The sequence below is a fragment of the Accipiter gentilis genome, chromosome 15 (genome assembly GCF_929443795.1).
Source record: "Accipiter gentilis chromosome 15, bAccGen1.1, whole genome shotgun sequence".
NCBI classification, from domain to species: Eukaryota; Metazoa; Chordata; class Aves; order Accipitriformes; family Accipitridae; genus Astur; species Astur gentilis.
Genome location: NC_064894.1, coordinates 28,594,128 through 28,725,553, shown reverse-complemented (window position 1 = coordinate 28,725,553; position 131,426 = coordinate 28,594,128). Strand labels below are relative to the sequence as shown.

At 41.0% G+C, this 131,426-nt stretch overlaps 1 protein-coding gene across 1 annotated transcript; it reads right to left on the bottom strand.

Moving 5' to 3' along the window:
- Window positions 1–54,661: 54,661 nt before the first annotated feature.
- On the bottom strand, window positions 54,662–114,597 carry CLVS2 (clavesin 2). The gene is made up of 5 exons (XM_049818169.1): window positions 114,201–114,597; window positions 103,905–104,079; window positions 70,322–70,432; window positions 67,523–67,743; window positions 54,662–62,863 (listed from the first exon to the last, which is right to left on the bottom strand). Exons 1-5 carry the CDS (start codon window positions 114,587–114,589, stop codon window positions 62,776–62,778), a joined length of 984 nt encoding a protein of 327 aa, XP_049674126.1. The 5' UTR covers window positions 114,590–114,597; the 3' UTR covers window positions 54,662–62,775.
- Between the last annotated feature and the right edge of the window lie 16,829 nt (window positions 114,598–131,426).

The following is a 131,426-nucleotide window of genomic DNA, read 5'->3' as shown; positions in this document are numbered from 1 at the left end:
ATGTCACAAAAATGAAACATCTGGGTGCTTCAGCTTCCAGGAAATAAAACAAACAGCATGCCTCTAATTTGCCTGAAACTTAATGATTTAAGGCAAAAATAGCCTAGCATTTTCAGTTTATAGCAGTGCTGTTGATATTCTATTGTTTCAGTGTGTTACAACTAGTGAGAATGATAAGTCCATGTAACCAAAGGCAGAAATATTGTAAAATTAATCCAGGTATGGGAGACCAATTCAGATTTTTCATAGGGATATTTTACAGGTTCATCTGTTTGTGAGCAGCTCTCTCATGGACAGTAATGATTGGCATACTGCAACAGAAAGGATTTCCACAATTTGTTTGGCATCATAAATTCTCTGAAAAAAAATTGCGCCAATAGAGCAGTTAACAAGGTTTGAGTATGATCCCATTTGACAGCTTTCACCCTTCATGTTGAGACCCCTACTACAAAGGGCTTCTATCACATGCAACCTTTGTCAGTCTTTTGCTTCCAAAAATGTACCGTTCTCTGCTTTTGTTTAGATATATGTGTATTTTTAGTGTTAAAATAATTCTCTAACATTTGTTCTCTAATATTAATATGCTGTAAAAATAAAATCATTGGCTAAGATGCAAAGCCTTAGTTTTAGTATGGAGCTGAGTATTTTAGGCTTGTCATGGAACTATTGGTATAAGCAAGTTTTGTTACTTCATTTTTAAATCAGCCACATCTGTTCTCTTATTTTGTCCTAACCAAAACATTCAAGTGAAAGAAAGTTATTTAAATTAATTTGGGAGCCTGTTTGATACATTTTACTAAGATCACTGATGAATAGTATGGAAGACCTTTTCCAGTATTTTCATACACTTTAAAGGCTGTTTTTAAAAAACAGCAATTGATAATTAAATCCAGAATCACTTGACATAGATGCTGTTTTCAGAAATATCAGCAATGAATGTTTTTCACACAGTGGCTGACTTCTTACCTGTTGATGGCTCAGATACCAATCACTTGAAAAGTACATTTAGTGGAGCTACACCATATCAGCAACCTGAGGACATAGCTTTCACAGCCATTGCAAAAATAACATGCAAAGACTGATGAGTAAAAATGTCTCTGTGTGCGTGTATGCAGCAAGGCACCTGTACTCCCATGGACATGAGCATGCAGAGAGCAAAGCACTCTCCTTCAGCACCCATTTGTAAATTCATGGGGTTTAAAGATGAAATAGGCCTTTATATTTCATCCTGTGGCCTTTTATATAAAGTCCAATAATTCAAGCTAGAAGAAAGCACAACTGTTTAAAGTCCATTTTGGTCAAATTGACAAAAGGTTTGTAGATTAAGCACTTTCTTTTTTCCATGCTGTCTGTATTTATAAGAGGTCTCAGTCTCCAGTGCTACCCTGTCTCATCTTTTCACAGACAGTTACCACCATTTTAGTAACAGTTTACATTAGTGTTCTCCCATTGGCACTGATGAAGCTATGTCAATTTATTGTTATATGTGACTCTCAGAATTGGATTTTGCCTACTGTGAAGACCTACAGGAGGCAGAGACCTGAACAAATCACTTCACTGTGGTTCATTGATGAAGCTATGCTAATTATTGTTGTATTTGACCCTGAAAATCAGATTTTTCCTACCATGAAGACCTGCAGGAGGCACAGATTCGAACAAAGCCCATCACTGGTATTCTCCAGGAGAGGAAAAAGTGGAAAAGCTGTAAAGCTTTTAATTTTTGAGCACTGGGGTGTTTATTTAGGACAACAGCTTAGATCATATTAAATGTGCACATTTGTACATTAAAATTTAATGTTTGTACATTAACATTAACTGACAAATAATTTTTAAAAACAGACTTTCTTTTAATGGAAAGCCTTCCAAAGTATCCAAACTAGTGGCTGCTTTATGAAGCCAATTTTAGACTTGTGAGAAAGAGATCTGGGGGCAAACTATTGCGTGGAAAATCACACAGGTGAGAGCGAGAGATCGAGGGCACAAACGCGAGTGCAACTGAGCTACTGGGGTCTTTCCTTACTGAGGAAGACCTTCTTCCATTCCTTCCTTCTCCAGCTGAGAGAAGACACCAGACCTGCAAGGAGTTGGCCACCCCAGGAAGAAATGAGAAGCAGGAGGACAGTGAAAGCAGATGAGAGCAAAGTCAAGGTTTGAGGGATATGAGGCCCTGGGCTATTTGGAGGTTATGGAACTCAAAAAAAAGTAAGCTCACTGCTACAAAGTTAAATTGTAGCACTCTTGAGCATTTTCTATTCTTCCCTGGGACAGTAGCATTCAATTTTGCAAGTATTTCTGAGGACCTGTCTTTGGATATACAATGCTCATGTTCAGTTTTGTGAACAGGGAATTCAATCCATTTCCCTTGCAAACCACAAGTGGGCTGTGTCTGCTTTTGTTCAATTATTTTTTTATAATAGCTCTGATGGATATCAGTCCCTGATCAAATCAATTGGCTTAGCCAGCATAAATCTGCAGCTATCCAGCTGAAGCTGCTGACCCTCTAAAAAATTAGCATTCTCTCTTTTTTCCTTCTCTGTGGCCGGCAAGCACCCAAACGCACTGACCTGTCTTTACGATCCTCTGCTGATGGACAAACATCACCCCAAACCACTTTGTTAGTTCCTTGGGGGAAATAAAAATTCCCTCTCTACAGTGTGATCCCAGTGCTCTTTGGAAAACTGATGATCATGTGCTGGATAATTACTAGACAGCAAAGGCTTGCTTCTGTGATGTGTTGGAAACTTTGACTTTTCCTGGGGACAAAACTGCTGTTACCTCACAGGCAAGTAATTACCTCACCCACCAGATATAGTCTCAAAAGTATTTATGGAGATGGGGCTCATCGTGTGTGTGAAGACTGAGACATTTGCTTCATGAATTTATCAGAGCCAGGGTAGTTACCCTAGCTCGTGCCAAACAAGGTACCCAGGCAGAGTGCTCCCAAACTCTAGGCTGGGTGCTCTGTTAATTGTCATCATTAGTAACTGTCCATCATTTGCACGGGGCTTGGCACACATCTTAACGTGAACATTAACATCATAATAATATACATTAATAATTATATACTATGATAATGACAATTCAGCTAAAAAGTCATCTGGTCTTTAACTATCATGAGTCCAATGTATGTTACTGTGTTAATACTTGTCTTAACCTGAAAATTGACAAAAGCAAAACAGTCACTGCTAAGCTCATCTAATGTAAAAACTTAAAAATATGTGGGATTACACAAAAAGCGTAATGAGTTCTATCCTCTTGTTCAATTTCAATGGGCAATGATTTCCATTATACCCTCACAGGTACAAGAAAGGAAAACAGAAGGTCCCAGATCTCATCACTGTGCCTGACAGAAAACCAACTGCTCATACCAAAGTTAATTAATTTTGCTCTTTTCTCCTCCTTTAACATCTCCAAAGGCATCTTCAGATGTTTAATTTTTTTTTTTTCCCATTGGAACAAATATTAGATAATGCTTCTGTTCTTTGTTAAAGAAAGAAAAATAATCACTAATATCCCATGAGACAATGAAATAGCTTCTATCTAAGATGTAGGAAGAGATGTGCAGAGACTGATATCACACCAGTAAAATTTTTTCCCTTTCCACAGCTCCTGCCTCAGCCTTCCACGAAGGCTTGCTCATCCACGAAGGATTCTATGAAACTACACTGGTTCCATTGCCTGCTTCTGCCAATCACTCATGACAGAATAGAAAACAGCTCAGTCTTTTTAACCATTATATTTTCTTGCAAACCACAGCCCTGGGCTTAATACTTCTGCCTTTGTGCTGTACAAAAGTATAACCTCATATAACAATACTAAGAATTCTCTATGTGAAACAAATATTCATATATAATAAATCTTTTTCCCTGCAGAGTAGGTACTATCTCTTCTGCTCTATATGGTGTAGTACTTCAATAAATGTGATTGCGGTTGCTGAATAAAATTCCAATGTGCATGGATAAAAAAAAAGAAAATGTTCACTCTCACTGCAGAAATAAAGATGGGATTAGATTCTCTGCCTACACTCCGACTATCAGAAAAAAATAGAAATACTTAAGGGTTTGGGTTAAACATCAAAACCACTTTCTGATTGTAAAGATAATCGGTGGAAAAACGGTAGACTCCAGAATTTTCAAAACTTTTAAAAGAAAGGTTAGATAAACTTGTGTCAGGTGTGACACCATTGTACCTGATCCTGCTTGGGGCAAGGATGATCACCTCGCAATGTCCATTCTAGCCCTACGTGCTATGGTTGAGTTAGTGTATATCCTTAACATTTTTCTTTGTGTAGCAATAAATTCTGAAATGCCAAGAAAGTGTATGCTCCTCCAAAGTTAACCAGCTTCCAAAAAAGCATTTGAGGTACTTTCATTGAAACGGTTGCATTCTGACATTCAATACTCTGGCATATTTTCAAGTATCTTTGAAAACAGTGGGCTACATTAAACTTATTTCTGGTAATTCAGACCTCACTTCAGAAGTAAAACCTTTGTGAATCCCAGTGACACAACTTGTCTTCCAGGAACATTGAGTAGCACCAACATCTAGAAATGAAATCCTGTTATTTAAAATTCCTGCAGCTGGACTAACTTCTGCATCTGCAGCTGTCCTAATTTGTAGTGCCATAGAGGAATGAGAAAAAAAAATCCAGCTGTATTATATATTTGTATTACTTTAGACTCTATGAGAATAAATCTACAAAACAAACTGTGACAAGCTCTGAGGCTATATTTCTGTTTTCCCAATAGGTCACAGTGAAGATGAGCTGCTATACAAAAGGAGAACAGCTAAAGCTCAGAGTGAATACAGAACTGTATCACTCAAAGGACACTTTGAATGTGATTTGTCTCAACTTCATCACTGGTTTGCCAGATGTCCAGTCTAAGGTAGTTGCTCAGTCAGTGTTAAGTCTGTAGTCTTTGAAGAGAGACTGGTAACTTCTTATGACAGTTCACCTATTCTGCAATAAATATCTGAGAAGTGGGATGAATCACCCCTGAGAGGAACACATCTTTCTTCATTTGCTGTATTCTCAACTAGCTAAGAGCAGATCTCTCTGCCTTTCCTACAGCTAAAGCTTATGAGATTCATGTATGATGCTATGATGCTATGTGCCTAGTACTAAGGTTAGAAATGTACATACTTTCAGTATATGACCATAACCCTGATGTATGGAAAAAGTGCAGTGCAGCATTTTCCGTATTTATGTCAGGTTTTAGTTGCCAAAAGTAAAAGTATTCATATTGGTGTCATTTCTCTCTTCTCACTCCCACTCCTCTTTTAAGTCCGTGTCACCTACATGTCACAGGAGTATGTTTCCATTAGACTTTCTAATTGGATTTTTTTTCTCACCAAGTGAAGAGGTGACATTTCACAGAGACCACCACTATTTACATACCTGCATCTAGTGAATGAAAATGGAACAAGCATAGCTTGGATTTGTAGACTTTCTCTTCTTGAAGTAAATGGGGTGGAGGAGTTCCAATACAAGGGCTTACTGATGTTGAAAATATGTACTTTCGTGATAGAGTTACTGGAGACCCAAACAAGGAAAACCCATCCCTAAGTACCAATGCTGGCTGCTAAAACTCCCTGATCCTATAAACAGTAGCCTGCTTTCCATTTGCCTCCTGTTTTCTCTTCAGGAATGAAAGGAAGTAACATGGGAAACAGTCTAAAAGAAAAAAAAAATAGCCAGCAGCCACATGGGATTCAAACAACATGAGCATAAATCAGCTCAAACTCTGAACAATATTTTTAAAGTATCCCTTGACTGCTCCCATCCCCATGAAATCATGTAGAACATAAGGGTTGTTTGAATTTTTCAGAACATTATAAAAACTTTGCAAAATTCCTCTTTTTTACTGATACTGCTTGTGCAGGGTGGTTTTTTCTTCCTTTGATTTATTACAATTGCTTCAAATTTACAGAAGTGTAAACCACTCATTTCCTAATTAGTGATCCACTCCTCTGCAGAGACACTGATGAAACCATGGCAGCCAATAATATTCCCGTTCAAGAATAAAACTTTGGCAAAGGCTTTCCTCAGCCTCAGAGCCTGACTTTGCACCGCTAAGGTCAGCTGGAACCTGTCCACTTTTCAAACGACTGGAAGGTCAGGTCCCTAAAGTACAGCTGCCAGTCAGGTGCAATACAAAAAGCAATGTGCCTCCCACCATGTGGATACAGAATATTTGTCCCTGAAACTCTTCTCCCTCAGTGGTAAGCTCCTCAACGACAGCGCTGGAGAGAGCAAGCCTGTGCTGGGCTATACTTACTCATCAGTTGTCCAGAGTGCAAGATATTTCTGCTGTGTCAGCTATGTACCAGTCATGATAAATTTAGAGCTCTGAGTGCATGGTTCTGTCATGCTTCTTACATCTTTAATGAAAGTGAACATCTTTTACTCCTAACTTAGCATATCATAACATCTAGAGTGATTTAAAAGTATCAGCCCCTCTGGTCTTTATCACTGTTAGTGCCCACACTGTATTTTTAATTTTTTTTTTTTTGCCTAATTCCATTTTTCACCTGCACCATGCTTACTGGAGAAAAGATCCCCAATTCTTCTCTTGAACTTCAAAAAAATATACACCTGCTTTCATAGATACGGCAGTCTGAGGTAGGCAGAGAGGGATCAAGAGCATGGACAAGCTGTAGGAGGAAAGGAAGACTGGAGTATGGACCCTGGTATCCTCATATCGTTTTTTGTTATCGACAACTGTTTGACTGTCCTTCGATACCCTGATGAAACTAAAGTATTTCAGTTGATACTGAATGCGTACAGAAGAGAGAAATAATATATTTCTCTATACAACATGCTGTGACGATAATTATTCTGGTTGTTGAACCAGAAAGAAGGACATAGATACATGAAAAAGGGTTTAAGAAAAATTTAGGTCCATAAATTAAATACTCATTAGATACCTTCTTTGTGATCTTATATCTTCACATACCTACAAGTCCATTTCTGATAAAGCATAGAACTGTCAAAACCTACGTGAGGTAGCTCATGTTCACCACGGCCAAATCTAACTCCAGGAGACAGAGTAGCACTGATGGTCCTTGCAGGACCCAACCCAGCATACGTACTGAGAACATGCTTAACGTATAATAAATCACACACACACAAAAAAAATATTTTTATATTATTAAACTGAATAAGCTATTATACCTCTCAATTGTCCATGTTTTTTAAGCATGTTTGAAGGAAGTCTGAAGGAATCGGCTTCCTCAAAGAAACTGATTTAGATGCAAGGTCATGTAATATGTGTATGTGTACTCTAAATGGGTCTCTGGAATTGAATAACCATCCCACCCCAAAATATTGCACCATGCCAGTATAAATTCATGGAGACCGTATCTGTATAGTTTTGCCTGTGGAATACTAAACATGTTACTGATACTGAATATGTTACTGAATTCTTTATTTACAAGTTATTGAAATATGTTATTTTATCAGATTAAATGACCTTTCCATTCTACAAGATTTTGATATCAGGAATATTATTTTTGGTATGAATTACAGCCCTTTAAACACTGCAGAAGAAAAAGCTGCAAAGAAAAGCCTGAAACTCCATTGATAAACAGAAAATAGGAAAATAAAATTGAAAAGTTTTATCTTTCTCTTCATTTGCAGTTTATTCCTCTTTTCAATAGTTTTTTCCTTCACGCTTTGTAGATAAACTTGGGTTTGTCCTAAGATCCCATGTGTTGGCAATTTTTGTCATAGAAAAAAAGTCACAATGAAAATACAGAGTAAAAACAATGTAATTCCAGTTATTCATGATAAATGCATTTGTGGTTTTAATGTTTCCCTTGCAGGTACGTTTTCCAAGTGATTAAGGTATAATAAAGATATAGTGTAATACTGTTAAAGGATTTCTATTACTAATTATTTTTAGTGCTTGAACTTGTTGAAAAAATTAATGAAATGTTCACTTAAATGAGAAATTGTAACTGAAATCAAGTTAATACGATTTCTTTAATAAATCAAAAGACATTTTTTGGCATTTTTTGTGCTGTAGACAAGGAACTGTTCCAACGAAACACCAATTGATTAATAAAAGGCAGGCAAGTGACATATAATTTCTGAATGCTCTGTGTACTTCTTTTAGCATATGATAAATGAAAGATTTTATCGTGTAAAATTTTAATGTGTAGACATTAATATGCTTATTCATTTTTGTGATAACATATTGTCGTGCTATGGCTCTCCATATGTACTTTACCTATGGTGTGTATTCAGAGGAGCATGTATGTGAAAGGTTGATGGTGAACTGTGTTGCAGTTCACTCAGTTATAGCACCACTGAAAGGTCTGACATCACACACAAGTTTTTCTATCATTAGGTGAAGTTCGGGGCTTAAATTTCTCATCATTCTGTCTCTAAAATTTGGCTTTGCCTTGTTTCTTCTCCTTTTGTGTGCTTTAATAAAGAGCTAGTCAGTGAGTCAAAGAACATGTCCAAATATATAATTGCTCTAAGGGCAACAGAAGAAGAGGCAATTTAAAGAATTAAATTGAAAGTCATTTTTTCCTTTTTCTGTGATGGAGGAAAAAAAGCCTATCTAGCCAACAGTATCATTCCAACCACCACAAATTCTCCTTCCAATACGGCATCTATGATGTAATGTGTCTTTATTTCCATATTATTAAAATTTATGGGTTCTTCTCCATTCCACAACAAAAGAAACGAGGCATTTTCTGACCATTCTAGACTTTGACTAGTGCATTTTCTCCCATTCTAACTTCCTACATTCTCACTTCTTCAGTTTCTTAGCTATTCAACATATTGAGGCAAGCTTTATCCACTTTGTCTGCCACTATGATCGCACTGAATTCCTCTTCAGATCTCTCCAGTAAACTCTCTGCACCAAATATATCATATTTTAGTGCCATCTCTTTTTTCATACTCTGAATAATTTATTTCCCACACACAAACCTGTTATGTCTTTTCTGTATTAATATGTGAATAAGGAGTATTATTTTACAAAAGTTCTTCTCAGGAGTTAGTTAACATCTATTGTGTAATTCCAGTTCAGCTTTGTGATAGTACTGAAAGCCACATACATGCAAACAGTATAAACACTGAATTACTTCCGAATTAGGGCACTTTTCACTCTACAATTATGAATATTTGCATATGATTAGAATCAAGCGTTGTAATGCTGTAAGAGTGGCCTGGTCAGTCAAGAGAGAGAAGAAGTAAAACCTGTTTCCCTGGCTATCGCAAGTGTTCTCCAGATATGAAGCTAGGGCCAACCTACAGACAACATGAAAAAGGGGGAAGAATAATCACCTAATGTTATAAAACTACAGAAAGCAAAGGAGGTATTTGGCAGAGTTCATTTTGCATGCTTGTTAAGTTATAACCGTATTGAAGTCTATGACACAGCTAGGTAACTAAGTTAATTACCATCCTGGAAGCATATTTAGAAATAGGTTGGGTAAGACTGCAGTGCACTGCATTGCATTAGTTACACCAGCAGGGTCCTGCTCACTGTGCACTTTCTCTAAAACAGCTAGACTGGGAGATATAATCTTGAGTAGGAATTCAGAAGGATTTAAATTTTTCTGCCTCACACCATCCCCACTTAACTACATAAATGAAGTCAGTCACTCGGGACACACCAAAGATAGGGCAAAGAAAGCACAGTCTCTTCAAGGGCAATAAAACAGCACACCACTTAAGCAGACTAGACAACTTTTCCACTGGAACAGAAAAATGGTCATATTTTTGCTCTGATTAGACCAATGTCTGTTGCTGGCAGAAGATGTCTAGGAAATAGTACCAGAATAGTACAGATGTATAATATTTCCTTTGGAAATTCAACAACATGCAGAAATAAGTTTCCCAAACTGGGGTCGTCTTTCTAATGAGTAACTTAAAGAAATTCTTCTTTCCTGCATTTAATCAGTTTTTAAACTCTGTAAAATATTAGCATCCAGAATATTTTGGAGCGAATGGGCTCCATTGTTTAATAGCATGCTGTGTGAAGAATCATAACCTTTAGTTTGCTTTCACCTGCCTCTTCCTAGTCTCATTTGATTGACCTCCATCTGTGTACTAGAAGGGAGTGGACAGTAGTTTCCTATTTCTGTCCTTTATAATACTCCTGATTTCATGGTCTTCTTTTATATCACCAGTCATACTGTTTTTTAACCTGTAGAGCTCAAGTCTAGGTTGTAATTCATCAGTGAGATAATGTTGAAAAGAGGACGTGTTTATTTGCGCTGTTTTATTAAGGTAAGAATTAAAGAAAAGGTGCTGCTAAACGTGCACATTTTTTGCTGATATAATTTCCTTTATTTACAAAAATTTCCCAAGAAATCCATGTGTTACTTGCCAGTAATACCTATATTAAGGATCCAAAACACAGATTTCCTGTGAGGGTGCTCTTGTTCAGGTGTTTGCTTGAGAACTAGTGTCTGAGTTCTGAAGATGTGCGCTTCTGAAGAAAAAGAGGATCACTTTGGCAGCAGCTTTCCAATAAACCTCTGGGGCACTCTACATTAGTGTTTTAGCATGGATCGTTATCGTACTGAGGACTGTGTAAATTCCAGTATAGTGAGCAATGCTGGAGGTGTAATGCTGCTTGACCCTTCATTAAAAAGCACCTACTTTGTTACCGTTGCTTATCAATAAACCCTAAGAATAGGCTGTGTGTTGGAATAATTCAGAGTGAAACACCTGGTTTTCTTATAGATGTTCTTGCCATAGAGACAGCATCTACTTGGCAAAAATTTGGCTGTGTCCGAGAGGCTTCATTTTAACAAGACCATTAAGCTGGAATACAGCAGCCTTGTTGCATATGTCAGGCCTGGAAATGTCAGGGAGGGTGTGGATATTGCCAACACACAGCTAGATTACAGTGGAGAGGCACAACATTTTACCAAAATGGAGGACCCCCGGAGCTTTTGTATCTAGCTAGCAGATTAGGTAAAATCAGTCACAAAAAGTATTCATGCATAAAATGATGGACTACAGTTGACACCTGTATTTCAACTTACCAAATTTATGTCTGTGAAAATAAAAGGTATAGGTCAGAGTGATGAGATATGAGGCCTAAGAGCACAGCAGAACAGAGCCACCTAATAAAACAATTCATCTCCTGCGAAAAATAACCTGTCATCCGACAACTGTTGAAAACTTAACTTTTCATTTTCCACACCATGGTGCTCCTCTGAGCATGTTGTTGGTAGTTGACTAAATGTTATAGTCAAACAGTTGTAGAGGTCAGAGGAATAGCAAGGGGATACCAAGACTCAGTACTGAAAGCTGGTTTCAAGCCAGACTTGGCTGCTACTGCCTGAGCATTATTTCCACATGACAGTGCAGCCAGCTCCCCTTCCTCAGGAGAGGAAGCATTTCTTTTTCAAAGGGGGGGATAAAATGGATCACATTCTTGTCTTCCCCTGCACCCAAACCAAGGGAAAAAGTGATAAACTTCTGTTGAAATATTCCAAGGAAAACCAAATTTATGTAAAAGTTATACTCATGAAGTACAATTTATTTCTGATAACCTCTACTAAGCACGTATATATTTGAGTTTTTTTCCTTTGTTTCCTACAGTAACTACCCCTTCACCATGAGCTTAAGCATCCTTTTTTGCACAGGAGACTTATCTCAGAGTAAGTCAAAATACAAGTTAAACAAGTACACTGAATGATTATTCATGGAATGGTTAAGGCTAGAAGGGACCTCTGGAGCTCATCTGGTCCAACACCCCTGCTCAGTCAGGGCCACCTACAGACAGTTCCCCAGGACCATGTCCCATTTTTCCCCTCACTTTTCCCGTCTTCCCTATCCTTTTCTTAGTGTAGTCTTTCTTATCTGGTAAAAACTCATGTTTCTCAAAAAGAGATGAAGTCTAAAGCAAAACCAACCAGTTACAGTGCAAGAACAAAGTCCTCATGGCATATAACTATGCTATAACTGTGCTGATTATCACTAGTAAGACTTTCACATGTACTCATATCATTAACAAATCTTTTATGCATAGCCAAATTCCTAGCATCTAGCAGAAGGCCTACAAGTGATTAAACCTGCTCCACTGTTAAACACATTGGTTTTAGAGTTCAGTACCTACCATGGGTTATGGGGCAGGCACTATGTTAGACCACCCTGTTTGGCACTGGAAAGCATACTGCCACATTAGAGGTTGATTTCAATCAAAAGATACATATCTGGATTGGCATTGATCTGTTAATATTGGGTGATGATTAATTTATACTACTAAGAGAGGGTATGCTATTAAGATAAGGTTCTTCTGTTCATGCTGGCTCTGCATACAGGTTCACCTTTCCCTAATGTTTAAAGTCAACTGCATCTTAGATCTTGGCCAAGGCGATTTCTGAGTCATCAGCATATATCCTCATTTCTCCTGGGTTATTTACCAGCAAAATATTTCCAGCTAGAGGGGACATTTGGACAATTATAGGTGTATTTGCCATTGCCCATTCTGTGTGCTGACCCTTGCTGAGGTTTTGTTGTATATCCTCCATTATATCACAAGCAATCATGAAATAGAGCAAACGTGGACATCTTTGGCACTATTTGTTTGTCTTCATTAGGTACTTGCAACAAAAGTGACACATCCAGTAACTAGACAAATACCAAAGCAATGCTACCAATAATATTTTTTCTTCCTGATAATAAAACATGTCAGAAAGAAACTAAAACCAAAATCCAGCACCCTTTGTAAGACAGATAACATTGCCATGCTACCAGGAAAAGGGTGTTCATTTGTATGAGGCAAGCACCTCTTAGTAGACTCCAAGGTGAAATGATTTTGGCTTTTGGTACATCTTGATGTTCTCCGATAGAGTGAAGTGTCTTCAGATTTAGCCCCCTGGAGCAATGCTAAGCCTGTCTGCATTTGACCCTTCTGTTGGGAAATCCTCATTCAAAACTCCCAAATGTTTAACAGCCTGTCAGCGCTCACCTGTGCTTATTCATATCAAGTGCTTTTGTTGACTCTCCCTTAGAATCTGGTACAAACTTAATGTTAGTCTCAGGGAAAGCTGCCTAATGGTAAATGTATCCTAGAACAACAGAGTCACATGAAGCAGAAAAAGACTGATTATGTGAATATATAAATGTGTAGGTAATGTTCCTGTACTGAGTCTTGCATAGGGGAAGAGATAAACTAATAACTCTCAACAAGATCTATATATTTCAACAAGCTTTATTCATGAGATCCTAGCAGAGAAGCCCTGACAGAATCTGAAGAAGAAATGAGATCATGAGTGATCATTTCTTTTCATACGGCTCTGGCACAGGAACACTTTTGTTCTTTTTTAAGAGGAATACAACAGGCTCCCCTTCTCTCTCTCCATGAGGAATCAGATATATTAAGAAGTGGTGTGACACCTGTACCACTTTTTCCCTTGATATCTTCTAGTGCACCAGCAAGAAAGTGACAACACTACAGTGACTGCCTCCCACCAGCTATATCCGAACTGGGGTGTATCTAGTCCATTCATGTATAAACATTTAATGTAGCCAGTTAAGATAGAAGCTGATTCTGATTGCTCTGTATCACCTTCTGAAAGTGTTCATCACTCTCCATGGACTAGAGGGGTAGCCTAGGCTGACTACTTAGCTAACTTAGCTACCTACATTAGGTTCCTCTCTTGCCCCCAAAGAATAATCAAGACAAGCTCTGGAGATAAGTGGCTGAAACACACGATTCCTTTTTTAGACTGTATAACCTATGTTTCAATTTACAAGACAGAAGTAGATAAATGAAGGATCACAATCAAAAAGTGCTAGGCAAACCTAAGCCAGTCCTTTCAAAAGGTAATACTAATGATTCATCAGTGTGATTATTTGCATGCTTTTTGGAACTTTCTAAGTTTCACATCAATATTTGATGTCTGATATACCCCGCACAATTTATTCACTCATTCCAGTACTGGTAGTACTCTTCTGCATTCTTGAGACTATCAGACTGCACATTATTTCTTCCAGGCATGAAAAGTTTACCGTTGTCCACCATTGCCAAGATTCTTTCCAGAACACTTTTGTCATCAGACTTTCTTTTTTACTAGTCCAACAACACATTAACTGAATTAGTTCCCTCCATATAAAATTTCCATGACACATCCTTGCCAAAATCGACCTTGCACACTGTCCTCTTATTTTAATTAGACTTACTTGGACTGACATTTCCCAGAAAATTAATAACAAAATCACTTTTTTAAAAATGGTCTGTGCATTTCCAAGATATGGAAAGAAAGTTAGTATCAATGCATGTATGAGAAACTAAGGAAGATGAAGTTGAAGATATTTGTTTGAGATCATAAAGGAGAGCAGCCTTATTAATGTCATAATCAACAAATAAAGACACAAAAACGAGCGTTGCTCTGCAGCAGTTGAGTTAATGAATCCCCCATGTCCCTCCATGATAGTAGTTCCCTTCCCCACTTTTGTACCATTCCCTATCTCAAGATGTCCTGCCAAACCCTTATGGTCTACTCCCACAATGTCATGAGCTCTCTCCTTGTCACTTAGCCCCATGGAAGACTCTTCATTTTTTCAGCAAAGAGGCAGGTCAAGACACTGCCTGTTGAAGATGTACTGATGTGCACCACCACTTGAATGGCTTACTGCTCTTCCCATTTCCACAGGCTTTTCCACCAAGAGAAGCACCAACACGGGCACCTCTCCTCTACCTAGGCACCACTTCATGTTACAATTGCTGGAAGAAAGTCAATTTAAGAACTAACTCCTCTGCCAAACTTGCTTGAAATTTGCCTAACAGTTCACAGCCGCATAAAGAAAACAGACATAAAGACTGATCAGCTGATTTCCTTAAGAAAATGGTCTCAAAAAAGTGCTCACACAACTCTCTTTCATGGAAGGCTTTCTAGTAGCTAAGCTCTATCTATCAAAATTGCAGACCTGTGGTTCAGTGATGATTCTGCACCAAACTGGAAAGTTTTGCTGCCATAATATGTTACTGTTACCTCATTGCTTTCACATTGCCTGTCTTCTGTGTATGGCTCTCTTTGGATTAGAATATTTTGTCAAAAACTGTAATGTAATACTGGGTAAAGTTCAGCTATCACTTGGCTTGAGCTATGATGTGGCATATGTTTCCCATCAGAATGGTTTAAATGTTTAATTCTTTAAGGAGGGTGACCTCTACTTTCCTGTACATTATTGAAGTGGAAATGCCTTATTCTTTGACATGCTGTCATTTATTTTGGGCATTTGGTAAGGTTCCAATTTCCAATTGCATTAATTCACATCACCTTTACATACTCTTGCTTTAGTCAATTAATGACAAATAAATTACAACCCTCCTCTAATTTAGGACAACGAAGACAACTCTGTTATTTGTCAAAGGAGTCTTTCACCTTGGAAATTTTCTTGAGCTGATTCCTGTTGATGGGTGCTTTTTAACAATATCTCATTTTCCTTCTTTCCTCCCAAAATTCTCCTGCACCTGATTTGGCAGAGAGTGGCAAACTGTCAGTTTGTAGAGACGCGCAGCCATTAGCTATATTGCTATGGCTGTTGATCTGATGTGAAAAAGGAGACCGAGACAATCCTTAATTGAGACCACCTTCATTTTCAGAAGCTTCATGAATCACGCTGAAATAACTGAATAACAAGCTCTTATCCTGTTTGACATGAGACAGCCTTTATGTCCCATATAGTATGTCTTCTCAAACAGTACACGGAGCCTAGCAGGGATTTTTCTTTAATGAACTACTAGATTTTGAAAAGTCTGCCAGTCTAAGACTAGAACAGACAAAGTCAGTGATGGAGAAAGACATAATGCGTCTATAGAGACGCTGATGATCCAAAATTTGTTATGTGTGCTTCCCTAATAAACACAGCAAGTTCCTTCTTGGTTGTAATACTAATGGCAGACAAGTCCCAGACTTACTAACAACTGTGATGGTCTTTCCTAATTTACCTTAATGTTCTGAGTGCTGGCAAGAACTGCTTCTGTCAAGAAGGCTCTTTATTTTACTTTTTCTTCAATAAACTTTGATTTTGAAAATACTACAAGGTCAAATTTAAATCCAGTTTAAAAAAAAATGTTTATGGAGTCTGTCAACAAAATAAAAAAGTTAAACTGAAAACATAGGAGGAGCTTTTAAGTTATTTAAGAAAATTATTCTGAAATAACAAAACTTCACATTACAGCACAGGAAGCTCTGGACCCAGAGAAATATGTAAAATTATCGTTCTGAGATCAGATATCATATTAAAGATCAGTGAACAGACAGTACATAAAAGTATTACTATTTAATTGTTAACAAAATAGATAAGTCTGCCTTTGTATAAGAACACATGAATACTAGATTCAAAAGTCTGTACCAAAATCATCTCTTATTCTAATACAGAAAAATTTTAGATATGACTCCTGCAGGCTAGCTCAACGGAGTTTTACTAGCACAGAAGTGGCATAACCCCAGTGGAGAAACAAAGTTTCTATGCATCATAATTCAAGGACTGATGATTGCAAACTAAAACCACTTTTAGTCATCTTAGAAAAACTCCACTGACTTTAGTCAAGTTACTAATTACTTTACCCACCCCATATAAAGGTGAAATCAGATCCAGCATGTACGAATGTTGAAATGGTTTGGCACTGTGTAATCAGCATCAGAGGCATGGTATTTGCCTGAACAAGCAATTCTTTTCTATCTACAGAATGTCGGAGTAACAATGCCAACAGAAGTGGTATTATTTGCAAGGTACAATTTTATATCACTAGAATAGAAGCTTGTTCTCTTCTTAAGAATGAAGAAATTTATATCAAAAGAAGCATTTTGATGTTATGCTTTGTGGTTGGTGATTGGTGAAAATCAGCAAAGCTGGCTGATCAGCCATCATCTGATGTTTAAAAGACTATTTTTATTCCATTTGGAATAAAAGCATTTGAACGTGTTCATCAAACAGATTTATCCCACAATGATTTTTCTCAGATTGAAAATGTTAGCATTTGGAAGGGTAATAGTTCTCTTTTGATTCCTTTTCTTTCTAGCTTTTCTTCTCCCTCTTTCAGCCTTCCCTTTTTCTACAGCCTCTGGAAATAACAAGATAGCCTCCTTTGGATTAAAAAAAAAAATAACCTTTCTCATCAAGAGCTTTGTCACATTCAATAACTCTTATGAAATATAGGGAAAAAAAATAATTCATTTAAAGGACAAACATTGTAAATAATGTTAAATAATAAAGAATTTCTCTAGATAGATTCTTTTAACATATTAGAAGAGTATGATTCTCCTTTTCTGTATCTTGGTTAGTTTGGTCTTACCAGTCAAATTCAGGTAAATTTTCACAATTTCTTCTCTAATTATTTTTCCAGCTATTTCATTTGGAATGGAAGTAAGTCCCCACTATCTATAATTCCTGGAACCAAACAAAATTTTTTGCAATCCAAAAGGGATCCAATAGCATTGTATAACTGTCCCCAGGATAAATCTCAAAAAGCAGGGCTAAAGCACAAGGTCTGTGCACTCATAAGGCTACATTTCTTAAATTTTTATGTAGTGAAATTACTCCCAGCTGTAACATATCATTGCTACTTTTTAGAAGGGTCCTGTATAGTATATAATATATCATATATAATAGAGCAATGTTTATGCAGCTTGCTGCCTTCTAAGATCTCTCAAATATTGTGCTGCCTGTAACTGTACCAGATTAGTTTCTTAACTGATATCTCTGCTTATGAAACGTTAGAATAAATCACACTGTGACTTTCAATTTCAAGTTCTAGATATGAATGAGTGAATGCTAACTCTTTTCCTAGGATGATGCAATTGTTTCAACATGTGGTATATTTAAACCAATAGTCAGATTAGCCAAACAGAAAAGAGACTTGATTTTATGTCTGGTCTCTTCAGTGTTAAGGACACTTGAATTTTTTTCTTACAAATTTCCCTCCACTAGTAGAAAGGACTTTGACAGAACCTAAAAAGAAACTATAATTGCCTTTCATGTGGGAAAAAGATCTCTTTTGTAACCCATCAGAAACCAGTGTGCCAGGCTGGGGAGTACATTTAGAGAAATGATGGTTCAGGAGAAAGTTCTTCAGCAAAATTAATTTAATTGCCAAAGAATATCATCAAGGACAAAATAACTAGGACTGCAATAATGAAACTTTCATAAGACCTAATAAAGAATAACATTATCAATTCAGGGAGGATAGGAAAGGACTAGATGATCTTCGAGACTGGAATAACAGGGAGGGATGAAACTGAGGACTACAGAGTAGAAGGTTGTTCTCAGAAGGACTACAACCTGATAGTTAATCATTCGGAAATGAAAAAACATGTGAATGAGGATTAATGTTTGAGGGACTGATGATCCGTATGATGCAGCTATGAGAACATACACAAAAAAATGTATCAAGGCAGCTCCCTGTAGATGAAAGAGCAAGTTATAAAGCAAATATTAGGTGCCTTTTTTTTTTTTTGGTAACATTCTACTCCTTATAGGAAAGAAAAGCATTCAGCTTCTGGATTCGTATTTTGACACCTAACATCAGCATCTGCTGTTTATCTGAAATATTAAGTGACATAACTGGAATACATCTCTGTTTCAGATTTAAAATTATGACAGTACATAACACTTGTCCCAGAATACATCACCTACTCTGTTAAAACCTATCTATTGTTTGCTTGAAAGTCACCCAAATTTTTTCATGTGATTAAGATTTCAGCTCCTGGGGGCAGGGCAATTTGATCATTGAAATAAATCACTAGAAAAGCATTTCTTTCACCCTGGTCACATCTTTCAAGCCAATTTCCCCTCAGTGGATTTTCCAAACCTTTCCTAACTTGTATTGTTTGGTTATTAGCTATAATGAAATCCAAATCCAATCTGAGTTCTCTAAGATATATACCTGTCCTTTTCCACTTCCTGAAAATAGAGAGAATATTTTCAAAATCAGGGGAAACAGCACCTTATACAGAGCAAAAAGAGACACTTTGTTTGTCATAGTCTTCCTTAAATGCACCCATTACAGTTGTTAAGCCCTCTGAGAAAAGAGGATGAAAGTTAACTTAAATAATTAAACATACCTAGGGCATCTCACCTATGTGCTGCACTGGCTTTCAAAGTAGTTGTTTGTGAAGAGCCTTTCTAAGTGAAAACTGGGGTCACTATGTCTTCATGTCCTCTATTGAAAAATAAATAATTCAACAAGTAATGTCCTGGGTACATTGTAAAAAACATCCATTCAAACAGTGGAGAAATAGGGAGACATCAGCTATGAACTGAATTTTTTTCTTTTCTGACAACAGGAGGAAAAAACCAAGCAAATTTAATCCAGTGAGACCCTCTGAGGATTTCAGCAGGGATCTTCCTCTGGTTTATTCTCTCCCAAAATGTGTTACACATACAACATTCCCTGAAAAAAACCTCTTTCTGCTTGCCTCATGAAAACTCATAAATTCTCTATAAATCATTCAACATTCAAACAACACAGTGCTGCTTCCTGGCATCAAACTATCAACTCTTAACCTCCAGCTCCTTAGCTTCTCCTGGAGTCTTTTTTTGCAACCTTATTCACAGCAATAGCAAAAGCAGGTGAAATGACCCATTTCCTCTAGTGTCAAGGCTCAGGATAGCAGATTATTCTGTACCTTCTAGGTACTCAGTATTTAAGTGGGGAATGAAGTATCTTTAGCTTGAGAGAAGCATAGGTGTATGGCAGTAGCAGTATTCTGGAAGAAAAATGAAGGCACGAGGTAGGCAAGAGTGCAAAAGAGAATGATATTTGGTTCCTGCTAAGTGACCAGTTCACTCTCTTCATGCATCAGTGATTCCTTTTCCAGCCCAAAACATGAAAGTGGATGGAGAGGGAGATGTTAGCATTGGCATCTGGGCTATATGTGACGCACAAGGCTCTAAACAAGAACCTCCAGTTCTTGGTTCTGCTGGGTGAAAATTGTATGAAGAGCATATTACTAAGGTCCTTTTGGGCAAAGGGTCTCGTAAAATCCCCAAACTAGAGCAAATGCTGCTTGCTCACATTTATCTAAAACTCCACATTTCCACTCCCTGATGCATCAGGCCCAGGGCAAGAAACAGAGAGACAGAGATCTCTATTGTTATCCCTACATCAAAGCATTTCCATGCAGAGCATAAGGACAGTAGAGGAAAGGTTTAGTGTATGTCTTTGTATACATTGGTCATTACATCTGATTTTGTTTCATAACTAATCACAGGGATAAAGAACTATTGTTTACAATTTAAGCTCAGACCTTGCTCCAGTTCTAACAAAAGGAAGAGATCACACAAGTCCATACAATTTCCTTCAGGCTTATCAGAGGTATGGTAATAGGAAACTGAATTGTCTGAAACTGTGCTATTTGTAATGTTTCTGACATTTCAATTACGTTGTTACTCTCTTGTTTCTTCTGAGCTGAAATTCTACACAAATTTGAGGGAAAGGAGTTGTAAATCTTAAACTTGGCTTCTAATAGTGGTTTTTCTCTAGGAGCTGTCTACATTCTATGTTCTTTGAAGACTCTGAAGTTAGTCCAGTAATGGGTCTTTAGTACAAAACTAGAGAGTGTGACATTTTCTGGTGATATAGTGTCATCAGAAAAGCTGCAGAGTGGAAAAATATGAGCAGATTTCATTAACTTTGCTCACTGTTATACCTAAATCTGTGAGGTCACAAAGGAAGCATGAACCTCTAGATATTTCATAAGCTTTCAGATCCAAGATTATAACTTCTCATGGAAATCCCATCCCAGGCAACTCAAGCAGGAATCTTGTAGATAAGCAAAATGCACCAGTTTGATTCAAATCATTTTATGTGGTGAAATGAGCATTTTCTCAATTAAGAGGATGGGACTGTAAAAGAAATAAAGCAGCAGCCATGTACAAATTTCTTTCAGTGTTAAACACTCAGACTTTTGAAGACACTGAAATCTTGAGATCAGCTGCTTAGCAACTGTCCATAGGTAACTGAATTTGAAAGAAGGCACTGTCAGTAACCTTAAACACCATTAGATAAGGATCTGAAACAGCCCTTCCTGAGGTCATTTTGTGAGAGGGGGAAAAAATCCTAGCTAGTTTTAAGATGGAGTTTGAGATCTTTGTGAAAAGGATTTTATGCTGTAGTTATTCTCATGAGATTGGGACAGTAATCACAATGACACTTTCTGTCCCAGTTTTGTACAAAATCTGACACTCTCAATGCTTGGACAAGGTATTTGGGCAAACTCTTTGTCCTGACGCTATTTCAAAGCCTCTGAGACTGTAACTATCCTCCAAGAGTTTGGAGAGACGTGTGAAAGTGCACCAGGTAGTGATTCAGCATAGAAGAGATGTTGTGCCTCATTTAACCTGTCCATCACCCCACTCACCTCTGGAAGGCAGGACCCTGCCAGGCAGGCTGCTGCCCACCGCCGTGTCCTCTGTGGGCAACTGGGCTCTTCAAGGGGTGGAATGTGTCTCCTTCCGACCACAGCAATAACAGATTGGCCTGAGGAGAGAGGAGATGCTTTAGCAAAGTTGGTCTAAGGCCAACAAATTAAACAAAATCCTACTTAGTTCCTAGTGCATAGATGGTACAAATACAGAGGCATTAGTGTGTGCACTCCAGAAAGATATGCTCTTAATGAGCAGAGACTCGAATTCTGTTACATTTTCAATCTCCAGATGGTTGTAAAGTATAGCCCTTGGTAAAATTCATTGCAAAGTCTGAGCTGAACGTAATAGCTACTAAATGCATGAATTACTTAAAGAAATGAGCCCAACTACCTAACTAAATGAGAGTGAAGGACGAGGTGGGAAACTAGATCCCTTCCTCTGTAGTAGCTCTCTGATTTTTTAATATCAGCAGTGAACTAACTTCATTCCTACTTGCCTCTTCTGAGTCAAAAGTAGCAATATTATCTTTGCCATCTGTTCCTGCTGTTTCCCATAGCCAGCACGTTGGTCCCTTTCAAAACAAACATCAGCCAGCCAGCCTTTGGTCCCAAACGCATCCTTGACCTAATAATAGATGCAGTTGCTATGCCTGGGTGCGGTGTTTTGGATGGATACAGCTGAAGGTCACGGTGGACCACTCTCACACCAGACCCATGCTCAGGGCAGTCAAAGGAAACCCTGACACACCTCGTCCACAGAAATGGGAAATGCACTGTGTCCTTGCTGAAGTTCTGATTAAGCAAAATATGCAGAGACTAGATAAATTAAGATGGAGGATCTGAGAAAAACAAACACTTCCTACAGCTGCTACAAAATGTGTATGTTTGTTAGAGATTTTTTCAATTACGTATCTGTTCGACAGGCTAAGACAACGGAAGAAAATATCTGGGGTTTTAACATTTTTTTAAGAACTAAACATTTTGATATTTTCTAACAAAAACCTTAAATTTTTCTGCTTTGAAATGACTTTGGTTTTCAGTTAGGGTAAATATAGTCAATTTAAGCACAATCAACTTTTTTGCATCTCAGTGAAAATTTAAAAAAAAAAAATTAATGGAAAATTTATCTCATTTTAATCAAAGACATTTTAGAGTTCCATTTTGCAAAGCCTTAGATTTTGATGCTTCATTCAAACTTAAAATAGATATTTTTTCTTCAGTCAATCCATTTTGAAGTAAAATGAGAGAAGCTTTCTTCCTCTTTCCCTCCCCAGATTGTCCTTGCAGCTGCAATTCAGAAAGAAGTTGTGTATAAGACAATATCTCCATTTGTGTATTATTCAGGTTATGGCTACTGGGACAACCTTGTTCCAGATTCCAAGTTACTGAAAGATGTCTTATTTTATTACCCAGTCAGGGACTTTTACAGAGATGCGTGCTTCAATTTCTTTTTCGGTCTTTGAGAAAGGCTTCTACATTGTGTGCAAACCTGGAACAAACAGCATGTTATCAAAATAAATCTCTCTCAGCTGAAAAAGTCTGAATAGAGGTTAATGCAATTACTTCATGGTTGTCTCCTTTGGCCTCTTCCTTCAGGCAGCTGTGTTTTTACATGTTTTGCTTCCCTCTTCTAACATGATTCTTTAGAGTTCTTTCCTTCACAAATGAAAAAATACTTCATTGTGCTCTCTGAACAAAATCTTTCTCCATTATGGAGGAATAGAAATATGCGCAAGAAAAATTGTACATGTAGTGTTGAAATTACTCATTTACAGCAAATATTTAATTTTCGTTTAGAGTGAACAGGCCATTGCTCTTAAATTTGTTTGACTTATTCTTGAGGTCAGAACTTTTACTGAATTAAATAGATAGTAGGAATAGCAGTGAAAATTTAATCGATAACATTAATTGATTTGATCGATAACATTAATGCTTGACTCCAGTAAATGCACGACTCCAGAGAAAACAGGATAAATAGCAGTAGGAGTCAAATAAATATCCTTAATAGAACTCTAATGAGAACAAAATTTAATGAACTGCATGTATATGTTTTCAACATTCCTGCTTCAGGGAAATTGAACGTGCTAACTCCTGCTAGCATCATCCCTCTGGGAGTTTAATGCACAACCAGTAAGCTGCAGAAAATGATAACTGACCTACAGGAAGGGCAGCAAATGAACAGTGAATGAGATGGCTGGGACAATTTATCTTTGGCATCCACTTCTAACTTGTGGAATAATTATTCTGCTGCACTTAGGACATGCCAAAATGTTCATACCTAGAGTCCCCAGAACTAGACCTTCTGCGCAGATGCTCAGCACTCCTGTCATCCTCTCAGCCAGACCCACCATAGACCATCCTTGCTAGCGCCTCCTGGTACTAACTGAGGTGGATACTATTTATTCCCCAGTCAACCTGACCCAGTATTCCTCTCTCCCTGCAATAAAATTGCAGTATTTGTGCTATAGACATTGTCCAGAACAGCTTCTGCTTGATAGCATATTCGAACACTAAAATCAATCCTCCTTATTGCTAAATGAAAAGGGGAAACTTGTTTCCCTGTGTGTTTTTACTGTCGTTCACTCAGTGAACAAAATTTTAAGTTATAACAATGGGACTAGGAGTACAGAAAACTAATTTAAAAAAAATCTCTGTAACATTTGGGGAGATGGACTGGATGACTAAACTACAAGGTGGGTGAACTACTTGCTGGACCAAAAAGTAGCTTAAAGTTGTGATCAATGATTCAAACTTCAACAAGGATAAATTTTAGTGCCTCAGAGCAGAAAAAACCCATGCAACAGTACAGGCTAGTGACTGGCCGTCTGGGTAATGCTTCTGCAGAAAAACCATGGGCGTCATGGTAGGAAACAAGTTAAACAAGAGTCAGCAGTGCAGCCTTGCAGCGATGAAGGCTAACAGTACGCTGTGCTGCATTAACAGAAGTACAGTAAGGGGGTTAGGGTAAATTATTATTCCACTCTGCTTGGTACTTGTGAGGAGGTACGTGGTGCCCTTTCTCCAGTTTTGCCATCCCAGTACAAGAGACATGACCCGCAGACAGGCCAGAGGAGGGCCAGTCGCACGGTTAGGGGCTTGTAGTCCATGGGGAAAGGCTGAGGGAACAGGGGGTTTCAGCCTGGAGAAGACAAGGCTAAGAGTGAAGGCTAACTGCAATCTTCCACAACCTAAAGAGTGGTTACAGAAAAGGCAAAACCAGGTTCTGCTCAGAGATGCAATGGTCACAAGCCCCAGCAAGAGAAAAAAATTTCACCATCAGAGTGGTAAGCATCAGGACAGATGCCCAGAGAGGCTGTGGAAGTTCCATCCTCAGAGATTTTCAAAATATCATTAGCCCAGTCAGTCCTTGAGCAAAATGATACAACTTTGACAACAGTTCAGCTCTGTGCAGGAGGCAGGACCAGCTCACCCGCAGAGCTTCCCTCCAACCAGAACTGCTCTGGGATTCCCCCAGCCTAAATTCCAGCTCTGGTCCTGCTCTGTGTAGCAATAAGTAATGCAGGGTCAGTTCCCACCATAGTAAATCAGCAAGAAGGTCATACAAAGCTGGGCTGTATGGCTTCCTTCTCATTGAACAGGGGTTCTGAAATGCAGAAAATGACAGATGTTCCTTCAAGGATTTAGCAAGGGCGATCTGCCAAGGTCGTGCAAGTCTATGGCAGATCTGGAAACTGAACTAAACACAGATTTCCAGCCAGCTCACTGATTAATCAGCTATCCATTTGCAGTACGGTAGCTGCAGCTTCTACAGGCAGAGGCCTGTTGAAGTAATGCCTTCCATCCGCACACTGAATTTTTCTACATGGACCAATAGTAATTGAAAATATAAATCTTCAGTAACCTGAAAACTTTACAAAAGAAACCCTGATGTTATGCCCAATTCTTCTCTGTCTTTGAGTATGTATTTATGTTCTTGACAAAAGGTGAGCAGCATAACAATAATGCATTCATATCCCCTTCAGCAGATACCTGTTATTTTGATTCAACAAACCACTATGATCTTAGCTGTAGACAAAAGACCCTGACCAAGAAACAAAGAACCAGAGATAAAAATGCTGGGCTGCTTTTGAAAGAAAGGAGCAATATAATAATAATTAAAGTATTTTCTATTTCTGTCTTTCTCTGTATGTAAAAGCATCATGATTTCTGATCTGCCCCATTAGTGCTTAATTAAAACTCTTGCAGATTCACATTGATTTGTAGATTATTTTTTTTAAGCCCCTTACATTGCATCAAATATTATGAATTTATTTTAATAAAAGGGTGAATTGTATTACTATAACAATGATGCATCTGAAGTAACAGATAATAAAATCTTAGCTATAGAAACATATCTTGTAAAAGAGGTCAGACAGAAATATTGTCTATACTGAACTCGGATCCAGAGTGCTGCCCAATACTCCAAGCACGTTACAGGATTTTTTCCCTGTTTTTTAAACCCTCAGATATTAGCTAGGGAAAGAGGCAGACTATAAGATATGATGAGCCAGTGATTTGATCTGATATAGCAATCCTATGCTACCGTGATGAAAAAAATAAGCAAAACATACAAGGATCTTCTTCTGTAATGAACCATGTTCCTCAAAACATTCACACACTCGTACAGTTCCCGTATGATACGTTGATGTGGTGAAGAAAAATCAGAAGGGTCATGTCAAAAATTATTAAGAAGTGCTCATCATTTTATAGCTGCAGAGGGAAATAAGATAGAAGAAGAGAGCAGCCTTGCCATTAACAATTCCTCATGGAGACCAGGTTAGTCATTCCTGTCATTTCACTTCTCCCTATGTCAGTTCGAATGTGAAGTACCAAACACGCAAAGAGCAGTATGGGCAAGCTGTCCCTAAAAACCTGACTCTCTTTCAAATATATGAGTTTTATTTGACCCATTTCCTTACAAAAAGGCATGAATAAAATGCCAGAAATTTTCCTGCAAGCTCTTTGTGAGAGAAAATTCCGTAATCGGCCCAGACTTTTCTGCAGTGGAGAAAATCATTGCTGGCAGGGCATGCTAATGTATTCAGAGAACACCTCCATGACCTGCAGTAACAGTTAGGGTCTGTGCAGGTGAATTTGAGTTTGCAGAGCCACCCACAAACCTCCTAGAGTAGGAGGCTGGAAGTCACAAGATCCCTTTCTCATCAACGGAGAGCTTCTCTACATTGTCAAAGAGAACAGGTGTAATTTATAAAACAAGCATCTGAAAAAGAATAGATGAATAGTATTTTTCTCCATTGTCTGCTGAGCAAGTCTGCAGTGACTACCCCAGGCACACCCCTTACTTCTGCCTCTGTCCATAACACCACATCCACTACTGACAGCACCGGTACAATAGTGATTCTGGTAAATACTGTAATAGAAGTTTTTCTGTGTGAATGGATTTTTTCTAAGTATCATATATCCTTACACTGCAGTTCAATGGGTGAAGAAACCAATGCTAGTGGTATATTCCCTGTAGCTCACATATAGTTGCTCAAATCTAGATGAGGTAAAGTTAAGCAATCACTAGCTATCTAATGCCCTTTTTTTGCTGATATTGCCACTATTGCTATCAGTGGTGCAGCTGAACTTTCCTCTCTTCTTTTTTTTTCCATAGGAGAAGGGCCAACTTTCTTGAAACGTAAAGCAAAGGTATTGCTGCGCAAGACTTATCTGGTGGTTGCCTGAGTAGTAGCCCACAGTGAAAAGAAGTCATAGAAAAGCCTAACGAAATTTAGAGTAAAGAAGGCATCCAAACACACAACATAAAGACCTCCATGACATTTTCAGAATCAATTTCTTTACAGTCCACCAAAAATGTCTATGTGCTGCCGTCTACACAGACATCCTCATAAAGGTGTGTCTACCTGAGTGAAATACTCAATGGTCATTTTATTACCAGATAAATACTTGGAGTTTCTTAATTTCTCAGATCTCAAATTAAAAACCCTGGGTGAAGTTTTCGTCATATCAGTGACTATCTCTTTTGATGCAGAGATCCCATCTGTCCTTTGATAACAAAACCTTCATTTGACCATTCCAGACAGGACATACACTGTTCACATGGAGAGGACCATAAAAGAAGTTTCAATCACAGAACTATTAGTTTTGTGGGCTCTACATGTTTCAGACTGATTTTTCCTTCCTAATGTAGACAATTCTGGCAGCACCAAATGTGGTCTTGTCCCTAAATGCATCTTTACCCAGTGGGGTGTGGTTAGAAATCAGTAAGAATGTGGAAGTACGACAGTAGGGGAAGGTGAAGAGCACTAACATACCCTAGGGTCGCAGACAGCTCAGGCTGGACAGGAGCTCAGGGGGTCTCTGGTCCGGCCCTGCCACAGCAGGCTCAGCACCGAGGTCGGTCAGACAGGGCTGCTCAGGGCTGTGACCCCTCGGGGCTGGAAACCCCCCGGACGGACGGAGCCAGCACAGCCTCCCTGGGCAGCCTGCATCTCTGCTCCCCTGGTCCCAGGGGAGAAATATGTTTTCAGCTGCTGTAGAACTGAAAGGAGGCGATGCAAAGAAACAGCTGACCTTGTCTTTCCACATCACCAAACTTCCTAGATGATCTGCTGAGGTACCTGTACAATGGAATTATTCCACCACAGTTTGTGACTGTGGTGGGAATAACTAAATGCAAAGAAAAGATAAAAGAAGAATGCTTGTTTGATTAAGCAGGTTATACAATATATATCCACACGCTTCTGTAGAAGAGGATTTTTAGTCTAAATGCAATGTCCAAATATAAAAAATAAGGACAATAGGTAGTCATCACTTTCAGGGGAAAGGGACATTTCTTTCTCACCACTGGTTTTGAGACACATGAAGCAATGTCATATCACACTTCAACTGACTTTCCATACAATATTCTATGAAATCCAAAACTTCAGTATCACATACTCCATGTCAGGACTCACTCCATTTCTCCAGTCTAAAAGAAGATGACAGAGAATGTGATGACAGTAAGTCCCAACTTCACTGTGAATCAGAATGTAAGCTTCTTTCTGGCCTGAGGACAACTAAATCCTACTGAGAATGTAAAGTCAACATAAGATTAAGGATAAGTGTAGAGAAGTCAAAGCCACTATCATTTACTGCTGGTTTAACTATAGAAAAATCATAGCATTGAAGAAACGTTATTTTCAGTACCCTCAGTCTTCAAATGCGATTTGCAGGCTAGCCTTTAATGATAGGTCTGTTTCATGCCCATTTCCTACTTCATACCTGCAACCAGAAAAGAACAATACATCACCAGCAGATGTATAAAAATCCTCCCATTTTAAGTCTTAGAACTATGATTTCCAAACCTGGCCTTCTAACTGGATTAAGTTAGATGAACACAGCAAAGTCATGAGCTGCTGCTGCTGCTGTAGAGTCTTTGGGTTTCTTTCCCGTCATATCAAATCATGGCAGGGAAATTTAAAAGATATTTGAATGAGTGTCCTTCAGCAATATTACCTTTCAGTAATTTTCTGAGTATTATTTCTGAGTCTTTAAAGTTATCATTTCATAATATATATTTAGTTCATGATGGAAAGGAATACTTCATGTACTTCAGGTTAATACAGCAGCCTGTCTGTTTAGTTATCAAAACCAAAATTCTACAAAGTATTTTAAAAGTTACTATACTTAATAAACTACAGTCAGGTTATTAGATTCCAAAGATGATCTTTGGTTTTATAAACACTATGTCCAATGGAAAAACAATCTAAACGTATTTTTTAAGAAAATCCACATCTGCTGACAAAACAAAGGAGTTCTAACAAGAACCGGTATCAGTTTGTTTTGTCCTTTCCTGAAAGTGGGTGATGTAAACACATACAAGCATATTTCCAAAACGTCTCCTGATATCAGAACATGCAGCTCTCCAGTGATTAAATTCTTAATCAGACCTGCAGGACATCTCTTATCAGCTCTGAAAGAATTTATTTTATGTGACTTGGTACCAGTTGCAGTCTTCTCAATTACAGAGAAAGATATATGAGTTTACCAGAACAATTCCACATTGTGGAGGTTAAAATTAAAGAGTGGAGTTACATTCCTGGCAGATGGATGCTTATTTAAAGCAACCAGTGACAGTGTTTGCAAGATAGTAGGCTGTAGAGTTATTTATTATAAAGGACATTTTGTTCAGACCTGACAACTCCAGAAGTTCAAAAACCATAAGCCAAGTTTCCAAAAGCTTCATTATCTTCAAAATTTTAAGATTTATTTTATCTAATTTAATTGAGACTTCAGCAGTCATCCTATCTGTCGACCAGCATCCAAGAGTCACTTTTGGGCACTAACAAATATGGGAGGTATCATGGTAGGGGGCATAGAGTAGCTGCAGAGAGTTGGGATTATGATGGTGGAGAGGCAAGAAATGCTGTGCAAGAAAACACAGGAAACTAGTCTTCCTCAGTTCTGCTGTTCACAGAATGATTTGTTTTAAAAATGTGGATTTATTGTTAAATCCTTCTTGTGTTGTGTCCTTAGGCTACCTTAGAGTCAATTATTTCAGCTTTTCTCTGCAGTTAGGAGCTTACTTTAATTTTTTTCATTAACAGCTTATGTTCTCACAGTAGTGGGAATGGAGCTTAAAAAAAAAAAAAAAAAGCCCCCTAAAATCAAAAGAAACAATCAAACAAAACAGAACACAAAAAACCAACACAGTTTGAGATATGTGATAAAAATAATAAACAATAGAAAACAGAACTGGGAGGGATCTTGAGAAGGCAAGATAAACTGTGCCTAAACTACTGCCAACAGATTTTTACCTGCCTTTTTATTTTTAAATCCTCCAATAATGGAGGTGCAAAAACTTTCCCGGGTGCCCTGTTCCAGTGCTTCACTATCTTTACATCAACCCTACCAACACTTCCTGCACCAGTAGCTGGCACTGTTGTTGCTAACGCACTACTTGAGAATAGCAGAAAATCTCTTACCAACAAGGACTAAATGATCATTGTAGGTCCTTTCCAACTGAAATATTCTAACAATTTAGAGAAAGACAGGGCCTATGTTCCTTAGCCATAATATGAAGGACAACGGTCTTTTTTCCATTTACCCTACCTTTTCATTACACTGAGAGGAAAGGACCTCACAAAGCCACCCTATCAATGAAACATTTTTACAGAAACATGAGTCCGGCAAAATTAATGTAGAAGAGAAACAGCCTTGTTTCAAGTTCTTACCATCACATCTCCAGGTACACACGTATGTGACGTGCAAAAATTCTTATCAGCTACTATTAAGTAAAATACTTCCTTAAGGGGGGGATCTGCTTTGCTTCACTTTAATCTTGGACGAATCCTCATTGAAAAAGCTTTAAAATTTAAGTCCATCTTATTATTTTCTATGTATTCTGGAGAGATGCTAGCTAACACCCTTCTGTAGAAAACAGAGTAAAAGCTCATTCAGAGACACCTTCAAAATGTCACCTACCTACAGCTACCCAGCCTACTTCTTTTCACTGCCTACCATTAAGAAATTTTGGGGGTCTCATGCTATGCCATTTCTTCTCTGACTGACAAGAAATACACCCCAGGATTTGGCCATGGGCATAAACATGCATATGAGAGGCTGAGACACAAGAGCAAAAATTTAATTCATAGCAATAACATCTGAAAAAAATACCTTGTTAAAATATTAGAAGGAAAGCAGCATCTGCATGTGTTTTCATAAGACATAGAACAATTTTGTTCTGTAGCTCTTCCTTAAACAATCACGATCGCTGCAAGTGGAACTGAAATGCATCTACTATGACACCATTTCACTGTGAATGCTCCGAGATCTGAATATTTGTCCTTCTGCAGCACTCTGAAAGCAAAACTGTCATTTAAATGTAATTACTTTAGCCCAGGGAAGATATGCACTCATAAGAAAAAATCCTGGTAGCTGTAAATGGGTCTTACGGCAGCATTCAGCAAATAAAATGATGTCTCTCATAGCAGTTATGGAACTGGGTTTTCAGCATCTGTATGCTTTGTTCTGTATTTTGAAGACAGCGCTTGTGTGAACGTGTGCCTGATTATTTAATAGTGCAGCGATCCTTAGAGATTCAAAAAGCAGCTAGGACAACATGGCTGTGACTTTGAGTCTGAATTTGCAAAGCTCAGTCATCTTTTCTATGATCAATATAAATGGCAAATGTGTTTGTCCTCCCTTCCCCTCTCCTAAAGGAAGCCGTAGCCCCCACTGAGCTTTCGGGATGGGAACCTGCCTCGTGCTGGGTTTTGCCCCTGGGAGACCAGGACCCTCACTAACGCCTGCTCCATCTAACCACCAACGGCCTTCGGTGCGGCAAACCTTGGCACAGCACCGCTAGTTTTCACTGACTCGCGTCCATCCCAAAGGTTGCCCCTCACCGCGCGTTTCACGCGGCACGGTGGTCGGCGGGCTGGAGCTCAGCTGAAATCCCAAGCTGACAAGGTATCTACTGTTGCCTGACTCCTGCTTTATCCCTCCTGGAGAAACCTCCCGCTGCAGACGCAGAGGCTGAGGCTGAGATAACCTTCCTCGTCACTCCCTGCCATGTCTGGCAGCCCCCCGAGCGAGCGCGTCCCCGGGAGGTGAAGGCCTCCCTCCGAGCTGCCAGCACACCATGGCCCCTGCTCCCTGACGGCCTCCCTCCCCTCCGTTTGCTGCTTTCACTCAGATTCACTTCGCTCCCCGGTACCGCACGGGCTTTGCTGCAAGACAAAGCAGAGGTGTATTTATCAGAGTTAAAGCTAATCAATTCAGAATTAGAATCATAGATTTGTTTAGGTTGGAAAAGAGCTTTAAGATCATCAAGTCCGACCATCAACCCAACACCACCATGCGCACTAAACCGTGTCCTGAAATACCATAATCCTGAAATTATACCTACAGGACTGCAAACACAGGTGATATAAATTGTTATTCCTAAGGGTAAGAAGTTTCCTGACTTTTCCTGGGTGTTTCACACGAGGCCCTTGTAGCATATGCTGACCCAAGAAGCTGATATTCCTTTTTCACGGAACAGTGATGTAGTCAAGTAAACCCACCATGTTGTGGAGGATTTCTCTCTTTTCTCCAGATACACCAAACCCAGCTTCTAGCTCCAATTCATAGAATCATAGAATAGAATCATAGAATCATTTAGGTTGGAAAACACCTTCAAGATCATTGAGTCCAACCGTCATCCATGCCCACTAAACCATGTTCTGGAGTACCCCATCTATTCGCTTTTTGAACACCTCCAGGGATGGTGACTCAACCACCTCCCTGAACAGCCTATTCCAATGTCTGACAACCTTCCCAGTATAGAAATTTTTCCTAATATCCAACCTAAACCTCCCCTGCTGCAACTTGAGGCCATTTCCTCTCGTCCTTTCTCCAGCCACCTGACAGAAGAGACCAGCACCCACCTCACCACAACCCTCCTCTCAGGTAGTCGTAGAGAGCGATCAGGTCTCCCCTCAGCTTCCTTCTCTCCAGACTAAACAGCCCCAGCTCCCTCAGCCGCTCCTCATCAGACTTGTGCTCCAGGCCCCTCACCAGCTTCATTGCCCTTCTCCGGACACGCTCCAGCACCTCCATGTCTTCCCTGCAGTGAGAGCCCCAAAACTGAACACAGGACTCGAGGTGCGGCCTCACCAGTGCCCAGTACAGGGGAACAACCACCTCCCTGCTCTTGCCGGCCACACCATTTCTGATGCAGGCCAGGATGCTGTTGGCCTTCTTGGCCACCTGGGCACACTGCTGGCTCGTATTCAGCTGGGTCATGCCAGCAGCTCACATTTTGAACTACTATCATGGTTTAGATTTTCCCCACTGTGCCATCCCCTCCACACGAGCCAGGCGCAGACACAGCCCAGATCCAAGCGGTGCGGCAGCAGAGCCACCTAGCCCAGCCACTTCTGGTGTGGGAAAGGTGGGAAAAGGCTGAGGAAGGTGGGCTTCCCCCTCATTCCCACTGTAAAGTTATGCTAGCTAGTGTGTATTGTGAGGTGTTTTCAGGTCTATAAAATTTGACCATGAATCTTCCTTATTGTCTTTATTAAATCTTCATTAAATAATCAAAATTATTAAAAATAATGAAACCAAGTCATATTCATTAAAAATACGTCATATCTATTTTATCAAAACTTTGGCTTTGGGTGTTCTTCCAGCTTTTTCTTTGAGACTGCATGTGGCTTTTATGGATACAAACTTCAGGAGAGATGGAAGACTCTGCCTGTGTTCCCTCCCCAGTACCTGTTTCCAGCTTTCAGGTCTCTGGATCAAAGAGGCAAAAGGAGCTCCCCTCAGAAGTGCAGCATACGAGTCTGGGGTTTTTTTACCATTTCCACAGTTACCTCTCAGAAATACTCAGATCACGAAGTCAGGATAAGAAATGATGAAAAACAGACTGAAAGTCAGAGTCGTTTTGTTCTTGAGAGACCTCGCGAATTATCCAAGCCTGACAGCCCTGACTGCTTGGATTAGCCAACTTTCAGAGGAATAAAGCCTCCATGATTTCTTCTCTCTTGGACACTGAAATTACCTCCAGCCTCTCTTCAGGGTCCCTCCAAAGGGACAAGCACATTAAGCCCCTAAGCCACTGTTTTTCTGGAAACAGCCACTAAATAAAGAGGCCAGAGGAAGAACAGGAACTATGGGTAGCTGTGAAACTGTATAGTACTGGGTTATTAAAATTTTTCAATTCTGGTTTTGTAAAAGCCTAAGAAATTACTAAAAATACATAATTTTAAATACAACCATAAAATAACAGAATTATGTAAAGAACAGTTGGGAATATCAGTTAGCCTAACTCTGGCAGGATCAATTATCCCTGTGTCATTCATGATAGACATATGGCTAAACTGTTTTTTAATATCTCCAGCAATTAAGATTTTACAACCTCTGCAGACGTCTGCTCATACAGCGCAAAGCTGTATTTTTGACTAGCACTGTCACTTTCCCTTACAAGTAGGAAGTGTTTCCTAATATTTAACTTGATCTTTTCTTGCTGAAAACAAAGCCCGTTACTCTTTCTTTATCTACCAAAGACATAGAAAATAGTTCATCCTCTCATTCTTTGTAGCAGACTTCTGTACACCTCAAGTCCGTTACCTTGTCGCAATCATTTCCTATTCTGTGTTTTACCCAGGTCCAGTTTTTTCAATATTTCCCCAAAGGTCATCTTTTCTAGAGATTGTCCTGGACTCTCTCGGGTTGCTTTCACATCTTTCTCAAAGTGTAGTGACCACAGAAATCCAGGTCTGAGAGGAATAGAAATCCTGTGGGCTGCATTTCTGATTATAGATCCCAGACATGATGTTCACAGCTGTACTAGAGCTCAAAGATCTGGTATTTAATCCTGTTTCTGTTTTGCCAGTTATTCCTATCTGTGTTGCCATAAAGCTTCACCTTGGTTTTTCAGACCAAATTGTCGAGATCTGTCAGCCTACCTGCAGTCTTTCTGCCCTAATCTCTTTAACTATTAACCAGAGACTTTTGGCACACACTTTACGCTTTCAACCACCAAGCAAGTGTGTTATCTTGCATATACAAGGTAATATTTTTTCCCTTCACTCTTGTTTGTCCTTCTTGAGCACACTATACTGATCTAGGTTCATCTTCTAGTCATATGAGTTATCCCATCTCTGTTATGCCAGTTACTTCACAATAGCGATGAGATTAAGTTTCTTGCGTTAAAATATAGATGCCTATATAGTATCTATGGTCTATAGTATAGAAATCTTTGATGGACTAACCAGCTATTCCCATTTTTATTCCTTCTAAAAAAAAATCTTAGTGACTTAGTGGCTACTAAGAACAATCTTTTTCTATCTAGATCCTTGTTGCTTACATTTATCTAGGATCTTGGCACCTATCACTGCTGATCCGGTCTGGTATCCCTCCTTCCTAGGTCAGCAAGAGAACATTTTAGGGTAGTCTAGGTTAGCAAGATATTTCCCCCTTTTTTTTTTTGAGGTGAACTGTGTTTTGGCAGTGGATCATTGAACTTCATTTTGTGTTGAAAGGACCAAAGCTTATGCTCTTGATGAACCTTAAGGTAGTAAAAATTTGAGTTTCAGTTGCAAAAAAAAGTAATTACACATGCAAAAATGTCAATTACTTATGGAAATTATAGGTTACATGACTACCTGTTCATTTGCATGCACAATTACCCAAACTGAATAAGAAACCACGACAAATTTAATGTGCCAATTGGGTGTGCAATCAGGCATTCAACTAACTCACACCTAATTGGGCACACCTCATTTTGAAAATTATTTTCCTAGTTTTCTGCTTACCTTTAACATTTTGGGTGAAGGCTCTATAATAATTCTTTCATAGATATAAAATTAAACAAAGGGAAATCATATTTGTCCACAAAGAACATACACAGCAGCACTGCCTATAAAGTTTTTTTTTCTTTTTTCCCTCCAGTTCAGCCTTGTCTGAATACTATACCAAGTCCCAGCAGGCCACAACGTTGGTGTTGTCATTAATCAGTTTACAGACTCCATTCCACAGCAATCTATTAAACTTTTGAGAAGAACTCGACACCAATAGCACCAACATGCAGAGTTTATGACTGACTTTTCTTTCAGTCCTGGGACTCATAGATAGTATTATATACACATAGTGCTTGTGCAGCATGAAGTTGTTTTTAACTAGGATGGCATTTAATTCACTGAGGACCAGATTTTCGGTGACAGGCAAACACAGATGTTTGTGGATGCCCGATTTATGTGTATAAATGTCAGCTGGGTAATCACAAATTAGGTTATCTGCACACATACGTATTTATATTCTGAGTGGCTGTGGACATAGCAAACGACTGGTGTAAGTACACAGATCCACTTCTAAGTCAGAGATGGGCTAATACTGGGGGTGCAGTACTAGCTCCCACATTCAGGTTAGTCACAGCTAAACTGAAGAAGATCTCATGATAAAGCATGAAAAGATTTCAGGAGAAATTCAAGTCAATAAATGCAAAATAAATCCCATGAAGAGAAGTAATTGTAATTCTGTATGTACAGCAGCTGGCTTTCAATAAGATTTTATGACTAAGAAATGAGACTTTGGAGATACTGCCAACAATTCTTTGAAAATGTTAGCCCTGTACTCAACAGCAATCACAAAAAAAATTAGAATATGGGGAACTACTAGGAAAGGGAAAGGGAAGAAAACTGTATAAGGTCACCAAATAAAACCCTTGTGCATTTATGTCTCAAATGCTGTGTGCAAGTCTGGCCACCACATATCAGAAATCATACAGCGGATATCAGAAACTGGTAAAGTAGAATGAGAAGATGCACTGAGAAATGTGACAAGGATTATAGAGGATTATCAGAAGTATGTGATGGCCTCTGAGGACAAATTACAAAGAGTAGAACCCTTCTTAAAATTTAGAAAGCCATAATCAGCATTTATAAAACTATTTTTTAAATTAAAAAAAAACAAACAACTTGTCATGGAAAACATAAATAGGGAACAATGATATATTATTTTTCATAATATATAACATAAGGGACATATGATGAAATTTAGGCAGCAGGTTTAACACAAACAAAAGGAAGCAGTTTTATGCGATACAGCATTAAACTGTGGAATCTTTTGCCACAAGATGATTCAGATAGCACAAATATGAACAGGTCCAGAGATTTTTTTTAATAAATCATGGAAGATCCACTAAGGTATTCTAAAAGAAGATGTTGGAGATGAGACGAGACTCTGCTTCAGTAAACTCCTAATCCAGAGTGCCCGAAGGGCAAACAGTGCATCAGGAGAGGCGGCACTCTGCCCTTCCCGTTTCCTGTACTCTGCCTAATTATGAAATGGTGTTCACTGTCAGAAAGAGACACTAGTCTAGGTGGACCTTTGCCCTTACCGCATCTGGCTGTATTTATATTTATATTACAGCTCTTGATCCTTTCCTTGGGAACTTCTACCTAGTTGTTTTTTTCCTGTCTTGTGTGCTGCTCTTATTTTCATGAGTCTTCATTCTCATTCTTATTGAACTGCAACCTAGTTTTTTCAGACCATTTCTCCAAGATCATTATATTTAAATCCATTTTCTCCCATCTTCTCTAGTAACAATGATTACCTGAAGGAATGGTTGATGACAATAACTCTAAATCTTTCAACACCTGCACAGTTAAATTACCCTAAAGCTCATAAAACTGACTGATGCCATATACAAGGGAATTATGGTATTTTAAAATTGTGATATAGATGTCTGGATAGATCTGGAAAGACAGAATAGTATGGTTCCCAGAAGTCTACATGATTTTCCTTGCATGCTGTTACTTTGTGTAATATCACTATTAGTATGGAACATCCTAAGAGTTGTTTCTGACCTATTAATATTTATGAGACTGGTGCAGCTACTGTTCTCAGTTTGTAGGCACCTGTTGAAGTAAGACAAATTAAAAAAGGAAAAAAAAATGTTTAATATGGTATTAGTTTGAATGATCTCATATTGCACTTTCAAGGTAGAGTTTCCTTCTATTACCAAATGCTAATACTTAAAGCCGCAAAAAGCATTGATGTACCAAAAGCCTAGTCTTCAGCTGAAGACCCCAGAGTTTATTATCTTCACTCCTGGCAGTAAGCCTGGGAAGGGAAAGGGCTGCTAACAAGTGCAATATAATGTTGCTTCCTCTGAAGAGGAAAAGTATGTTGACTCTAGCAGAGTGCCATGCTGAAATGGCAGCGTGATCAGCGGAGACCGATGTTTCCCAGGCTTAGACTGAGGCAGAACACATGAGTATTGGTAGGCAACGGTCTGTGCAGATATCCTCCCAGGTACCTAAAAATGGGTTGCACAAAGGCCGAGTTGGGAGATACCTAAACTAATCATTCAGAAGCAGAGGTGGAAGGAAGAAGAGGAGGGAAAATTTGGACACTTTATCCTGTGTTGCACCTCTTTCCAGTAGGAAAGTTAATTGTCTTCTTCTGAAGCTCCCATCTTTCTTTCAGAAGATAAGGAAGAGCCAGTGCTTTTTTAAAAAGTACATCTGGAGCAGAGGACTTGCGCTGCCGCCCAAGCTCCCCCACGCCTTTTGTCCAAGAGCACAGCGTACTAAGACCTCTCTCACAACCTGTGAAAAACAATTTGAGTAGTAAGGTATTCAGGGAGGAAACTGCCAGCAAGAGGAGGTATCTTCATGCCCTTCCACTGAAGATGCTACACCTGATACTACTTCAGTTTTCATGAACTTACCTGAAAGTAGGCTGCACCTGGGTTACAGTTCAGGCTCCCAGTTCTAAATTCCCTCAGTGAAATTAGCCCTAAAGAAATATTTAAGTACTTTTCCCCTTTAAAAGGTGTTTTGACTCCAATTCTGTAACTTAGCCCCAAGATGACTGTATCTATGGTTTTCTTTGATGAGATTTCTAACTTGTTTGACAAAAGTAATTGGTAACTTTTGCCTTTTAAAAGGTGTTTGATTTAGTACCACATGTGAGTCTTATTATAAAATTAGTCTCTCATAAACCAATAGAGAACACATTAACTGGATTAAGAACTCACTAATTGGCAGATGCCCAAATGCAGCTGTCAACCTAGAGTCATACTGAAGTGAGGAATATTCTAACAGGATGACCCCCTTGCAGGGTTTAATTCAATAATGCTTTATAAATGCTCTCAAATAATACACAATATCATTGCTGGTAAAATCTGCGGATGACACGTAGATTGCCAGAATAGTGGATAATAACAATGAAGATATCCAACTTGTCCGCTTGGGCCAACTCAAACAAATGATCTTTTTGAACAGCAAGTATCTCTAGATCAAAGCATCTGGACCATGCCTGTGAAACTAAACACTGCCTGTGGTACGGGGACTCAGCGAGAACCACACAGGATAAGCAACTGAGCATGAGCTTCCAGAGTGATGATGAGGTGAAAGGGGGCTAACGAAATCACTGTAAGTATGTAAATAGTGGAGCAGAGGTTGGGGACGAGCGTGTACTTCTGTATGTGACACTGGTGAGGCCAAACACTAGTGGAGAAATTTCCAAGAATTCTCACAATCTTCACACGCAAGCAGCAACGTTGCTCGCTCCCTGTTGCTCGTCACATCCTATTCTGCCTTTGTGTAACATCCACTGGACAAAGCACACGAGTGGTTTCAGGAGCAGGAGAGTGCCGTAACCACTGGGCAGCACAGCGTTACCGCGCTTGCAGCCCCTTTGCCTCTGCCCCTGCTGCTTCGTGTTTGGTATCGGTGCTGCTCACTGCCCCACGCCCAGGTCAGAGCAGCAGCGAGCGTCCCCCTTGACTCACACCCCATAATCCACATTTCCCCACAGCCTGATCTAGCGTACGAAACAGAAATGGGAAACGTGTATCCCCTCAGGTCAAACCTCAGTCTCCTCGTTGTTAGGAGCATTTGTTGCAAATACCCTTTTACACATGGAGTAGGCAGGGAAACTAGTTGTGGGTTTAAGGGCTAAAGCCTTCTTGGTTTTTTGAAAGAAATGGTGCAGCTCATTCCCGTCAGCAGACAGGCTGTGGGCCCTGAGTAGGTGGAGTGAAAAACATGATTTAATAGCCCTCCCTAGGGGATGTGCTCAGTCTCTTAACCCTTTCACAGCTGTGCAGTGAAGCCAAAAAAATACTGCATTCATGCTGATAACATGACAACTGGAAAAGCGTTCTTTATTCTAATCAAAATACATGCAAGCATTTACCTCACCAGCAGGGCCTGATGTATAGCTGCATATTTCTGAACTTTTGGACAGACACTGAAAAAATGTGTATTTAACTGATTTATAAGATAAATCTTTTCAAACACACCACATTATTGACATTCTTAAAAGAAATATTTATGTTTACATAGTAAAACAGTAAGGTAAAAGTTGATTATAAATCTTCAGATAAGCTTTCCAACAATGAGAAAGTTAGACCCAAAAGGCTTCTCTTTGCTTACTACAAACAAGACAAATGACACATTACAGTTTTATGCTATAAAGAGTTCCCCTTCCTAAACATGTTATTTTCCTCAGATTACATAACTGAAACATACATAAACTATTATTGTTGATTAAGAATATAACAAGTTATTAAATATACATCTACTGTTTAATGTCCTTGGAGTCACAGCACTGTTGAAGATTAACCTTCCAAGCTTCTTAGAAAACACAGAAATGCCTACTAAGGGTTTTGATTTTAAAACTTCCCAATTAACTAGTTTAGACTGCTCAGAGTAACATTTCAGACTCATGCATAAATACATCACAAGATAAATTAATCTTGTTACTCTACTAACAGGAACTCTTTCTCCCACTAAATTAAATATATACTTATGCCCGAGGTCCAAATACTGTTTTGAAAATTTTTAGGTACTCGCCCAAAAGTATATCTGCTTTCTGCTTGCATATATAGTGTTTAAAAGAGTCTTAGTAAATATCTTCATAAATACTAAAATATCAAATTTTGAGAAATACAATAACGTGGTCAGTACTAATATCCTCCCTTCTATGTCTGGATCTGATGGGAAGGTTACTTCAGGTCATCCCCATATCGGAAAAAAAATCTGACTCCTGACCGGCCCGTGTGTGAGAACAGGCAGACACGTACCTTTGCGCTAAGCACAAACAACTCCTCTTCTCCTAAAGCAGGCAGGAGAAGAGAAGGACCTTCCCCACCCAGCTGGAAGAGGGCCCTGCCTTCACATCCAAGGAGAAAGAGAGAGAGGAGTGCATGCAGGTTATGATCAGAGTAAAAACTAAAGTTATGTCAGGACATAAAATGTCTATTGTTCTTTAAAACAAACATTTTGAGTTGTCCTCTATGGCCTCCCAGTTCTTCAGGGAGTTCCATGCCATCCAAGCTGGACACTCAAGCTATAGCCTGCCCTTCTCCAGAATCCTTTTTGGAGAGACAATACAAGAGGCCATGGGCTGAAGAGAATTACTTTAATGTCATGGGGGACGGGGAACATAATGCAGATCCTCTCAAAGGAGGGTCTGAAGCTGCAGTCTGAAGCCACAAAATCATCTGATGCTGCGCTGTTATTATAAATTCTTCCTCCCTTATATTCATAGTTGCATTTTTATTTATTAATAATGTGCTCAGTCGTCTAGCATGAAACCATGCTAGCTCCTAAACATACCACGTGTGTTCCCTGTAATCCCAGAGTAAAACTATGATTAATATACAATGTCTTTATGCAAGAATTTAAACACAGTAGGAGTACAGCTAATTAATGTTTTTTAGAGATGTCAGCCGTCCTAAATCATTGGTAAATACAAGTCCAGGAGATCAGACTGCTGCAAAAGCTATCAGTGAGGTGCAATAGATTGCTATGATTAACAGTTTCTAATGGCTTCCCATGGAAGGAATGATTCATTTCCAATAAAAAAAGCCTTGGATTCACAATAGGGAAGCTACCACCTGCTTCTGTTTAAGAAAAAGGCCTGAAATTTATAAACTAGTTTGTGTACAGCATTTTCTTTTCCTGCTGTTAATTTTTTAAATTATCTTTTAACCACTACTGACAGCATTTATTTTTTGTTCATTAGTCTTAGGTGGCCCAGCCACAGAATTCTCATAAAAAAACCAAGAAAATATTGTTCAAACCTGTATAGTAATCATTGTTACCATCCGCCCCTCCAAGGAAATGTGACAGGAGATAATGGTATGACAAGTACTCAGAAGTATAGACAATTGCATGGCTGGAGCCAGAAGAAAGTAGTATACCACAGCAATGTACAGGAAGGTAAGAACTATCTATCTGATGTGTTACAAGCTCAGGTAGTTCACAAAAAGGCACAGTGGAGGGTTTTTTAAATTGCTAAGAGGAGCAAGCTGCCATTCTGAAATAAACTCAGACCTCAGAAAGTCCTGATTCTTAATGAAATAGATACTGTCTGGCCACACTTGGTTTTCAGGCTCCCAAATCTTCTGATGCTACACTCAGTCATGCTGAAAAATAGCCAAATTCAGGCATATCAGCAATACACAGGCTTTGGTTCTGCATATGCAGCCTGTCCCTGGCAAAGGGTGGGTGTGTGCTTACAGATGTGTTAAATGAGAGCAGCTTCCAGCTTTAGATAACGTAAAGCTCCACCTCACACACCAAGATAAGTATCCTAATACTTTAAATGCTTTGCTGTCAACTCTTCTCTCACTTCTCTTTTGCCTCCTTTAAAGCCTGCATGTACAAGGATAGCTGTCCTTTTAAATTACAGAACAAATGAGGACCAAAATAATTTGCAACTGACCAACGCAAGCAGCAAAAAATAATCCTTCCTGTGCAGGCTGGTGGGCCAAGAATCAGAGCTGCGTCTCTATTCCCTGTCCACACGTGAGTCAGTGTTCAGCCAGTGTTCAAACTCACGAAGTCATTGCTCAGAGCAGAGGTCTAGGTTACTGATATCACCCAACAAATCACAGTAACCGCAATACCAAGTGTGTAAGCACTGCTCATTCTGAAGATTTCCTGCACTTTATGAAAAATGAAGAGTATTCCGAATTTAAACATGTGGTAAATTCTAAGTGCACCACCTAAAACAGGTTTGGATCTCTGGGTTGTGATAGCCCCTTAGCAAAAGGAACAGGGAGATCTTAGAGTAAAGTCTCCAGGGGGAAGGCTTTGAGCCTCCATTGCTATTTGAATAGAGGCTGGGATTTTCAAGGAAGGGATTTAGTTGACCGCAGAAGAATTGTTCTCCAGATTTATAGGCAACGAGTCCTTCGATCCAGCACAGGACCCTATGAATTTTGGATTTTTTTATTTTTAAGGGAAGAAGAAAAACTTCAAACTGCGGTATGCACCCATCCCAAAAGCTAGTTTAATATCGGTGTGCGCTGAACGTGAGAAGAGGCTGTCATGGTTCAACCCCAGGAGGCAGCTCAGCCCCACGCAGCCGCTCGCTCACTCCCCCCTGGTGGGGTGGGGGAGAGAATCAGAAGGTGAAAGTGAGAAAACTCATGGGTTGAGATAAAGACAGTTTAACAGGTAAAGCAAAAGCCACACACAAGCAAAGGAAGGAATTCATTCCCCACTTCCCATGGGCAGGCAGGTGTTCGGCCATCTCCAGGACAGCAGGGCTCCAGCAAGTGTAACCATTACTTGGGAAGACAAACGCCATCATTCCCAATGTCCTCCCCCTTCCTTCTTCTTCCCCCAGCTCTATATTACGGAGCGTGACGTCCCATGGTCTGGGATGTCCCTTGGGTCAGTCGGGGTCAGCTGTCCCAGCTGTGTCCCCTCCAACCCCTTGTGCCCCCCCAGCCTGCTCGCTGGTGGGGTGGGGTGAGGAGCAGAACAGCCCTTGGCTCTGGGTAAGCCCTGCTCAGCAGGGACGAAAACATCCCTGGGTTATCAACACTGTTCAGCACAAATCCAAAACACAGCCCCACACCAGCTACTGTGAAGAAAATTAACTCTACCTCATCCAAAACCAGCACAGAGGCACTTTTTGTTAAAATCCACTATAGTGTCTTTTATTGAGCCATCACTACACAGATCAGTTTTTCTGGAAGCCTGAGCTTACTTTCCTCACACTTCTGAGGACTCGAATATTCACCGTAATAAAGATCAACTTGGAAAGGCTTTATGCGATAACACAGTACATTCCTTTTGCCTTGCCTCTGGAAAGAGTAGCCTGAGCACATTTCAGTACTTACAGCGTGAGTGAACACGTTTTCTGGGAAGGAGAGGGCAGATGTGTTGCAGTCGTGCTTCTTTGAAGATGAAGGCCCTGATTAAATATATTTCATCAAGTATGCATTTTGCTTTGGAAACCTACCTTTTCATTACAAATAAAAGGTGTCAAAGGGCTTCTGCCTGCTGTTTCATAATTTGTAAAGGAAACATTCTCTTCTGCTCTGTACTGCCTCTGTGCAGCGCATATGCTGTTTCAGGCTCCCACTATGCCCCCCTTGCCCGTCATACCAACAGTTTCTCCTAGCTGATTTCTGCTTTAGAATGTGATGAATAGTGCCTTAGAAGTGACTCTTCCTCTTATTGACTAGGGTGTATAGAACTAGGTCACATGTAGCTGGAGTTTGGTCAAATGAATCCCACCCATTTTGCTTCAAAGGATAATCATCACCTGTTTTCGTTGTACGTTCTCCTTCGCCTAAGTACCTGGTAGCTGTACCTTTGCATCAAAAGATCACACCATGACAGCAAGCAGTTCCCTTCAGATTAACAATGCAAAACAGAACCTCTGGAGCACAGATTATGTGAAGAACCCTGTCTCAGGGTAGATGGAGTATCTTCAAAGCACCGTGGTACATTTAATATGGCTGGAGAAGGAGTGGTGATCAATGTAAATGTCATCATGAAGAACCAATGACCTATTATAGATGAAGAGGAAGCGAAAAGAATGATTTTCAGCTCGGAAAAAGTTATATAGATAGTTGAAGGTATAGGTATAATTGTAAGTATAGATGCAGATAGACTTCGGGAAGCTGTTCTTCATGGGTGATAAGAAAAACATTCAGGTAACAAACAAGCTTCCATATGGCAGAAGGCCAGATGATTTTATCTTGAAAACAGAAACAATACTGAAAATGATATATGTTATATACCTGGATACAATTCTATTGTGAATGAACTCAGCCACAGGAGCTATACAGTCCAGTTCCTCTGAACCTAAGTAATAGCTGCCCACCATTGCTAGCATTGCCCTTCAGGTGCACTGCTATGTGTACATCTCCTGTCTGACACATTCTTAGGCAGCATCATTTCCATAACGCAGCTTTTAAGAGCCAGGAGTGATTTTAATGCTTTTTTCTCAGTCTTAGCCCTTTGAATTGTAGAACTGTGATTTTGGAGGAACTACATGACAATAAAGCAATTAATGTATTTTTTCTAGTCATATTTATCTTCTGCAGACATGTTACACTCAAGGAGAAAATAAAGGATCTTTCTGGATAACAAAGCCTGTCTTTAACACCTCTGTGGCCCACAATCTGGTTAAAGTCTGTATGCCAGAAAGCGTTTCCAGCTGGCTTGCCCTTGCATTATTGTTTTAGAAAATACACTAATCTCTTTTTGAAAAAAACAAAAAAACCCAAAAAAAACCCAACCCATATTTCCTCCATTTTTATGCAAAGTACTCCACGAGGGAGGAAGCAGAACCAGGATACAGGTCTCTACTTGCTTCCCTTCCTTACCAATTGTTCCTCACATTATCTTCAATGGGGACACCAGTCAAGGGCAATGGGCCAGCTAACAGAAATCTCCCAATTTCAAAAACAGTTTTTCTAGTTAGACTGTCACCTAATTCCAGACATAGTGGGATTCACATATCCAAATTTTGACAACTGCAGTGTAGGTGTCTACATAGGAGTTAGTCACTTGGCTCCCTTTACAGAGAGTGATACGCTCCATAGCACACAACTCATCTCCTAGGGGAGATGACCCTAACCATGAATTTTTTTTCTCCACTGATCAGAGCAGGGATCCAGGTGATTACCTCACACATAGATCTCTAAAGTTTGGTGAGATGAATTCCCCACGCCTGTCTTAAATGATAGCAAGCCCCTACAGCATGACAGCCGTTGAAGATTCACAAAAGAAGACAGCTCTTATAACAAGCAAATCTCAAATCCATCGCAGTGTTGGACACTATAAAAAATCTGTAGCATGAGAGCTATTTTTAGTGAAAGTAGGAGAAGCCATACTGGGCAAGACGAAAGGTCCGCTGGTCCTGTTTCTGATGCTGGGCAGCAGTTGGTGCCCGGGATGGCTATGAGAATGCTGCAAGCAGGAATTGATGCTCCCCTAGTCAACTGTCAGGATACTTGGAGCCCTGTGACTCAAGATCTCCCCGAGCCAGCGGCCATATTTTTTTTGTGTGTTTAATGACCCTAGAAAAATAATTTTTATGAATATGTGTGGTGGGCTGACCCTGGCTGGACGCCAGGTGCCCACCAAAGCCGTTCTGTCACTCCCCCTCCTCAGCTGGATAGGGGAGAGAAAATATAACAAAGGTCTCAGGGGTCGAGATAAGGACAGGAGAGATCATTCACTAATTACCGTCACAGGCAAAACAAAGTCAGCTTGGGGAAAATTAGCTCACTAAATTACAAATCAACCGGAGTAATGTAATGAGAAATAAAACCAAACCCCAGAACACCTTCCCTCCACCCCTCCCGTCTTCCCGGGCACAACTTCACTCCCGGTTTCTCTACCAACCACCACCAGCAGCACAGGGGGACAGGGAATGGGGTTTATGGTCAACTCATCACAAGTTATTTTCTGCCGCTTCATCCTCCTCAGGGGGAGGACTCATCACACTCTTCCCCTGGTCCAGCGTGGGGTCCCTCCCATGGCAGACAGTCCTCCATGAACTTCTCCAACGTGGGTCCTTCTCACAGGCTACAGTCCTTCACAAACTGCTCCAGCGTGGGTCCCTTCTCCAGGCTGCAGCCCTTCAGGCTCAGCCTGCTCCAGCGCGGGTCCCCTGCGGGGTCACAAGTCCTGCCAGAAAACCTGCTCCAGCGTGGGCTCCTCTCTCCACAGATCCGCAGGTCCTGCCAGGAGCCTGCTCCAGCACGGGCTTCCCACGGGGTCACAGCCTCCTGTGGGCATCCCCCTGCTCCGGCGTGGGGTCCTCCCTGGGCTGCAGGTGGAGATCTGCTCCCCCGTGGAGCTCCCTGGGCTGCAGGGGGACAGCCTGCCTCACCAGGGTCTTCATCACCACGGGCTGCAGGGGAATCTCTGCTCCGGTGCCTGGAGCATCTCCTCCCCTCCTTCTGCACTGACCTGGGGGTCTGCGGCGTTGGTTCTCTCACATGTTCTCACTCCTCTCTCCAGCTGCTGTTTTTTGTCTGTCCCAACTTTTTTTTCCCTTGTCAAAAATGTTCTCCCAGAGGCACTACTACTACTACTGCTGGGTTGGCCTTGGCCAGCGGTGGGTCCGTCTTAGAGCCGGCTGGTATGGGCTCTCTCGAACACAGGGGAAACTTCCAGCAGCTTCTTACAGAAGCCACCCCTGTCTGCTACCAAAACCTTGCCACACAAACCCAATACAATATGGTTTTGGAAGTCATATATACTTTCAGCGGTGCCCTGTGGCAATGATGTAAAAAGATTTTAGTTAGAGGTTGCATGAAGACCCACCTTCTCTTATGCATCCTGAATGTGCAGTCTGATCATTTTGCGTGGTGACTCTGCTCTTGTAAGAAGAAAAAGAAGGCTATTCAGTTTCTCCAAGCCACTGAGTTTGTAGACTTTCATCATGCCCCAAACCCCACTGGCTATTTTCTGGGCTGAACTGTCCTAGCACATTTACTCTCCATGTGCAGATACTGTTACATCATCTTTGTTACCACTCTCTATTATTGTTTAGTTTTATTATATCCTTTCTGTGCAAGCTAGCTCAGAACTCTACTTTCTAGATTGACTGCTGATTGCAGTCAACAACACTGCAAAGGGCATACAATCTTTTTTTATAAATAACACAATAAGGTGGTGTTTTCTCTGCTAAAGTAAATTGATTTTCAATTGATAGCTGATCAGAAAGGAAAGGGAACCCTTACACGCTGGAATAACGCTTTGAGCACAGCAATATTTATCCTAATGCTTTAGTTACTTGCCATCACTGTCAGGTCTGGATCTTTGCTTTTTCTTCTCTCTTACCCACTCCCTCCCTCTCTGGTGTGGTTATTTTTGCTTCCTTGATATACATGAGTTGCTTGTCTACCATGGTATCAAGAAATGAGTTTGTTTTCACATGTGGTTAATACATTAGAAAGTGCTTCTGACATAGTATGTCTGATAGTTGTAGGATTTTGAAAGGAAAGATGCAACGACACCAACTTGTTTGTTTAAAATACGCCTTAGAAGATCTCTTTGGTGTCCTCAGGTGAGAGTGGATGAGGCAGAAACTTTGGGATAGATGAGCAGGAAAGAAAAAAAAAAGAATAAAACTCTGAATGGATGAATATGCTTCTGAAGGGCTGGAGGCATATACTAATCAAATCATGGCCTTTCTGAAAGTCACCTACAGCAAACTAGAGAGAGAAGCTGATCCAAACAAAAAATTAAAAAAGGAAATTTTGTTCCTCAGAACAATTTATGGATTGCGAAAGTATATTTGTCTCAAATTATAATGAAGTGTAAAAATCCTGTAAGTTTTAACAAAATAAAATATCCAAATTGGAGCAGACATATTTTTTTGTCATTCTTTTAACCAAAACATCATCAAAGGAGAAAATGTGTCAAAATAAATGTATTTAAACTGTTTTAAAAATTTACTTTGAAAATGTAGATGAAATTGAAATGTTTCACAGTTTCAACTTTGCTATATCCAAAATCTTCAGCAGGAAAGAGCTTCCTGGACAAATTCTGACCAGTCTCATGCAGGAGAATAGGGAAATTTGCTTCATGATGGAAAAAATTCGAAGACTTGAAACAGTCCCCTCCCACTCTACCTGCCTTACCACGCAGATGCAGGCGGTTTCTGATGCTCTCTGATGCTGGGCTACAGTAAGGAATCCAAACAGGGTGACATTAATCATCTGTGCTCTGGAATTATGGACCTCACTAGCTGTGGATGTCATGGAGGTAATAAAGCTGAGGGATGAGTTGCTTAAATTTATAGAGCAGGTGCAAGCATTAACTAAACTTTTCAGAAGACTAGTCTTACATTTTAAGATGGGAGTTAATGATCTGGTTATTTTTCTACTTCAGTAAATCAGCAAGTAAGTGACTTATAGTGTCCTCTTATTCTCTTTTATCTTATTTGAGTGAATCAGTGAAAGGAACCGATACGTATTTGCTGTCTATGACTTTTTTTGACAGAAGTCAAGCAACAGAGAAGCTTCAATCTAAGAGTTTCTGTTCCATGAGAAATTCTGGTAGTTTGGCATTTGAGTTTATTCTGACACAGAACCAAACATGACCTGAGAACAAAGCATGACCTGAGACTTCCTTCAAAAAAAAGTAATGTTAATAATTCAGACTCGTAATATCACATTAACACTAATAATCAGAATAGTGGTTTTGATTTAAAAAAAAAAAAAAAGAAATTACTTTAACAATTTAAGTTATATGTTATAAAGTGTCATAAAATCAATTTTAAAATCAAAGCCATTTTGAGAGGAAAATCAAAGACAAGTCATTTTAATCAAAATGCCCTTGCAAATAAAGACTGCAAATTAGAACATTAAAATCAACACCAGTAATGCTACAAACCTCTGGTAGTTTTCCTCACAAAATAGCAAGTCCCTTTGGGAAAGTCTTCCAGCTCAGAAAAGCTGACAATTTTATTCCCCGCCTTCCCGAAATTAGGTCTCTGATGGCACCAATACTTTTCTCCCTAGGGTGCAGTAGTTTTGTTCAGTGAGGCTATGTGACAAAAATCCCACAGAAGCTAAAACCCATTTATAAAGAAGAGGTTTGTGTATTTCAAGTCCAAACCAAGGAGTTGTGCCATATCTGGCCTCTATGGCCCCTCATTATTTAGTGACTCCAGCCCATAACACAAACTCACTCCTGCAGTCTGAAGCCCACAAATGTCACTGCAAACGAGCAGCGGTGAAAGGCAGCAGGCAGGCACCTCTTCATTATGTGGCACCCAACAAATACGCAACTTGCCCTGACAGGCATTTGTAATAGATAAATTCTTATCTGAGCTTAAAAAAATAGATAAATAAAAACCAGAACAAAACAAAACAGCAGTCACCTTATTAGTGCATATTTTTTCTGCACAAGGAAAAATAATGAGAAGGGAAAATTAATTATTTCCAGGGGAAAATACTCAAGCTAAACCATGCTATTTGCATTTTATTGTGTCTGCAGAGGTGTAAATTGCTGTCATCTTGGGCTTTATATTGCATTGATAAGGTGCTTCTACGAAAGGGAAACTAGGCAGAAAATTGGCATCATTATGCATTTCTGAGATGCTTATATTTAATCATTACAAACAGCAGATCTTTGAATAATAAACTGGGGGGGATTAAACAGTCAAAAATAAATGTCTGCAGCTTCAGGGTTATGAAAAAATCATTTGATGAATTACTGTGAAATGGAAAAAAGGACTTATCTCCCCACGTTCCCAAGAAAACCCCTAATACAAAAAGCACCTCAGCATCAATAAAATTAGAAGACAGGGAACTGGCTATAAGCGCAGACTAAAGAAATTCTTATATAGCAGATCCATCTGCTTCCTCTCGTAATGCAGGGACATTAGCAGAGAAATTTAAAAGCAATGAGCTTTAGAGAACGCAAAGAAGCAAAGTAGCAATGGTAGTAGGTCACATTCCCATTTTCCCTGAAAGCTTCCATAAGATCCTCTACAAAAACAACAAGTGGCAGAGGACGTTACTCACAGGAATTATGACTTGAGGTCAATCTCAGTTAATGCCTGAATTTTAATTAATCCACACTGTACTGCAGTAGCCTCTGCATTTTACTAAAGCCTGATAACGAGGCAGTTTTCTCATAGTAAGAAATTAACAGTAGGCTAATTCCACTTTCCATAGCATGGTCTCTTATGAAGTCAGCTGATTTACATGTATTACTAGCAGACATATTCATTTTCCCCTTTCCTTAATTCTGGAGCTTGAAGGCCATCAAACCCTAAAGTGACTGCAAACCATATGTCTTGAAGAGACTATGGACCTGACAGGTATGTTTGCAAGGGTTTTTCCAAACACTCTCTTCAGTGCTGCAACTTTATTCCATGATCGAGCTTAGTCTGTAATTTTTTTCAAACTATACTATATGTCAAATGGTTTTGATGACACTATAATAATGTCAGAAGCTATTACGGTTTAGCAAGCTTGTACAAGGGTGCATCTCCTTGGTGGACTGCATGGGCTGAGATCCATGGCTACAGTTTGTTTAAAAAAGAAAAGAAAGTCATATGTATGAGGAATTAAGTCAAGAAAGATCAGTACAAGCTGTGGTATGCCAGTTCCGTGTTTCTTTTCTGGGTGGTTTTGGGATATTTTTTTTGTTTCTGCAAACAAGATGCTTTATATGTCCCTGAGGTCATTGCTGTATGAGCATTAAAAGGATCTAATAATAATAATGTAAAGGCTTAATTGCAAAAAATATTTCCAGTTGATAGTATGATGCACAGTTGTACCCCACACTTTATTCTGAGCTCTTTAAGATTTCAGGGTATTTTCTTGGGTTTTGGTAGCTTGATCTGAACTGTAAAAGTTTATACACAATAAAAAAGGAGAAAGAATTGTAAAACTTTTGAATATGTTGTCATTCTCTACCATTGTGTTCATTTAGAAATTAATTAAAAGCTTCATATTTTATATTCAAAAGTTATAAATAGTCAGTTTATACATCAAAGTAAAAGAAAAATTGGGGGGGGGGGTTCTCATTAAGATCAGCATTTCTACAGCTGCTTCATCGAGGTTAGTCTTTATGCAGTGATTCTAGGAACTGGATACAGTAAGATCAGTCTCTCACTTTGTTGCTTCATGAGGAAGAAATTACATGACTGTTAAAAAAAGTATTTCTTTCCAGAGACTGAAATGAAAAATATTGCTATCAAATAATACGATTAACTGTTTCCTCTAGCATTACCACTGCTGGAAATAAAATTTAAACAATGATATTTCATTAACATTTTTTCATTAATAATTTTTTTTTCTGTAAATTTCAGGAGAGGCAAGGTGTTAATTTTTTCACAAAAGACAAAAGTTAAAAAGTTGTAGCTCTGAATAGAAGAGAATGATAATGTAAAAAAAAAAAAAAAAATTACCTTCATTTTGACCGGTGTGACATATTTTTGCTACATACACACTTTCTCAGCTGCTAATCTCCGGAGTTTTCAACAGTTAAATTGATGGATGAAGGGAAAAAAGATTGCTTGACAGCCTGGTAATCTATCCAGAGGGGAAGGGACACTGTCAGTCAGGGTTCAGGTACTGGAAGGGCTTTTGACCAGCCAACCGTCTGCACGTGTCTAGAAGGCCAAGTGCTGTTTTTCCCCACTACTCAGTTCATGGGAATGAAACCAACGAGACAAAATACTTGATTTTCTACTGTCATAGAGAACTGTCAGCTTTGTGAACACTTACAATGTCCACATTATGCTCAACAGACACAGAGTTGTGTGAACACCACCAGTACTATCGAAATTAATAGCACCGCTCCCAATTTCACTATCCACTCCTGTATTCTACACCATTACAGTGCTATTTTAGGCTGCGTCAAACCTGTGCTAGCATGGTAGGTAATTAAGTCCCCAGACAAGTCTTTGTCAAGACACTCTCCTTTTGGCTGGAAGTCACGTATGACCTCCTGCCTGTACAGAAACGTCGGTGCCACCAAGACCTGGCTCTGCTCTCTATCAGGGAGCATGTCCTCCGCCCACGTACCTACTTTTATGGTACTACAGGTCTAAGCTGTCTGCGTAGCCCTAGCATAGACCCCCATCCCATCCCGGTTCCCTTAGACCATAGGCAAGTCTGGAACACCTTCCCCCGTTCTCCAGCCCTCAGCCTGGTCTCCACTGGTGGGAACCGAAGATGCGGGAGTCGCGCGGGAGCTACAGGATGCTCCAGCCATCTCCAACGTCAGGGCTGGGCAACAGGGCTCCAAAATGGGAGGTGGGATGTGCTGGTTTTGGCTGGGGTAGAGTTAGTTTTCTTCACAGTAGCTGGTATGGGGTTGTGTTTTGGATTTGTGCTGAACACAGTGTTGATAACCAAGGGACGTTTTCGTCCCTGCTGAGCAGGGCTTACCCAGAGCCGAGGGCTGTTCTGCTCCTCACCCCACCCCACCAGCGAGCAGGCTGGGGGGGCACAAGGGGTTGGAGGGGACACAGCCGGGACAGCTGACCCAAACTGACCCAAGGGACATCCCAGACCATGGGACGTCACGCTCCGTAATATAGAGCTGGTGGAAGAAGGAGGAAGGGGGAATGTTTGGAGCGATGGCATTTGCATTCCCAAGTCCCCGTTACGTGTGATGGAGCCCTGCTTTCCTGGAGATGGCCAAACACCTGCCTGCCCATGGGAAGCGGTGAGTGAATTCCTTGTTCTGCTTTGCTTGCATGCACGGCTTTTGATTTACCTATTAAAATACCTTCATCTCAGCCCATGAGTTTTCTCACTTGAGAGCGAGCGGCTGCGTGGGGCTGAGTTGCCAGCTGGGGTTAAACCCCAACACGCGGGGATACAAGCAGACATGTACACACACACACACACACACACACACACTGGCATCACATTTTTTTCAGGGGAAATCAGCCTAGCAACATACAAATGGATAGTGGTTGTAACTGAAAGTGCTGTAGCGAGGTATTACAGCAAACCAGTCCAGCTTACAGGGGCTTTAATTCTCCTCCGTAAGAGGGATGCGAGTGAGGGGTTTCAAAGGGAGCCGAGACCTGTATTGACATCTATCTTGTTACAGTTGTATTGATGAAATGCACCCTTGTGCAGCAATACTTATATACTGTTTACAATAATGCAGCGCCCAGGAGCTGAAGGACTACATTCCCACGTAGATGAGAAACCACAGATATTTTTTTCAACATGGTAATTGGGAAATCCGTAGTTCTTCTTGGGAAGTTATACCTTGCAGAATTGGCATAAGGAATGCATCTGAATATACCACTGAGATATTGTGTGAAACAGAAAGCTACTGCAGCCTATTAATTTTTTTTAATCTCTGTAAACCAAAGTTAAGATACGGAAAATGTACAGAAAATGTGAATAAGTGTCCTTGTGCCTAAAGTAAGGAATACTACAGAAAGGACATTGGAGAAGCACATAAACACACGACCATCATTTACTGGGTCTCTCCCTCCCAAGAAGAATAAAATCTAGAATGAAATATGGTCGATCTGCAGGCACTGTTTCAGTGTCACATAGCCTGTTCTGTCCTACCCTGGTTACTCTCTCCCGAGAACAGCAACGTTTCCCTGAAGAAAGGGACATCTCTGTGAGGAGCTAACATCACTCCTCCCTGACGTGGCATCAAAAGACAAGTCACTGAACATGAGGTGATGCTAGGGAACACAGTACAGAAGCAGTTAAGAGGCAGGAGAGTAGGAAATATCTTTGAGGGGAAAATGAGCTTTTCTTATGCTGCATCTCTGTGTGATCTTCATCTGTGAGGACATTCACAACCTGCAGACTTCCAAGAAGTGACAGCTCACAACAGTATTGTAAATGTGGAATATGTTAGCTCTCTAAAATTACTGTTGGGTGAAAAGAGACGTTCAGTGTTACCAGAAAAAAACTTATATGCTGATATACCACTCAGTTACTTCTCATTTCTCTTTCAAAACCTTGATAAAGTACAGTTCATCCCATTAAAATATGTCCTCCATATATATTTTAGCACAAGCAAGCCAGACAAACACTCCCATGTACAAACACAAAAATATATATGTATTTTAATTTCCATTTGGTCGTATTTTATTTAACAGAATGTTGTTCTTCCTCAGTAACCAACAATGATTTAAAGTAGTAGTACTCTCCAAAGCAGCCCATTGATCACAGAGAACTGATGATATTTAAATATACAATATAAAGAGTGACATGTTTCACAAAGTTGCTTAGTCTTCAGATTTTAGGTTGGAACACAACAAACCAAAAGTAACCATCTTACTAGGTCCAAGAATGAAATTCAAACTGACAACAAGTTGTGAAAAGAGAATAGTTATTGAAACTATACATAGAGAGAACATGATTGATAGACTTGTCCTGGCTTTACAAATCTCAGACCCCCTGAGTCCTAACAGTACTAAACTGAGAAACAAACAAACAAATTTTATCCTGAGGATACAAGCACTGTTTGCAAATTACTCCTGTAATTTAATTTTTGAATTTTTGATACGGTGCTATAGTATTTTCCATAAGGCTCCAAAGTAGATTGTTGCATGCGAAAAAAAAAATGTATTCAGTGGTTACTACTACACAAGTACTACAGATCACAAGAGCCTTAAGGCACAGGTAGCCAACCTAGTAATTGTAGATGTCGCCTCGACTAGCTGTTAATCAGCATTCTCCTAGCAGAGTTCTATTAATAGATTGTGTGAGTGCTTTCTCAACTGCATGAGTGCAAAATCGACAGAGTTAGTGTGAGCTGTGCACAACCTTCACTGGGACAGGAGTACTTCCATAATCTGCTGTTGCTTAAATGTTGGGCCAGTAGTCCCTATGTGAAGAGTGACAATTAACAGTCAGGGGAAGGTAACATCTTAAACCTCACGAGCTGTCTCAGATGACTGTCTATCTACACCTGTGCAGACTCCTAGCCGGAGTCTTTTTCGTATTCCTCTATGATGAGGTCAGCTGTTGCTCTCATTTTCCATTTCACCCTGTTACCAGAGATTTGTATAAGGGCAATATTTAAAATAGTGCTCCTCAAGCTCTAGTCTGCAGGTTATCGGGGATTTGGGGTTTTTTTACAGTTTTCTCCAGTTATTCATAGAATAAAGTACATACAGAAGACAGGATGATGTTGAATGCAAGGGGGTAGGAGAAGAAAGGATGCGGAGCTGGGAAAGTTTTGTGGGACACATTTCACACAACAGTCCATAGGGTGAAAGAGCTAGAGAACCAAATGATTTAAAAGAGACACTGTTGTCAAGTTGAACATTAGTTAACTGCAAAACAATTTTTTTTAAATAGTGTCAGGTATTCTGTATGTGCCCCTCTGAATATATTTATAGATTTAGAATCACATTTTCTACTATTTAATTCCTTCTGCCACTGATGCGTGAAAGATGCACACGAACCTCAGGAAAACCGTATTTAGGGAAAGTGATTATACACTAAGTCCCATCAAGGTTACAATGCAACCAAACCCTGAAACTCTTTAAGTTATCGTAATCCCAGGCATTCCTTGTAACAATCACTGATTTAATATTTTTAGATGTTAAGTGTAATGCTTAAAGTTGTCAGTTTCCTTTAAATCATCTCCACTCTGAGTGACTAACGGCTACAATTAACATCACCAGTGGAACCCTTTAAGGACACAGGACACAGACCACCAGCTACAGCTGGAAGGCTGCGTAATTAGCACAAGACACCACGGTGTGCCGGGGAGATTCCCACGCCGCTTACACTCGCAGCCTTCTACACAGAGTAGGTGCCAATATCGATGTCAGGGCAAGAGACGCTTTAATCCGAGCAAGCGCCGAATTCTCCCACGAAATTATCTCTGCAGCAGGGACTTGCAGAATACATCTCTCCTTTCTCTTCCTATGGACAGGTTGGAGAACGTTAGTTTTCCAGCTTCTGCGTGCTACGTGACACCCACATCCCAAGAGCCACCGTGGGAACGGTAGCGGCAGAGGCAGTCCAGGCCTGGCAACAGCTTTAAATACGTTGAAACCAAGTTTGTGGAAAGAGAAAAAGATGTTCTCCCTCCTTTCCGATGTGTGGTGGGGTTTGTAAGTCCTCTCGTGCTACAGAGCAAGCGAAAGCCTCCCTCGCCATTCCATCGAAATGATTGATCAGTTCACTCCAACTCCCTGTCGTCGTTTCCTCCATAGGCCTCCCACCCAACCTTACGGCGTGCGGCTCCTCTCCTTCCCTCCCTGCATGACTTCTTCAGCCCGGCAGGACACGGCATTTCGCACATTCCTTCAGGTACCAGGTCTCAGCCAGCCTGGGGCCCATCTCCAGGTGAGGAGCTGGTGGCATGCGCTGATCCAGTGACCCATTTTCATAAGCTCAGCTACTGCACCTACAATTTCACATGGTAACTCAAGCATTTTCTAAAGAATTAGGGAACTCCACCACGGCCATACAAGGCAGACCAGGTGAGGAATGGGAACTCTGCTCATAATGTAGATGGGGGACGCAAGATAAGCTACTGGGTCGCTTCTTGGAAATGTCCATTCCAGTTCACTCACATCATTTTTGCCATTCATATGGTTCTGCACTCCAGGCTTGCTTCTGTTTTTTATTTCAATTATTGTGTTTTATCATCTTCTATTATCTTTTCCCTTGCTTTTTTCTTCCCTGAAATTTTTATTAACCAAGGGACCTGATTTGAGATGCCTGCCTTTAGGCACTGCTGTGCGCTGCCGATGATGCAACAGCCTCTTTAAGGGATCACAGCAGCATTTCCATATCAAATACAAATCCTAATCAACCCTCGCCGTTTCTCTGCTGCAAATTGTGAGATATGCCAATTCTCTGAAAGTGAATTCTCCACTAACAGCAATACCTTTATTAGAGAAGACTTGTCGTAAGTGACTGATTCAGAAACAACAGAGCTGGCTGACCACGGTCTCGATAGACAAAATACTTTGGCCAAGTTTTAACAAAAATGAGTGCAATAAAGAAGCGTCAGCATCTTCCCTTGGAGGTCTCTCTGTTTTGCCTATGATGTGCAGTGCTTCCCCTCCATTTGGATTCCACAGCGATACCACCAACTCAGATGTTGAACTCACTGCAGAAACTTCTCTTTTTTCTCTTTTTTTAAACTCGTATCATGGGAGTCTGACATGTTTGTTGTCAAGTCCCACACAACCGAAAGCTGAAATGCAGACTGAAGGGTATGTCCAAGTCGATGTGCTAAATACAGACCCTTGACAGAGGATCACTCAAATTACAAGGCAATACAGGCTGTGGGGTCCTATCTACCCAGCTTGCACTTTCACTTGTGGACACTTAAGCATGCCTCTAAATAAAATGCTGATGTTCCTTGTATAGCTAATGGGAGATAAGTTTCTTTCAAAGCCCTCAAAAGAAGGTCCTCCCTGACCGAGTTCAGAATTCTTTACTGGGCAGCCAAGATTTCCTTTTGGGGGTCTTCAGAGTAAACTACCTTTTTTTCCATCAATTATACAGGGAAGAAAGGCATTTCATTTGGGGGACATACTCCCTTCTTACCCTTTCCTTAGCAGAAATAGTAAAATGTACATTCAGATTTAACTCCATGGGAAAGCAGATCACCCCTAGCTTATAAAGGTCTCACGGCAAAACGTTTAGGTAGGTTTCTAAAGAAACTAGGCATGACTGAATCAACGACCAGACATTCTTCTCGCACAAAACAGGGACACATCACTTTCTCTACTGCAGCTCAAACCAGACTGAGTGATCAAAGTGTCATTTTTGCCATATATAAACAATGTGAATGTCTCCCATTGAGATTTTAATGTCTCTAACTGGCTGTGTTCCTGGTTTGCTACCTGAGAAATGGGGTAACTATTATTTTCTTGATTTCATACTGTGCTTTGAATTTCGTGGACAAAAGTACTGTTTTCAGCACCACAGTTACATGCTTATAAGCTACTTGCAAAATGCCTTTCTTTAGAAGGACATGATACAGCTAGCCACGTGATTGATTTTTCAGTACAATTCTTTGAGACCCTTGCCCTTGCCTTTCACATTGAGATTTATTTTCCAAATTTTCCTGGTCACAATGCTGTTAGTAGCTAGCGGGACATTCCCCATAGGGAAATAAAGATTATCAAAACCAAACTCAGTGCCCCCTCAATCCTATTTTAATATTCTAAACAAAATCCTGAAGCCTGATTTTGAATTTTTCTCTCTTCCATGCTCTTTCAAACACGACTACTTCAAAAATCTTGATGAGTACATACACTGATAATAACAGAAACAACATAATAACAGGGACGTGACCAAAGTGTTTCCCAGGTAACTCTAAATGGCAGCTCTTATGACACATGGCAAACTTTTTAATTTCCTAGACAGAACAGGTAAATAATAAAAGGCATGAACAAAATACTGTCGAGTTACAGTTTTGTCAGGTAATGTGCTTAGGCTTTGCTGTGGCTGTGATTAAATAATACAAAGAGCATTCCATGCAAGGTACTGAGCTAAAACAATTCTTTAAGAGAGACATTAAAGCGAATCTGCTCCTCCACTTATCAATGACCTCCTGAGGTCCCTTCCACTCCTATTTTCTTTAATTCCGTGTTTAATTTATGTATGTCTCTACAAATATCTTTTGTGAGTAGGCGTAGCATGTTTGTAGAGTCCAAAACACCTTTTTAAATGCACTATACAGTAAATTTACATTTCTGTAAAGACATCTTAAAGCTATTTTACAACTAATAACAATTGGGAGCCTGGGTATTTGTTGGAGCTTAGTGGGACTGATTACCTGTCTTTATAAAGCCAAGAGACTGTTGACATCTCTGATCACAGGAGGAAGGCTTTGGGCATGGAAGTTTCCATAACTTTTCCATATATTTTTAAACATTTGTGTCATGGAGGAGACATCATATAAGGGGACATTTTTAGATCTTGCCAAAGGCCTGAAACTATCAATTTTTACACTTTTTTTTTATCCCCCTTTTTTTCACTTAGTTGCTTGGACAGGTGTATCCAGTTTTTCCACTAAGTTCCTCATATTGCAGGATATTTTTTTATATGCATATCAGCATGCATAATTACAACAAGGTTTATTCTATCCAATACACAACAAAGGTAAGAAATTAAGAGAAATTCCTCCCAAGCATTTGAATTCTATTTTTAGCACTTCAATTCTGCTATAAAAATTAGACATCAATTCCTATGATAATAAAGATTGGAAAAAGTTTTCAATCCAAATTTAATCTATTAAAAATTGACCTACCTATAAAGATTTTCTACAAGAAGCAAGGGAAAGGTAGAAACCCTTTATGTACCCTGATGTGTAAAAGAGAAATGCCTTTAAAGAATACTGAGAGCATGTAAAGGATAATTATTCTTCTTACCCATTTTCATATTCTTATTCAATGTCCCAACTGCAGTTACCACTGCCAGAATTTGCTTCAGCAAAATAAAAGCTGCAGCCAAGACCTGTAGCCCAACTCTTTAACAGTGAGGATCTTATTGAAAAAAAAGTAGTTTTGTTCTTGGTGAAAGATGAGGTCCCAGTTACACAAAATTATAATATATCCTACTTTCATTTTACTGGAAAGAATATATTAATACTCATTAACTTGAAGCTGAAATCAGGCATCAGAAAACATTACATAAATTACAGCTAAGTGCATAAATAAAGGATTTGCAAACAAATTTATAAGCTTCAAAACAAATTTTGAGCTTCATACAGATGAGCAGATACACTTCCCTACAGAGATGCTCTGTAGGGGATGTAAGAGGCATTTGCATTTTCTGACCAGACAGTTGGTGTACTCTAAAATCAGTGCTGTGCTGGTTTACACCAAGGTTTGGTCCATGTATCCAAAAGCATCCATGAAGATTATGATCACCACTGTGTCACAGTTTGCATACATATGGAATACTGACAAAATCCTGAAGCCCTTACAAGGAGAAAATTTCTACTGATGTTAACGTTTTATGTGATAAGGATTTAAAAATCAAATCAATGGCAATATACTATTCTACTAACTGTAAGTGTGGGCGTATATAACATACATTCAAACGTGGCACGTAGGCAAACCCTAGAGACACATCTCACCTATCCAGCATGATGTTACAAGGTATGTGAAAAATAGGACTGAATAAAATAGTATATAAGAATTCATCAATCTTTCAAGTCTCTCAAACCATGGAATTAGTATTACAACAGTTTCTACTACTGAAAACTTGTAGGACAGACTGAAAAGACGTTCAGGAGAAGAATAGAATTGGGAGAGCAGAAAGGCGATGACTTGTTCAGACGAGTTCCTGCAATGCGATGGCAAGTTGGGGCATACACTATTTATCGGCATTGCTAACGAACCGCGAAATAGGAAAGCTTTATCTGTGTGCTGCCTGGGCTAATCAAGGGTGATGCTGGAAGAGACAGGGTCGTCTCAACCCTGAGAAACACCAAAGCTGCCACCACAGGAGTTACACCTAAACTCTGAGATGACATGCTTCCAAGATTTCACTCTCCACTCTCTCTTAACTCATCCCAGCCTACTACATCTTACAGCTGCAGTCATCCTGGGTGAGGAGAGGTGACCTACAGCCAGGGACTTTGGAACTTCAGTGATCACAGAAGTGATGGAAGAAATTCTTTAAACTCCGGCGCTTGGGAGGTGGGGTTGCTGTGAGCCATCATCTCCCCCACCGCGGTCAGTGTATTCTTAACTAATCCCTGCATCGCCTGGACATGCTCTTACAATACCTCTCACTATTTAGATGTCTCGGTGGGCACCCTGTGTCTTCTCACTCTGATTGCCGAGTGAAATCCTAATAAGAAATGACATTCTTGCCTCAGCGTACAACAGGCTGCACACACGTCAGCAAGCACACAAAGATGACACGGCCTCCGCGTTTCAGCTGATTTACCCAATCCCTAGCAAAACCTGTTGCCCTTTTGAGGTAAAATGTATTTCTCTGTTATGGCACATGTTCAATATATACAGTTACACAACAACCAAAACAAAAGTGTCCTAAACACATAGGCTGAGATGTTTGACTACAACTTGTTATATTAATCCTTTCTTGGAGTGGGATGCTGTTGTTCTATGGAAAGTTTTACTATATTAATAATGACATTGTCTCAATATACAATCTATAATATATCTAAGTACATTGAATAGGTATGATTTTCTGTATAAACCTTCAATTAAATATACTCGTCTAACAATGTCACCTTGTATGCTTGTCAGAGATTGGTAAAAATATATATATGTATCCAGTCTCCCAGTGCACAGGATTCAGTGATTCACTTTTAACCTCTGCTGCCAGGCTTTACTTTCAAATACTGGTTGTTACACTGTATTTAGAGGACTATTATCTCATTCCAAGGGAGAACAGAGTTCTGGAAAAATTCTTGACGTGCACCCAAAACACAAGAGAAGTAACTCCAATGTGTCGCACATTACAACACCCAGATTAGGGTAACAAGCCAGGTTACCTGCGAACTATAAATGAAAAGTTAAGGAAGAAACCTCACAGATCCATACAGCCAAACAACAAAGCTGTCAGAGTTGATTCCAGCTCATCTGTTATCTTTTTCACAATGCTACATGGTTTATGCTAAATCACAATCCTAAGCCACAACGTTATTTGGGAAATCAATTCCTACATATTTGACTGATTACAGCATCTCCAAGTTCTTATATGCCCTCTGTATCTTTGCACGCTACACGAGCATTGCAGAGAGAAACAAAACAGCAGTCAATACACTAGCTGCAATATGGCTTCCTATGAGAAGGACAACATTTAATTGGCTTTGATATTTTTCTTTGTCCGGTATGCGTTTTTCTGTGTGTATGTGTGTGAGTGCGCACACTTCTTCTTCTCTTTTTTTTATGGTGCACTTCACTGACATATTTAATAGTCACTCATTTCCATGGCATTTGTTTACCATAACTTACAAAGTCAAACTGGAGGATTATGTTATATTTACAAACAAGTTGGCACTTACAGAATAAATTACTGATCCCTCTTTATTTTTTATTTCATTTTATTTTCCTTTTTTCTCCTCTTCTTTTTCACCCCAGGGCATCCAGAATTCAGGCAGAATAGTAAAACCTGCTGCCTGCTGCCATTATGCTACATTAACATGAGTAAATAGGATTCCAGCTGGTACACGCTTTCCCAACGGTTTGCTTGTTGCTGAGAGGCAGTGCCTTCCACCTCGGTTCATGTCCGATGCTCAGGAACTGTTAGTCAAGTGAAAGCAAAGGCTGCATGTTTTCTTCCTCATTCTTATCCATGCGTTTCAGCACCCCAGGATCCACAACCGACTGAGACCTGCAAAGGGATAACACGTTTATTTGACATTTCTAGATCCAAGACAAATGAGGGTAAACCTCAGCTTTCTTTTGTTTATTTTAATTTCTGCCAGGGCTTAAAAATAATGGTACAGCATTACCCAAGCATCTGATCCCTGCAAATGGTCCGAAAATACCCTCAGGGAGTGATTACATGGCTTTAAAGGACTCGGTGCTGGTTTGTGGATGTAGAAGCAAAAGGTAAAGTGGATCCTCTTCTCTTCCGTAGAACAGTGAATCAGGGCGCATCCTCAGCACACAGCAGAGGGCAAACTAAGCTGTCTTGCGTGCGGACTTCAGTACTGACCCCTCTACCAGAAGGTTATATGCCACCAGGCTGGTAAAGAAGGTACAATTCAGCCACCCAGCTGGCTAATGGCACACTGCAATTAGTGGCACGTGTTAGCTGGAAGCACAAGTTGCTCCTTTTCTGAACAGCACTTAAATGCAACAGTGTGAGATCCTCAGCCAACCCTCGGGAATCCTGCCATGGCCAGCAGGATTTCTGGAGCAGTGGACACATCTGTCAGACTCACTTATCAGCTCGACTAAACAGAGCAGAGAAGGATGGTAAGGGCCAATTCAATGACGATCGTACAATTTCTCCAGGTTCTCTGATTCAGCACAGAAGCATAACACTGGTACTGGTATCCTGCAACAGCCACGTGTGAGGGAAGAAGAAGAAACCCCAACCTCCAGCAAAATCAAAATGCTCCAGTAAAAACAAAGTCCAAAGTGTTAAGATGGGCTCTTAACTTCACCCATGTCTCAGCTTGTCAAAAAGCAGTCACTTCTGGGGTACAGTAGAAGCAACCCTTGTTAGAGGTTTCCTTTAGTGAGATGAATCTCATGCTAGAAATGCCTGTTTCTCTTCCTTTCTGTAAAGAAGATTTGAGGTGGCTAGAGCATGTGTACATCTCTATAATGTAGGCACCTATTTTTGATCAGTGAAAGCATACAGTTACTGCAGTATTGCTACAGATTTGCCCGTATGGAGGGCTACAGGACAGAGAAAAACCTTTACGAATTCTGCCTTCTCCTAAGACAAATGTACAGAGTCAATCCCCCGCTCTTATAAACTGGCATCATCTGCTGAAACCAATGAATGAGGCTGATAGCCGGACACAATTTGGTTTTTCTCAAAAAATCGAAATCCAACCTTCAAAAACACAAGAAAAAACATCTGAATTAAAGCCTAGGTGAAAACTTTAAGGATATTTTCTAATAATATTTACCACATTCTCTTACTCATGTTAAAACCAAGAAAATTAGCTTTAAATATCTGATGGTCTCTCTTGTGGTAAACATAATTAAAAACTTTTAATTAAATCTGTACAATAACCCTCATCTAGAATGCTGGTCAGTTCCTCAGGCAGAAATCTAAACCACTGAATTAAAAATGCTTTTTTTAAATCTTCACACAGTACCGTGCCAATGCAAAGCTGATTGAAAATTTGCTGGTGGGAAGCTGTACTCCTGGAAAATCCAGTTCATCAAGATAAAAAATGCTGTGGAAGCATACTAATTTCAAAAGATTCCCAACTAAACGTAAGTACTAATAGGAGATTGAGCCTCTTCCTCGGCTGCCAACGTCTGAGCAGCCAAGGTTTCCAGTTCTCATCTGGGGAACTGAAGGGGAGCAGAAAAAGCTGCAAAACTGCCCTCAAATTCCCAGTGAGGCCGTTCTGGCCACCAGTTCCCAGGGCCTCCAAACTCCCCAATGCCAAGGCAGATGTAAAAATGGAGCTGCACAAATCCTGATCTACGCCTTGGAAGCTCGGGAGCATAAATGCCTTGAAGGAGAAGGAGAAATAGTTTTCGTTCAGTTTTAAATCGACATTTACTGTCACGTTTCAGTCCATTCAGCAGCAATTCATGAATGAAGGTATGTAAAAGCAAAAAAAACATTTGTGTAAGGCTACAGCAACTTCTATCTACCTCTCCCAAATAACTTTACAGACACTATTGAATAAATTCTCACAAAACACAGTAGGACAGCGTTGTACTACAAAGTCCCATTGCAGAGGTGAGGAAACGAAGCCACACACAGATACTCTCCAAAGTTGATCAACACAGACCTCTGCCCTGCAGGGTTGGGTGAGAAGATGATGCAGGTCTCTCGGCCATGAGAGCCACAGGTGGACAGAGCCACAGGCTAAACTTGACTGCTGAGGCAGCTGCAGCGGTGCCACGTGAAGTGAACATTTCTCCCCAGAGATCTGTACTACAGGCGGGATTAATTCCTCCTGACCTCCACCACCCTCCCCATGATCAGCCTTCCTTTCAAGCAGAGGTCATCCAATTCACCAAAAGTTCAAGGAGGTCTGGAGGAATGTCAGTGTTTCAGATGGGGGCAAAAATGAGTGATGAAGAAATGAATTCTCAGTAGGATTTTGGTTTAAGAAGGATATTCTTTCAAGGCGAAAAACTAATTTTAAAATGGCAAGCCAAATTAAACAAGACAATTGTTGGAGATCTGCTAGACACTTAGAAATTTATTCTAAGCAGTTAAGCACTATTCAGTGACTCACCGTCATGGGGTTTTATATGTTAAAAACCTTCTTCTGCACTTATATACCACAGTGAGTGTGGTTTTAAACTGAGAGAAACAATCCATCAGGTGCCAAATTCAAGTTAAATTTAATTTTTAATGAAATAGAGTTTATTTGTTTTACCTTAACTTTTCTATTTCTGTTTTAACAAAGTCTGTGCACTTAATACATCAAAGTCCTGGGACTTTCTGTCCATCTTACTACCACCCCCTTCTACTTCGTACTAGCACAGTAAGTCTATGTAGTACTTTTTATATCCAACAGCAGGGAAGGAGGATTCCTGCAGGTGCTGCAGACGCATTAACTGAAGAAGAATGCGAAGAACGTGAAGCAATTTCAGCTCAATATTGTGTAGATACAAATTTCAACGTGCTTATTTTCTGCAGTATGTCTCCTACTGTGTCAGCTAACCCAGGCTGAAAGAATGTCAATTTGAAGCTGACACTGGAGTGCAATTCTGCATGAAGGATTTTTCAAGCACAAGTTAAATGAGTATAAAAATTCTTCGAGAAAGAATAAAGAAACTGGTCAATCCACTGCTTTTCCACTTAATAATGTGCTTGCCCAGGATAGCCTGGAAAAGTCTGCTCCAAAGGGTCTCGTCACAGGCCTCCTCATGGCTTTTTGTTGCATCCTTGGATGAAGCCATTTACCCTCATGACTTCATTTTGCAACAGCAAGACTTCTGCATTTCAGCTCCTAAATTCCACCCTTCTTTCCAAGACAGCTTCTTCTCTATTGTCTCATAATTCTTGTATTACGTGCAAATCATATATAAATCTATTGCTCACTTTTCCCCTTCCCCTGGCTCTTTGCTGTCCCATTTTCTCGATTACTTGTGTTAATTGCATCTTTGTCGTATGGCTTCAGGACCTTTTTTAACTTCTCCTTATCCCAGTTCATTCCCATCCAGTCTCTTGTTATTTTCCACTTTCAATGCACTGTAGATTTTTTCCAACACAAAATCCTTAAACTTCACTGCTTTTTTTTCTTTTTTATTCCTATGGCAATCTCCTGTTGTCTCCTCTCTATTTCCTGAAAAATTATCTCCCCTCCAAACTGCACTGTCCTCCCCAATCTATGCAATGTTTTCCAGCCAAACTCATCTTCCTGGCTGAGGAGTCTGAAAATATTTTATCCTGTTTGATCTGCTTCCAGAGTGTCTCTCCCTTTTGTATCAAATGCCATCTCCTGAAACTAAATTTTCAGCTTAGCATATTCTGACTTAATTTTAATGACTGTATACATTGTTTTCTGCCCTGTTTGTTCTCTTCTGATTCATTGCTAGGCCTACCCATTATGAGCTGCACTCTGACTTTTGCTGCGCTGCTCAACCTTTTCTATCACCCTGCTGTAATCTTCCCCCTTTCTCTTCCACTGCCCTGGCAAGGTTGGACCAGGTTTACCTCTCCCAAGTGAATCACCTCGCTGCTTCCAGAGATACTGGAGAGGTTACTAACCTCTTTCTATACTTTATTTTGAATGGTAAAATGCAGCAAGCAATTATGCTGTATCTTCTCAAAGAGAAGATTATCAGAACGCCAGGATGGTTTCCAGACTCGAGTATAACAGTTGGCCCTGACTTTTGTCCTGGTCCTCCTCATTACATTTTCTCATGTTGTGTGCAGTCACTGTGGCTGACAGTTCAGATGCTGTAAATGTCGTGGCACCAACAGGCTGGCGGATACCAGGCACTGGGCTATGAGGTGGGGGCAGGTAAGAGTTATCATCACCACCCAGCTGGATAATTGGTCCCAATTTACCCTCTGCACTGAGGCTCACTCCAGCTCACACTGTCTCTCTAATACATCCTGTAGGCTGGGCTGGGATATCAGCTTATTCCAAACACAGTACTCTAGACACTACCTATATGGCACCGCAGAAATAATTAGCTGCACTGAGCTCACAACTCACATGGGTAATAATCAACAATATGGTCTATAGTCAACAGTGATCTTCTTAAGAAAGGAAAAAAAATGGTCCTTGTAGATAATAAACTGAGGGAAGTACCTGCAGCTTCATGAAAGAGGAGGAAGGCAAATGTTAAGCTTATGGCATACTAGAAGACAACAGTACCTTTAACCCACCTTTTCATGGATTTGGGAGAGAGATCTTTTTCTATATCCTTTGCAGGAGCGTTGTAGGAGTCCGCATTGCATTCACTGTCATCGTCGTATTCATGGTCAAGCAGTGTTCTTGCCCATGTCCCCATGTCATAGGGAGGCAACATTCCTCCAAACTCTGAAGGTAGGATCTCAGGGTGTATTAGCTGATGCAGGCTGTTGAGGTTATTACCATGCAGGAATATCTGTATGTACACATGCAGGTAAAAACAAAGCGGTATCACAAAAATCGTCACAACCCAAATTACATCATCATTATTAGAGGATATTGTACAGTTTCAATATTCTGGCTGTGTTGGGCTAACAGAGATGGCCACCAAGGCACATGTCGCCTCTGCCTTAAGCATGGTCATACTATGTTCATAAACCTACAAAGTCATTAAAGCATAAACGACTTTTAAAATATTTGCAGGACAAAGGGCCTACGGAGGGTAAGAACTGATGTCTGGTAACTAGATGGACTGAAGATTAGATAGACAGACTGCCTACCTCTTGTAATTTGCTCTCCCTAATCCTGTGAATTAAATTAAGTGAAAAAATTAAGAACATAAATAATAAATAAAATTAATATTCACCGTATACATTAAGGAATAGATATTGGCTTCCAGCATCCAGCCATGAGTTCTGTAAATAAGATAAATAGTGCAGTGTAATGAAAACTCCACTGGAAAGATTTTCTTCCTTAATATGGTGGTACTAGTAACTACCACCCATACTTGACAATTTATGAAGTAAGTAATAACGGGAAACTAATTTCTGTGGCAACAATGAGGGAATAGTTGATGGACTATTTGATATTTTCCATCAATGTTTTGGTAGGCTGATTTTCACATATGCTTTGCATTTATAGATATATATATTAATATAACATATAGAATCCTAGAATCTTTCTATGATTCTATGATGTTGCCTCCCAAGAGCTGTTCCCCATGGGGCAGGCAGGGGTGCGCGCACGGACAGGCACCGTGCACCATCAATTCACATTGCAGGGCATTGCACCTTGCGGGGACTTCTCCGGACAGCCCTAGCACGATTTATCATGAGTTAAATTCCAAAGGCAGAAAGACAAAAAGACCAAAGATAGGCTCGTCTTGTATTGCTTATTTCAGCCCATCTTCCAGTCAGCTGTGGAGAGAGGGAGCTTAATGCAACCATGCGAACCCAGTAACGTTCTTCCATCTCAGAAAGGATTTTATCCTTGTTTGAAAGAACAAATATTAATGGCAAAAGTAATTTGTTTTATGGTGCTTTTCCAACTCAATGTTTCACTTCTTAGCAATTGTTTCTGTACACGACTAGTACTACATTTATCTGAATATAGCTATCAGTTCCAAATCTAACAGACATATTAAAAAAGTACAAAATAATTCAGGATAAACACAACAGATAAATAACAAGCCTGATAAAATCCTGAAGAGAATTCTGTTGGGTTGGGGGGGGGGGGGGGGGGGGGAAGTTCACAGTCATTCATTCTGCCTCTCATGGGTTTTTTTAAAGCTCATTTTAAACTTTATGTGCTGGACATAACTTTCACATTTTGACACTAAGTTTTGGACTCTAAATTGGTACTTAACCACCCGACTACTTCTTACAGATATTCAGTAGTGACAAAGACAGTTGTAAAAAGTCAGCATTTCTGAGAATATATGCCACTGGTTCAGGTGTCTAAACAAGAATTTAGATGCTAGCTGATAAGCACCCATGTTCAACTGCCTTCTCACTTATTTTTAATGTTGCAACACACCCATGAGCTGTATTCTACTCCCTGGTTATGCATACGCAGCACGACTTAAAAAGGCCTCAAACGTATCTGGCACCATAATGTTCTTTGTTGAAGCTGTAGTCAAGAGAGTGCAACTGAATCCTGCAAAATGGGGTTTCATTTGCATATTTATAACAGATATTACATAAAAGGCTTTGTGATCTATAGTTCAAAATCCGTGAATACCAGAGGCCTCCCAAGCATAATCTGTCAGTGAAAAACAGCTAAACACCAAGGATCATTGTGGTCTTGTAGACTGTGTTTGAGGACAAAATACAGAGTTGCTTGGAGAGATGACCCCATTTAAAAAAAAAAAAAAAAAAAAAAAAAAAAAAAAGATCATCACATTCTTTGTAGTGCCTTTGTACATGATGCTGATTGTGTTTTCCTGGATGACAAATTTCCTGTTACAGAAATAATATCATTCTATGTGCTATCACCACCAAGCTCTAATTTAATTGCACTGATGCAAATGCTGCAAATTCAGCAACATCTCAGAGACTCCTCGGGCTTATGCACAGATGCATGCACACAAATTTCTTTTCACTGGCTTTCATTCAAATCAGTATTTGCAAACTACTATATACCAGCTGTGTATTTTGGTTCATGCTAATGTCAAGGAAATCACACTAGGAAAGGACTTTCGTACTCACTACCCCTGTTCTTAAAAGACACAAATAATTTTAACAGAAATTGAATAGGGTTGAATTGAATAGAATCTTAATAGAAACTGTAATGTTGGCAATATTTTTTATATAACCCTCAGGAGAAAGCATATGCTTACATTTTAAAATACATCTAAGTGCACTGCTTGACTGTGTCCTTAAAGGGTAATGTTGTATAAGTTTCTAAAACAGTTAAAGATACTCTTTACAATGCAAATGTATTTAAATACTTTCCACCAATAGCAAGCTGATATATTGTGTATATCTGCTTTATTAGAGTATGATACATCTGCTGAGTACAACTGCCAGGTAGTGGACAATTAAACGGAAGAATACCCTTTTTCGTGTCTTCTCCTTCAGAAAGGGACGTATAACTGTGTAGAGGGCATGGATATACCACGGCTGATTGACAAAATGTATTCCTCCAAACCGGGCTGGAAAGCTGTCCTGTGTGTCACAAAACAAATACATACAATGAGAGTTGACTCTTAACAGAAGTTGCACATGCATCAAATCTTTTTTTTTTTTTTTTTTTTAATGCTTTCATTTTAATAATAAACCCTAAAGAAGAAGAAACATTCTTCAAAATTGTGTTCTCTCAGTTGAGTTCTAACCTTCCACGCCCTGGACAGAGCAGTCCAGAAGCATGCTGAGACAACTATGGTATTCAAATAAAGGTATGCCATTTCTAACCTCCAGAAATGCTTTAAACATTTATGATTGGCCCATATATGCAATATATTTTTTTCTTTTCCACTGCTGCAGATTTTACTCATTTTTAATAGTAACTGTCTCAGCTCTTCCAGTATCATCGAAGAGCACTAGAAATGTCCCTCTTGTTTCCACCTTAAAAAGAAAGTGTAAATCTAAACTACTATTCAAAACATCTCCAATATTATCCATATTTCATAAAACTGAGAATGCATTAAACATTATGCATAAAATGTTATGCAATATCCGTGGCAGTAATTCTTGTCACATAGTCAGGGGCCTTCTGGGAGATTAAATGTAAGGATACGATATCTGTATTGAAGCAATGACTTTTCTTTTTTCTTGCTGAAAACCACAAGGGGCAGAGAACTCACTAGGAAAGATTCTGATCTGCATTTTCAATTTATAAGACAAGAGAATATGCCAGAGGGTTTGGCAGTTTGAAGACGGCAGCCACTCTGTGGCTGGAATACTATTGCCAAATTCATCGCGTGTCCTCATCTTTTCTTTGCCAGGTTGATCATAGGCACAAACAGTGCAAGAAGCTGCTGCCGTCTCCTATGTTGCCTAGAGTTACAGCACCGAGCAAGGAAGCAAGAGGTGTAAACAGGCTTGTAAACTGAAGCATGTCCCCTTTTGTCTTCATGGGTTATGTCAGAACCTTCTCGGTGTTCAGGTATACAGACTTACTAAATTAATGGCTTTCATTTGAACCCTTATTCAACAGCTGGCCCACTCTAGGCAGCCACGGTAGTCACTTAGACCAAAATCGGGTTCCTCGCAGCAGCACCAATACCCGTTTGACGATACAGGTACAAACAAGGACATGCTTCCCAGCTACACCTCCTCCTCCTCCTCCTCCTCCTCCTCCTCCTCCTCCTCCTCCTCCGTGGGTGCAGTAAAGGCAGCTTCAGGTCTGCATCAGTGGGATCAGAGGCTCAAACGGAGGCAATCAAATGGTTAGACAGGGCACTCTCTGCAAATAGACATATTTTGCCTCCTTTGGAGATAAGAGAGCAGGCCATATAGAAGCATCCAACAATCTAGATATTACCCACAAATCACCATTTGAAGCATACTGATTTAAGGTCATTCAGCACACAGCAAAAAAATGGTCACGAAAAAATCATAAGCTATAACCACCAATCGAGAACTGTCAGATAAGGAAGGCAGGAACTGTAGGAAGGGAATCTTCCACAAAATGTTTCCAGGTAGGAATATACTTTGAAAAAGTGCATGTGCCAAGAAACCTCCTCAGTTCTGCGAATGTGTACAGACCTGTGGGAATAATGAAGCCTGAAGCACCATCAAAAGTTCCATTCAAATACTGGCAGGCACTCCTAACCCAGCGGGTCTTTACTTCAGGGTGCCACCTGCCTCCAAATCACAACTATGTGGTGGATTACCAGATGAAATATTTTCCATCAAGGAGGCAATGCCTTAACAATAATCTACAGGGAGGATGACAGCCACAGCACACACCACTAACATCTGGCTGGCCACAGCACAACAGTCAATGTAATTAACAGTCTATTTTACAGATTTCCTCCAGAAACATTTGATTAACACCAGCCTTGAAATAAACCAATCCTATTGAAAGGCTGTGCTACAGAAGCCTCATCTTGCTAAATGCCTAGTTCCTGTCAGCACTGACTAAATGTCAAACAGGATGGTTGATAATTTGACACGTAATTCACCCTGTTCAATATCGTAAATCCCCAAACACCATTTTGAGAACACAACCTCTGATATACAAAAGGTAGTAAATTATGTCCCTATCACAGCAATCCAACAAATCCATTAGGAAGGATAAATCACTGCATGAGACCTTAACCTTTAGTTGCGGGAGATACCGTTCATCTCCAGAAGGCTGCGGTTATTTGGTTTATCGTGACTGCTGCTCCAGCAAAGAAGTCCGGTCCAGCATGCTGTGTACCATGCACAAAAGAGCATACAGGAGAGCTGCAGAAGACATCTTTTGCTAGTTTCATCTAGATGACTTTGAAGATATCTTCAGAGGTAACTCTGGAACAGTAACTGGGTTAAGCCTCGTGGGGGTCAAACACTTTTTATAATGTAGGCACTATGGAAGACAGAACACAAAACCAGCCATTCCTGGCTGCATGCCTTCTTGCATTATTTTATAAGCTTTTCAATGAAAACAAGTGCCCCAAAACTTACATACACCAAGTTATGAAATGTTTGTTCTTCATTGCTCAAAAAATGTCTCACACAGAAACCGAGGACAATTTGCGAATGAGAAGATCCCAACAGGCAAACAGCCATGCGCGCAGACAGATGCCGAGCAGAGCGACAACGGTATTTGTATTCTACCACGGGCTCAGAATGGATAACTTGTCGATCCTTGGTATTAAATTTCTAGCAAATAAAAGGAGTATCATTAGAAAATACCACTTTGACACTTCCACCATCTTTTCCTGCATCTCAGAAATCATTTACACAGAGGATCATGAATATATGTGGAACGATACTCAAAAAGAAGATGATACTTGGTATTAAAAGCCTATTTGCCTCAGTGTTTTTCAGCAATTCTAAAGGCATTTTCCAGGACTGACTAAAGCAGTCAGGTATTTATCAATTTCTGTGACTGAACTGAGGTGCCCAAATTCAGAAGCACATCCTAAGGTGTAATTAGGAACCGCCAAATTATGGGCCCTGAAAGAGAAAGGCCGATTTGGTCAGAATGATCCTGCATTGCACACAGTGCTGGGACTAGAATCCAAAAGCTGCTGAATGCAGATCCAAAACCCAAACTCAACCGCACCTGGTGAGAAAATAAAAAAGCAGAATAAGCAACTACAGCTGCTGGAGAAACAGGTGTCAGAAGGTTGTCTGGCTCTTCTCAGATGTATCTGACTTCCACATGGGGATTTGCCAGACAGATGGCCATCCTACACAAACAGCAGGTAGGAATTTCTTCCAAATCACTGATTCTTGTGGGGTTTCACGTAGATTAAGTCACAAGCGTGGTGACAGCCACAACTGCCTCTGTAGACATATTGCAGTTCAACAGAAAAGTCTGTAACCCATGAATCACATGAATTCTAAGTAAAAGGAATCCCATGCCAGAAAACAGTAAGAAATGGAGATCAGCCATGAAGTGAGCCATGCATTTGACTGGGAAAGTAATAAATCTGATGGGGTATTACCAAACTACTAAAAAGAACGAATTGTATGTCCACAGCACGTGGATTTTTTCAGCGTTCACAATAACCTCTGTTTGTGCAGCAGAACAGAACCTGACCATGAACACAGTTTGGGACATGGCCGCACCGCAGACAGAGGCAAGCAGGTAGTTACGGTTAGGGACCACAGACCGTGTGATACAAGCCTTACAAATGACAATTAATAGTGGGCTGCCAAGGAAGAGGCAGCCCCCTACCCTACTGTTTGCAGGACTGGGTGACTACCAGCGCCCAGCATGTTGGAGAAAGATCCCAAGCAACTGCCTCTCCATCTCTGACGACACGGTTCTGCTCACTCACGGCACAGCAGTTTTATATCTCTGCCACACATAATCCATATGTCCTGCCTCCGCAATCTTCCTCTCCAAGGACTCAGCTGCTGTTGGCTGCTACTGCCCTTGGCACATGCTACGAAGCCAGGTTTCTACCTGCTGGGCACCACATCCAACCTGTGCTGGGTTTGGCCATCACCTGAGCCATCTCTCCGGGTTTTGCAGAGGGACCCGCTCTCCGCTGTGGCCAGCAGAAACTCTCACAGCACACGTAATAACAGCAAAACTAGCATGCGACATTTTCAACAGTACCTAGGAGAGGAAAGTGCCAAATTCCTACTGAAAACCAGTGTGTCTTCTTAGTGGTATCAAAACTGTTACCATAGAGATAATAAAAATGACCCACCTTTATTCATCGTTACCAAATGCCAAAAAATTAAAGAACTTCTTAAAGCCCACAGCATTCTCCACTCCTTGGGCGTCGTGTCTACATTTAAACCTCTGAAGTCTACTTTTAAAGAATTAGCCCCCGCAGCTGAAATCAGCACTGGAGTCAAATTTGCTTGCACAGCTCTTAGAAGAGCAGTCTTAGAAGCTGCTGGGACCGCTGTGTGCCCAAAGGCACGTTGGCAGCCCAGCCACATCAGGGCCCCACAAGCGTGCTGCACATCACCTGCAGACAGCCCGTCTGGACTTTGCCACATGCTACCACTGCAGGAGTGCTTGGGCACATATGCTCTGGGGTCATGTTGGAGGGTTTGCTGTCCTTACCGGCAGTGAAACTGTTTTTCCGGACAGTCTAGAGGCACCCTTCAAAGGACTGTCTAGACAAATGCAATGAACATGCTCACACGCTTTACTTAAGGCTGTGCTTGAGTGCTGTGATGAATTCAGCATCTGCAGGCTACAAGAGGCTACAGAGTCAAAACAGTGAAAACTGTGTCTTCATAACAAAACTTACAAATTCAAAGATAGCGTATTAAATTATTAATATCTTAAATGTCACTTAAGAGTTATTCCTGAAGATAATAAAGTCAGGTCTCCTCCAGCTATTCCAAAAAGTCAAGCACTTCGGGGGGGGGGGGGGGGGGGGGGGAATCATTCTGATGAACCAAAATAGTATTTTCATAATGGAAAGCTCTACTAGACAGACACTGAAACATTCTGTCTGATGCAAGATGCAGCACAACTAAACTTAATTTTTAGCACGTTAAAGAGGAAAGTATGGAAAATCACAGAAAGAAAAGGCTCTGATTAGAAGGAATATTTCACTTCCTTAGTACTCCAAGAGTTGAGTTACCAGAGGAACCAAGAGCCACTGCCATCCACACCAGGAAAGGAAACCCAAGTCTTCCTCCCACACTGTAACTTTCACTGAAGGTATGAAAGAACAAGGCATTCCCAATACCAAACTTCCTGCAGGCATCCATCCATGACAGGGGTAATTGCAATGTCTCAAAACAAAATAACCTGTGTGTCAAGACTGATCACCTGTGCTCAAGGCATGACCTTAGATTAGAATCCTATCCGGGATGATAAAGAGACTGAAAAGTGCATCTGGGGAGTTCTAAAGGAACTTGGATTGTTTTATTTATGAAAATAAGCACTGGAAGGCAGATAAACACACTAGGAAGAATAAACAACAGGTGAGGAAAGACCCTTTCAAAACAAAGGACAAAGCTGACACTCAAATGAATGAGAAAAATCTCCCCGTGAACACAGCCAGACTGGAAAGTGGTAGACAGCTTTGAATCATCAAACATCCAACAAGTCTCGGGGGGGGAATAAGCAACCTAACTTATCTTGAGATGAAAATTACTAAATTAGGAGGAAGCTAAGCTTCAGGTTGTCTGTAGCAATGGGAGACTTCTGTCCCTCTGTGTTAAAGCTCTTTCAGGTTCAGATCAAAAAAAATTCTCAGGTTTCAGTGGCAGTGAAATTTTGCTTGATCCCTGGAATAGCTGCATTAGTGATTTCCCTCTGTAAGACTACAACGTTTTTCACGCCTAACTTGAGCTTTTCATTTTTATTAAACAATGTTGAGCCATTTCTAAGACGAACAAAAAGTACCCAAGTAAATTTTTGTTCCTGCGTTCAACCATAAGAGCACTACCTAAAGGCAAATTAACATCATTCAGTGATACTGCTATGAAATAAGATTTAATTATCTAGAACTGGATGTTGTCATTTTGCTAAGAAGCTTCCAGTGAAGCAATTTGACTTTTGGCCGTCCTCCTTTTCAATTCTATTAGTAATTTTATCTTACAGCTCATATAGAAATATGTTAAATTGAATGAGATGAGGAGAGAGAGATGGTATCCATCCAGTGAGAATATTGCTCTTCTTATTGAAATATCTGTTTTAATTTCAAATAATCTTCGATCTTTCATTTCAATATGCTACTCATAAAATTTATATATTGGTTAAATTCATTAGGTGGATAGGGATTTAAAAGCCATCTGACCACATGTGTCTGCATGCTTATATATAAATATACTAAAATAAAAAAATCTACATAGATTTTGTGCTTCCACTATTTGGATAAAGGGCTCAGATCACTCTCATTTTTTTTAATTAGACGGGCTTAATAAAGAAAATATTTTGTATAAAACCCCTCATTTTCATTGGAAATTACTTTATTTTTGCAAATTAACTTCAAGAGGTTTTGGCCTGATTTTTAAAAAAGTTTTAATTAGAAATTGTGTGAAATTCTTTTAGCAATTTTTGCTTGTTTTGACAGGGCCTTGGGGTTTGGGGTATTTTTTTTCTCTTGGCTCATTTGTTTAGTTTGAACCTGGAAAAATGAAGGCTTTAATTTTAAACAGGAAATGAAAAAAGCTGTTTTCCAAGGACAATTCTGTCTTCAACTACCAACACTGTCTGTTTTTTAATTCTAAGTAACACTTCATTTGGAATGTGAGATATTAAAAACGGGGGGGGGTGGGGTGGGGGTGGGGGGTGGGGGGGACACAGGACGGGGACACCCAAAAGTTTTTCACAGCGTGATGCTGTTCTCCAAATTGGCAAAGCCAGAAAATGGTAAGAAAGATGGTAGAAGTAGGTTCTTCTATACTGTTTTCTTTTCCTGTGATGAAAATCATTCTTTACAAGAGGCAATTATCAGATGGTGATTTCTTCTATGGAAATTCCCACAGGGAAAAAAAAAAAAAATCCATTTTCCAGGCAGCTTGTGAATGTCTGATTAGATTAAGATTACAGGCAAATGGAAAAAACCCCACTATACTGCAAACTGCTGTGCATAAATATAGTAACAATATTTTCATAATGCTGGTGGAATAAAAATAATGAGGGAAATTACTGTTCCTAAAAATTCCATACTCAAATTCCTGAAGGCAGAAGTCTTTGGCCAAGGACTGTATAGGAGGAGATGAAATCCCACACCTGCATCTCAGCTTGTACCACCCTGACGCCCAAACAGCCCTTGGTCTCTGCCGGGACCAGTGACCACAGCGTTACTGTCATGATGCTTTTCATGTGCAGAAAGCCTTCCACAGCCCTGAGGTCACCTCAAAGAGGAGCACCAGTAGCTATCAGATACAACCTCCACCTTGTGCCTGACCGCTTTCAAATGTGAGTAGGCTAAATAGCACCTTATCTAGAATTGCCTTAGGGGAGCTACACTTATTTGTTCTGGTTTATTCCACCAAAATGTGATCTCTTGTGCTATCTCACATTTTCTTCATAGCAGAAGGAAGGAAGGGAAACCTTAGGATAATGTTAAGACAAGGATTGAAAGAAACAACGACAAGGTAGAAACCACAGAAATAAGATAAAAGTAAGGAGCAGAGAAAAACAGGCGAGATTAAATGAAAATTAATTCAGGGAGGTATATAGAGAAATTACTATGATGCACAAGAGAAAAACATATTCATCAAGTACCTTTTCTAGCCCCTCTTCAAAACTTGCACAGAAAGGCAGGGAAAGAGAAATGGAAGTATTCCTACATGGAGGATCCACGTTTTACAGGCACATGTCAAGACTGATTTTGCAGACCTAAACTCAAACAGGGTAAGTAAATACCAAATCTTATGCCTTCCATATAGTTTCTGTATATCATCCCAGTTGACAATTTCCCAGAAGAACCAGAGCCAACCTATGGATTTTTAATTCTGGATTGGCTTCAGCCAAATTTTGCAAAAAGCTACATCTGAACTGACCATCGTTAGTGGTGTATCAGTACACATGCCCAGGCAATGGTGCCCACAGCTCTGCAGATGGACAGTGTGAACAGAGATACTAAACAGAGGCAAAAATGCAAGTTTCTTTGTTGTGGCAGCTTTCAAACAACATTGCATAGAGTTGCAGTGCCAACAAGTTACTGAGTTAAAAGATACCAATTCTCCAACCAGAATATTCACTTTTTTCCCTGGAAACGGAGAACTTCTGAACTGTTGCCTACAATTTTATTACCCAAAGCTCCTCCAAAAATGCAACTCTCAGTTTCAGACAGGATGCATTAAAATTGGATTACCACTTTATCAGTTTCAATTGACAATAAGACAATAGACTGAAAACTGTAGCGATTCAAGAGTTATTTCATGATCCGTATGTTTCCTCATACTATGAGGAATCAATCTCCATCACTGCAGTAGGCACTAAGAGCAGTAATCATTTTAGCCATCCAATTATAACCTGTCGCTCCATGCAAATGAGAGTCCTGAGAATTGAACTGAACTGTAAAATTGGAGAGATAGTGATTTAAGAAAAATCAGCTGAGGACAGCCACTGAGATCTAGAATGCAGCATAATTAAGCTTTAAATTACTGGGGAAATTGAATAACTGACTTGAGATCCATTAATAAGTATTATATTTTATTAAAAGTAGAGGTATCATGAACTATGCAGCATACAAATTTTCAAGAGGTCAGTTCCCGGCAGTACAAAACTATTTCCAGTTCCAAAAAGCGTTCAAATGTCTTTGTCATAGTACAGAAGGGAGATTTATTTCAGCCTTTCAGCTTCAAGAAAGCCTTGGTCTGAACTGCTCAGTTATACTTTATCTTTACAAAGGTACCTGAAAAGATATGTTTTCCTATGAGGTAACTCCACCTCAGCTTCTCTTCTTCTGCACTCCTGAATAACTACTGGTGGTACACACACGTAAAATGCTCCTGGGAGCCCAGGGAATTTCAATATTGTTTGAGGGAGAACTGTCATTCCCATTATTACTCTGGAGGATTGTAAATCACTGTTGTTGAATTCTAAATTCAGGCATCAATCCCCTGTCTTTTTAAAGCCATATAAGCATGGCTGTCTCTGTTTTAGCTGCTACAGAGGAAAGCCCACCAGTAAAAAAACAGAGATTAACAACTGGGCAAATAAACAATTATTTGTTTTCTCATACATATCTATGACAAAACTAATGTTTATTGCCCAATCAGGACGTGCCAGTAATGAAGAAATGTGATGGTAGAGTCTATCCTAAAATCACACTTTAGGAACTCTTGAAAATTCATATCCAAGGAGTTGGAAGATCAAAAACAGAAATCCAGATCTCTTCATCCTAAGATAAAAGTGGAACCCATGTGAATCTCTTCTCAGCTAGAGAAAATAACAGTAGCCTCAGTCCATGTTATATGGACACCGACAGAGAAAAAGACCTGAACTCTAAAACCATCCGGAGGGCTGGGTCCAGTGCTGGGCTCCCCAGTACAAAGCAGACAGCAACATACTGGACTGAGTCCAGCAAAGGGCCCTGAAGATGACTAAGGGATTGGAGCATCTCTGATATGAGCAGATGCTGGGAGAGCTGGGGATGGCCAGCATGGAGGAGAAAAAACTCAGGGGGATCTCATCAATGCATATAAATAAAAACCTGAAGGGAGGATGTAAAAAGGATGGAGCCAGGCTCTTTTCAGTGGTGCCCAGTGACAGCACCAGAGGCAACGGGCACAAATCAGAACACAGCAGGGTCCTTCTGAACATGAGGAAACCGTGTTAGAGTGCACAGTTCTGAACAAGTCAGACCCTGATGAAAAATTGTATTGGGTTTGCATGGCAAGGTTTTGTTAGCAGGGGGGCTACAGGGGTGCCTTCTGTGAGAAGCTGCTAGAAACTTCCCCTACGTCCAACAGAGCCAACGCCAGCCGGCTCCAAGTCAGACCTGCTGCTGGCCAAGGCCAAGCCCATCAGTGACAGTGGTAGCACCTCTGGGAGAACAGATGTAAGAAGGAAGGGGAGAAACTGTGCAACAAACTGCACCCGGAGAGGAGTCAGAATATGTGAGAGAAACAGCCCTGCAGACCCCCAGGTCAGTGCAGAAGGAGGGGAGGAGATGCTCCAGGCACCAGAGCAGAGATTCCCCTGCAGCCCGTGGTGATGAAGACCCTGGTGAGGCAGGCTGTCCCCCTGCAGCCCAGGGAGCTCCACGGGGGAGCAGATCTCCACCTGCAGCCCGGGGAGGACCCCACGCCGGAGCAGGGGGATGCCCACAGGAGGCTGTGACCCCGTGGGAAGCCCGCGCTGGAGCAGGCTCCTGGCAGGACCTGCGGATCTGTGGAGAGAGGAGCCCACGCTGGAGCAGGTTTTCTGGCAGGACTTGTGACCCCGCGGGGGACCCGCGCTGGAGCAGGCTGAGCCTGAAGGACTGCAGCCTGGAAAAGGGACCCACGCTGGAGCAGTTCATGAAGAACTGCAGCCCATGGGAATGGCCCACGTTGGAGAAGTTCATGGAGGACTGCCTGCCATGGGAGGGACCCCACGCTGGACCAGGGGAAGAGTGTGATGAGTCATCCCCCTGAAGAGGATGAAGCGGCAGAGACAACATGTAATGAACTGACCATAAACCCCATTCCCCATCCTCCTGTGCCACTGGGGGGGGGGGGGTGGTAGAGAAACCGGGAATGAAGTTGTGCCCGGGAAGAAGGGATGGGTGGAGGGAAGGTGTTCTGAGTTTTGGTTTTATTTCTCATTACCCTACTCTGGTTGATTGACAATAAATTAAGTTAATTTTCCCCAAGTTGAGTCTGTTTTGCCCATGACAGTAATTGGCTGAGTGATCTCTCCCTGTCCTTATCTCAACCCATGAGCCCTTTGTTCTATTTTCTCTCCCCTGTCCAGCTGAGGGGGGCGGGGGGTGATAGAATGGCTTTGGTGGGCACCTGGCATCCAGCCAGGGTTAACCCACCACAAAAATACAAAAACACTGAGGTTACATGAGGTCTTTTTAGCTGGTATTTTCCAAAAACACTTCACTTCCCAAAGCTGTGCTATTTTTGAAGCTCATCATCAGCCAAAGCAACCAACGTGATGACAGACTTCTCAAACTAAATAAAGAACTGATTTGCAGGTAGATGTTAATATTTACCCTATGTAATGTACTCAAGCTTCTTGGCTTGCTTGAGGTCACTCATCTTTTCATCACAAGTGCTTGCTGAACGTGCACACAGCTTATTCCACCTAAGTGAAGGCTTACCTGACTTGAAAACCCTGAAGCTTCCTATGCATCACACTCTCGGGTCATCAAGATTTACAAAACGTAGCCACTGTCCAGCTGTCTGCAGGACACTGAACAGGCTCGGTTTCCAAAGGCTGGGAATGATCTGCTCCCCCAGTTCTGGCTCAACCCCCACCTGTGAGCCCAGCTTTTTGGAAAGGTCACAGAGGGCAACACAGGCAGCTCACAGACCAGGGAAAGCCTGCAACACTCAGATTAACTCCATACATTAGCAAAACCTCTAGGAAAGAAGTTCAATTTCCATTCCGAGACTGACTGTTTACTGCTACGCTCTTAGCTCTACCAACCTAATAAAGGGTGGTTGCATCTGAAAGCATGTCGTTTTCCAAATATAGCGTTGTTTAACAAAAGATATCGTTGTTGCATATGTAACATCTTCAAATGTTTTTAACTGTAGTTTGTAAAATTTTTATTGCTTTACCGTTAAAACGTTGTTCAAATTGTAGCATCTTAAGTCCAATGCAGTATACTAAAACAGTTGTAACCTGTTTATTACAGACAGCTTAAGAGTGTGCACAAAAAGATCCTACTTCCTTCTCCTTCCTTTCTACTTTTCTGATTTGGCCACCTTCTGATTTGCAGCCCTCTTCTACAGCATGGCTTAAATTTTCTGCTTTCTTATCTTTTCTGCTTCTGTCACTCCAATGTTAGCGGTTGATGCTAACAGGAGAATTAAATCCCCAGTACAGGGACGATGACATATGGTATGCCTGAATGGACTTAATGGAAGGGAGAGACACCCTGATGGCTGTCGCTTGCATCTCATCCATTAGCACCACACACCGCACCATCCCATCCAGCACATACATGCTATTCATCACACGACAGTGCAACCACCACCCACTTATCATTCACGCTACAGCTGCAAACGTCCCTGCTGTGACCACCACGTGTACCTCAAAAGGAGCCTGAAAATACAGAACTCCTCACTTTGGTGAGAATATCATTAAACATTAAACCCTAAACAAGCTTCTGTCCCTGCTTAGCTGAACAGTCAAGAGACATTTCTCGGCAACTAAGAAAAGCGACGTACGACAAGCTGAAGCAAAATCAGAGCCAATGTTAATGTAAGTAGACATGGTCTTTTCTAACCTGTCCACTTGCAAAGGGATGCAGTTGTTGAGGGTATCTGGAGAGCATGTCACAAAGCTCTCGCACCTCTACAAAAAATAGTTTAAAGAAGCAAAACCTTCTGTTAGGTACTAACAGGTGTGGGGTCACGGCAAGAGACAATGCGGACCCAAAATGTACAAGATTTGCTAGACATAAGGTATTTTCAACTGCCAATGAACATAACTGCATCGAAATCTAAAAAGAATGTGTCAAATAGAGTGTGTGTCTGTGTATTAAAATCATTATGCCTCAAACATCAAATTAATCTCCTAAATAATTTATTACCATGGATAATTTGTCAGTTTCCAGTAGCCTATTCACTTTAATTTAAAACAGATTTAAGAGCTCAGACTATCAGCGCAGGACAAAAAAAAAGAAAGGCATTTCCTATCTAGGAACCAGAATCAGTTCTTTGTGTCCTACTGGTAGATCAATTATGTATTAGAGTTGCTGCTGCTTGACTTTTAATCCACATTAGTTCACAGACCTTGAGCAAATTTGATGTTACCATATTAAAAAGTGAAAGCACTAGAATAAGCTAGACAGAAAAAAAAAAAGGAAAACAGATCAAGCAAGGGGCCAATTAATCTGCCAAATGCCGGCAATGGAGAGACAGGCTGCCAGCACACAGGAAAATAAGAAATGCTCAGATAATTCATTTAAATTCCCTTAAATGTAATAAATCCTACTTGGAATAACCATAAGATCATCTTTAATATGTTGCATTGTTACCCTTCTTTTTGGCAATTCCAGCAAAGAAATCTGCTGATGTGTATATAAGTGAACATTGTAGTACTATAGATCTATAATACCTGTTCTCATCCTGAATGAACAACATTTTGAGCCATATTCTAGGTACCAGATACCAGCTGTATGCTTAGCCATTTAATGATCCTGGCTGTGTATTTACTGAAATAGATAATTTAAAGCAGTACTCCATCCAGTCAGCTTTGCTCATTTTGGAGCCTGGCTGATAAATCTTCACACATAGCCAAAGCATTAAAAAGTCTTCCATTTTCTGAAACCCAATTCCTGCATCATCATATCCACCACAGCCTTCCAGCACTAGAATTAAAAGCCGCATAAATAGTTAAGTGTTTTGTGATAAGAATGCAATAGCTAAATCTGCCAGTACACAAAAAAGCAAAGGCAACCTTCACATTTGAGTTCACTGAAATACAGGATGGAGGGGAGGAAGGAAGATGTAAAAAAAGGGGGAAAATTATTTCAAAATGCTTGCTAGCTATTACTATTGCCTTAGGAGCCGTAGTTTGAGTGCTCTAAGCTTCCATTTTCTTACAAAGACAATGTTATTTGGTTGAAATATTTCTCCTACGGTGCACAGTATTCTCTCCTGGAGACAGGAACAGATACAGCCTAGAGGTAAATGGGGACGTGAGGTGTCTGAATGCTCCACTCAATACTGGCAGCCTTCCCAAACTGAAACATTTCAGTTTTGACCCATTTGATACTTGTCTACGGAAAGAAAAAAATCTCTAGAAGGGAGACACTTTACATAAACATTTTCATTTAGTCTTGATGGAAAATATGCGACTCTTCTTAGAAAGGCTGTAGAGTCAAGGTTATAATGTTTCTGCTTAAATTTTTAAAAGACCTACAGTGCCCTTGGTTTTGTGCATATGAATGCAGCACCTTGGAGCTATACAAACAGATTCCACTCTGTTATTTGCCGCGACCATATGAAATGCAAGCTTATGCCAGGATCAGAAATTGAATTTCATGCAGATCTGATGTGGAGAGTTACGTCATGAAATAAATCACAGTCAAGCACTAGCTGTGCATCCCAAGACACCCTCCTTATTCAAACAGATTGCTTTGTTATTTTAAGCTGTTACACTGCTGGAAACTTCATCGCCCAGTTCTGTGCCTGTGACAGACCTCACCTGTGAAGCGAGACCATGCAGGTTAATCTCCAGGTGGAAGCCGCAGTGCTGCACGACGGTCATTGGCACTTCAGTAACTGGTTCCTCTCCTTTGGACTCAACTCTGCCCCAAAGCTCCAGCACAACTGAACAGGATTGGTGCGCTCGCTGGAGCTGCCAGCTTTCGGCAGAAAAAAAAGCAGCTGAGCTCTCGACCACTTCTATTAAGCCCCATGGTGCCATTGTAGAAGTAGAAGCATTAACCCCAATGTTTTTGGTGAAATAACAACTCGAGTAATCTCATTCTGCCTATCTAAATTCTCTCTCTACTTTCAGCTGTCTGCAGCATTTTTACTGCAGCATTCAGCTGCCTCAAAGTGTGACCAAGCACTGAAAAACATCAGACATGGCAATTTCTTCGATGCAAGATGTGATCGTGTCATCACTACAAACATTTAACACTGAGAAGATCCATAAAAGTTACTAGCAAGTGGGTCTGCTGAGCTCAACTCCGTGACATCCCAGTCCTGCTCCACCAGCCTGCAAAGGTGAGTGGAAAGATCTCCAAAGCAATGTTCTTCACATACAGCTTGCTCACTTAAACTCACTGTGGACTTGCGCTAGCTTGACAGCATCAGGTGTACTCCACAACCTCTGACTACAGAGACAGGCCTTGCCCTACTAAAATGTACCAGGAGAAGCACCAAGATACACAAAATAACATTTCACAAAACCCAAGCAGCATCTATACAGCACACTTAACGGCACCCAGAAGCATTCATGGAGGAGAAACTCCATTATCTATACTGTGAAACTCTTAGAGCAGGTCAAAGCCACCTAGCTCTCTCCCAAACAATTTGGAAGGTAAGCAGAAAGCAGGCACCATTCCCAAAATGCTCTTTGGACGTAGCTATCTGTTTAGGTTAACAAAAACATTAGTAGCCAGGACATAGCCACTCCAGCAGTAGGGAGCAGCCCTGGGCATGTCTAGTTTATTAGTACAGACACAGTCACACTCTCTTACAGACATTCTCCACTGGCAGCTGCCATTATAAAACAGCAAGAAACCCATAAAAATATGAAGTAATTTTAAGTTATTACACCTCATACAAAGCAAACATATTCACTTTCAAATGTAAGCTATACACCTTTTAAATTCTATTGATTACACAGATTAAACCTTTTAAATGCCACTAATTAAACAGAGTGGCTACTCAAGCACTGTGAGGTCTATTGTGTAAATACATATTAAGGAGTCCTGGGAGCTGTTTCCATCCACCATAGTGACCTCTGCTGAAGAGCGTTTTTTTAACGAAAATTATTATTACACAAATGCTTCTGTTCATATCATCTGTTGTTGAAATTTCTGTTGTCCGCATTCTGTATAGTCTGAAATAGAGACTAGAAATGGCTGCAAGATATAAACAATTCTCCAGGCAAAATATTTGTAATTATTACTTTCTTACCCTTCAGGTCTTCAGCATCCTAGTTCCCTTCCTACAGCACTGAGCAATGCACTGTCATTTATGTTTAAGGTAAGTGTCAAGTAAGTTCTGTCCATAGCCCAATTAACACAGCAGGTAACTCATAGGTTTCAACCTTAAAAGACTGGCATCAATAATGACATTGGTACCTGGGGAAAGTGCGGGAGCAGAAAAAGCCCAGCTCTGAACATCAGCCACAAGCACGGGACACCAGGGCTTACCGACCGGCAGATCTGGTGCCAGCACGCAGGGGTTCTGGAGAACCTCAGCCACAGCAACGTAGCTAACAGCTTCTGAGGAGCTGGACTCTGCATCAGATGAGGATCAGGCCCAGTCTGATTACACAATTAATAAATCCAAAGTAAATCATAATCCACGTGTAAGGTTTTAAATGTTGACACCAACAGTTATTTCTGGTGGTTTTAAGGACTAACTCCTCTGGGCTGGGAGAGTCTCCTTTTTTACAACAGCATACCTGTCTGGAAACAGTTCTCCACTATTGAATAGCTACTGAATGCTTTTTCTGTATAAGATGTTTCATAAGCATAATAACAAAAACAATTATCCCCTATCATTAGCAGGGTGAACAGCACAGCCCCAACAGGAATAGGAGCTAGGCTAACAGAGAAGCTGAATCCGTAGTAAATAAATAATGTGATCAAGACCTTTTCATGGTTTTGTTATTCACAGGAAAAAAATCAATTTACAAGTATTTTATTTTTTTGAATAAAGCTCTCCCTCATTGTGTTTTTTGACATAAAAGTAAATACAGATGTAGATGTGCTCCCAGAAAAATTAAATTGTCTTTTCTAAAGTGCTATTGTTAAACAAGTGGTGACAGGTTAATATAACCCAGCATCAATGCAAAAACCTTGCAACGCGCGTTCCACTAGAGCACGAAGCTTATAAAATAAAAACATCATGGCATGATTAGCAGGCTGTATATAGTTTTATATAGTCCACATAAAATATCATTCTTCCCTGATCTGTATCTATCATGCCGAGGTGTGTTTTTCAGTACTACACAAAGCAGTAAAAATTACAGATGTTATTTACTATCAAAGCATGTGCACAGGTAAGTGCATCATCTACCATTGCTGCAGACAAAAAGTATTCCCAGCAAAGATCATACTGCATTGCCCTCGACACGGCTTCCAGCCAGGTAGAGAAGATATTTTTTCCTTCAGATGTGGGATCTGAAATAATGCCTGAAGCAAGAATCAAACCAGAAGCCACAATTTTGAAATTCAAGCAAGTAACTCTCTGTCCAACCTGGCAGTCCTCACTTTGTTTAAATCCGCATCCAAGTCGGCTCTGGTTGATCCCCACGGACAGGCGACGGCCGCCAGCTCTGGGAAGCTGCAGGAGCGCGGGAGGCTGCACCAGAGCTCGCAGGAGCCTGCGGACCGGCGTCGGGGAAGAAAATGTGTATAGACGCAGAAAGACAGCGACGTTACGGACGGGGAAAGTTCGGAGCTCCTGCACTGGAGCATCTGGTCTAGCTCAAGAGGACGGAAAAGGGCAGCAGAGGTTTGGATCGGTTTTGGTGAAAGGCACCCGCACGCTCACTGTGGGAAACCTCTGAGCCTCTTCTGCAAGGATGGAGAGCAGCGTTCATTACTTTACGTGTGTTAATGAGAAATGTGATTGTTAAATCTAATTAAAGCTGTTTAAAAGCTGGGTTTGATTCGCTGTTATGTAATACTGAGGGAGACGAGATCTATTTTAGGACTCTGTAAATGAGGGCAAAACAAACGGCACGCACAGATACGAACCTCCATCCCCGAGTCTCACCCCCCAGTCTGGACCTGGCCTGGCTCCCACCACGCTCACCTGTTACCTGGGGAACAACCCAGGGATTTCACTTTTTAACACCAACTCCTCTAAATGTACTCCTGACGACATTTTCTTGCAGTGACAGCTCCTATTTTCACCCCTCCTTCTCCTTTCCTTTAGCATATGAACGCATTACAGTACCTTTCACCGTAAAATAACTCACTGTTCATCCTATCTCGATTTTACTGTTAATGCTCAAGAAACAGGATGCCCGAAGTTGTGCATTACTCATTTACTCTGCCTCCTCCCCAGGCTCCCCATTCCATGCAAACTGGCCTCCCCAGGTTTCAATGCTGTAGGTCCCCTTTCACCATCCCAAAGCCTTCAGCCCTTATTCCCTGCTCTCTTCCCACCAAACATCATCCCTGGAGAATTCCCACTGTCATCCCTGTGCCAAAACACATGTCTCTCCGCTTGTTCTGTCTTCCACAGCCAAGCCTCACTCATCATACTACTTGGCTGAAAGCTCACTAAGAGCACTAAGCTCAAATTCTCTCCATTTTTATTTTCTGTAGGGCTGCAGCGATCTCCACAAAGCACTCAGCTAGTAAACTCACACCCTTGGGATCATCTGTAAAGTCCTGTTCTCCTCTAACACCATGGCTTTTACTTCAAGACCAACACTTACCATGTCTTCCCACACACAATGTGTGGGGAACCTGGCCCCTCTACTAGTCTACTGCCAAAGCTTTTTCTTGACTAAAATTCATTCAATTTAAGGGTTGGGCTTTTTTGATCAATTTGGGTTTGATGAGTCCAGGGCTGTGAATTTCACTCCATGTTGAAAGGATCAAACCCGAGAGAGAAAGGACAGGAACGCATCTTCCAGCAGTAAAAGCAGCGAAGGAAACCAGGCTGACGCTATTTGGGTGACCAGAATTGCGGTTTGTGTGAATCCTGACTGAATCTGACTGAATCCCCTTTTTAGTTTTTATTGTGTGTTCAAAAGAAAATCAAGCTTCTGAACAAGGAGGGGTGAGAAGCAAGCAACACCTAGCCCGACGTGACGCACTAATAGCAAAACCACTCTGAAACAGCCTGCTTTGCAGCAAAACACGTCTCCTCCAACACAAGATGTGAATCAAAGCAGATTATGCCCGGGGTTCGCTGCAGAACACGGAACAAAACGAGTTATCCTAAACCAACCTTGCCGTCAGCCCGCGACTGATGCAAGCTCAGGAATGCCAAATAAAAAGCCGAACAGCGTGCCAGGGCTCCACTCGCTCCATCCGGCCTTACCTCAGACAGAGGGACAGATGGTGCCAGTGACTCAGAAGAACTCCAAAAGGCTCCCATCTCACAGCAATAACCTGTGTCCCAGCCCTGCGAACAGTCTGTCGTCCGTGCAAATGGTATTTTTCAAGGACGTAAGGGTGAACTTGGTGCCGGTAGGAAAACACGACAGAGCGCTCTCAGGGGCAACTTCTCTTTTTGTGAACTGGGGAAAGATAATTCTATTCTGCGGCATCACCGGTGTGCTCCTACATGTCAGAAGGCAGGGCCTTGGGAAATAACGCTTGGCAACTTAAATTACAGCTTAGTGTACTACTTTTGACTAAGTTAAAATTGTCAAAAACCTTTCCAGGAAGGAAAAGCCTCAGGGAAAGCGTAAAAGCGTTGTAAGTAAGACTTCATGACTTAAAAGGAAATCAATGCCAACTTTAAAATCTGTTAAAAAAAAACCCTCCAGATTCTGCTTTTCTATTTTCTGGGTTTTTTTCAATTAATGTATTTGCAAAATAAAACAAAGCAGTTGTAGTTCCCTTCCCTACCAACTCTTTAAAATCCTTCCTATTTCCAAAGTGTAAAATGATGGCTTTCCCATTTCTAGTGTAGGAAAACAAATATGCAATTGCAATTGTACTTTTCCCAAGAAGTGACCACACCACAGAGCGAACAAACACAGGGAAGCACTGGCTCAATGTCTGGTCCCAGTCAGGGGCCAGGACTGATTTAGGACAAGGAAACAGGGGACAGAGCTTCGCATTGGTAGACCAAGACCTGGGCAGAAATGAGCTGCTGAGAAGACCTGTGCCAATGACAACTCCAGTGACGGTATTCTTAGAGCCGCAATGCTGTAATGACGTAAGCACGTTAAGGTTCATGGGGAAGAAGAATTTTCTCTTATTAGACAAAATAGCACAGAATGAGACAGTTACATGTTGACCCAAACTGCTATTCTAGGGGGGTTGTTCCACCATGAAAGCTTTAGATGGCACCTTTATGTCCCTTAACAGTGACACAGATACTTCTACTCTTCCAATCTCAGCTCAGTGCACCAAACGCTCAGGGTCGCAACCCCATTTCCACTTGCCCTTCCAGCTCGGAGCTGTTTCTCAAAAGACGCTCCTAATCCGCCTTGCTTCGCATGGGCCCCATAGTACTCTGCCCTCAGTACCTTTCTCTTCTCCCCATGAGTCAGCCTAACTGTGAGTTCTAACATCATCTCTGTGCTGGTAACTCACGTGGAGACCTCTTCTTCAGCCCCCTCCTGTACAGCAACTTAAAACTGCAGCCTGCTGCTCTGAAAAATGTCCAGCTAAAGCCCAATGTAGCTAGAAGAAGAACTGCTGAACTTGCCAGCCTTACCTCCATTCTCAAACACGGTGCATAGCAGAGCCGAGCGGTTCATCATATTCAGGCCCCAGTCTCATATTTGATTTTGACCTCTCTCAAGCCCCGCACATCTCACCTCTGTTTACATCCTGCAAATTCTTCTTTCATGATGTTGCTTAGACAATAAATGGGGCTGAGAGAGCATGCTCACCAATGCAGCAAATTATCTTTTTTTCCAAAAACACAAAGGCGTGCCTGCCTGGTTGTTTTTTTTTTCCGAGAAGACATCAGTGCTGCAAATGCATGTTTTTTTCTTCTCAGTCCTCATGTCTGCTTTCCTAGCCTGCGATTTAATGAAAGATTAAAGACTAGCTTATGAAAAGTTCACCACAGCAACTGCTGATGTCACTGGGAACTGGATTCCCAGTTGGGGCTTTAAGAAAGATGAGGACTGTATTGATAATTGACAATATTTCTGACGTTATTCATCTAGCTAATTAAGCCACAACTCCACACCACCACATATGCTCAAAACTGAATGAACAGAAAATGTAGCACCATTCATAGGCTTATCTGTTGGTGTTATATAAATTTAGCCCACAGAAATTTACTGTTCATGGAAGGTACAGATTATTTACTCCTTCCCCATTCAGCAGTGGAAAAACAGAATTATTCATGCAGCTACTTCCTGATGCCATGCCTTTGATTATCCTACTGAAAAAAAGCATGTGCATTCTGCCTCAGAAAATGAACCTAAGTGCTGTATCCCACATGCTGTAAAATGAAGCAAGGTTTTTTATCCATTTAATTGCAAGCACATTTAAGCATTGAAGGAAAGGAGACACACATTATTACTAGCTTGGACAGCTTTGCATGTTAAGACACAAGTAGTGATTCTCCCCCTCGCCATGTTCGCCATCTTTTTTAGAAGAGGTAAAATTTTCACGTACATACAAACACAAGAACAAAAAGCACATTTAAAGTCACCAAATTGTGCATGCCTTCCCCTTTTGGCTCTTTCTGAGGCAAGTTACTGCTAAAATGCCTTTATGGTAGTTTGTTGCTTGCTCCATCCTCCTAGAGCAGCCCCAAAGCGGTGTACTGAAAGGCAGTCAGCCCCCTGGCATGGAGATACACCCAGTAAAGGAGAATACCTGCCACAAACCCAAAATTCTCAGGGGTGGAGCATGGGGGGGTATTCAGGACTTCAGCAGATATCATGAAGAAAAAACGCAGTTAGAGGAGGAAACAAAGATCCATCACACAGCTTTAAGAAACACTAGCAATGAGTACAAAGAGTTACGCTTTGTGTATCTACTGTGGTTACAAGTACTTGGATGACAGGAATGAGAATGGAGGCAGACGGACCGTCTTCTCCCCGCATTTAAGGGAAAGCCCTGAGTCCTGGGACTGTGCCCGAGTCCCGGACACAGAACCAAGAGGCTGCGCAGTTCTGCTACACCGTGTGGCTGCCATCCTCAGGGAGGGACACGAGAGCTCATTACAAAAAAGCACAAGGTTGTCAAAGGGGAGCTCTTAAAAGAAGACATTTACAGTCACCATATGAAAGTAAAACAATCCATCAAGAAGATTTAATGGGACAGAATATCAACAAGATGAAGAAGAAAATGTATAGTAAGGCTCACCTTGCAAGTAAGATGCTGCTCAGTTTGATTTCATTCCTACAACTTAAAGCGAGAACACACATGGTTGAAGTTGTTCCCGTGGATCGTCAAATGGATTCATTCTTAATTGGCTTTCCATGCAGCTCTCTTTAAAGGCTTGAGTGCTACTTTCATTTGGTACTGCATTGATTTTCTCTGAAGTTTCCTCCTATCATGGCTACCCTGATCAATTAGTGTGCTATAAATAGAGCGGTCAGATTCCTTTCACCGGTCTCATTAAATTGCACCCCTGCTGAATTTCTGTGGAGAACAGAATTAGATCATACCGATAGCAATAGTATGAAGATGCCCTCAGGATTTCCAGAGAAAATCAATTGCTCAATATTCCTAACAAAAAGCTTTGAAAAGCATGAACCAATACAGCTCAGCTAATGCCCAAAACATATGTCAAACCTTGCTTGCAATTGTGCATCCCTAAAACCCCGAAAGATAAAGGATGGGAAAATAAGTGGTTAAGGGGCTCAGCCAGTTCTTCACCGATACATAATCCCTCATCAATCACGACTATTTAACTACATCCCCTCATAGTGGATATATGTTGCTGGAGGTATGCAGCTAACCTATATAATTCTTCTGCAAAGCGGAGTAAGGATTCAAGGAGGAACACAGTCCCAAGGCATGCTTGGTGCCTGTCAAAGTCACCGTGTAATGGTGGTGTGCTTACCGACTCAAACGAGCGGGACGGATAATGTCTGGTGGTATGATGTGGGCTAATTATTGCAGGGGGATGTCAGCTATGACTTCAAAAATGTTAAGCTTTATTTTGTAATGGTATGGCAGTATGGCTTTTAAAAATTTGGTTTAGAGATGACATTTTATTCAGTGAGACTGAAAGCAGCCATAAAATAGGAAATGGAATTGTCTGCTTTGAAGCATATCAAAATCTAATCTGAAGGGCAGCTTTTAGGTCTCCACTCTGCCCTACACCCTGCCCCATATTTCCTATCTACCCTGTCTCCTCCTAACATCCTTTCTCTCCTCTTTTCTCCTCTGTTAAGCACTACCATTCAAAATCTTTTCCATCTTCCTGCCAAAATGCAGCAAAATTTTCGCCACGGACTCTCCTGCAAGTTGAAAATCTCTACTGCAAAGGCTGGGGTTTTGACTAGTGCACTTGAATTAATAAATGTATCCCCTGTGTCTATATGCACTCAACTGGTGTCTGGAGTATACGCTTACGGGTTATTTGTATGAAGGTCTGAAGGATGCACCGCAGACCTCAGAGGACTGGCTGTACCTTGCAAAGGCTTTGCGAGAAGAACACTGGAGGACTACCAGTACTTGATGATTTATCCTGGACCCTTCGTACTCAGCGTGGTGGCTTTCAGCCAGAAGATGCAGTGCTCTAAAGGATACTTTCAGTCAAAGAGCTTAGCGCAGGACGAAGGCACCTCCGAACAAACTCAGAAGATTTTGTGGGTAATAAGGCACATTCAGTGCAATATCAGGTAAGACTCGATGACAGCTGCAGTTTAAACACACCTTTAGGGAGGCCCTCTCCGCAATCACAGCAGAACCACTTTCTCCTTCCAGAAAATGTTTTCTCTATGGGGGAAGTGCAAAGGGTTGCAATCCAGCCCTCAGACAGAAAGCCCTCCCCAAAATGATTCTAACAGATATAACAGATTCTTAAGAACCAACTTGAAAGAGCAAGGTATTAACAAACACATTTTAAAATACAATCTTTAAACACTGATTAATCCCTGTGTGGTATGGGAGTCAGCCTCATAAAATAAGGGGGCTGAATACACATCTTCTAGTCAGAACTCACACCTATACTGTGAGGGACAACATAAAATGCAACCCACGAGAACCAGCAAGCACCTCGACATAGCCAGAACTGTTCTGGGTGAGATGTTGACATGAGACTTTCTCAGCGTCAGGTGCTGGAGTTATATTCTTTTTGTTGATTGAATGTACACCCAAATTTCCACCAATAGGATGATATGTGCAGCCACCTCAGATTTCAGCCCATATCCGTGTTTGGATATTCATTATGTATAGACAAAACATTAGCGCTCATTCCTTTTTATTACAGAAGACAGTGGAAAAGAGTACAAGCACAATTTTCCCATTCCACATAATAAGAAGTTAGAAATGTTTTTTAAGAAATTACTTTGATCTTTGCAAAATATGCAGGAAATGACTGGAGAAATGCAGTTTGCCTGGGGTTTTGGGGTGGGTTTTCTTGAAAAAAATATATTATCCAAGTTAGAGTATGATGGTTTAGAAGGAGTTCATACTTAATTTTTTCTTAAGAAATATAATTTTCCTTATGTGTTATAAATCTAAATTTGCAGTTCCTGAACTACTTTAAATCACCAGAGTAGCACTTATTTAAACATAGTTATGCCTATTAAAACATATGAGAATTGAATTGTCTTAATTTTTTATGATTATGAAACATGAGATGAGAGTAACCATCACCAGCCACATAATTTCACATTTTTATGGTGCTTGCCCCTAGAGAGGTTTCCCAATTTCTTTTTCAACATTAGTGAAATATCACAGCCGTGGTTTTCCTACACAGCAATCACTTATAAAAAAAAGTCACAATTTTGCTTATAACCAAAGTCAAATGGTATTCATAAAAATTATCGTCATAGGAACTGAACACTTTTTAAGAAATATAAAAGAAAAATCACAAAAAATTATATTGTTTTGGGGAACGGGCAGTGAAGGCTTAGCTGATACCACAGGCACTACATGCAAAGGCAGTATGTACTGAAGACAATAACATAAAGCCAACTGTGCACAGCCTAATAAGATCACGGAGGATTTATGAGCATCACAAAAAAAACAAAGGTTACACTGATTTCAGAAAATAATTCCAAAAATGATCCAGCGTATCCTTATGAGGTAAACCTGAAAGATGTGTATGTGAAATGGATTGATACCACAGGCAATTTAGACAGTATCAAAAAAAGTAAATTTAAGCTCCCCAAATGAAGAGGATCCCACTGATTTTCACATCTCACCATCTCTAGTGGCAAAGAAGACAGGAAGAATGTCTCCAGGTCCTGATTCCAGATCATTGCTGTTGCAGAGAGATACTCCATCAAACAATTCCTTTCTTTGGGTTACTGAGAGTCTCCTGCTTTGGACCCAACAGCACGTGGTGAAATAGCAAAGGGTTTTATAGGAGGTGACATTTTGAAATAGAAAACTCAGAATTAATGCTGAGAGGAAATCTGAAGAGCAAGAAGTCATAGAAAGGTTTCCAAAGAATGTGTCAGACCCGTCTTCGAGACTTTAAATTAAACTGTGTGAAGTACTAGAAAATATAACGCATGAGATAATCTTGCCTTTGCAGAAAGGTGAGCTAAGATCTTACTACATGTCTTCTGTCTCTGACATTACGATTTAGAACAAATTAGTTTTATTTCTGAGTGACCTTATGACGAAGAATACTATTTATTTCCTTCATGGCCTTAAGACACTGAAGCAAAGAGAAATATTTAGACCTTGACTGAGAAAAAAATCACTTCCAAAAATAATTGTATATTTTGAAGCTGAGGAATGGTCATAACCACATAGTTGACAAACTGTGGCCTACCAGAGACAACAGGAAGCCAATCACAGCGCCAGGAGTTAACTCCCTACACCAAGTTTGTGCTACGAGCCCTTCTTTTCTCATGCTGGTGCCACTCACCTTAGCATAATATTAGTTTTTCAGCTTAATCAGGGCAATTCAGTCCCTATCTTTGTTTAATAGATAGATTCCGTTTCCCAATAAAAAGAAATAAAACAGAAAAGTGGTTAACATTTAGCAAAACTCATGAAAGAGGCAGTCTGCACGTACAAGAAGAATCTCTTCTATTTTCTTTTCCTCAAGCTGCAATAATTTTCATTTCATGTTTTCCTCTGTTGACAGAACCGATGGGAAAATGTCAACTATGAGCATTTTCATCGGCTTCTATGCTAACCATGGCTACTTTGTTGAAGTAGAAGAAAACTTCGGGTACAAAATAATCTTTTCCCAGATCATGCCGTATCATTCCACTACACGCTCAGAAACTCCAAACATCTCCTGCCTGGCACCATGAGCACAGAGGCATAGTACATACCAAGCAGGTCACCTCCAGCCTGAGGAACTACAAGGGCTGTTTCCTCAACAGCCCTGTGGCTGGAGGGCTCACTTGTTATGTGAACAGATCAGGACTCACTCTCCAGTGCTGCTTCCCAGAGTGGTACGAAGAGCACTGGGAACACCGGTTAAGAGGAGATTTGAAGCTGGGAGATTTGAAGCTGATTAGATGCCAGATGGGGAGAGCATTGGGACAGTGAGACCACAAAAGGCTGAGATCTCCTAAGGAGTCAAAGATGAACCTAACATGCCGTGAGTGAGGTGTTGGACCATGACATCAGGACGCTGAGACGAAAAAAAACCACATCGGTGAAGACTAGTACAAAGTAAGGCAACGTCAACAGGAGCGGGATGAGGACCTGGGGAAGCGGTAGGACTGGGGCAAAGGCTGCTCAGAGGGAAAAGGGCAGGAGGAACGGGCAGAAGAGCCTGTGCCAGTTAGATCAAAGTGCCTGAACAAAAGCCAAGATCCCCACAAGTAATCACGCCTTGCTTACAGCAAATATCTGCAAAATGCTGGCAAAGTGCCCACGCGCTTTCTGGTGCGGGTTCACATGGAAGATGACAACCTACTGCAGGCAGCTACTCTGCTAGCTCCAGTAGCAGTGTTTGGGTGGTGGATATTTAACTCCATTAAGCATCCCTGCAGTTTTCAGTAAGATGCCACATGGCTGAGTTTCTGGGGATGAAAGGGGAATTCAGTTTACGGCATCTTACCGTTTGTTTCAAAGAGGCGGCAACCCACACGGCGTTAACGTGCGGTCAAAGAGCTACTAATCAGGAGTTCTAAATTTAGACCATGCTAGAATTTAGGGTCCTGGCTTGGGGGTTCAGGATCAAGACTTTAGAAGCCTTGAATCCTCCCAATCAAAAATAAATGGCAGCCGGACTCCGAACATATAAAAGGTGACTGAAAATCAGACTGTGGCCTGTCACAGTGGGCACCCCAAATTAGCAGACACTTTCAACAGTAGTCTTTCAGTGGAACAGCTCTCGGCTGGAAACAAAAAAAAAAAAGAAGAAATAATAGTATCTTCTCATCTTGAAAGTGTGTTTGTGAGAATAAATAAATTACCATTTGAAAGGCATTCAACAATTTTTTATTGATGAGCATCATAAAAGAATTTGGCAAGGAAATTAATTATTCTGTCTTCAGATAACAGGTTAACAGCTGGGACCACACTGAATAATGGGTATGTCTATATAGACATGCCTGTAAGCAACTGAACTCGAGCTCCAGCCATGAAGTCCTCACCTGGCAGGTTAAGCCCATCTAGATAGCAGGTGAGGACCTAGAACTAACAATCACTTCCAGTCCACCCTGTTTCCAGAGTAAATTGCTGGCAAGCCTTTTTGATGGCCTTTTTACAAGTAGAGAAGATCAAATATATGCAAACTCTTGTAAAATAACAAGCTCTTAGGAAAGGTATCCCATTCTGCTGCTGCTACAGAACATGAGTTGAACTGGTATGAAACTGTGCTGTTTACAAGCACATTCCTCCACTCTCTGGGCTGGTCCTGGGCTGAGGGCACTCTAGCACTTACAAACAGCTTAATTCTTCGATAAAAAACTGAATGAAAGCAACGACATGATTTATTAGCCCTCCTGAAAGCAGAAGATACTCCCATTAAAAGCCTGAGCCTGCTACTTTTTAATATCCTCCCAAGCACTATATGAAGTGTCAGAACTCCGTTCTCAAAAACTGGCGGAAAACTCAAGCACTGAATGAGTGGGTTTTATGGTTTTAACTTTGGATGCAAAGACCATTAAAGCTCATGTTTTGTGATTTGCTGCTCACTGATACTCATTGCTAGTACTGAGTAACTGTTTCTTAAGCTCATTATTAACGATCCTATGCACTGCACAGAGCATGTGACCATGTAATTATATGAAGTCAAAATACTGTTTTCAGAGGCATCCTTAGTTCTGGAAATTCCTGACTTACAAATTCTTGACACTGCAACCTGCTGGTTGTATAGATGTAGTCCAGAACTAGGTGGCAAAATTTAAGCGCTGTCTGTGCGTATCTAAATAGAAAGGTAAACCAACCATGATGTTCAGGTAAGATTCCCTGTAAGATACTGCTGAAGTTCATGCTTAGAGAAAATGGGAGTAGGAAGTCCTGTCCCTTTCATGACCAGATTGCGCACGCTCTGCTCTCCGTTACTGCCACCTTACACTGCTGCAGGAAATCTGACTGGGGATATTGTCCTTACAACTCACAAGAACAGCTGTTTGAAAGATGTTTTGGATAGCAATAGTAGCTGCAAGCATGCTGTCTTAGTGTTCTTTCTGTTTTGCTTTCACGTTCACAGTAACGAGTTTCTTTTAGCTTGTGAAGCCTTCCTTTGTTACAAAAAATAGTCACAATCGGTTGAAAGACCTGCCTTGTCCCCCACAACACTATCGCTCTCTCTTCCTGTAACATCCTCAACCCAAGAGCAAAACCCTTCTGTCTTCTGCAACAATGCTGACTGTCCACATATGTTCAGCTCCCGGGTCAAATCATCTCTTTTTCCCCAGCTTTTTACCTAGAGGAAAAGCAGTAATATTCAGCCACCAATAACTACTCAGTTTTGCAAAGCATTTGGAGGTACAGCCTGCCTGAGTGACAACATGCAAAACAAATCTGTCATCTATGCAACTACTATTATGAGCTAAATAGAAATCAAATATTTAAGAAGCATTTAGTGTTCCAGGTTTTAGAATCCTAAATATCAGTTAATCAGTTAAAGTGTCTTCTGCATACCCACAACTTTCCATTTTGCAAAGCTCACATATAATTACCCCCAAAGCTGTCTGTCAGACTTAACAATAAACCCCAACTTTCAATATAATTCTCAAATTGAATTTTCGGTCTTTGACACTGTTTTTACCTGCTTTGTGAAAACAATGCTCTCTTGATACTTAATAAAAAGCCCATATAGGTAGCTATAAAAGGACTATCACACAGAAAACAATGACACCCAGAACCTCCTCCCTCCTTCTGCCCCAGTGTTCCCAGCTCAGTGTTTGGGCAGAAGGGGCCGTGGGAGTGCCAAGAGCAGTAAAATGAAAGAAAGGTTATTAAAAAGCGGGGAAGGGAGGGTAGAATACACACTTGATTTAATTATGTCCCACCAAAAGTTCATCTAACCCCACACCCTGTCCTTAACAGAAGCCAAAAATAAGAGCCTAGAGCAGATACAATGCAGACACCGTATGTGATATTTCCAGTCAGCATTCACCTTATCTCCAATTATATTTAGTAATCCTCATGAAATGAGGATTAAATGAAATGGAAATTAAATTAATCCTCCAGTTCATTTCTCTTCCACAAACTTATCCATTTTTCCTGAACACAACTAAACTTTTAGCACCCAGAATTTCCCACGGCAAGGAGTTCCAGAGATTACCCAGCTAGTGTACAAAGAATCACTGTGTCATATAAAGAGCCAGGCCTCTTGCTAGTATCATCTGATGATGCCCGTTTCTTAAAATGGAGGTAACAAAGAACATCTGCAGCTTGTCCACTCTCTCCAGCCACCCATGACCTTGTTTGTATCCTGGTCTGACCTCCTAAGGGACCCTGCTTTAAGCAGGAGGTTAGACTTGCTGAGCTCCTGAGGTCTCTTCCAACCTGAATTATCCTGGGATCCTATGGTTTTATAGATACCTGTAGTTTCCCTTCACAGTTTTTCTTCTTCCATCCATTAGAATCCCAGCCAATTTAGTTGCTCCTTATACAGAAACCAGCCCATACCTTCTGGGGGGGTTGCCCTTCTCCAGTCCTACAGGAGTCTTTCTGAGACAGAAAATCAGAAGCATCCACAACATTCAAGATGTAAGTGATGGCACAGATTTTTGCAGCAGCTTCACCATGTTCCCTGCTCTCCATTCCCTTCCTTACAATTCTTAACATATGTTCTGCTTTTTCGACCAACATTATGTTTTGAGATGATATTTTCATAGAGCTATTTATCAGACCAAAACATCAGGGTGTCATTCTTGTGTGGTGAGAACTTGGAGTTCATCACTGTCTATGGAAAGTTAGGATTGGTTTTCTTCTGAGCTCTCAAGAATTCTCCATTCTATGGGAAAAGTAGCTGAAGCAGACAGATTGTAACCCCTTGCTGGTGAAAGAGGCAAAGTTTTGTAAAGTTTTCCAAAGTTTTTGAAAGGCACTTATTCAAGGCACTCGGGTGTTGCAGCACACAATGCTGTAACACTCTCTGCTTTGAGGAACCCAGCTGCTGAGTAACATGAGCTCCTTCACAAGCCCAAAATCAGTGCTTGGCTACAGAAATCAATGAATGGGGAGAAGTGGGCACCTAAAGACTGGGATTCACAAACACCCATGCATTGCATACACTGGGGAGAGCCAACACAAGGTGCTAAGGTCAGGGCATGGGTTTCAGTCTCACCTCTCAAAGAATGTTTTCCTTCTGCTCAGGTTTCACAGCTCTGAGCTCTTAGGTACTCCTAGGCACCTAATCCAGACAGACCTTCCTCGGAAAACAGAGAGTATTACATGCTGGATTCACTTATGTTCTTACTCTTCACTACAGAAGTGCGAATCCTCCTTCTTATTGACGAGGAACAACATAAATGCTGTAGCCACCAGCATCCCCAGGGAAGAGTATTGCTCCTTTTTTCCCAAAAGCACAAGGCCAGTGTGTGAGCTAGGACTGCCAGCATCAAGAGTCCCAGCCGAGTGCCCCAAACTCCACAGGAGCTGCTTGGCTAGCGAAAACCATTTGATCTAAAAATCAGCACCAATTTGTTGGTACAGCACTGTTGGGATGGATATGTTGGAAATTCACATAGTTTACAGATAATTGCCGTCCTTTAACAGTAAAAATGCCATGGCCAAAAGGCTCTTTTCCTGAAAACTACTACCTCGGAGGTTTTTCTAATGTATACAAGTCGTTTAGGGGTATGATTCTTTTCTTACTCCCATTTAACATAGATGCAGACAAAGTATATAGCAGAACTTGTCTTCAGTAGAAAACTATATATATTTACTTATCTTACTTTCAAAAGCAATTTCCTAAAAAATAAGCACTTGTGAAAAGCCTAGAAATGCCATAGCTTGTAATCAACTCTCTTTGGTACGCACCATATTGAATATTCTTCTCACCATGGAAGCTAAGAAAATATAATGCATATTTAGTAGATTTCATTCCGGAGGCAAAGGGATTTGGTTAACATCAAATTCAGTGGTCACTAATCCCACTTTCCCTGTCCCTTTCCACCCAAGTCACACAAATATTGAAATTCTCCAAATGGTAAAGTTCAGCATCTTGAGCCCTGTTAAATCTTATAAGCCAAAGTAAATTCCATTTCTCTGATTAAACAGAGAGTATTTAGAAAGATCATTAAAAAAGCAATGTGTCTGAGTTGTTCTTGTTTTTTTTCATACCACCCGATTAAGCACTTTTTACTTTGACATCATTCAGAATTATATTTCTGCTATGCATTTTTGTCCAAAATAAAAGAAAAAGTAGTCCCTGCTGAGGGTAAGGGAATGTAAACATTTCAGGCATGAAATCTTGCAAGATGGTGCAAATAAACCTGTGCCTAGCCCAGCATGCCTCTGTACCACCTTTCCACCATGCTTTCCTCTTATTTCCTTCTTGATCACAATTCTTTTTGAAGTGGTGCTCTCCCTCCAAGATACTCAGTACAGTTGTCTTTTGTCCTTTCCATTGATTCTAATATATTTTTACATAGAAAAATGTTTAAGTAAAAGAAAAAGAAAAAAAAAAAAAAAAAAAAAAAAGACATTAAATATAAACACCCCCCCAGGTAATATAACCAGTGGGAAAACATCACTAGAGAATCAGTCAATTTTGCTAGTATAAGAATGTTAGCCCTCATTCTCTCAATGGTTCTCCACAGAAAATTAAACACTGTAATATGAGAGACTAACTAATTGATTTCTTCAAAAGACTTGTGGTAAAAGGCCTTCTAAAAGTTGCTGCTTAGAGATAACAATACCCGTCACAGATTAGGACAGATTCCCTAAGCGTTGGGAGAGTTTTATCTCCCCTTTGCCATTTCAGTGCCTTCTCATTGCCTCTTCTGGAGCATTTCATGACCAGTTTTACATCTCTGGAGTCAACAGGACTGAAGACAGTGGGCACAAAATTATGCCCTGGGTGCTGACCACCATCAGACTCTGGATATTTTAACATACAAAGCTGGGGGCATGAGTAAATTAAGCTAATGGACTTCACCTCAGCTCAGTAATGAACCACGCGATGGCAGGAGAACACAGACCTCGGAGCCCACCTGAAATTTGGTAGGTCATCCATCATATTTTCGGATGCAATTATCCACTGCAGCTCTCCTCAAAATAACCATCTCTGATTAATGTCCAAGAAGAAACACCACCATTTAAAAAACAAAGACTACTAAAGTATTTATTCATGTTCTAAGCATGAAAACAATGGATAACTTTGAAAAACAGGAAAAAAAAACCCAACCCAACTTTGAAAGCAATAAAAGGAAATGCAGCACCATTAGAACACAGATCTCACTGCTGCCTTCTAACATTCTCAAGACCATGGAATCACACCATTGCATAAGGAAACACAACAAAATGAAAATTGAGATCTTTGTCTCATGACTGTCACTACCCTTGTGTGTGCAACAGCAAGCTGAATACTGGTTAAACCATTTTAAGATCTAGATCAAGACTCTATACTACTGCTATGCAAGTTTCTTCAAAAATAGCAATATCGAAGTGAAGAAAGTTCAAAGATAAGGCTGTTATTTTGTTTTATGAGTAATAAAAATGTATAAATGATAAAAACATCACAGAAAAGGAATATATGTCCTTGTAAAACCAAGGCACACTGCCACAGGAGTGAATTACTGGTATTTTTAACACAGCAACTCAAGCTTGCAAAGAAAACAACTACTTTACAGATTCTAGTTTTTCATTTTAATAAGCATTAAAGATCATAGGAGACAGCCAAGAGTTATGTAGTATCCTTTCCACCAATGTGCCTGTGCCATGTAAAGTGCATTTACAATGAGCAGAAAGAAATTTAAATCACTGTACACTCAGTCCCAGAAGCTGCTGCTCAGATTAATCCTGACCCAGCAAAAGAGCCAAGCACACGCTGAACTTTGAGTAAGTAAATAGTCCCAGCTAATTGTCTAATCACAGTGCCCCACACTTCTCAGGACAAATGATGTAGAGCCTGTCTCCAATGGAATCAACAAAAAAAACCAACCTGGCGTGGCAGGAGCAACACATATTTCATTAGCCTTGTGCAAAATTACAAGATAAACTGATTACGTCTAACTTGCTGCTGCAGAAGCTACGGTCTGAATTTACAGGAAGCCAGACAGTTCAGAATAAAGGCAGAAAAGTTACCTTTTATTTATGGCAAAGAAGGAGCCTACACACCGGGAGTTACTGCAATTAGCTGACTGAGCTCCTGTGTTAGCTTGTGCCACTGTAGCTTGCCTGTTCACCCATACCTTAAGCTGTTAATAGCCTTGCTATTCAGAAGTTCTTGGATTTTTGCTTTGTTTGGGGTTTTTTTAGCCACCTAGATTGGCAATGAACTACAAAACGAAGGAGAATTAGGAAAAGAAAGAAAAGAAGAATGTTACCTGAAGGCCCTCTATGGCTAATCTAAGCATGCTTGGTGTGAGCTTGGAGGCCTGTTTGAAGGTGAAGTTGCTCCAGTCTATAATCAAAACAAACCCATTCACTTGAAGCTCAGGATCTTCTATCATGGCTTCTAAAGAAAGAAGTATGGCCCGCAAAATATCCACCAGTGTGTACCTGTGAACGTTAAGGGGAGATTTGGTTAGGAAAGGAGCAACAACCACTGACGTGGATAAGTTCTGAGCGTTCTTCCTTTGTACTGCTTGTCAAAAGTTTAAATCGAAGGAGTGCAAACATATCCTCAGAAGTCACGGGTATGTAAAGCTGGGAAAGTCTCAAAAGTTCAATTAGTTGAACTCATCCTCTGGAGCAGGATTATGTACATCTAGACCATCAGCCAACCAGAACAAACTACAAGAATATAACACACCAAAAGCAAATTTGAACTTCTCTGTAGTTTCCTAAGCTGCTTTAATATCTATACATGTTATTAAATGTCTGTACAAACATACCCATGCAAATTGTATTTTTCTAAAATCATAATGATACCAAAACCTGAGTCTAACACCAGAAGCCTAGACCCAGAGTTTCCTCCTATATTTTTCCAAGGGATTGAAATAACAGCTTCTACAAAATTATGAGTTAAAAAAGGGATTTCCACATGCTCCCCCTGTCCCTCTCTCTGGGTAATGTTTTCTCTTAAATCTACAAAGGGTATTACAGAAGGCTGATTACTCAAGGATCTTGAAAGCGGAAAGTAACACATACTAGGGCTTTAAGGCGTTTCTGGTTAAGAGCAATAGCAACCTTTTAAGAGTTACTTAACTGCCTTCTGAGTACTGAATACTTCGTATACCCAGATTATGTGGTTTCAGGAGTAAGTTTGGAACGTGGTATCTGTCGGTCCTGGAATTTTCTATGTTAAATTTGGGTTTACAAAAATGCCACCTACAATATGTAATTATGTGTTTTGCATACACAGACATAATCTTTTCTTAGATCGATGATCTTGTAAAAGGAGACATAATTCCATATTGCCAAGCCCTGTTAAGTATAATCTTTCTTTTTTGAAGATAAAGCACCTAATACAGCAGATTAATAGCTTAAATATATACAGCAAGGTCATCTTTAGACTGCCATATAATAGAGTTATTAATCAACTTGCAGTTTAGCTTATTGGGTTTTTTTAAAAAAGGTGAAACACCTGAATTACCAGGGCTTTTTTAAGAGATAGGAAAGTAGTAGTTTAAGTTTTGATTTTTTCCCAGACTAACTATGTTTTATATCTAAAAATATTTTTTAAAAGTAAGATAAGTAGTTACTGAAACAGATGTAAATTTCCCAGTCCACACCACAGTATCAGACGCAGCATTAGAAAGCTAAGCCAGAAAAATATCAGATAAGAAGATATTCCAGGAACAAAAGTAAGAGTTAAATCTTCAGGGTTTGTGCTGATATTTTTAAATTTTAAAAGTCTCCCATGATGACATCAAACATTGAAGTTCTCAAAATTACGAGTCCCCAGAGAAATCTTAACCATACTGCATATGTAGCAAAGAGGATGTGTGCCGATTTAGAAATTACTTTAAATTATACTGAATTCTACTTGCTTTAATACGAGTACACTGTTCCATTGTGTACATAACTATATTTTGAAAGTATCTGCAAAAGGAAATAACACAAATGAAATTAATCTGCTCTAGCTGACTCCTTGCATCTCTCCATCTTTTTTTTCTCTTGGCCAACTAAAACTCAGTGAACTTCCCAACTATGTATTCCTAGGAAAAGGACTGGAAAAGGACTCCCCTAGTGTCAGCCTAACAAGTGAACAAGAGAAAGTGTGCTTTCCCCAGAAAACATTAGGGGAAACATTGTTTCACATAATTCTTCTCTTCATCTTGGAGACCCTTATTTTGTTTTGAATTTAGTTTGGTTGACTGGGATGAAAGTTTTCATATTCACTCCTCTCCTTTTCACTTTTCTGAGAGTTAACTTTTTTTTTAAGGCTTTACTTTTCCAAGAACTAAGGTTTACAGGAAGTTTGGTATGCTCCCTCTTTTTGTTCAGCTTTCTTCAACGGGGAGAGGAAACAGCATGAAAAAAATTCTTCTCTAATTCCCCTATAGAAATCCTCAAAACACTAAAATTCTCTAATTCCTTTTGGCAGAAAAAAAGACCATTTCTGTAAAATGAATTTTGTCCATGGGGGATAAAAAGGACATGCCTTAAAACCAATTTTGAAGGAAAACGTTCAAAACCTGGATCCTTAAAATTGTTAGCTCAATTTGATCATCCAAAACCTGTTAGGCCAGGACCCTGTCTTTGCAGCAGGCACAGGGAAACAATCCCCCTCTCCCCAGGCAGAGCAGCTCCCCCAAGCCCAACTGCTGGACGTGTGGGGAAAATGCCACCGTCGCTGCTGAAGCCGCTGAAAAACCAACGCAACAAACACCACCAGCATCACGGGGCGAAGAGCGACCTGAGGAAAAATGAGGAAATCGTTCATCGGCTCTTTCCCAAACGAGCCTGCGCATGTATAATGGGACGTGTAGGGAGTGTTTGGCAGCATGAAGACTATAGACAGTTTTATTGGCGCTAACAAGGTCTTAGTTTGCCTAGCGTGTCTGCAGACCAGTCTATCCATCCAATACAACACTGCTGCACGGACAGTGGAGGGCACCTAATCAACATCAGAACTAAAAATCTCCTGTACGACCTGCATTTTGTACAACTGCCAGCATCGGGATTAAAACACGCACTCGGCCAGAGGGAAGGAGGCTTACAGGGTCGTGTCCAGGGTCGGGGCTGGGCTCAGAGCGTGGCCAGCTGCCTTCAAACCCCTGGTTACCTCCACAAGGTGGTGGTGGTCTCAGAAATACTGGGGGTTTTATCACTTCATGAAATTAGCTGGCGACACGCTCTGTAAGAGGCCTTCCCAGGGGAAACGTTGCACTGGGAAGGAAATTACATCAGGTGAGACATTGGGAGAGCAGCTAATGCCTCGGTCTGAGGAAGATCATCTACCAGAGCTCATACAACACACATCAGAAACACTCAAATCCTAGAAATTAGCCTCAACCCCACCTGACACTTAAGCTGCCCCATTCAGAGGATCTCACTCTCCAGGAGAAGAGCTCCACAAAGCAGAAGGCTGCTGCAAGCACCCTACATCCAGTCCAAGAAGATGGGTCCCAAGTTCCTGATGTAGATCTCTCATGTCCTCCCTCGGGAGCTGAAGTTCTCATGCCTTGGATTAACAGCTTCCTAGTGGTACGAGGCTGCTAGACATCTGGTGCATTAGACAGAAAGATTCTTTGTTTATGAGGCCAATCACATCTCTAACACGGGCCATAAAATGCTTTTTATATATACGCCTAAGTGATAAAGATATAGATGTATACATGTAAACACAAATACACCTAATGATGTCCTGAATTCATTCAAGTCAACTAGAAAACTCTCTAGGTATCAATGAGACCAGGATTTCGGCCACCACAGAGAGTAACCAATGGGCACAGGGCTGGGTGGCCACAAATCTATGCCGTATTCACCATCAACATAACTCCTATCGCAGGTTTGCTTAGTGTAGGAAATGCAGTCCACAACAACAATGACGATATTGTATGTTTACTCACTGAAGAAGACAAAAGGTTGTCCTCTCAGTGAAAACAAGTCCTGAAGAACACGGGTCTAGCTAAAAGCAAGCAAGAACACTTTCTGCCAGAGGAAGGTATCTGAAGTACTCTTTAAGTCTAAAAAGCCACATCAGGAGTACACAGGGACATGTCACTAACAGCCAAGCTTCCCACCTCAAATACCCTTCAGGGCAATTAGTTGAAGATAGGAGCTATCCTTCATTCTGTAATGGACCTCTTTCTCTGGGTTTTGAGACCTTACTTAAGCACAATACAGAAAACCAGACAAGAAAGACAAATCCATTAGTGGATATTTAAAGCGGCTTTCACTCTGAACACATGCTGAGGCAAGCCAGAAATGTAAACCCAGTGTGACAGATGAAATCTTAGGTGGTGCAAATGGCAAGCTGAGTATTGAAAGTATCAGCTGAACTGCCCATGCAAATGAAACATGATTAAAGAAACTATAGTGAAGCTTTCACGCAGCACAGAATTATTTGCATAAAGACTCATCTTTAATCCGCTCCAGCCCCATGTTGTCCAACATTTCGCCTCACTGCTACTACTGTTCATGTCAGCACCAGGAGGCACAGGGTCTCCCGTAAAATACGCCCCGTCCTTGGCTGGACTTGAGGGAGATTAAAATCCTATGTAAAAAAGAACGTGGGAAAAATTACTCTGGCTTGTGTTGCTGAAACTTTTCTTTGAAAAAAAAAATCAACATTTTAGCCTTTAATTTTAAGAGGCCATGGTGTTCGGTCTGGGAGGAAGATGGTGTTGTTTTATTCTTACCAATCCGTGTTAAGTAACAGCATGTATTTAGGGGACAGCAAGCCGCTCATTTTGCCCTAGCCCCAGTTTTACAATGACTGCTCCAGTGCTGTCAGGTACGTAGGGTGTGCTGGGCCTGATTTGCTGCAGTGCATGTTCTATAGTAGCCTGGAGTTAGGCTGTGCAGAAATAAATCCTTATTTATTTATGGCTAAATTCAGTTGCGCTCACTTGTTTAAACAGACTCTTATGCGACATGTTGTAGCCAGCAAGATATTACTAATTGCTAGGATAATCGAGAACTCACGGTTAATTTAAATGTATTTAATGCCCTCTATTTATAGAACCATGCTTAACTCAATAGAAAGCTTAGACAACTTTTTTAGCCCAGTTATTAATGTGAATAACAAATGCTGGAAATATGTTATCACATATATCATGCACTCTTAGTGTTCCTTTTCTGTGTGAGTTCCAGCTTGAGTTCAAATGAGGTAGGGACTGGTGTGCAGACACACTCTGCTACCTCTTGAAATTCTTCATTCAGGTTGACTTTAAAGCAATGAGCCTGGGAAGGCTTGACAAGTTAATAGCCACACTGACAGTGATTCTTTCAAATGCTTTGGGATGGCTACCATTTCTACCACGACAGCGACAGAGCTTTCTAGAGTAGTGCCTCACTGAGGTCTTGATTTGTCAAAAACAGAACGGCTCAACCAATTAACTGAGCATCCCACTCTCTTGTAATTTAACAGTGGCAGCAATTTCTCCTTTACAGAAAGGCAAAGTTCTTTGAGAATTTTTTTATGGGACATGACCAGATTCAAAGTATTTCCAAGGATTTGGGGGAAAAACAGTCTGGCAGACACTGCTATCAACTCTTGGTAGTAGTTCACTATGATCTTTGACCTTTACTTCTTGGTTATGTGGTCTGTGCATCATATTCACTCCCCGAGGCCACTGAGATTTCCACCAGGGCATCAGAAAGAGAAGAGACAGGGAGAATGCAGGGTACAGATGTCTCCTGTCAAATCTAGCTGTGTCAGCTGTTTTCAATATTTTATGTTCTTGATGATGACTGGCATCCACCCTATCATCTGTTTAACCAGATTCTGGCTCCCGTCGACTTACTTTTGAACTGAATAACAGATAATCTGATTTGGCAGAGTTGCCCTACTATCTCTATTGCTATTTGTCATCTCCCCCCCCTGCCGATATCACGAAATTTCAAGTTATTTTGAGAATTAAAGCTGAGTGGCATGAGTCTGCCTCTCAGGATGCAAACTGTTAACTAGCAGAGATAAAAGGTAGGTCGTCTTTGCTTGAATTTAAGCCACATGTCTCCTGAAGGTCCCAAACATGTAAGGAACGCACAATCTGTTTTTCAAGCTCATCACCATTTGGACAAGTAAAGGTTTCCATCAAATGAGTTCTTGTGCCACTGTGGTTTAAAAGAGAAAGCTGGTCAAGTCTCTGAGCCATCATCCCATTTGTAACCTACTGCTCTGGCTTAGTATTTTTTAGAATTTCAGTGAAACAGGAGCTGTCAAGATACATAAAGGAGTACCTAGAAATGATGCCTCAGATCTCCTTGGTTTGTCAGTCTGGGTACAGATGTGAATGCTGAAAAGATGGGGGATCGAAACTTCTCTCATAGCTACTCTGCTTAAATAGTGGCAGCACGCCCTGGGAGCCCTTATTCTAAAGCAAAAAAGCACTACCAGTGTTACAAAAATGCACAGAAAGATAGAAACTGCTTCAAATATTTTACCATATTAGCTTTTTAGATTCAGATTGAATACCATTCTTTACTCCTTACGTTAGACCAGTGCCTAATAGTCACAGCCATGGATGAAGATTCAGCTGATCTAAATTTTACATTAGTATTGATCAAAAAGATCCCTAGCCAAAACACTCACAGTCTAAATACAAGTGATAATAGGCAGATACGGATACCTGGGGGAAAGCTAGGAAACAATAAGACAGCATCAGTCAGCAGGAGAAACTGCGGAAAAAATGACAGCGCGTGTACTAGTTAGTAATTATTATTTGAAAGATATCACCTCTAAGCAAAAATTGACTCTATTAACCAGGTATTTTGTTACTGTTAATAAGTTGTTATTGTTAGCATTGCTATTTATTTTGTCGCACTGCCTCCATTAGAGCTTGAAAAATACCCTGCCAACTCGCCTGTGGTTAATAGTGAGCTGAGGAGCAGACCAGCCTCCTAATAGCTACAGAATTAGAGTACCAAATTTAGAGTATTAGAGTACAGAATACAGAATTTAAATTTTCATTTAATGGGAGGAAAAGAAAAGTTTCTAACACTTCTGCACACAAAAGCATAGTTTTGAAAGCAAACCAGTGGACTCCATCTTTGCCCTGCTGTAAATCATCTGATGCAACAACAGAGCGAATGGTAATGAGTGCAGCGGATTTCCATATTCACCGAGGACGGTGTGAGCTGACTGGGTCACTGTGACACAGACAGGAACTAGGAATCACCGCGCTCTCCTACTGCACTTTTCTGTTGCACTTTCTAGGAAAAATTCTGAGACAATTAATACCGGGAGAGATTTCAGGTAAATAGCATCAAAATGGACTGATTTTCCTAGGGCATTTGTGTGCAGGTGCCACGAAGCGTACAGAAGAACATGCATGACAACAGATCCCTTGCCGCTGAGAGCTGACGTTAACTGTACCATTAATTGGAAAAAAAAAAACTTCACCAGCTGGACGCATTAAGAAAAAGGGAGCCTTCAAATGCCCGTACACACCTACAAGCCAAATGTAGTTATGAATCAACAATCTGGAAGCTAACAGGGAAGGCTGATCCCTCCCAGCGCACTATCCAGCCTCCTGGCAGGAATGCCACCCGTCTGCGCTTCCCCCAGAGGAGAGACAGGACGGAGAGTTAGGCAGGGTCCCATTGAAAAGCTGCTGGGCTACTCAGTGCATTATCCTTCACCTTTCCCTTTTTTGTTTGTTTGTTTTAAATACATGTCTGATTTAGTTGTTCAGATGGTAGGACATCTGGTACAGTTTTCAGGCCCTGCTTTAATTTAGTGATTTAACACCTAGTACACAGGCTTGTTTTACCATAGGAATTTTCTGCCTTCCACGCTTTTCCTTCTAATTGGAACGATGTAAATCGTAGGCTGCTGGTGCTATATAAATCATCTATAGTATGCCTGCTATTCATTTAAATAACAAATTGGAACTTTTTAATTCTAACTGTTACCTGCTGGCCATAATAAGTTCTACACATGTGATAAATTCGCAGGCTTGCTGCGCTCTGTTAACTTAGCTCATGAAACGTACAAAGAGGTCCTAACAAGACAGACTACAAAAAGTAACCCTAGTGTTGCTGTAAGAGGAGCACTGGTTTACGCACTGTAAGGTCTCAAGTCAGTTAAGGCATAAGCTTGAGACATAACCACGTAGCAGCTCTAGTATATGTTCCGTACACGATGCTCCCCGGGTTCAGTGGCTGAACATCAGATAATGGAAGACAGTCAATTTAATTAGTAAAGAGAGTGACCTAGCTCCATTCCCACATCTGTCACTGACTTGTCATGTGCCTTGGAGCAAGCCACTCCCCGCAGCTGGGCTCCAGCTCTCTCCCCTTTGTCTGAGTGGTCTATCCGAAAAAAAAATCCCTCGCTCCGGAGGAGAGGCGTACCGTGGGCGGGCAGCGCCGAAGAGCGATAGGGACCCGACTGCAAACGTGGCCATTAGGTACCCCTGCGTACCCCAGTCACTGCCCTATTATATCATAAATAATAATTTTACCGACAGGACTTCGCGAAAAAGATCGTAGAAATTTGCTGTTGTGTCAGCTGATCTCATGTAGTGTAAATATCAGCACATCCAAAATTAAGAAGAAAATAAACTCACTCTTTTCACATGGCAATTATTTTTTTAAATGCTACTTTGTCTCCAAATTCAAATTCTTGATGTTCTTTTAACTGGGAACTAATGATCTGGAAAGTGTCACATAAAGCTTTGGGTTGTTTGTTTGGGTTTTTTTAATGAGAAATAACAGCATAGAGTAGGCCACACTACCTCTAACAAGGGAACTTCTTCATGGTAGATGTATGAGTTAATAAAAGGCCTAAATATCCATTTCTTTGCTAGTTCCTCATTCGGAGATCTTTAAGAGTTTGTGGAGGTGTTTTTAAAATAAAAAGTTGACCTGGTCCTTATGTGGGAAATAAGGAAAATCCGTATGTGGGAAACGAAGCCCACTCAGAGAGTCCTTAGCCTCATCATCACTGCTTCCTCACTCAGCTTCTTTTGCTCCGTCTGCCAGAAAAGCAGAGCAGCAAAAGGACGCCGGCCCCAGCTCCGCATATGTTCATCCCCACTTTCCAGTTGTTAGCCTGGTCGTGGGCAGGTTTGATTTCTGCCAGACAGCTTTCTCCCAGTCTCTGGGCGTGACTCAATGGTTAGCAAGGGCCGGGAAGCTCTTCCCGTAGGCGGTGTGGATGTGGGCGACCTGTCTGGAGAGGAGGAAAGCCACGGTGGGCCAGCGGCCCCCCGCGCAGGGACCCGTCCCTAGCCGTAACACCGACTGCTGCAGGGAGCCGTGGGAACGCTCCCTGCGACGGCTGTTGACACAGCCTGCCAGGGGACAGCTACCCAAACACTTGAAGGGCAGGCTCAAGTATGCCAGTTCCCCAAATGTTGTCCTTTCTGACCACCCCGCTGGCCGTCCGTGCCCTCCTCGTGTTTTCAAAGAGCTGAGCTTGGGATATCTGCGCTGAGCGCTCAGCGCTGCCTGCGCCCAGCCCGTGCTGACTGCACAAGGACGGTTTGGGTTCCCGTGAAGGCAGCTAGCAGGATTTGAACTTTTCTCACTAACAAGCGCTTCAGACCCTAAACCTGCTCTCGGGTTGGGAGCCCCGGGAAACGCTGCGGTGCTCACGGGAATAAATAGGCTTTAGAGCTCACTCTTCATGGATTCATTCATTTACATGTACTGAAAATCGAGCGGTTGTTGTGGATGTAATTTTAGACTGCAGGAGAAACTGGGCATGACACCCAGTGAGGTATTTAGAATCATCAAATAGTGTCACATTGTATCAAGCCGATCGCTAAAAGAAAGGGCCTTGATGGGAGACAGCTCTTGGGTCAGCCTGCTAAGTCATCCTCAGGCTCGACTAGCCCCAAAAAGGATCAGAGGTTGGTCTAGGGACGGCACTAGCCTCCTTCAGTTTGCTCCCAAAGCTTTGTGCGCTTGGATCTTATTATGCAGGGAATTCACACTTAGAGCAGCGTGAGTGGGGAAAAGAAGCGGTTACTGTAACTTCCATCCTGGCATTTCCAGGTGGCTCAGGAAGAGCTTTCTTCAGCTGAGGGAAAGGATTCGGAGCCGCAGCTTCCTGCACAGGCAAACTTTCCAGCTCAAAACCCCTGACAGGTACGTACTCCTGTTTTGCACACAGCATCTCCCACTTTCTCCTGTGGCACCTGAGCGACTCTGCGGGCGCTGAAGCAGAAAGACCGGCACAGACATTGCAACCAGCCTTTGTCGGGGGGGCTTGGGGGGGGGTAAACACATCATCTACCACGCCAGCTCACTTCTTCATCTACCACGCCAGCTCACTTCGGCTAAGGGGAGGCAGAAGCACGTAAACCTCCTATCAGCCAGCCGAGAAGAGCACCCGAGCAGCTCCTGCTTCCCTCCCAAAATTCAGATCCTGAACGACGAGGAGGTTGAAAAGGCCCTAAGCCACAAAACACGTTACTTCTTCCTCTTCTCCCTCTGCCCCCCCAGGCTGCTGCCCAGCCGGTGCCCCTGCCGCCCACCCCATCCTCTGCTCTGGCATAGCTTTTCCCACGCGTTGCCCAGGGAAAGAAGGGATTAAGGCGGGCAGGTGGCTCCGCGTTTACCTGCTCTGGTCCCAGTTGGCAGCAAAAAGGACGAGGATCTTCCTGCCGTAGTGGTCCAGGTTGGCCAGCCCGCCGGGGAAGCCATCCTTCAGCGCCTGCTTGATGCCCGGGTCCGTGGCCTTGAAGCTCTTGAACATGTCCAGGTTCTGCTGGCGATATTCAAAGTACTGGGCCAGGAGGCGAAACGCCTCGAAGTGCTGAAACTTCCTCGCCCGCAGGAACCGCAGGATGAAGGCATCGTCGGTGCGGAGGAAGCCGATGTCCGGCCTGGTGATCACCATGTCCCGCACCTCCTGGATGTCCTGGTGCAAGGTGTCGGGGTTCTCGTTCAGCTCCAACCGGGCTTTCTCCAGAGTCTCCGGGGAGAGACCTGCCTGCAAATGAGTCATGGCGCTGCCCTCCTCCTCCTCCTCCTCCTCCTCCTCCTCCTCCTCCTCCTCCTCCTCCTCCTCCTCCCCGCCTGCTCTCCTCAGCCTCCCGGGCCCTCGCCCCCCCCGCAGGCGGGCTGCCCCGGCACGGCCGCCCGCCGCTCCCCCACCGGTCGGTCCCCGGCGGTCGAGAAGCGAGCGGCGAGCGGCTCCCGGGGGTGGAGGGGACGGGGGGGACGGGGGGGTCTGGCACCGAGACTACCCCCGGGCTGCTGGAGGAGCCGCGTTATCTCTCTGACATAGCGCCCGCCCCGCCGCGGGGTCCGACGCGCCGCATCCTCCCTCCTCCTCCTCCTCCTCCTCCTCCTCCTCCTCCTCCTCCTTCTCCTCCTCCTCCTCCTCCCCCGCAGCCGGTCCGCGGGGGATGGATGGGGACGGGGCTGCCGCTCGCCGCCGGTGCCGGTGAGGATGTCAGGCCGGGGGAGGTCCCCCGGGCCGGGGCTGGTAGGGGGGCTGCCCTCCCCGGAGCGGCACCATTGACGTAGGAGCAGAGCTCGCTCCGCTTCGGAAGCGTCTCCCCGGCTTAAAAAAAAATAAATAAATAAATAAATAAAATTAAAAAAAAATAAAAAAATAAAAAAAAAATTAAAAACACGCCAAACTATTAAAAAAAAAAAAAAAAAAAAAAGCAGGGAGGAGGAGGGATGCCGATCCGCAGGTAATTCGCCGGTACCGAAAAAAAAAAACCCTCTCCGGCGCGGAGCCCGGATAGACAACGGGAGCCTTCGGCCTTGCGGAGAAATTCCCGACCCCCCCCCTCGTTCCCGCTCCCGCTCCCGCTCCACGCCCCGGCTCCCAAATGGCACCAGCCGGCCGGGGGCCGCCCCGCTTGCGCGCTCCCGCCTTTGCACACTCGCGGACGCGCACACGTGGACGCGCTTTGCGCCGGGGCTGCGCTGAACAAAATGGTGGTTTGCCCTGAGGGGGGGGGGGGGGGAGGGCGGTTTGGGGGTTTTACGGGCCCCCGGGGAGGTGTGTGAGGCCCAAAATGTGCGGGTGATGGCGGTGGGGAAGGGGTCGCTCATCGAGCGGTGTCTTTAATTGCCATCCTCTCCTCGGACCGAATTTCTGAGCTTCAAAACCAGGGGGCTGTGGTGAAGTGACCCCCTTTTTTTTTTTTTTTGTCTGTCTGCCACCTTAATGTAGCAAAGGGCAAAAATATCGCGCTTCGGTGCATTGAGTATTTTTTATATTTTTTTTCTGTGCGTTGAGTACTTCAGCAAGGAAAGATGCCTTTTTTTTTTTTTTTTTTTTTCCACGCAGGAAAGTTTGATGCTGCGGTCTGCTTTCAGGAAAAGTTCCCACTGAAGAACATTTGACCTTTGTCTGAGGGACTGGACCTTTCCGATGCAAATACGCCCGAAAATCAAGCTTACATGAAAGATACACGGCAAACCGAGGAAAACCTATAGCACGTACCTCCTCCTCCTTCCTATAGGAAGCGAAGCTCTTTGGCACTGCGCTGGGCTCCTTTCCCAAGATGACACAGCCAGAGCACACAGACTGAATTATTGAAAAGGCACCGAGATCACTGATCCGTATAGAGAGTATATATGGGGAACACACCAGCGGGAAGTATAGTATGCGTTCAGGCAAATAAAGACACTCGTTTTCTGCAGGCCACCATCAGACGGAACAGATGACCTCGGCAGCGGGAGGGAGCCCTCGGCCATGAGCACGTTCGGAGCGCGCGTCTACGCGGCGAGCAGCAGTTAGGTGGCAAAATTGTCATTCTTCTGGGAGCTAAAGGGAGTTTTGGGGTCTTTTACAGGGTTTTAGAGGGGTTTGCAGTTCTCCTACCAGATCCCCCCTATTTCTTCGCAGCCACCTGATGTCAAAATATCTGCGGTACAGACGGCTGGAAGGGCAGACGGAACCACCAGTCCTTCCTCAGCTGGGTACCAGACTTCCAGCAGCCTAGCTTAAGGCAGAAAGTGTTGGAAGGACCGGTCTGATAGTGCCCGCCCGTCGTGGCCCAGCTTTATTCCAGCGGAATTTCACCATGTGCTTTGAGATGCCTCACAAGAGAGATGCACAGTGTGCCTAAGGGCTGAATCACTCTCTAGAAATGCTTATTTCTCTTTGTCCGATAAAATGCCTTTAAAGTAGCCCCCCTAACGTAGATGTGATTCATCTGGGTCGATAGCTTTTTCTTGGGGCAGTTATTGCTCCAGAAATACTTTGTGCTTTTGTTTGTTATTATTATTTCCTATTTTTCTTAAAGCTTCGTTTTCCGGTGCTCTTGCTATCTTCCTCTACATTACTTCTATGTTCCTCGGCAGAGACCCTTTGAGAACAGCTGTTTCCATCACCCCTATGGAACCAACAACCAGAATTTTCCTGCCATCATTTTCCATTTCTGATGCTACTGCTCTGCCTTTTCCACTGCAACTAAGCTAATAAAAAGAGTAGGTCATGTCACAAGCGCCTCAAATTCACTCGCTGCAAGGCGAGCTGCAGGCACTCAGTGTCTTGCAAAATCAAGTCCATAATATACCCTGTCTGTGACCTCTGGTTACACATTACTTAATTTGCTTTATTTTTCTTTTGCAAATGGAAACATACCCATATATTATATTTTCTCATGTATGCCAACACATACATGCACTGAACAGAGAAAAGAAGTGAGCTGACCGAAATTAAAATATTAACAATTTTGAAACTACAGAAAAGGTTAATTCTAAAGAGTCTTTATTTTTTTAAAAAACGTATCAAGAAAATACATGGAATTTTATCTGAAAACTTTCAGTATTGTTCCTTTTTTTTTGTTTTCCCCATTTTTTACCATATTTAAGCCATTCCTCTTCATACCCTTTTTAAAATAAAAAAGCACAGAAAAACACGGGGAAAAATGTGGAGGAAGAGGACTTAAAAAAACCCTGGAAGCCAAATATATTAATTAATTTCATCAAAACCAACCCAATTTCTGTAGGCTTCCTTTTCAAACAAGGTTCAGTCTCCATAAAAATCAATTTAATAATTTAACAACTTCTAATCGGTACTTTGCCACATTAAAATGAAACTCACCAAATATTAACAACATTTCAAGAAATTCATTTTGTCAATGAATTGTTGAAACATAGGGTAGGTCAAAGAACAAGATTTTGATCATGTTCTACCCAAGTCGCAGACGGGGCTTAATATGACAATAACATTTTCTCAATATTTTGAGATCTTGCATGTAAACACATGAAAGATTTGTTTTAAATATAAATAACTTGGTAGGAGCAATAAAAAATGTTTCTGTCATCTATAAGCAGATTTATCAAACCATTTAAATAGTATAATGAAGAAATATGTGTTTTCCAATATGTCATCCTACCTAAGTCATGAGGGGAAAAATGGAGCCACTAATGCAGTTAGATGCAACATACTGATGGCACAGTGTAATTTATTTATTGTGCACATGCACTTTTCCCTCTGTAAAACAGTAGGGGTGTCTGACTAATGCCATTATGTAAATCTCAGTGTCTTTTCACATGCACTTACAAACTATTATTTTTCTTTGATGCTTTTATAGTCACTTTTGCCTGAACTTCGTACAAATAAAATCCAAGCGCCCTGCAATCCCGTAAGCACCACAATTAAGCACCTGATTTGAAAAAAAAAAATAAATAAACCACAAATAAGACACAAAGGTGTTTGCGTAGGTGTTTGATATCGGAGATGCTAATTCACATTCAGAATTAAATCGTTTAAAATCAGCAACAGACCAGGGCACTCAGGAACAAAAATGGAATACAGAAATAAAACTAAACAAAATAAATACTAGATGGTCGATAAGGAAATAACTGTATTAGGACCCGTGTTGGTACCTCACGTTCTCTGGGGTGGTTTAAGACTCCAGACGGCTCTTGCTGTTCTCTTTGACTTACAGTTACGCTGCCCTCAGCATCCTGCTCTGGGTATTCCTTCAGGACAGCTGTGCATATAGGATCAAATTTCTGAGAGAGTTTGTCTTACTTAGCTGTGATATAGTTAAAGAGATGAGAAGTATGTTTGAAAGTACATATAACCAGGAATATATGCTCGCATCCATTCCTCTTCAGCAGTGTTTATGTTGGTGCGTCCAGTTAAGTGTGTCCTTGAAGACTTTGAAAAAGGCTAAATATAACTTTGTCAAAAGCACCTAAATGACACCTAAATCCAAAGTGGCTAAATTCAAAGTCTAGGTCCTACTTTCAGAATCAATTTAGACACTTCATTCAAACATTTTAAGAGCATAAGAATAACTGTAGGTGAACAAGCATCTTCTTAGTGTGCCTCTCGAGTGGCTTAAGGTGGAAGCCCAAGTAACGGTATCAGTTAGTGTTAGGCTCCTGGACTCCTGAAATATTTTCTTCACCGTGAGTTAATCTTTGAAGTCATTCATTGAGCACAGTGCTGTGACTTAACAAGTTCCCAGATGACAGCTCAGACTTAGCAACTGATCTCACGCATGATCTTGTCTCATCACTGCAAGTGGCTGGTGAAACTTCTCAGTTTAAACCTCAGAGGACACCACATGAGGTTGAGGATTTGCCTCAGATGTCGTTCTGTAACTAGGTGAGTTACAGGAACGCAGTCATGTGTCTGAGCATGATGGTGATCTTTACTTAAGCGTATTTGCAGAAAATGTCAGGATGTTTGACCTAGAAAGTCCCATTATATCTGAAACAAGGGAACTTCTAGAACTGAGCTCTGTTGGAAATCTGTCTGCAACTTCAGATGCTGACTAGCTGAAAAATTGGCTTCTGAGAGCAAACTAGTCATCTGTCTTTTATTCATCGTCATAGGGCTCTAACAACATAAGGATAAATAGCCTTACAGTAGACAAGGGATAGCATCAGACCCTAATCAGAGAAATATTTCAGTATGACAAGCCTACTCACAGAATCATAAAAAATAAAACTGGAAGGGATTTTAAGAGGTTGCCTAGTTTATCTATCCCCCATCCCTGATGGATGTTTGTCTGAGTGGTATTTAAAAACCTCCAGCAGCAAATACTTCACAGCTTCTTTAGACAGTCTGTCCCAGAGCTTCAGTATCCATGCAGTACTTTTTTCCCACTGTCCGGCCTATCCATCACTTGCTGCAATTTAGCCCACTGGTTTTTATCTTATCTACTGTAGACTGACAGAATAATTTATTTCTTTATTTGGAGACTAAAGTCTCAGGTGAAATTTCTCTTCTCCTTTTTCTGGCTGCACAACATCTGTTCTTTCAATCTCCGGCATTTAAAATGCTTCAGATGTACGGTATGAAGGGATGGGTGTGAGCAGGGCATTAGCATCGTGGGGACAGTATTTTGATGGGCTTTCCTCTTCTGTCTACATGAGGTCTTTACATGCCATTTTTACTGTTGGAACAGACAGTCTTCCAGAGGTGAAACTCTAAGTTGAAATAATTAACCTATGATTTAGAAAAGTCAGCATCTCACAAACAGATGATACACAAAAGTAAAAGTTTCGCCCAGCATTAGTGCCAACACAAAGTATCTTAACAGCTGTATTAATCTGGGGGAAAAAGAAAAAGAAAAAAAAAAACCAACCACCCCAAACTTAGGCAACTGCAGGACTCTGTCAAGCAAGTTCAAACATTAATTTAGTGTGACTAAAAACGTATCTGGAAATGTAATGAAGTTCATTGTTATATTAATACTGCAATAACTGGGAGCAAAGCAGTCAGACATATTTCACTGCTATAAAAATTTGCATATCGGAGATATGTAGGAAATAAAGGATAATGAATTCATAACTGAGCCAATAGTTTCAGTAAGCTTAGTCAAATGATGAGTTAGGACATTAAACATTCCAAAATTTCAATACAGAATTAATAGAGAATGCTGAAGAATGCTAAGTTTGGAATAAATGCTCATTTTATTAAAAATGGATGAATGCAGTCATGGAACAAAATTATTCATTAAATCATTTTTAATGCAAGTGCGAGAAAGACATGTAAGTCTGAAAAGCTCCCAGTGATGATCTGTGCCTTGGCTTTCCTGAAGTCAATACCCAGACTTGCATATCTAAGTAGAAGGTGATCAGTTTTGTCCTTGAACACGTACCAGCACACGCAGCAGATGGATGCAAGCCACATTTGGATGCGATGTAGAACGACAAATCGCAGTTGTTTTATGGTACCGGCATTGCCCATGCCAGAATAACTGCTCACATCACGGCATTGGAAACCAGGTGATGTTTGGTTTGGCTGCACGGAGGAAAGGTGCTTGGGACTTCAGTAAGTCTCATTCCATTTACAGCTCAGGAAGCCGAGCACCATCCAAGATAATATCAGCTGTTTTCTTCAAATCCTGATGGGAGAGGTGCTGTAGAATGGGTTCACGGCTGTGAAGGCACTTCCGAAACTCCTCTGCCAAATCTGGGCACGTGTTTTCATCTTTTTAAGAGTGATTTTTGGGGATCCTCAGTATCTCCGGCTTTAAAATCTCTCGGTGGATTTGCTTTTAGAAGAAGTTGCAGCTTTCCTCTGACTGGAAAGACTGCAGTGCTTTGTTTCATAAAGAATGATCTTCTGTTGCTGAAAATCCAGCCTTTGCTAAGTTTTCTGTGGCTTATTACTCTCCCTGACTTATCTTTCTGTCTGTCTGTGTGTCTTTCTAACTATTTATCATGTTTAGAGCTCATTTTGTACCAAGAAAGTAAACGCTTCCTATTTGAACTATTATACCCTGTCTTCAAGCTCTCATTTCCTGATATTTCTTTATAATATTTTTTCACTCCTACTCTGTCCACATGGTCAGGTAACTCTATACTTCTTCACTGGAAGTCAGTTTTACTCGTTGCGTGACATGGATGCCTGCTGGCACCCACAGCATCACGCGTTTTATCTCTACATGTACCACATCATATTTCTCGATAAGACACATAGGAATTTTTTCTTCTTAACATAGCATCTCCTTTAGGATACTTTTCCCATGACGTGTGGTTTCATAAACGGTTTCATAAACAGTTTCATAGTTTTTAGTACAGTATTATTCTCGGTGTTCTCTGGGCAAGCTTAATTCAGATCATGCCCACTACAATAATGATATATGTGACCCTACCAGCTGCAAGATGGATGCAATGTCTGATATTAATCCTACAATATCACCACGCCGTTTCTGGCAGTGTTTGATCCCCACATCTAGACACAATAACAAATCTGTCACCGTTGACTCGGTTACAGCCACTGATCAGATTACTTGTACAAACTACAGGTGAATCCTTCGCGAACATTCCTGTCACCTTCCGCACACAGCAGCCATAAAACCACCTCCTCTCTGTAAAAGTCAATTATTTTCATCTACCATAACTATACAGTACATCCTTGAAATTTTCTGAGAAATATCCATTCTGATCTTAAAGGTCATAATTTATATCATTTTGAATGACTGAGTTTGTGAATTTGGCTTGATTCTGTCAGTCACTTTGAAATACCAGAAATCGCCTGAAAGCAAAGCAATTGAATAAAGCTGAAGTCAGCCTGTTCTCCTAAGGCAGCATTTTCAGCTTGTTCAGCAAAATGTACTTGTACTCCATCCCAGCGCAAATACTTATGTGGCAAGATAATGTAACTAGCATGGGCTATGTTTGATGACATAATTTCATTATGATTTTCCAGTTTTCTCCTTTCTTTGAAAGGCAAATCATCCATATATTTTGTGATTTTCTTTTTGGAGAATATCATGAAGCATAAAGAAGCTTGTTGCCTCTGAAGTTTGTCTCTAGCCTTTTTTCTTTTTTTTTTCAGTTAAAGAATTCAGGCTGTTTGAAAGCTTCATCTATTTACTAAGTCAAAAACAGATTGCACCCAAAAGCTATTGAGTAGCAAAATTGCCTTATGCTGTAACTTGTTTCAAAACAAATGGAGCCATTGAAAGTCATTAAACCAGAATGGACAGAAAGGTGGCCTTATTTTCTAAACTTACACACATGGAGAGCTTCTGTTCACGGCGTTTTACAGGCAGTAATGGTAGCAGGCAACAGAAATTCAGTTTTCTTTGAAAGCAATGATGGAAACAGGTCAACGCTAACAAATGTAGACACATTTGGTTTTGGAAATGAAGTTAATCATGCCACTGCTGCAGGTGATTTGATTTTAGCGCCTTAAAAATGCTAAGTTTAAACTTCACTCAGTCACTTAGGTTTCAATCCAGCTGCCAAAGCACAGGCATTTAGAGTCTTTTGAGACGCCTCCAGTAATCGCACCCGGTCTTCAGCCGCTGCTCTGGAAGGAGCGGGTCGCCTGTAGCTCTTGTGTCACGTCTGCCAACCCTGTGCAGGTGCCAGCAGTACCTCAGGGAATCTCACACGGTGCTGGACACCTGCCTTTTGAAAAATAAATTAAGCCCTCTTGTCCTGGTTTCGGCTGGGATAGAATGAATTTTCCTTCTAGTAGCTGGTATAGTGTTACATTTTGGATTCCATATGAGAAGAACCAATGTTTTCAGTTGTTGCTCAGTAGTGTTTAGACTAAAGTCAAGGGGTTTTCAGCTTCTCATGCCGAGTCAGCAAGAAGGCTGGAGGGGCACAAGGAGTTGGGAGGGGACACAGCCAGGGCAGCTGACCCCAACTGGCCAAAGTGGTATTCCAAGCCATGTGATGTCATTCCCAGTATATAAACTGGGGGGAGTTGGTCTGGGGGGATCGCTGCTCAGGAGCTAACTGGGCATCAGTTGGCAAGTGGTGAGCAATTGCATTGTTTTGTATATTCCGATCCCTTTATTAGTATTGTCATTTTATTATTGTTATTATGATCATTATTAGATTCTTCCTTTCTGTGCTACTAAACTGTTCTTATCTCAACCCATGCGTTTTACCTTTTTCCTTCCAATTGTCTCCCCCATCCTAATGGGTGGGGAGGGAAGTGAGTGAGCAGCTGCGTGGTGCTTAAGTTACCTGCTGGGGTTAAACTACACCTATTGAATGGCAACAGCATAGGATTACATGTTTACTTTCAGTCCAGCTAAAATATTTAGCTGTCTTTTGGCTGTTTGTGGAGCTCTAGCATGGTAGGAGGTGAAAATGACACCTACACTTGATCTGTTGATTAGAGAGGCAAGCAACTGCTTTTAGTTTTGCCTGAGAAATTCAAAGAAGGAAAAGCACAAAATAAGATGGCTGTTGAAGCCTTGTCATAACTTTCCTGAGATCTTTCCAGGCACTGTTTGATTCACAACAGATGCTAAACAACCACCGAAGAATCATAGGTTGCATGTCTAATCTTCCTCCTCTGCAATGACGTTGCACAGAAGACAGGAGCAAAGGAGAAGAGCTGAGGCACACACCAAGGCACGCGGAGATGTTTGCAGCAGCAAAGGGAACCCTGCTTGTTGAACCTAGCCAACCCAAGGAAAAACCCCAACATCTGCTACGGTTGTTCTTGATGACCGAGAGCCCACGGAGACTACCAGAGGACTGAGCATATTCTGGGCTGAAGAGGAGAAATTGTGAGTTCATTTCTCTGTCATCAAGTTGGAAGTGTAGGAAAAAAATTGGAATCGAGAGGTAGCACCCTGGTGCGTCCGGGGGTCAGCAGGGTTTGCTCTCACCGAGCTTTGTTACGCTAGCGGTAGTGGAGGGGAGGTACCTTGCTATCTTCTCTTTCAGTCTCACCAAGTTTCCTGACGGAGCCTAGAAAGGACCCAAATCCTCACCCAGCAGGTCCTGTAAGTAATAATAAAATATGATCTCTGTTTGATCAGTCTCTCGTATAGCCAAAAAGTGCCGCAAAACCCTTTTCCACCTCTGTAAGTTCTGTTGAAGACGGGCATTCTGTTCTGACCTTTAGCTCTCAGCTTGTTCCACTGAATTATCTTACTGAGGTGATAGCACCAAACGTGGAAGGAATTTACGTATTTGTACACATCAGTTCAAAGAAAACGTCATGCAGACGTGAAGTCTTGATCCACAAAGTCAGGGGGAGTTTTCATACTGCCCTTGAGAAGTAAGGGAATTCACTCAGTTCTCAAACTTCTGTAAGTAAGAATACTTCTTGCAACACAGGAGGTCAGCTTAGACCAACACAGCAGTCCCCCGGCCTTAAAAATATATGGATCTGTAAAGCATAATGTTCATGAAAAGGTTACTGTAAATAGTGAAATAAAAAAGAATTAATGATATACCGCAGTGCTGACCAAGAAACCTACAGCCAAGGAACTGGTAAAATTCAGAGAAAGGCAGAACCTGAAACATCAGATGAAGTAAATGTGCTCCCAAAGTCTGAAAATTTTGTCAGAAGTTCATAGGAAATGCAGCTGAATGTATAGAAAATGCTACCAATGAAGCAGCAGGTGTACTTCCACAGGTTCTCTGCCTTTCAAGAGAAACACTCTTAAAAATGAGCATTGTATCATGTAAAAAAGCACTGTGCTTACTGGACAAAAGGCGTTTGATGTTCCAGCACCACAGAAGCATTAAGTAAATCTTTGAACATCTCAGGTCAGAATACCGTCAGGTTTTAAGCCATCAGGACCACATGGAATGAGTCCAGGATATGGCCGTGCCTGTTGTAAAAGAACTTTGCAAAATGAGCTCTGGAAGCACATTTGGCGTTAGCAGTTCCTCGGACTTTCATCACACAGCTTCATAGTCTGTGGCAGAGAGGTAAATTTTAGTTCAGCACAAAAAGGATTCAGCTTCTTAACTGCCACAAATGTTAATGAGAATCTTTTGGCTAAACCTCTTCCCACAAATTTGAAAGTTTACATTTAAAGGTCAGAGGGTTCCCGTGGCGTTTGAAGGCAATGAAATATACTCTCAGGGCACTATTTATTCTGCCACAGAAAATCTAGTTGTTGAGACTCAAAAGTCCTCCCAGTTACATTTACTATGATTTATAAAGAACAGAAAACTGCACTGGCTGTTAAAATAGCAAGAGTCCAGCCAGATTCTTCTGCACTTCACCCTAGAAGTAACCACAAAAGCAAACCGAGACTATACAAAAAAAGAGTGATTCAGAAGTATTTCTAAGCTTCCAAGTTTGGGTGAGATACATGTGTGGTTTTGAACAAGTTTCTACCTGCCAAGTTTGTTTCTACCTTGAAGCAATGGCAAAAAAAAAACCAGCACAAAAAGCCAAGAAGCCCTAATGTTATTGCATACATATAAGCAAAAAAATAAAAAGAATATGTGGACACCACCTAAGTGGGTTTGAGGTTTTGGGGTGTGTTTTTATGAAAAAAATTGTTTTATCCTCCAAAACAGTCTGAGATACACTGTTGTAGAGAAAAGGGTGACACACAAGTCTCCGTACTCTCAGGAGCTGAATGTCTCCTATAACTCGAAACTCTCTATGGCCATTTATCTGGTTCTGAAGGATTTTTTAAAATTGGCTTCAGAAGAGTTGTGAAAGGTGTGTAATAGTTTACTCTTCAGAGAAACAATTATTTTATGACAGGTAGCTCCCTTTTGGTGTTGTTCAATTCACAGCAACCCTCCTAAGATGAGCTGGCTGGTCGAAAAGGATGGGAACGAGAAATGCAATAGCATATTTTCTATGACTTTTTCACAACATTATCTTACAGAGCCTGTCCAGGCACAGATTTAATGCTGTTTTCTTCAGATAGCTGCTGCTGCAAATTGGTTCTGTCTTTCACAACTGTTATGAAAAAGAGTTGCAAACATATAATTCTCTTAAAGACACCCTACCAACATCTGTATTGTATGGCTAGATGCCGTATTAAAAATGGAAACATTTCCTGAAGAAGCAAGAAAAAGTAGATAATTGGATTTTCTTCTGCTTGTCAAGAACATACCACTCAACACCAGGCACTGAATGGAAGAGATACCACTGCTTAGTAAGTCATGGCAATTTGACAGCTGACCTAAAAGGCCATTTGACTGTGAACAATAGGTATCTGTTAAGGATTTATCACTGCTCCTGATTATATTACCAAAGCCTTGCTTAGAAAAAGTCACAAACACTTAACAGGAGCAAGCACCTCCTTCTGTTATCTGGATTTACAGTCATGTAACTCCACTAACCTTAGAAGAATTATCCCTGATTTATAGTACTAGGAGATACGAATCAAGCCAAAGATTTCTTCTTTAAGTTAGATGTTTGCCCCATCTGTTTCACGAGGTTATTTCAGACTGAATGTAAGAAAACCCAGTATGTTCTGTTTGGGCATAAATAAGGATTAAAGACAATCCAGCACATGTCCTTGTTGAAAACTGACACAAGGGAAGATGTGCTGCATTAACTGACGGTCTAAGATAATAAATGGTTGACAGTGCTGAAAATTATTCCTTAATTAGCCAGACAAAGCACAAGTGGAAGAAATCTTGTTCTATCCACTAGCATTCTTGTTCTAAAGCAACAGATCCTTTTGTTAAAATTTGGATATCTAAACAAATATCCTGGTCAAAAAGCAGTGTCCATTCTCCAATAAACTTGTACTAAAGATGGAGATGAGGAAATTGAAAAAGAGATAATTACTTTTATCTGTTATTTGCATTTTGCTGATCTAAAAATAGGCAAATTTTGTATTTCTTTGTAATAGTTTCTTTTGGGCTGTTTATCGAGGGTTGATTTTTTTAAATGTGCTGCTTTCTTGTTTCATATTTCCTCTTATTCTTTCCCACATTTTTCTCCCATACTTCTTTCTTTTCTGTGTCCATCTCTCACCACATTCATCCCTCTCCCCCTATTTTTTTGGCCAGTTAGACTGGCAGCTGGCACAGGAGAAGAAGGAATCAAGGTGAAGGAAAATAAAAAGAACGATAAAAGGAAAATGGAAAAGAAAGAACAAGCTAATGCATGAGACAATATTATAGTGTCAGTTGTTAGGGGAAAAAAGAGATCTTTTTAAATAAAATGCCTATCCTTCTGAAAAGATTGGTCAGCTGTATTTTCTGAAGTCATTTAACTCTGCTTTCTTTGCTCTGTATGTCACTATGATAAGTATCGCAACTGTAAAGGGCAGTAGGTGCTGGATTAGGAAAACAGGGAAGACCTGGCATTCGCTGGCTGCTGGCCAGGCTGTGGGTCCCATTCCCTTCTTGGCAACATATCCCACAGCAAGGCCACTACACCGCGCGAGAGGACTGCCAGCTCGTGACAACTTCCATGACCGTGATACCTGTACTGAAGTCAGGAGCCACAAGGAACTCTCCTGTCTTCCAGAGTCCCTGAATATTATATAATATTAAGTATTAAACTATTGAATAACGTTAAGCACATCCCGTTATTCCCACTGAAAATGCGTGCCTGCTGTTGGTTACTTAGAAAAGCTCCCATGTGAGAATGCTGTGGCCGGTCCAGTCAGCTGCTTCTGCCTTCCAGGGTACGTTAGTTCTTTTTACCCAGTAGGGACTATGTTTTCCCCAGTTTTACTCCGAATTCATATCCTCAGTGCTGCAAGTTATTTATATGACGAGTTTGTTCACGTAAATTTTATTTGCCGTTGAAATGCTGAAAATAAACTTACCTTTAAGTTTACCTTTAAGTGGAAAATTAAACTTGACCTTTGAAACCTGTGGAACATCGTACTTTGTACTACAACTGCTTCCCATGCAAGCTCCGGCTACTGATGATGTGTAAGCCGAAATAACATCAACTAAGTTAACACAATGCTCGCATTAAAAAGTGAGTATTTAACGCCAGTTTGTTTATTAGCGTCTCCTATTCACTGGTTTTGCTCTCTGTGACATATCTGCATAGACAGCTGACGTACCCACAGCAGCGTTTGTGGCAAACGGCAGGGAAGGCAGGTAACCGTGATAGGACATCGAACGGAGGGGATACAGATGCAGAATGTCAGCTCTCCACTTCTGAAGTGGGGACTCTCCATTTTAAAACAAGAACCACTCAGAATGGCAAAAAAATCAAAGGGATGTATTAACTAAATGCTGCAGTTTGATTTAGTTTTTATCGGAGTCAATGGTTTATCTTTGCATAGTTACCCTTTTTTCACAGTGTGCTTATCTATATTTCCTTTGAACATTACTTCTTGGAGTTAATTGGCAATATAACTGAATGATCAGGGTTAGTGATGCCAGTGAACATTTTCTTCAGAAGAACTACATAAAGCAGTATTGGATCAGTAACAGCAGTAACTGCAAAAAGCTTCTTTTATTGTCATATAACAGCACATATATGAGCTCTTATGCTTCTAACCAGCTTTATTGAACTCGTGTTTCTAATACAAAACTTCAGAATGTCCCTCCTTGCCTCATTTTTACACGCTAGTGGAACAAAGTTTTTTATATTGATCCTTTACAAATGCGCATCAGTAGGTTGATTTTATACAGAACTCTCACGATGGAAACCGGGGTCAACGTTCAGCCCACTGAAGTCAGTATAAAGACTCTAATTGATTTCAGTGGACACTGCATCCTATCCTAAACACAGATATCTCTCTGGCGTAGCTCTGAAAACACTTGGAAACCAATTAAACCTATCAAGACTTAGGGAGCTAACAGGCCACTTTCGCATGATTTCTATTTTCAGTTTATGCCGTAGTGGGAGGTCACAGGATAGACTTGACGCTTGGCATTTTCTTTTCCTTCTCCGTGTCTTTGCAGAATTATGCCTGACACCCTCAGGCTGTCGCTGAGGTGTGTGTGCAGAGGGCAGAGCAGAAGAAATGCACAAGGGAAAAATGAAAGGTGATTCCAGCAGACGACAGACTCCTGTTACGCTGTCAAAAGAATTTGTGCTTTAGGTATTTTTGCCACCGTGCTTGTCAGCTTCAGGTTGGCATCTTGGGAGTTTACAGAAGTCCCTGTCAGAATAATACAGGCAGAATTATAGAAAGAGAAATGAAGGAGACAACGCAAAAAGAGAGACTTAAGTTTAATTGCAAAACTGCGCTTTTCCATTTAGATGTTTTTTCTGCTAGCCGGTCTCAAGCTGACACTTGACTCTCATAGGTGTCCTTTAGCATAGCTAGATTACAAAAGTAGACGGAAAACTGAAGGAGGAGAATTTCAAAGGCACGAGGGGGAGTTAAGCTCGTCCTCTCTGCAGAGAAATTACCTTTCATTGGAAAATCTTCCCCAAAAGGATACAGCTAGTTAGGACTTTTGTTTTTTCAGTTCTCTGAGTAAGTCTGGGAATGATCCTTCTCCTGCCACCAAGAACATGGTTTTCTTCATACGTTTAAAATTACAAATTGTAGGCATATGTGGATCAGAGGTGGTAATCATCTGAAGGAACCTGAAGGGTGTAAGTACCCATGAGGAGGAAGGCATGAAAGGGCCCTAAAAAGAGCTGAAGAGAATTTGGAACAGAAAAGAAAATGTAGGCTGAGAGCCCAAGAAGTGCTTCCTGACACACAGTGAAATGGCAAGTTCCCTGAAAATCTACAATCTCGGACAAGATTAAGAAAAGTAGCAAAAGCAGATTTTTCAATTGTATCGGTTCCTAGGATGCATTGTAAAGGTAAGCTGTTTTGCTTTTTTTATAGTGCTTATCTGTAAGTATTTGTCGGTCATTAATTCCAACACTCTCACATGTGAAAACATTGTCCTCCTCTCTTCTCTGTTCTTATATAGCATTCACACACTAATTAGAACAATGTGCTATGTGGAAAAATATTACTACAAAATTCACACTCACAGAATTTCACCTATCTTTTCATGAAGCAGATTACTTAGAAAAAAGGAGAGCAAATAACCGGATAGCTCTTTGCAGACTATCAGCAATTATTCCATTAATCATCAGTAGTCCTTGGATTATCTTTTGAAGATCACCAAGGTCTATGCTTCATTTGCCTTTTGTTTCGGTAGTTTTGGAGTAAAAAAGTACCTATTTCCATCTTGGCAGTGATATGATATGAGTAGAAAGATCACTAACAAGAGCAATTGACCCTCACAACTACTGATTTTAAAGAATATGCTTCCATATCTATTGACAAAATCTTCCGTTTATAGCAAAGTTAAGCCTCAGCCACTTTTGCAAAGCTTACAAACAATAATTGATATTGACCGCATCTTGAGATTTCGGCTTGTCTGTTAAATAAGAAGAAAAAAGTTAAAATGACATGAATAAGCAAATTTTGTTCAAGTTTCCACTTCCTCAAGTAGAAAAGAAGGTATTTATAAAGCGGACTTTTAGATTGTTTATTTGGCTCATGTTGTCCCATAAGATGCATGAAATCTTTCTCTCTTTTTGTATTAGTACAGGTAATTGCTTTACAAGTCCCAGTAGGCAAACTGTGTAGGTTATCTCATGCTCCAGAACATTTGGCAGGGAGCAACTGTAACATCCTATATTCGTATGGGATCCTTGGGAGCGTCTCAGCATGCACGATTTTAAAGGCAGTACACGTTGCAAGGGCAAGGGGCTGACACAGTCCATAATCAAGATTCTTAACTCTGTACTCAAGGTAAATGGGAGACAATAAACTCTCATGTAACCAGAGGAGGACGAACGCACAGTATAAAAGTGATTGTAGCAACATTTCCCCATGTCCTCCCAGAACTTTTGTCTCAAACCAGTCAATGAGCTTTAAATTGGGTTTACTTCAGTCTTTTGCAGGCAATATTGGGAACACACATTCTATGATTTTGATCAATCTAAGACATGTTTATCCATTTGTGGTTGTAACACCTGAGGGTATGTACCATAATACATAACATTTTATATGCTCAAAGTGACTCAAGGATACCATACTAGACTGTGCTGCAGTGCAAGAACACCAAGAAAATAAGCCATAGGCAAAGAGATATAGTTATTTTTTTATCAGGGCACATTTGCATTCCATCTGGAATCAAATCCTCGTGGTAGAGGCTTGAGGTCCCCTCTGGCTTACTTCTTGTCAATATTGGTCAGTTTGCCAACATCGGGATATTGACATCTCTGAAATACCACT

What these genes read in the sequence shown, in the direction of transcription:
- CLVS2 (XM_049818169.1), bottom strand. Translation starts at nt 114,589, where the DNA reads ATGACTCATTTGCAGGCAGGTCTCTCCCCGGAGACTCTGGAGAAAGCC. An exon ending in TAGCCATAGAGGGCCTTCAG is followed by an intron (nt 70,433 to 103,904) that starts GTAACATTCTTC and finishes TGTGACACACAG; the next exon opens with GACAGCTTTCCAGCCCGGTT. An exon ending in TCTCCCAAATCCATGAAAAG is followed by an intron (nt 62,864 to 67,522) that starts GTGGGTTAAAGG and finishes ATCCCTTTGCAG; the next exon opens with GTCTCAGTCGGTTGTGGATC.